The sequence below is a fragment of the Tyto alba genome, unplaced genomic scaffold (assembly GCF_018691265.1).
Source record: "Tyto alba isolate M040663 unplaced genomic scaffold, T.alba_DEE_v4.0 Super-Scaffold_6, whole genome shotgun sequence".
NCBI classification, from domain to species: Eukaryota; Metazoa; Chordata; class Aves; order Strigiformes; family Tytonidae; genus Tyto; species Tyto alba.
Genome location: NW_024881327.1, coordinates 16869239 through 17013417, shown reverse-complemented (window position 1 = coordinate 17013417; position 144179 = coordinate 16869239). Strand labels below are relative to the sequence as shown.

The following is a 144179-nucleotide window of genomic DNA, read 5'->3' as shown; positions in this document are numbered from 1 at the left end:
AATATCTGGAAAAATATCTCACCTGTTGAGGCTGATATTTTCAAGAGTAAATGATTTAAAAACTCATCAGTCTTCAATAATAATGGTATTTGGTCAAGTCACATTTCTGTGTGTATGGAATCTATTTTGCAAATTTGTTTACTGAGCCTGACTTTCAGACATGTTTTATTTTATATGCATATAGGTGTCATGTCAAGTATGAGGTGGACTACCCTTTGTAAATAACATAAGGGGGATATTAAATCAATTTCTTAAATGGGCTGCAATTTCAAATGGGCCTGTGGCTAATTATGTGGGATATTCATTATATAACTAATGTGAAACTCACAGATTTGGCACACTAATAATCACAGTTTCAAAAATACCCATTTCACTTTCAGGTAAGTAATAGTACTGATAAATTTTGTCCAGATCCAGAGTCTTATAAAATATCCATTAGTATTAACAAAATCTCTCAGTTGACTTAACTGATTGTGTATCAGGTTGTTAAGTTAAAGCTTGCATCTACAGTATTAAAAATCAAGTCTGAGATGTAATTTTACCCTACGAAACATTCTATTTGATTTGTTGATCACCATGTACATGTCCTAAAATAAAAGAAGATGCTTGATTTCCTTCCTCACTGGAGAGCAGATAATGAAGGATATACTGAAAAGGAATCACTGAAATACTGTGCATTCTTACTCACTTAACACGATATTTGGGTTTGAGGCAGTAACACAACATTTTAGAATCCCCACAGCGTAGAATGTTTTTTAGCTGTAATGATATGGCTGATATGGCTGATGTTAAACCAGGCCAGATAATGTTTCTGAGAAATAATGATTCTTCCTTAGAATAGGAAGAGTTCATATTTCCAGCTCTAAAATTTAAGGGAATGATATTTAGGAACTTTCTTATCTGGAAGTAATAATTTAGATTCTGCTTTCCTTTCTTTTAAATCTGTGATTTCATCTAGTGAAATTTGGATTGCTTTCATATAATTGAGAGTAGAGTTTGACCTAGATAGCTGGGTTGGTTTTTTTCTACGTTGTTGAAATTTTGGCTAGTTTCTCATAAACAACAAGAAAAATCTAGGGAGTATTCATGTAGATAGGAACATTGAAAGTTTCATAAATCAAGCAACTTCTGTCTGTATTTTAAATTTTTATTAGTCCAGATATCCTTCCTCAGTCAGATAAATTGTTCTTTTCCCACAAAGTCAAATTTTAAAATTGTGGTAAGTATAATATACAATCATTACCTAAAAAGCACAGACTATAATGAGATCTAGAGGTCCAAGAAATTATATATCATCAAATTACTGAAGATATTAAACATCTGTGTTAGTTATGCAAAGTTTATCACAAAGCCGTCTCTAAATACAAAATGGAAACAGGTCAGATTCAGGAGAATGTGCTTACTTCATAGCGATATTATGAGTAGAACATACTTGATCCCTAGACTTGCGAAATAGTTGTGCAGCTGATCCAAATTCACATTAGATGATCTCAAGACATTCTTTAAATCAGTTTGTCATAGATACAGAATCAGGTATTGGTGTGAATACATTCTTTCAAATTATGGTCTAAGAAAAAATTGCCCTATCACAATTTACCATCTGAACAGTTCTGTCGTGCTTTGAGCTCAGAGCTCAACTGAGCCCCACGCAGCTGCTCACTTCCCCTTTCACCCCCAGCACTAGGAAAGAGAAAGTAAGCAAAGACTTGGGATTCAAGATAAGGACAGGGAGAGATAAATCACCTATTACAGTCACGGGCAAAAGACAGACTTGTTAGGGGAAGAAAAAAATGAACATAAATTTAATCCAAACACTAACAACAACAACAATACTTAACAGGCAGAGCAGGACAGTGAGAAGCATTACCGCACCTTGAAAACACCTTCCCCCACCCCCCCCTTCTTCCCAGGCTCAGCTCTACTCCTGCTATCTCTAACTCCTCCTCCCAGAGGCACAAGGGGAAGGGAATGGTTTGTGCAGTTAGTGCTGCTTCTTCTATCTTGAAGAGGGAGGGAACTTCTAGTACTTCTTCCAGAACTTCTTCCCCCTTCTCCAGGATGGTCCCCCTCTCACAGGAGACAGTCCTCCGCAACTTTTCTCCAAATTGAGTCCCTCCCATGGGCTACAGCCTTTCTCGAGATGCTCCAGCATGGGACACCCCCACATGTTGCAATCCTACTAGCACCAAGCTACAGCAGCTGGGGCTGCTTATTCCCACAGAGTCCCAGCTTTCTTTGGGCACAATCACCTTAAATGGTGGGGGGTCCCAACAGACCATATGTCAGCATCTGCTCCACCGTAGACCTCCATGGGTGGTGCAGGGGGCAGCCCTGCTGCCTTACCACAAGACACAACATAGTGTCTGCTCCGGCACACTTCCCCCCTTCTCCTTTCCTCCTCTGTTCCTCCACTGACCTTGGTGTTCACACAGATGCCACAACTCCTCACAACTCCAAATCCTCCTCACCAGGTCCCTTCTTAAATACGTTATCACAGAGGCGCAGCTGATTGGCTCAGCCTGGGTGCAGAGGTGGGGCCGACTTGGATCCAGGGGAGCTTTGAGAAGCTTCTCACAGGGGGCCACCACTGTATCCCCCTCCCCTGCTACCAAAACCTCCACCATTCACTCAAACCCAGGACAAGTTCTTACAGTTTTAACATAGTGTCAAACAAACCATGGTCAGGGTAGATATTTTCCCATGATATCCACTCAAAATAACAAAAATACAGATAAGTAACTAAGCTTATGCAGTGGCCATTTTCAACATGTCAGAAATCTGAGATAAGAAAATAATTTGAAGAACAATTTGAATTCAACAGTATTGAGTTTGAACATGCTTTGATCTTACATTCACAAACTAATTTGGTGGTCATAAGGGTTTAAGTATTATTGCCTTAAAGTTTATGTATTTGGAAAAGATGAACAGTGGTTAGTTTTAACTTTTTTACCTTTTCATTTTACTCATTTGATGTTGTAATCAAATGTTTACCTTTCTGAAACAGTCATTATGACATATTTTCTGAATACTTTTAAGCAAAAAGGTAGTTGTTAAATGCTAAAAAAGTGGAACCTTCCTGTAAATTTACATAACATAAAAATACTTCACATAGGAAGCACTCATCAACAATGGAAAAATGATGTACATAAAGATTTTAAAGCCTATGTCTTCAATAAAAAGCTAAGATATTTAGGCACATTGTCAAAAAGGGAATTATGTGCCTAGATAGGATTTGGGTACCTAAGTAATTCTGAGGATTTAGATATTCTTCTTTGTAAATAAATCATAAGGCTGACATCATAGAAAGTTTTAAGTTAAAAGATTAATAATCCATGGCATTTAAATTAAATTAATAATAATCTTTATACTGCTTTGGGGGTGTCTTGGTAAAATATTATGACATTTTTGATCACTAACAGGATGAGAAATATGTCAGAGTTTAAACAAAATTAGTCCATATCCCTTGGAAGTAAACTTAGACCTTGTTTTTTTCCTTCATTCCTCCATCTCTTTTTACAGTTTATTAGTACACTGCATTCCTGATGTGTATTGAGCTGAAACGAATTTTAGTGCTAGAGCTTACAGATCTTTCTACAACTCCAGAATGTTTCCTTTTCTCATGATGAAGAAATATATACTTACACATCTATCAAAGGCCACTCTGTTTTCCATCACTACACTGGTTTAGCTGACTGTTCCCTTTTTATGCGCGGAGCACACATTGCTCCTAGTGCCTGTTTTTCTTTTATCATAAATCCCAGTCCCCACAGAATAGGAAGATATTTGTTCACATTACTTATGTTTTCAAGTAGGAACATGAAGTTCAGATTCTAAAATATGTTTGAAAACAAAAGTCAGAGCTGTTGTTAGAAGGAATTCAAACTTCTTGTAACACTGTCATGAAACATTGCTCTCATTGTTATGGGAGAAGGTCAGTAGTTCAGATAGAATCTGTATTACAGACAGTTCCAAAAATTAAATTAAAGGAGTACTGATAATATATTTTTAAAGCACCTTTCTCTATGCTTAGATATACGTTATTCATAAAAGCATGGTGGCCTTGCAGCAGAGACAATGAAGGTAGTGATTTATAGAACAGTCTTATCACAGCATGTATTAAAAAGTTCAAGGAAAATGTAGTCCTGGATTTCATAGTCACTTCTATTCATTTTGCCTGTTTTTAAGGAACTGTGTACAACAGAGAGAGGTTGTTAATGGAGGTGTGTTTACTTATAATAGATGGGGCCCTACCAGTAGAGGATAAGCACTTAATCTTACTGAAAAACACTCAAGTATTACAGACAAAATTATGCCAATGGAATCCTAGTAACCAGAAAGTACGCAATATCACTGCAGTGCTTGAATTACAAATTTGATTTGATCATATTCTGAAATAATAAAAAACATTAATGATGTCATGATTGGTCTTTCTTCTTAGGGATACCAAACAACTGTAAAAGTCATAAAATCATCCTAATTCTTGGACCAGTACAGAATATTTGAATTCCTCATTCTAAAATGTTATATGAACTCTTAGATACCTACACTAGGTTAAATGTTTTGTTCTCTGTATGCTAGGGTTTGAACACACAAAATTCTCTCATATTAATTTATATTGCAATGTGCTCAACACATGCAATTGCTCTAATGTTTTGCTGATTTAGGGTGTTCATCATATATGACTATTTCATTGTGCCTGATAAAAACATCGCTGTCATAAACAGTGGTGAGAGAAAGGACTAAGCAGTTGAACCAAACAACTCTTGTTTAGTTATCTAACACGACATTATAATATACATCATAGACTGCTCTGTGGATGTGGAATGCAGTCATATGTTGCATTGTCAGTTTTCTGAGTACCAGCATATCACCTCCTCTTGGGAAAAATGGTTACACTGATTAGGGGTTTTTGACAAACAGTAAAAAGATAATATATTGGATATCATGATACGATATAGTAATTATTTTTATGAGTGCTATAATTTACGTTACAGCCAGAAAGATAATTATTCAGGCATGTAGTTGATATGTATTAGTTGGAAACCATGACTAAGTTAATTTTAGCAGCAACTGAAAAGAAGTCTTATTAATTACTACCAAGGACCATGCTGGTGGATACCATGAGATTAATGTCTCTATGTTCCAAGATTACTTTAAGGGAAAGATTATCCCTCGCATTCTTTAAAATTCCACTACAAAAATTTAACCCTATTAGCTGCTGCACAAACACCAGTCAATTGTAGGATCATTTTTTCTTTTTCTGTATTTTAATAATTGTTGTATTATTTTACTAATAAATACATTCATTGTAATTTATAAAATTTTTAATTTATCAATATTTTTCTTAATTACATATTTTTTTTCAAGTTGATATAACAGAATGAACTGTAACCAGGAAGTATTTAGAATAGGTAACTGTGACTCCAGTCACTATTTTTAATCAGTGACTGTTTTTTGTCTGGAAATTGCTGAAATGGATCTCACTACTCAACACTGATTATTTGCACTTACATGTGGTTTGGAATATTCAATGGTACACACTCAGTGCATCAGCAATACAACTGTGGAGCTAGGACTAGATCCACAAAAGTTTAAGTATTGAATCTCTTGCTGTCAAAATACCCAGCTGTTACGGAATCTGAGTTACACATCCAACCTTCCTTAATGATGCAGGATTAGGTGAAAAACCATAGGGGTTGAATGAAGTTAGGAAGATACTCTATCATATCTTTATCTATTATGACTACCAGTAATAGCAAAGAGAGAGCAGCATAGGCTTTATCTTATGCTAGCAGCCAGCGCACACTCTTCAAGAGCCTTCGTTTGCTTTCCTTGCATGTCCTAAAGCTTGAGTGCTTGTGTTTTGTGTTCTGTTACCCATATGAAACTGGCTCAGATGTCCAAATGTATTTCAGAATCATGACTTCCTGTGCTCATGTAGATAGCCTAACAGGACTCATTACAGCACATGCACTGAATAGGTGACTATGTAAAATAGAATAGGAACACCAAAGACCACTACATTACTGGTTGAGGCCCAGTTTTGACCCTGAGAGGATTCTTTCCCAGATGCAGTCTCATACCTGAAGAAGGATATTCGTTTCATGACATACTTCACCTGAAAATCCAGTCTAATAAAGTCAGGTGCCAAGCTATTCCCAGCACAATACTATTGCTTCTGATATGCAAGTTTGTAACTCTGCAAGGCACCGCACACTGCACTTCTTGGCATGCAAAACTTAGAAGACATCTCCCTCTTATCCTATCAGTAATTTAGGTGCCTGTTTAGATGAAAATCCAGAATCCTGCAGTTGGGAGTGCCTGAGCTTTTCTCATTAAAAATGGAAGCTGTGCCTAATGCTCAAAAACTCAGTGAGATTACACATCAGAGATTTAGCACTGCAGCCAAAACACGCTCACAAACTGCCTTTTCAGTCGTCTATTAGCCAAGTAAGATTTCACCTAGAGCTTAAATACAACTGCAAATTTACTGAGCTCTTTTCCCACCTCTTAAGCAACATCTTGCTCAATTAAATTTTGGACATTTCTAGATGTGCCAAAAATCAAATTTTTCATCTTCACTCACAGCTTACAAATTCAGTGATTTTATGTGCCCTCAGGGTCAGTCCCTGACACTGAAATTTTGGAGTAAAGTTCAACCAAATGAAGTTTAAATACACAGCTAGGTCATTTGTGATCTTTCTCTAAATTTTCCATGAATCTGGCCCATAGATGATAAATTATCCTTCAGTAATTAATAAAACTCCTCATAACAAGACAGAAGCTACTGACCCCATTCCAGTAATTTCTTTTACTGTTTTGCTTATTCTTCTTTCACCAATTAGTCTTAAATTCAAGAAAGAGTCAAAGGATTGAAAATCCATAAGATTTCATGCATTTGTATTGTTTGATTGGCAGTTGTAGATGTCAAAGCAATTTTCTTTGTTATAGGTATTTGAAACATTCCTCTTGCTTTTGTCAGGGCCTGATCGGTATTTACCAATTGAAAAATACTGAGTGACAGTGAAAGAGGCACAATTACCATTATTTTTACAATTGTTTACTAACACTAAAATTTTAACAGTGCACTTCATTTCCCTATGAAGTGACTTGACATGGTTATTCACAACTCCAGAATGTTTAAGAAGATCTTAAAACTACACAGATTTGAAGAAATAAAGGAATGAGCGATCATTTATTGTGCACAAAATACTGACACCAAAAGCATGGGATATATACTTCAGTATAGCAGAAACGGTTCTTTATCTAAGTGAAGGAGATATTTTTATTTACTGACAATTAAAAATATAGTAGTTCTATTTAATCATTTATTCAGAGTGACCATAAATTGCTACAAAACTTATGATGATTTACCAAATTACTGATTTTGAGTGTAGTGTAAAAATATTCTACTACATTTACTTGCTGGAGATATTCTGTTTTACAAAAATCACTTTTTCAGGTTAGATTTTGTTTTCTATTTTACAAAAAATTTTCTCATACTCTAAAAAAAAACAAGTGACAGAAATTTTCAGCTGAGGTTGGAAATTTATTACAAAAATATGCGATACTAATTGACCCTTACTCAAATATATGACCATTTTAACAGGCCCATTTGAGTTGCACATTTGCTTTCTGCTCGCGTAGGACTCTGGCCAGCAGAGGTCATACTGAGTCAGTGGGATTTTGTATTTCCAATTTCAGATGATCTCTTCGGGTATAGCTTCCAATAAAAACTGAAATAATGCTACCAATTAAAATTTCCCATGGCTGCAATAATATTCCTAGCATGAACTGAGCATTTTCTTCTCTAGTCTGCATGTTGCCAGTCATTAGTCTGCACCCTGACAGTAGTGTCTTATAATTACGGCAAAGTTCATTTGTTAAGATTTTCTTTACTACATTATTAATTTCAAGCTCTTCTCTATAACTGTCCACTCACACAGGACAAAATACCTCCCTGGTGGCTGCCAGTTTTACAGGTTGCAGAACAGAAGACCATGGCCATAATGACTTTCCCAGGGCCACACAAGAGCAAGAGATACAACTAGGACTAGAACTTTGCCTTCTAAATCATAAATAAACAAGCAAATCACCAGCTCATACAAATTTTCACCAGACTCTACAGCCTGGCTAGTTTTTTCCTCAAGTACCAGAAGAAAGAAATAATCTAGGACTGCACAGGCATTAGTAGATGATACTCCTTTCACAGCAATAGCAGAGAATGCACTTGGGGAAAGAGGTGGATTGATGGAATGCATGGAACTGTACCAAAACTGAAACATGCATGAAAGATGGTTCACAGTGGAGGAAAGGCAGGGATAGTGGTATTGCAGGTTTCTAGTCACAACTCTAGAGTGGCACTCTCTAGAGCAGCCAAGACCAAGGCAAAGGTGCCCTCTAGATCATTAATACCAGAAGGCAGCTAGTAGGAACTTTGTGAGAAACTGTGAGAGAAGAGAAAAAGGAGAATATGAGCTGGTACAAGAAGAAAAAGAAAAAGAGGCATCTGTGACCAGTCCTGCCTTCTGGGCAGGGAAGAATCACGGGGAGTTTTTTTGGACAGCAACAGTAAGAATCAAATAAAGGCTGGAGTATAGGGAAGAAATACCTCCAATTTGTTCTTAAGATTAAATTTGTAGATACTATAAATATTTTTCTAGTGACATCAAAATCTTGCTACTTATATTAGGTGCTGCATCATCTCTGAAGACTCATAATGTTATTTTGAACATATCATGGAATCATGGAATCATAGACTCATAGAACCATAAAATGGTTTGGGCTGGAAGGGACCTTAAAGACCATCTAGTTCCAACCCCCCTGCCATGGGCAGGGACACCTTCCCCCAGCCCAGGGTGCTCCCAGCCCCGTCCAACCTGGCCTTGAACCCTTCCAGGGAGGGGGCAGCCACAGCTGCTCTGGGCAACCTGTGCCAGTGTCTCACCACCCTCACAGAAGAGAATTTCTTCTTTATATCTAATCTAAATCTACTCTCTTTCAGTTTAAAACTGTTACCCCTCACCCTATTGCTACACTCCCTGACAGATTCCCTCCCCACCTTTCCTGTAGCCCCCTTTAAGCACTGTAAGGCCGCTATAAAGTCTCCCCAGAGCCTTCTCTTCTCCAGGCTGAACACCCCCAACTCTCTCAGCCTGTCCTCACAGGGGAGGTGCTCCAGCCCCCTGATCATCTTCATGGCCTCCTCTGGACCCACTCCAATAGGTCCATGTCCTTCTTATGTTGGGTGCCCCAGAGCTGGACACAGCACTGCCGGTGGGGTCTCACCAGAGCGGAGTAGAGGGGGAGAATCCCCTCCCTGGACCTGCTGGCCACACTTTTCTTGATGCAGCCCAAGATACAGTTGGCTTTCTGGGCTGTGAGTGCACATTTCTGGCTCATAATCAGTTTTCCATCCACTAATAACCCCAAGTCCTTCTCTGCAGGGCTGCTCTCAATTTACTCATCGCTCAGCCTGTATTTGTGCTTGGGGTTGCCCCAACCCATGGGCAGGACCTCACACTTGGCCTTGTTGAACTTCATGAGGTTTTCCCAGGCCCACCTCTCAAGCCTGTCCAGGTCCCTCTGGATGGCATCCCTTCCCTCCAGTGTGTCAACGGCACCACACAGCTTGGTGTCGTTGGCAAACTTGCTGAGGGTGCACTCTATCCCGCTGTCCATGTTGCCAACAAAGATGTTAAATTGTGCCTGTCCCAATACTGATTCCTCCAACAGTATGCTTTATTGTGATTGACTCAGTTCACCAGGCTGACTTGTGACTGCAAGATGTGTTTACTATGTCTTCAAGCTGAGACAATTCACATGCTAGAAGAGCACCCTAGTCACTCAGCAATAGGCAAGGCAGGATGAAGAAGTTTTGGGTGATTATGTTTTTCATTCAGTTTGATAGAACTCATTATGTATCGAGGAAAGGAGAAAAACTGCTATTCTTTTCCAATTTCTGATTATTTTTTTTTATTTTTGTTGAGTGTAAATATACTTGTCTTTGGTTTCACACCTTCCTTTTTGGCTAGCAGATAATATAATTTTTGCTCTCTATGCTTGGTCACCATACATAAGCTATATTGTGTGTTAAATACATCTCCTTGGAATTTGACTGATATAAGAGATATGGATATCAGAAAATGTCAGTTATGGTTGGGATTTATTCTGATATTAACTAGCTTGAGCCCATACCAATATCAAGGAACTCTTTTGATCATGAAATCCCCCTTTTCTTTCATCTTTTGACCCTGGGAATCACTAAGCACCATTCATGCCTTTTTTATCAAAGACCTTGAGAAGAGTTTATTTAAGGAAGCTTCATTTAGGAACTATTTACTTCAACAGGTTTGGATCAGCCTGTATAAAATATATACTATATTCTATATACGATATACTGTAAACTACATACTATATTCTGAATACTGTATATCATATATATTGTAAACCTTATGCAATTTATAATTAATTTTATATTTATATATATGTAATGTCAATGATTTACATAATATGTCAATGAAACAATGTTTTTCTCTATTAACAACATATAAATGCATGTGAATAGTCTTGAATACAAAAAGCTTCAATTGAGTGCTATGGTCAACAGACTCTAACTTTATAGAGTTAGGCTCCTAAAGCAAGCAAATCTTTTCCCATTCTTTATGAAAGAAACTGTTAAGTTTATAACATTACATAATACCAAGGGATGCTATCTCATATTATGGTATTTTCATACTATATGACATATCGTCTTATTACATGAAAAGAAAATATGCAAACTTACATTTAAAGAAAATAAATCTTCAGCTGAATAACACAATTAATTCAAGAAATAATAGTCCAGTACAAATTGTTTCATGTTTGATGTACAGCCAAATATGCTGAAGTATGTACATTATTTTTGGCAAAGCTTGAATTCAACTTGGAGCGTGCTACTGGTTACTTAGTTTTCTGTTACCGCAGTTCAGCATACCTACTGCATGTATTGAATATAACAGATAACATAATGAACTGTAGACTGTATTGTTTGCTTGTACTCCTGTTAGAGAAAAAAAAAAAAAAAACAAAAAAAAACAAACAAACATCTGAGAGCACTTGGAATGTGTGGGGTTTAAATTTGTTAGTCATTTTTGTGTGGTGCTGGCCTTTGTGGTATTCTGGGACATTTTAGGATTCAGTTAGAAGGAGCCTGCTTTGTTTTCATTTTTAGTATAATATAGAAGCACAACACTATCTAAATAAAACTTTATAGTTAAGTATAAAAATAACCTCTTTCATAGTCAAATGTTATGAACATTGGAGAAGGGTAAGCAAAAGGAAAGGGTACTGAATGTAGAGAACAACTTCAGGAAACCCGCCTGTAGAGTATGGAAGTGTTTTGGTTTCTACTGTGTGCATTAGGTCACTACTGAAATGTCTGTTCTTTTACTCAGGGTAGTAAAATTATTCTAAGTACAGAAAGTACACTTTATTTCTACAGATTATGTAGTACATCAGAGCCCTGTTCAGACTGGGACTGCAAAATATTTCTGAAATGAGAATAATAGTTTTTTACTAGTGGTGGTTTCTAACTACATAGAAACTAGTTCTTTTCAAGGAGTCTTTGGGGTTTCCTTCTTGAAAAACAGACATATGTTTGTAGCCTGAAACATCATTTGAGTGGCAAATGCTTGGGTGGATTTCAAGATTCCACTAAACACATTTGCCATGTTTCATTTGTTCTGAGATTGGCCTTTACTAGAAGAAATTATGAGGGATTTGAGGGTAATCTGTAAATTGTTTTTAAAGAGGTACCAGGTACCCTTGTATCAGTTTGACCTACCACAGTTTTTGGTATCATTAGTCAGTAATGATTCTAAAGCAATCAGGTATAAATAAGAGGGCAAAAGGACAGGCCTCTCTGGCACTTCTTGTAGATTACGTAGCTGTAAAGACATTCCGTTAAAGATTACTGATAATATGTAAGAGACACATAAAAATTCCTGCTTTGGTTAGCAAGAGAATTAGAGGTGTTTGCTTACAGGCTAACTCAATTAACTCCAAATATATTTTCAGTATGGACTAAACCCAGCTATGTTTCTACCGTGCTAAAAGTGCCTTGTGGTCAGCTGTCTTTACTTAAAAAGACAGCCCATTTCCCAACAGTTACCACACTGTGGGGTCTAAGATAATGCCTTTTACCCTTTTATTATTTCAGATACCACTGTGTACAGACTTGGTAAATGTAGACTTTCAGTGTTAAACTGATCTGTCCAAATATTTAACTGATCAAAAATTCAGCTCTGTTTTCTTATTTTAATGGGGATTTTTAGTGGTATTTATGTGGTACTAATAGATGAGCACCTAGGAAAATTCCCTACAAGTTTTGTATTTGGAAAACCTGTCATCTTTAAAGTTGGAAGAAACATTACAAACTATAGAGCATTGTCAGCATCAGTAAATGAACAAAAAAAATATATTAATGTTGGGTCACTGATAACACCATGTCTAACTTGTGAGATGCAGCCTTTAGAAATCATTTTATCTAGCCAAAATTTATGCATGCCAAGAATATTCAACATCTATTTTACAAAGATTTTAAAAATACTTATCTAGTGAATGTGTTTTGTGTAATATTGGAAATACTTTTGAAATATCATAATAATGCAGTTTAAATGTCAATGTAAGAAGTGTGAGCAACTGCTTTATTTCTAGATGTACTATATATAATTTATAAGAAATATTTATCTTTTGAAAAAGAACTTTTCTAGCAGTCTCTCTGAAACGAACAATATGAGGGAAAAATCATAAGACAAATACAAAAAATTATTCAAAAGTACAAATCAGCATAAGTATAATGTGACAATTATTAAATTACAAGGTAAAATGTTACTTTGCAGAACCACAACCACAGTGACTCATGTCTGTTGTAGCTCCTCATTAGTAACGTTGTTTCTTGTGGTTATGGCAGCCAACTGTGACTTGGCAGATACGCTCCCAGTCTCTAGTTCTACTAGTTTTTCTGTGTAATATGTAGAATGGAATTTAAGACTAGATTAAAAAACAAACAAACAAGCTTGATGATACAGTGCTGAGCAACCTCGTGCCTAGCTCACTTTATTGCCTCTCAATTCTTATACAGCACATAGGAAATGATCAACACCTGGAGCAGAGAGCCACTTCCTGAAAACAGGAATGTGATTTAATTCATCCCCTTATCCCATATTTAGGTGTTTTTCTGAGTGTTGCAGGGAGGTGCCTCATCCCATTCAAACTTCACAGCCCAAATCCTACTCTTCAGATAGCTGCCTGTATCCTGTCTTTCATAACATGTCTAGAAGAGATGACAGTGATGCTCTCTCACTTTTGCTTTTATATTTAACCTTACTGGTTAAAGCACTCTTTTAAGATATGAAAGAGCAAGATTCAATACACTATTTTGGCTGAGAATACTGAAACTAAGTTATTTCAATCTTTTAATCCCTGTCCTAGTGACCAAAGTACAGGTCATGAAAAGATAAGTACAGTTTCCATACCACATATTTAAACTATTCTGTTATGGAAAAAAAAAAAAAAAAAAAAAAAAAGAAAGTTAACTAGATCAGAATGTCACAGAAGTAAGCAGGCCTTGTAGCCTATTGGTAAAGGTCTTCAGCTAAAGGCAGCAAGATAATAAGAGCCATTCTACTAAAACTTTATCTCTAGTTCTGTTGTCTGTTGAAGAGTTTTCTTTCCCCATTTGCATTAAACTATCCAACTTTGACAAGAAATTCTACTACGGATAATGGGAGTGTAGAGACTACATCAGTACGCACTACCAGATAACAGGGGTTTATCACGAATTTACGTTTTGCAGTCACACATACCCACATAGAATACAGGTAGAAACCACATATAAAAACTGGATTTACATTGCGTCTTGAAAAGAAGTGGGAATTCATGATTCTTAATGTATCCAAACTGTCTCTCTAGGGTCTAGTGATAATACTTTATCAAATTGTTATGGATCTCTTGAGTTCATTCTACAAAACATATGGTGAGCTCATTAATGAGAAGCTTAAGGGTGGAGAGAAATAAAATTGTGCAGACAGCAGTCTTAAGATAAAAAGATAAGAACTTCATCAGTTGTTGACTTAAAACCTTTCTAACTTGGAAACATTTTCTGGTATTAATTATACATTTCTTAAAGGCTCGAAAAATATTTTTTAATCACAGTATTTTAGTTCATGCTGTCTTTAGCATGAAGCAGTATTTATACTGATGTTCTTCTCTTCTCCTTTCACTACTAATAGTGTTCAAAAAATGCTCACTTACCTTGTGCTGATAACTAATAATCTCCAGTAAAGCACAGCTTTGCTGTTGGCAACAGTGAACTAATCTGACAGGCAAACAGTGCTATTAATAATACTTAGCATCATGGGAATAGTCTTAAATATATGTACCAAAAAAATTTGGCAACTGTTTATTGAATCTGAATTATTCTATCAGAGACCCGACTTGAAAAGGTAGTTTTGAGTAATAAAGGACACTCCACAGGACTGAACTATATATCTGGTTCATAAAACAAAACCAAATTATATTATATTTATTGGCACATTTTATTGGCACATCTGGGTGATTTTTCCTGAGGACAATTTTTCTGACATTCTGCATTAAGCTGTCTGCCACACTTCATTCATTTGGGTCTCAATCAAATAATTTAATGTCCTTAGATACCACAGGAGTCAGGGGGAATGGGGATTGTGTTCTTTTCACTTCACAGAAGTGCATCAGCTGCTTTTAAAACTGAGATCATTACTTTCATTATTTATTACATCCAACTTCAAACTGAAATGCAATAAAGAAGAATGTATATAATCAATTTATTTATTTTGGAACTTTCATATGTTCTTACTGTTTCAGAGAAGGTGTGGCTTCAACAGAACTTATTAAACCTCTCCATTTTACTTCTCTATACTTTTTCACATGATAACATAATATATAAACTCCAGCTTTACTAAACCTAACTATACTTACAGTTATAAAATTCCCTCTTTTCTCCAAAGCAAGCATTTTGCTTCTTTCAAGCAGCTAATTTGTAGATTCCTATCTCTACTCAGCATTAGCTCACACATGCATCTAAAAACAAGAAAAACAAAACAAAACAAAACAAAAACAAAACAAACAAAAAACCAGCAAAATAACAAACTACCTTTGTCGTAAGAGTGATGCTCTATGTGACAGTGACAAGCATCTTGTGTGATGTGGTTGTTTAAGACATGATCTGTTAATGAGGATATACAGGTCTATGAATGACAGATACAAAGGATCTGCAACTTTATTAAAATATTGAAGGTATGGGAAAGCATAATAATCTTATCTAGTTACCACATTGCAAGTTTCCTTGCTACCCAGATAATTCAGGCTCTTCCTATCATGTTCAGGATGCTTCGGGCACAGAACTTATAATGGAGGGGAGTAAAGGTCATTTTGATTCCCACTTCCTTCTATCTGGCTATCAAGGTAAGAATGCCACAAAGATATAGATATGTTTTCTGCTACTACAAACACAAACTGCAAGGTTTAGAGATGCAAGAGAGATTTCTCTTGTCCAGCTGAATACTGCTCCCATCTAATCTATGGTTTATGAGTACAGTAAGCCACAAAGAACATATTTCTCCTTAAAAATATACTACTTGGTAAATACATACTTTTAAAATTTTCTATAAACATTAGAAGTATTAGGAAAACCTAAAACCACTATTTTTGCCTAAAATCCTTCATAAATAATACTATTTACTTTGTTGACTCTTCATGGCATTTATCATCTTCACATGCAGTTGCTAAGTATTGCATTTGAAAACTGAACACCAAAAAGTTGTTGTAAAGCTTGAAGGTTAATGGCATTAGTCTGCCCCTTGACTATAGGAAGCTGTCTATCTAATTTAAACTGACAGATGTGCTTTTACAGCTGGAGCAATACAGAGATCTTTAAGTTTTGGCCTTCTGGGAGAAACTAGTGGGTAAAATAGCAAGAAATGTCATTGAGTAATTTTTCTAGAAGAGATTGATCAAAGTTAGGAATGTGTTCTGGCATGAGAAGCCCCAACAATTCACAGGAGTCTCTCTAAAACAACTTTTTTTGTTGACTGAAAACTCAATTATACAAAAAGGAATACATTATTACTGTGGAACCTTATGATTATGGTAGTATATTATTTAATCCAAACAGTAGTTATTAGTTTGATGGCTTTAGTGTATTTGAAAACCCATGAATAATTTCCTTTCTATAGACAGCTTTTTCAAGATTTATTTATTAATTTATTAATTTTAGCATGATAAATATATGGCTAAAACTTTTACAGAAGTTGTATGTTAATGGAATAATAAGTAAAATATAAGTTTTGGTGGGCAGACTTTGAAATCTCAAAAAATGTCAAACTAGACATTTTTCCATATAAATTTATTTCCATAAAATAACAAAGCCAGTGATTTCTGGAAGGCTTTCTAATTTGTATTTAATCTAAGAATACTGAGGTAAATTATATCTGATAATGGCTTATATGAAATAAGACAGGGACTCTTTTAAAACTACTTTTAAGAATAAATTTAATAGAAAATTATACAACATGTTCTATATTACAACAGAAATGTTCTTGGTGACCCAGAAAAATCTCTTTCAGTCCTATAATATCTTCAATATGCACAAAACCTGCTCTGGCTTTAGTATTATTCACATCATAAAGGCTGAAATATTGCACATTTTAGCTTCTCAAAAATAATTTCCAATATAGAATTTTTGCATAACTAGGGCTATTCAAAGAGAAACAATAATTACAGCATACTTCTAACTTAATGGGTTCAAGAGTCGTTTCCTCATTTTTTGTAGAAAGTGAAGAAAGTGGTACAAAAAGTGCTACTGTTGATCTCTAAAGGCTAGCACTGAATTCCCCTGAGATAATACATAGATAGCATCTAAAAGTTTGTTTGGAGTAGGACTGCACTGAGGTCACTGTTCAAGACAACAAACTGTCTGCTGCATTCTCTGACCCTGAAAGGTTAGAGTTTAGGAATTTCCTGGAGAGATTCTGTTTGGTCTAACATTTTTATGAAAGTATCAAGGGGATAGTTAAGAGCAATAGTAAGGTTATTTTCCCCAGAGCTGTAAAACTCTTTTATCTAGCCAAAAATACTTTCAGGGAGATGCCTGTTAAGTCTGTGTGAATGCCGAGGAGAAATCAGAAAAAGGAAACTTGGTTTTTTGTAGGAGTCTAAGAACATACCAAATGTTTTTTAAAAATAGTTTTTTATTTGTTTTAAGTAGCATAGCACTCTTTTATGTTTACATTTTGTACCACATGAAAAAAAATTATTACTTATTCATTTTTTTTGCCTATTTTCATGTACAAAATTCTTTTTTAAAAAAATCAAATAAAATAGACTTATTTTTTCATTGATGTAATAAACTTGCTAATGATGAGTCCTGACAAAACAGCTGGACACAGCTGACTGGACTCTTAAAGACACAACTATATTAATGATAACCAAGGGGAAGTCAGAGGGAAGTTAGCTTTGTCATAATTGCATTTGTTCAGTTTTCTTCCACTTGATTTGTGGAACATTTACATTCTGAACATGTAGTGCACATCATGCCATTATGATATAAAAACATCTTAATGAAGAAAGGAAATGAGAGTAACTTCATAGTACAGTCCATAAGAATGGTAGTTTTACATCAGAAAAACTGATTGTGTCTTTCAACAGCATCAGAAAGATAAACTTTAGCCAAATTCAGCATGTGTTCTTCATCAGTGTCTAATTTAGGGTTTTAGTAATAGCTCATTAGTACATCTCTAGGCACAATGTCAGTGCAAATACTGACAGGCCTAGGCAGGCATGTCCTCTGAAACAGGATGATGTTGGAGTCAAATATCAGCATGGTGGCTAAAAATCGATAGTGTGACTGATAGTAGCGTGGTATCGCCAACATCCTTGAGGTCAGCTCAGACATAGTTTCATACGGATATAACGCAGGTGACCTGGTGGTACGCAGGGATGCAGCGTGGACTTTCAAAGAGCAAGTTAGTTGTAGATCCTTTAATGGGGACAGTTGTCAGGAGCTGCCTGAAATTATGATGTAGGAATAGGTGCTAAAACCATGCTGTATTTTATACATGTACTGACTGTGACTGTTAATCACTAGTCACCTAGACTATCCCATTTCTACCTTCATGATCTCCAGTTCACCGAGGCAGCAACAGCTTGAATTAATATTCACATTTAGCACTCACATCTTGATTAATTTTCAGCATTGGCTTGTTTTCTTCTTTGAGCACTTAGTCCTTATCTCTGAGGGTCTGTTCAAGTTTCAACCATATGTAACTGTTCTTGTTCACAATAGTGCTTCCTTGTTACCCTCATTCCATCAACCAATTTTCCTTTTTCCATCACTTTTTCACACACCACTTCTTGCTTAGGGCCCTACTGAAGGCTGTTCCTATATTTGGAATAGCTTCCTCCTCCTTACTGTTTCATATGAATTCTCAAATTTTCTTTTTCTCCTCTGAGTTCTATAAATACACTTAAGAGTAAGAGAGTTATCCTCCATATAGATTTAACCCTTACTATTTATAGGCTTGCCCTTCATGTAAGTTTTATTTTATTTTATTGCTTTCGACTGGGAGTTTTGTAGGTGGTCACCTTCAGTAAAAAGTTTCTTTGGTAAAGGAGAACTGCTGTATTGATTAGTATTTTTGAGCTGTCCCTAATAAGATCTTCAAGACAGACACTATGCTTTTTGTGTTGTCAAGCAAATAGCTATAACCTCCATTTCACAGCCATACAGAGGATAGACAAGATTTCATACAAAATGTCAAAAAGAACATTCTGTCAGTTGGATCCAATTTTGGTTAGCAGAACTGAAACCAAAATAAATACTCCCTGTCCATCATGATTCCTCTCATTCCCTACCAGTGAAGGTTGATTAGATCAAACACATCTGAATGAAACAACCCAAAGGAGTCAGTTCAGTATGGATCAATACTGAAGGTCTAAGTGATATGTTACACAAAAAGAATCAGTAAGCTTAAGCAATAGGTTCTTTTATGTGTCTATCTATTCCTAATAATACACTCATATCTTATTATCTTATAAAATGTAACAGATTTTGTTACTATTTCTAGGGAGTTTTCTTATGTTAGCAGTATAATAGAGCTTTCAACTGACCAGTGCCCCTGTCATAAGAATGGAGCTAATTGCCACTTGTGTACGAAAGCAAATTTGGTAAGAAGGAAATCATGGCCTGTTACAGAGTTCCGATATGAATTAATGAACCTGTAATTTATGAATGTAAATTTTAAAATCCCATGTTCCTTGTACTCTTATCATATTGCCTTTATGTCTGGAATCAAGATTCCATTGTATTGTTAACTCAGTAGTAACACAGACAATTTTGCTTTTAGGCTGCTGCACATAAGATGTCATGGCTCTTGAAACAGATTTTTAAAGATACCTTTCCTAAAAAGAGGCGTAACAACTAACTTGGAAATTCCAGGTTTTCCTAATGACCTTGTACTTGAATAGCTACTTTTATCCCCAGAGGGCCTCAGTGGCTCTTAAACTTAATAGCAGCAAAGTGGTTTAGAACGGGATGTAAAGAATCCTTCACCAATTGAAGCTGTGTGGCAGAAAGAGCATGTAAGTGGTATTATTTCATAACTACACCAATTTCAACAGTTCAGGGAGGTGTTCTGTAAAGATTATATGGAAAAGAAAATTAGATTTTTTTCCTAAAATATGACCTTAAAAGTATTAATTTTAGCTGTAGTTGTCAAGATGTGTTTTGTTACTGACGTTTTGCCACTGATTCTTTCTTAGCTTAACTTTTTGTTCTAAATAAAATAAAAATAATCTGTTAAAATCAAAATTATCAGCCTCAAGCCATAAATAAAAGTTAAAAAATTTTGTTTGGAAAAAAATGTACTATAAGATGATAATTCTGAAATAGATATGAAAACCTTTCCCACACTGTTTGTCCAATCAGAATGAGCTATAGGTTTTTCATTTTAAAGTATAATATGCACATTCTATCTGAAATAAAAAGAAGTTCCTTTTTAAATTGAAATTTAACCTTAAGCAATGCACACATACGTGAAAGAAATGTCACTCTTCAGATGCTGATTAACAGGCATTTAGTGGGCAATAAAGCGGGGTCCCTAAATGCACTATACTCTGTAGTTTGTCCTTGAACTCTCAAATAATGCATTGGCCTCCAGCTGTTGGCAGTGCACTACACTAATATTAGTAAGAGGTATCATTAGTGCTACTAAATGTGAAAAGTATTTAAGTTACTGTGATCTGGAACTTCAATAAACAGTGTTACTTTATATCCTCTGTTCAACACTCCCTCTCTTACTCTCTGTGACAGTGTTTACCTCTTCCTGCTGGGACATATTATGGCATACACTGCAGTCCAAATTAGATACATGTTCAGGGAGCATCATGGTTCTCATCCAAATCACAAGTCTGCCAAGAATAAAAACCAGGTCATGAGGAAAAAAAAAAAAAAAAAGTTCAATCTTCCTGGGTTTTCCTTCAAACTCTGTGGCTGCAATAACTCAGTCATCCAAGTTCCTAAATTCTATTTTCATTTTTTTTTTACTTAGGTACTTTAGAAATGACAATTCTACAGCATGTCTATGTAAGTTTTTATTGAAGCAAGTAATAAGAATTATTACATTAGAATAACTTTATTTGTACCAAAATAAAATGTAACTGTTTAGATGGCATAAAGTCACAAATGCTTTTATTTTATTCATTATGCTATTAATTATTCTACTTATTATATTATACTTTTTTTTTTAAATTTTACAATATAAGCTTAATGTTAGAAGAAGGGAGAAAGGCTTTATTTTTCTAACACTCCCTGGTTCCAAGAAACACAGTACTGCACTCTGTATCTTTGTCTCCTTTGAGCTGTGGTTGTTAAGTGAAAGTTATGATACGCTGCCTGATTTCACTGTTCCCACCAATATGGCATGACTCAGAAAACTTTGGAATGAAAGAAGACATGAATAAAGTCTTGCATTCCAGAGCAGGGGGTATACTCAAGAAGGGGAGGGAGCAGTTGGGAGAGGAAAACTAGGGCTTTGTCTTCCAAAGCGTAACAGCACGTTTATAATAGAGGAAACACATACCCTTTTAAAACTAACTTGATTGGAAGAAAATTACTTTTAGGCAGCTACTGAAATCCCTAAGCACATGCTGGTTTGTTTAATGGGAACCGATTTTGAAAGCATTTATGGAATGTATAGAAGGATCCTGTCTGAAAACATATACAAGGAAGGCATACCAGCTGCAGTTATTCCCTTCATCCTCACTGACATTAGCAATTTAAGATTTAGCCAAGCACAAAACACCCATGACCTTCTGAGCCATGCAGTCCCTAAAGAAAGCAGAGTTGAGCTCCACAGTTAGTCAAGCCACTATGAAGAAACATCACTGTGCCACAGAAAACCTAAAATAAATCTGCAACAGTATTGAGAACTGTGAGACAGTCAAAGAAGAAAAGTCATAAATCTGTGTTTTCTGTCATATGTTGCAATACTCCATTCTGAGGCTCTTCATCCCAGTAAATCCAGGCAGAGAACAAGACTGAAGAGGACTGTAACTCAGCATGTTTGGGTCTTACTGTTTTCTCTGATATTGATTTTTCTAGCTTTATAAATCATCCAACAGCAAATGTTGAATCATGCTTCTACCTGGTTTCTCCCTGAAAAAACAATCCATGGTTTACATAGACATCTGTGTACTATATGACCCGAAATACTTCCTGATATAAATACCGAACAGGTCCTCTCATGTGTCCTGTCAGAAGCTTGGCAGCGAAAACTGTAGTGCCATTATCCTTTTAGCTCTCTAGGCTGCCCTTTTTTAAGAAGTATCTGTTTATTATAGGAAAATGTATTTGTCTGCTTAAAGTGTTTTTTCTTTTTTTCAAAGTTAGTGTAGAATCACACAAAATATACATACAAGAATTTTTAAAATTTCTCTCATTAATTCATAGTCTTTTGTTGTTGTTGTTGTCAGAACTTTTTCAGTGATCCAAACAGGTGCACCAACATGACTTGAGGGAATGAGTGAACAGAGCAAGGGAGAGAATGAGATGCTGGAGGCAAAATGGGTGTGGGAATTTCCTGTTAAATCACTGATTTACAGTTCTAATACCTTCTCTAAAGACATTAGTGTGGAACATTTTATTTCAACTTCCTTAATTATTTTCTCATATTGGAAGAATGTCAACAGAAGAGACAAATTCCCAAAGCAGTTTTTGGCCTTTTACTTTTGACAGGTAAAGCACTGTCTAGGAAGAGAACATTCCTACAGGCTCTTATGTCCCTGATTAATTCTCTTGTCCCTCAGATATCAGATAGCCCAAGGAACATCATCCCATGCCAAAGTATTTTTTTTTAAGGTGTAAGGTATTCAGCTATTCCAATTACAAATTTAAAAATGGGTTTGGATAGCTAGAATCACATTTCAAAGACAAATGAATTATTATTCATAACAGAGGAAAGAAAAATAACCACATCAACACCTGAATTAAATTTTCTATAAAAAGATTGACTTATTATAATTAAAAAATTGTATTCTTTACAAATATAGACTCATGGTTAAAATTGATTTTATGATACATAAGGCTCTACAGGGCTTCTGTTCAACATCCATCTTCATAATAAGAGAAAATTTCCTCCTGAGAATAGAAAAAGATGGAAACTAGCCCAAATGGTTCTTGTGACTCCTCAGTATGTTTTTTTGCCTCCTTCCATAGGGAAAACAGAAGAAGGAATGATGAATAATGTTGCCAGCATTCTTGACAGAATTATAAAATATATTTAGCCACTGAGTTCATAGTTCTAAATAATATTGTTATAAGCGTGCTTCATTAATGTTGTGCATAATATTATAAAACTTTTGAATGCATTGTGAAAGTTCGAAAAGTGCCCAAGGCATACTAAAGAAAGCACAGGAGATTTGGGGGTAATTTTTCACTCTTAAAAAGAGCAAGTACTCTTAATAAAAAAGGTGTTAATACATAATGAAAAGCTCTTTCTCATCAGCACTGCCAAATGTATTTTTCATTGATCAAAAGCTACAGTTATAAGTAAACTCTTTTAATCTGATTAAAATTACATCTCTCACACAATGTTTTACATTACCTTTGTATTTATTATTTCCTTATTTTTCAAAGACATAACTGAGAAATAAGGACTTCTACCCTCTTGTTATTAACTTGAATATTTAAGTATTTTACAGCTTCATAGCATGAGAAAAATTTTATTTCAGATGGAGAATGGAAAAGAAAAAAATTCGTCATTCATATAAATACCATGTCCCCTTCTATCATCTCTCTGGCAGACAATCATGTTCTATATTGGTAATTTCCAATACAAAGGTTTCTTCGCTCTTTTGGGCTGTGACAGACTATATGCTGTTTGATTTTATTGGTCTTAATTTGAATGTCAGAGAGTTACTCTGTCTCAACTGAGCAACACATCAGCCAAGTCTAGTTTTGTACCCTTATTCCATGAAGAAAATTATACATACTCTCTAACATGTTGCTAATAAGAAAAGCCACTTATTGTGGTTGGCATATTCAAACAACACTAATTATCCTTGGAAAATCTCTTTCACTTAATGAAAAACAATCTTCCTACAGGCACTGCTTGAGAAATGCTTGCAGATGATCCCTCAGTCATGTGGTTAGGTCAATCTAATGAGATTTTTGTCATGTGCAGGCAAACCTTACCTCCAAGGAGGGTCACCAGAAAGTACACTTGTCTAGCTCAGAGAACACAAAATAATACAATGCTAAGAATAGACAATTTTTATACTTTGGGTTTCATAGCTATCATTCACTGAGTAGAAGTTTTCACTGAATCTTCCACAATTATCTTTCTGCCCATCTTTCTTCTTTCCCTGAAAGATTATGTACTTCAGATCACATATAATGTGAACAGTGTATGGTACAGGAGGAAACCCATCTTAAAGAAAAATCTCTGAATGGAAAAATGAAAGAGAAAAAAGATGAAACTTTTAGGTAATATGGAGAATATTCAGAAATTGCCTTTATTCTTTTTTGGTATCTGACTAAACTGAATAAATTAAGATGTTTAGCCAACTTACTGAAAACTGCGATGGGAAGATAGCAAGCATGGAATCAATGGGCCTTAAAAGCTTACCGGGATCAAACCCTGTCCATAAACAGGGTCAGCTAAGCCTACAAAGTTCCTGATAGATGCTTGTCTAGCCTTAAATATCCCCAGACAGATACATCATATTTCTCTATTTCCCAACCTATTTCACTGCTTAATTATAACCTTCCACTGGAGTATTCTAATGACAAATACAAATCTCTTGTTTCTTGCCTGTGTTCTGTAAATATGGAGAATATTCCTCTTTTACATATCTGAATACTGCTTCCATGTCTGACATTTCTTTTCTCCACTTCAGCCTAAACAACCACAGGTTTATGCAGTCTGTCCTTGCAACTCATGTTTCCAAGATATCTGATAGAATCCTGCTGCAGCAAGAGTTATATACGGAAAGCTGTGTTGTGCATTACTTCACATAAAAACAAAATATGTGAGTCATCACATTTTCAAACATCTTATTACAAGAATAAGGTTAAAATAGGGAAGAATTTATGTTTTTCTCTAGAAGTTATTATCAAATATCCTTATAAAATAGTAATTCTATTATGTTGGGGGTGTCAGGGAAAGTGGAAAAAAGTACCCATTTTTACATTAAAACCATGACCATTTCATGGCTTCATTAGCAGCTGCACTTGCTGCTTGGATAGAAGACTGGAAACATTTCTAATGAGGTTCTAAAGAGAGCTGAAGGAGTCTATGTCCCTAGAAAGGCTGCTTTTGACCTATGACAGAGGCTGGATAATTTTTTTATCCTTTGAATTATAAATTGGATAGAAGAATCTAAAGAACAGATACACTTGCTGATCACTTTAAAGAAGCATGAAAACATTTCTCTTGTATGGGTCCAGAAGTATTTATGAAGAGAAAGAGAACTTTTTCCCTTACTTAAGAAGCTGGATTTACTGGTGAGTTATGTTGTCAAATGTTTTTCACCACTTCATATGTCAGCAACAGGATTTGGGCAGGTGCTATGAGAAAAATTGAGTATATGTTTATGCACATTCAGCATCCATCTGGAGGCACTCTTCCTTCACACTGTCATATGGGTTGCCTTCAGCACATAAGATGCTTCACAGTGATAAAAATACCATAGATTTTTGATTTTGAGGAAGACAGTAATGTTTAACAAGGGGGACTCTGAATGACTTTGGAAAGAGCTATGATACCTGGGCTAATGCTGAGAAAAGGGGAGGAGATGAACATCAGTCCCGTACAACTGAGATATCTCTTTTCCTAGGTGTGCTAGTACGAAAGGTAAATCACTGTAAGTCTATGCTATTGCTGGTATGCCTGATCCAATGAACAAGAAATAGGTAAAAAAAATTATTTGAACAGTGAGCTTCCATAGAGAAATTGATTTCTTGGGTGCTCAAAGCAGTAGTTCAAGTTACAGTTCTGAGATTTAATAACAAGATATTTGAGAACTTTTCTATAGGTCTCAAGGAGAATTCACTCTTTATCTAACTGAAATTTAGTTAAAACTCATGTTTCCCAAAAGGAACTGGCAAATATTTACATGAAATTAGGCAATTAGGCTTCTCCTGTTTGCTTGTTTTTTGTTTTTGTTTTGTTGTTGTTGTTATTGTTGCTTTGGGGTTTTTTGTTGCTTTTTTTTTTTAATTTGGTGTTTGTTTTTTGTTTTGTTTTGTTTTTATCTGCAACAGGATCATTTGCAAACTGAACAGTCAAGAAGTACCTGGTGATTTTATACTCATTCCATGCAGTTAAGGAAAATGCAATGATATTCAAACCTAGACACATACAAATTTACTTACTAAAAAGTTTTCCAAATCAAAAGTGATTTTCAGCTCCATTGAAAAAACTGAAACCACACAGAAAGTAAGGAAGGCTATTGGTACAAGTGACTCTCAGCATACTCTCCCTTTTGAAGCCTAAAATTATTTCTGTAGTGCTACCAGGTATATAATAATACAAAGTCACTATTTTAAAAAAGACAGACTTAAAAAAAAGAGGTGCCACTGAGGTCCTCTCTCAAATGAAGGAGGGACAATTTGTATTATGTAATTTATCAAAGGATCTCAAGAATATATTGAAATATATATTAAAAATTATACAATAAGATTACTAGGGACTGAAAAAGTACACAGTGATTTTAAATAAACAGTGACACTGAAGAGACCACTGATGCTTCCCATGCATGCTAAAGACAGAAGTCCAATCAAGCAAAAGGGTCCAATTAATTAAAAAGCAATGATGGATGTCTTTATTGATGCCAACAGAAATGTGCTTATATACCTTTTGTAGACTGATCTTAATTGCCTAGTATGACTTTACTAGAAGGAATAAAAACAAAAGAGGTGATGTGATATTTTTAGCATAGTAATATACGAAAATACAGGATGATACAGCAAGGACAATTTTGAGTGCTTTTTACTTAAATAGAATCTGGACATATCGCCACAGAAAAAATGATTAAATATGTCTTCATTATCACCTCCTGACTCTCTCTAACAGATAAAGGCAAACAAGAAATGTTTCTTATTAGAAACTAATCTGCAATTACTCTGCACAGATAAGGAAACAGATAAGGAGAAATATCAGTGTTTGTATCTTGGATATGTAAAAGGTTAAGAGAAAAATACCAACATGATATATTCATTACTAACAGACATATAACAGTACAAGCTCACTGCCCTAAGAAAGGAACCTCAAAATATGTAGATGTTACTGATGGGTGTAGGTCAGCTTAAGTTCCCAGTTTTCTTGTTGATGGCACAAAATGTTGTGTACAAAATGCTCAGGGACTCATAATTTTTAAGTCCATGTGAAATATCCCAAAGGCATGTGCATGAAACCAAGGCTGAATGTCCTTCCATAGAAGGAGGAAAGTGGTGTGCACTGCATATTTTTTTTTCTTTTAATGAAAAGTAGAAAATAACCATCAGAGAAAACAGTGCTTTAAAAGGACAACAGTTTTGAGAAAAAAAGAACAGGTGGAAAAATCAAAGTAAGAAAAACAGAAATATGTATTCCGTAAGAATTCTGCTGAAGTATCACATAAAAATATATTGCTGATTTGCAAAAGACCACTGTAAAATAAGACGTATCTGGTACTGACCAAGCTATTAATTGTTCTGTGTCTTAAGTCTCATGATAACTTCTAAAGAAGGAAACCTGTGCAGAAACTTTTGATCTACCCAAAACCAAGGAACTAATTAACATGACTGGGGGACATAACAACAGTGACCCTGCTCCCTTCAGGACTTGGTCTCATATCTCTAATTTGCACCATGTAGATTCATGCAGAGTTAGCCTGAGGATTTCCTATATGAAGCTCAAAGCCTTTTCTTTGGTGATGTCTCACAATAACTTCATTGTGAAACTTTAACTTTGCCTTGAAGTCTTAAGGTAGAGTTCCTGGATTGTTTTAAAATATTGCATGACTAGAGCATATTCTTGTCTGTCTGGCTGAAAACTTTACTCTTACTTTCCAAATTAAGACATTTAAGGTCATCTGACAATGTAATCTCCTACCTCCATTGTAAAAACAAACAGATAATAATGATTAAACTTCTGAAAAACAATGGGGCACCTAGAGTTGTTGCTTAATATAAACCTTGATCAGCTTGCTCAGGCTGCACACATCTATAAGTGGATGGCTACAGTTGCTTGGATGTTTTCTGTGTCCATCTCTCTTTTCTTGACTCAACCACACTTTGGGACATACGGATTTATAATTAAATAACATTGCTATCCATGAGCTATATATGAAAAGTGAAGCTAGAGCAGAAGTCATTTATAGGTAACATTCTGATTTATTTTGGATGGTTGGCTGATGCCTGTAATTATATTTTTAAATAAATAAACCCACACTTGCTATAAGCTTGTCAAGAGTGTAGGAGATTCACAGCCTTTTTATATGTGCACTTATCACATCTATGTACCTGCAGGTACAAGTGGCTCTAAAGGAAACTCATTAAAAATAATGTGTCAGTGACCACTGGCAAATAGAATTTTCTCCATTCTTTTTCTCCCTGTGATTAGGAAAAAGCTCTGAAGTACCGTTAAAACTGAACTCAAAAATCCTTTCTGAAAGCTGTACAAGTTTACAGGATTAATTTTAAAAAGTTTTTTGCTGCTAGAAGATTTTTCTGCAAATACTTAGACAGAGATGATTGCAAGGATTGACTTTTTAGTTGGTTTTGTTTCCAACAGGAGACACTTTTTTAAATCTTCTATACCATTAAAAGAAAGAAGACAAACATGGTAAATATTGCACATAAGGCTTATCAAACATATCAAAAACTGGATAGAATTTCCAATTATAACTGTTTTTAAGGGGAGAAAATACTCAGATTTAAAAGGTTTTTTAATAGAGGAAGATATAAAAACAGTGACTGAAAGTTAACCAGATATATCTTGTGCTTTTTATTTTGAATGTATCACAATAACCGTGGTTAATAACAGGAACAAAAACAAACAAACAAAAAAAAAAAACAAACAAAAAAAAAAAACAAAAAAAAAAAAACAAAAAAGGAAAAAAGGTAAATGTGCATTCTTTATGTTCTGATGTTTTCAAATTAAACCTCGATGCCTTCTGAAAGATAGGCTTCCTTTAAATAAAACCTACTGGGCTTTATTGCAAGACTGAGGAAACAGTTCTGTAGCCCTCTCCTAAATGATCTAACTAGACGACCAAGTGATTTCTTCTGTCTTTAAAATGTAGCAATCACTTTCAAATGCTTTATTTGTTTTGCTAAAAATATAAGTCTCTCAACATGAAGGATAACATAGTAAAAAAGCACTGAGAAGTACATAATTTTTATTTAACCTTGAAGAGCTGACAGTCAAACATGTGAAAGCATATAGTTTTAAGCTGAAAATATTAAAGTATCGTCGTTGGACTACCATATTCAGCAACAGCTAGGCTCCACTCCAGCAAAGTGCCTAGGTATGAGAGCAATTCTAAGCTCAAGAACATAACTAGTAAAACTAGAAAAACTGATAAACTTAGGAATATGCTTAAGTGTCCTTCTGAGCAAAACCCAGTGTAATAATGCTTGTGGCTCTCTGTGGTATACAATTGCCATGATCGTGAAATTAAATGCATTTAAGAGAGGTTCTAACACAGCATGAGAAGCACTTTTACCACATTATGCAAATTAGAATAGTTTTTGTTTTGTTTGTTTACAACTAAATGCAATGTTTAGAAACTGCTATCAAAAATAAAATAGGCAAAATTAAGAAATAGTTCAGCTCAGCAAAGAGAAAAGCATGCTTTTCTCAGTTTCAAGGGAGGTGGAGGTTATAAGGAATATAATAAATATTTGCTCTCTGCCTTGCAAAGCCATTTCTACAATTTGAGAAATAAGGGACACAGAGAAACCACATAAATATCCATATGAGGTATTTAATCTCAGTGGAGTCTCAATTCTATGTAGCCTCAGTAGACAAAGAGGGATCATCTCTTTGAGTCCGATACCAGTTCATGAGGTGGCTTTAGTAAAAATGACTAGCCTCATACATATGTAATATTCTACCTAATTTTCTTTCTACAGTTTTCTAGTGGGTCCATATTAGAGTTGTATCACCTTTCATATAGTTGAAAGTAAACTAGTCAACATCACTATTATGACAAAATTATAAAACAAGTCAAAGCAATAGTTAAAGAGTAATACTTTAATCCTCTTTTCACTTACTATTTTTGCACAGGTGTTTCTGTTAGGAATCATAGAATCATAAAACACCAGGTTGGAAGGGACCTCAAGGATCATCTGGTCCAACCTTTTTTGGCAAAAGCATGGTCTAGAAAAGATGGCCCAGCACCTTGCCCAGTCAAATCTTATAAGTTCCCAAAGTTGTGGAACCCACCACTTCCCTGGGGAGATTATTCCAGTGGCTGATTGTTCTCATTGTAAAGAATCCTTCTCTCGTGTCCAATCAGCATCTCTGCAGAAGTAACTTGTACCCATTATCCCACATCTTTTCCACATAACTCCTTGTAAAATTGAAGTCACCACCTTCTTTGTAGCCACCCTTTAAATGCTGGAACATGGCCATAAGGTCTCCCCTATGCCTTCTCTTCTCAAAGCTGTATAAACACAATTCTCTCAGCCTTTCCTCACATGGCAGCCTTCCCAGATCCTTGATCATCTTTGTAGCCCTCCTCTGGACCTTCTCCAGCCTGTCCATGTCTTTTTTTGTATAGTGTGGACCGAAACTGAACACAGTATTCCAGGTGTGGCCTGTGAAGCACTGAGTAGTGGGATAATGACTTCTTGATCTCTGCTGGTGATGCCCTTGTTGATGCAGCCTAGCATCCCCTTGGCTTGCTTTGCCACAGCAGCGCACTGGTCACTCATATTGATCTTGTTGTCCACTGGGATGCCCAGATCTCTTTCCACAGAGCTGCTCTCCAGCCAGGTAGATCCCAGTCTGTGCTGCACTCCTGGATTACATTTTCCCAAGTGCAAGACCTTATATTTGTCCTTGCTGAACTTCATAAGATTCTTGTTAGCCCACTCTTCCATCCTATCCAAGTCTTCCCACAGGGCAGCTCTCCATTCTGGAGTGTCTACTTCCCCACTCAGTTTGGTGTCATCAGCAAACTTCATCAGGGTATGCTTGATCCCGTGATCCAGATCACTTATGAAGAGACACTTATGAAGAGTTGGGCCCAATATCAATCACTGGAGAACCCCATTTGTGACAAGCTGCCAGTCTGGAAAATATCTATTTACTACCACCCTCTGGCTGCGGCCTTCTCAGCCAGTTCCCCACCCACAGCACAGACCCCTTGCCTAGACTGTAACACAATAGTTTCTCTAGGAGGAGTCTGTGGGGAACCATAACAAAAGCCTTGCAAAAATTCAGGTAGACAATGTCCACCCCTCACCCCACATCAACCGAGCTGCTTACTTTGTCATAGAAGGCAATCAGGTTTGTCAAGCACAGTTTGCCCTTGGTTAACCTGTGCTGACTTTTCCCAGTCACGTACTTCATTTGACTTGTGACAGCCCCCAGGAGGATTCATTCCAAAACTTTCCCAGGGATTGAAGTAAGACTGATAAACCTATAATTTCCTAGATCCTTCTTCAAGCCCTTCTTGTAGATGAAGGTGACATTAACCTTCTTGCAGTCTTCTGTGATATCCCTTGATCTCCACAATTTCTCAGAGATTATAGAGAGCAGCCTCACCATGACATCAGCCAGCTCTCTTAACACCCTTTGATGGGTAATTTCCCATCATCATCAAACAATGTAAAAAGTCCTTGTACTCCTTTTAGATTAATAAAACCAAAGTAATAGCTTTGGTAATCAGTATTAGCCAACCTCCTATTTCAATACAGAGTCATTAACTTTACTCCATTCCAGTAGGACTCCAGAAACAGCTGTCCTTAATCTGGTCTCGTGTTCCAGTCAGTCACAGTTTACCCTGAGCAACAGGGAGAAGAAAATTCAGCTGTTGACACTTACTCTTAATTCCTATGTGCTGATGAGGTACTGCTGCCCAGCTGTGGGGTAAACAGAATGTTTCTTGAGTCCTGAGTTTTCCAGTTGGCCTTCATATCCATTGGTTAGCAGCCTGACTAATATGATGATCTCTCCTCCAGAAGCTTGGACAGGTATGTTTTGGATTCCCCACCCCCCCAATCTATATCTATGTAAGGGTTAAATAATATCAATCTAGGGCTAGATTAAAGGATTACTTCTTTGTGTGAAAGCTGTTGTTGTTTTACCTCTAACATGGTAATCACACAGGTGGATTTATATTTCCTGAAAAAACACCTAGTTTAGCAGGGTTTTCTGTTAGTGTGTTTAGTTAAAATTTGCTTCCTTTTTACATTACTGTAAAGTTATAACTACATAATATAGAAGCTGTAGGGAGAAAGTCAGAGTGAGGTAAAGAAATGCTGTGAATTTTAATAGCTGTTTCACTTCAAATGTGCTTCAGTTTTGGGACTCATTCCTTTATAGTAGTTGCGGAGGAATTTGGCTTACAGAATCTTTTAGTTTTTTATTTTAATGGTTTAATATTTCAGTATTCTAGAAAAAGAGGGCAATGAAAGTTAACATGAACAGTCAAAACTCTCTGTATGAAAAATAGTGCCAGAAATGGCTTGTATCTGTATCATTTTCCAATTAAAATGCTGCCATAAAATATGGATTCAACTCTGGAAAAAAAATAAGTTTGAACAATATTTTTTTTTTTCAAAGCAACTTGATCTAGTCAGTTGTACTTAATCTGTTTTAGACTGTTCTAAGACAGCAGAGTTTTAATCATGCAGGTAATATTATTTAACTTGGTAAACTAATGCTGATGATATTTGTTTCTGATGATAAAATTTCTCCTTCTGCTTCAGTGTGTGGGAAAGGTGTTTAGAAAAACTTAAAAGAAATTAGTCCATAGGTTGTTGAGGAAGCACTACCTCACACATGCGTGTGCATTTACAACATGATTTTAGTATACTCATTGGTAAAGTCCTTGTTCCAGTAGGAGTAAGTCTTGGGATGTAGTAAGGAGCATTTGTTTTTTCATTTAAATGCTTTGTTTAATTCTTAGAACCCTTAGGCGGGGGAGAAGGCGAACTGCATGAAATAGAAAAATGGAGGAAAAAGTAATGTTAAGATCATGAAAAAGAAATATAATTTAGCATTTCTGAAGGAATAACTTTTATTTTTTGAAATTAAATCCACGAGAACTAATGTATTGTTAATATACTGACAATTTACAAGCAAAATCAGTATAACTCTGATAATGTTAAGCCAAAGTATAAAATGGTGAATTTGTCTTATGTTTTCTCTTCCTAAACCACAGAAATTAATCAAGTGTATTAACTTGCTTTGTATAATAATGTTTTAGACAGACAGCTGTTACTGAAACCACTTCACCTCAGTGAATGAGTCTTTCTATTTTCTGATGTCCAACACTACATAATTTACTAACGTTGATTGTTACAGAAATATGACAAGTGGAAAACATTTTTAAATAGGTGCCATCTAGAGACTTTCAAAGCAATGTTTCCCTTCTTTCTGATAGCTTTTTAATTGGTGAGTATATTTCTGGAATTAGAAGGTAGATAGAATGAGATCCAGGGTAATTTCTGGAACTGTGAAAAGTCATATTAATCCCTTGGGATTTGGTGATTAGGTCAAAATGCAAGCAATCATAGTACTTTGATACACTTTCTGTTGAAAAGGATTTTGAACAGGTGAAGCAGATGTTTTCTAATGCAATTTGAGTGCCCCAATTACCTTTAGTTAGTGGGTTGGGTTTTTTAAAGTGATAGAAGTTCAGTGGGCAATTGAAAAAGAAACTATACCTCAGTTGACAATCAGTAATTCAGGGAAAACTAATGGAGTAACTGAAGGGAAAAAAATTAAATGAAATGAGATCTTCCTGTGAAAAGTGTCCTTTTTTTCTTCACAGAGTAGAAATACAATCATTAGAAAGGTGTTTTTCTTCTTTGAGATTATAACATTGATAACTATTTTTAGATTGTTATGTCTTCTACTCTTACTAAAAATTTGGGACCTGAATGTCTAAGTAATTACTGTATTGTTCCCTGATCAGTGGATTTGGACAAATTAATACAAAGCATACCATGAAAAGACAACTTTAAATGTGTAAAATGTACTAGTTTGTAATCTGTAATTTCACTTTTTTATCCTTCAGGGAGAAAGTTTACACAAGAAAAGGATACACAGAAAGTAGTATTTTGATTTCCTTCTCTACTCCCATCTGCAGATCTGACTGGTTAGCATCTAATTAACAAACACTGCTATGGTTGTTAAACAGATTTTATTTTTTTTCTCTATTTTGAGGTGTGATTTTTTTTTTTTTTTTTTTTTTAAATATTGGATTTTCTTCTGTGCAACCAGATTTCTAATAAGTAACCATTCCTGATTCCTGGAAAAGTTCAGTAGAAAAGATCACAAAAAAAGCAAAATGCAATCTATTATTTTTTTAGGTTTAGTGATATTATTATTAGATCTTATAAAACCTAACAGTCTGGGATGTTTATGTACATGCAAAATTTTGACCAAATATCTCTAACCCGAAAAAAGATACCAAAACAATTGGTCCAAATACATTGTCATTTGCAGCAAGGAGAGAAGGACTTGGTGTTAAATACAATAAAGAGGAATCTTTAAAAATTTTAAATCCAAATTTTAAAATGTTATTACCTCATTAAATAACTCTGATGTGATAAAAAAAGCCAAATGTTTATTTAATAAGAGTTAATAGTAACTCTTGTACTAAAACTTCTGAAAATTCCTTAAAATGTTTAAGCATTTTACGTGTGGATTAAACTAATTTAGGGATAAATAAAATTACCTTTTTTAGCATTGCTACAAGCTACTTTAGTAACTGAGATAATACTATGTGTCATACTACAGAATAAATAGTCTGCAACAAAAAAAAATGCAGTATTCTCACTAGAACTTGATGAGACTTTTCTAAAAAATATTGTCTGAAACATTGGTCACTGAGTGGGATTTGTCAGTCCATAAAGGAAGCAGCAAGAAACAAAAGTTATGATGACTTTTAAGAAATCTGACATGTAGTCAAAAGTTGTGGAAGTTTAGATAATTTGTGATTTTAATACATTTCTTGATTAACTTTTTTATTTTGTAATCACTTTGAAAGATTCTGCTAAATTGTTTTTTGCAATACTTGTGATGTGTTTTTATGCTGGCATTGAGTTTTTAAAAAGCAATTATTCTAAAGACCTAAGACTTTAAGCCTTCATTCATTATTAGTTAAACCTTATTATTTTTATTTAGGAAAAAAAATCTCCTGATTATAGTTATTTTAGGCAATATAGCTATAAGAAGGTTGAGGTCAATTAATGCAATCCTTAGAATTCAGGATCAACTACACCTGTGACATTCTTAACTGAAATTTATCTAGCAGAGCTGAAGAATTCATAGCTTTTCCAAGAAATCTGTTATGGTGCTGAGTTTTTAGAAAATTTCTAGCCTAAATCTTCCCTTCCACTGTGCAGGACCATTACTTCTTGTCTTATTCCTGAGTGCAAAGAAAGTAGACCGTGCTTTTTATTTTTGCAGCAGTTTTCAAAGGCTACCATGTCTTCATCCTGTTATCTCTCCTGTTTGTTAAACAGTTCCAATTTATTTAATTTTTCCTTATATATTAGTGAAACAAAAAAATGAAAGAGAGCTCAATTTTGGGTGGTGGGAAGTACCTATTCTTCAAGATATTTCTTGCTCATATATATCATCTTTATATTGAAATAGTCTATTTCAGAGATATTTTATTACCACATTTTTTCAAGTGACGTTTCCTTGACATAAAATAGAATCTTATCACTATGAATAACACTTTACAGAACCTATGTTTATCTGAAAGAATACTCTTTGGGACTGGGATACTTCTTATTGCAGCATCTAATTTTGTTACAACTATCTACATTTTCTTTCTAGCATAATGCTGTTGACCTTAATGTAATATGCATACAATGAAAAGACATGATCAGAAGCCGGATATCACATAACACTAAGCAATCTAATAGCATGAGAACTCATTCTTTTGAATATCATGTTAAATTAGTGTTCAAAAAAAATAAGAACTTTATAAAGCTCGAAATATTGTTCAAGCCTTGTATGTTATCTGACTTAGAGTCCTACTATGTAGTGTTCACATGATTTTTTTCAAATTAGTATCTTATACTGGTTCAAAAGTACTCAGCTTTTGAATTAAAAAACTTATTACTAATCAGAAAGCTATTAATTTCCATACCTACAAACAAGGTTATGTTTATATATACTTCTCAAGCCTTAAAGGCAGTCACCATAAAATCTTAAAGATGAAAAGGTTTTATGTGAAGGGGAAGTTTTGTTACCTAAAGCCTGAGGTTAAATGCTGTACTATTTTCAAGCAGTTTTATAAATGTCTCAAACTTGGACAAACCCTTCCTCTTTTAGTTAAGACATATAGAATGACTGTTAAGCCACAAGGTGATCAGCTATGTGGATTTCTGTTAAGGGAAGATAAGTAACAAAATTATAGAACTTTTCAATAGATGAACTGGGTAGTAGAATAGGAACCAAATAGTACCAGGTACTCGAGATACAAATGCTACATTAGAAATAACTGTAAAAATGATTTTCTGTGATAATTTAGATATAGAAAGATTAACGTAAATGAGATTTGCTACTCTGTAGCTAGAATTCAATTACCTCTGCCCATTGGATAAGATCTTCTTTTTTTCCTTTTACAAATGGCCAGAATTTTTAAAATCAACAACTCTCAGCATCTGACATAGAGGAAAAAACACATTTATTCTCAGATTAAGGACAGGAAAAACAGTCTTTAATGCATATGTTTCCTAAGCATCTTGTTATATAATATTATGATATTAAGATAGTTAGGATAGTATTTTCAAAATATCAGGGCTAGACTTTGAGTAAAATTGAGACAAATAGTAAGTGTCTAACTTTTTATTACCTACTCAAGGAGGAAGCATGGTTACTGTTGCCTAAACATTGGGGGAAAAAAAAAAATGTCAGTTTCCCATCTCCCAAATGAGTTCCCCATTCACCGGATTTTTTTTTATTTATTTTTTATTTTTTTAAATTCTGCTCCCTGGTTTTGGTCCAATAAACATTTAGTCACTGTTTCAGGAGCTCTTTTAGCTCTAGAAAGACAGTTAAAAGTATACACTAAACTTAGTGATATATTACTCTCCTGAGGGGAATGACAAATCTTGTGACTTTTGCATTAGGGTAAATAACCATGACTCTACATATATTGGTCTGCTTAATATGGCTGGAGCATACTTAAACGTTTGTTTCTTGTTAGAGTTCTATCAGCCCAAGACATACACTAAGCCTTAAAATAGCAGAAGGAAGATTATTTTTACGCTAGCTCTTTCTTTCTAAGTTGAGTGAAGTGCTACTGAATCATAGGCAGTTGTCCTGTGGCTAATTTTGTTCATCCTTCTGAATATGGAGTACTGGACATTGACATATCTATTAATTTTTGGTGATTTAGGGTGGTTCTTAAAGGCACTGAATTGAAGGAGAAATAAATGAGAGGTAATACAACTTAAAGGGTGAAAGGGAATGGTTCCAACAGAAACCATCCCATTTCTCACTTTATCATCTACTGAAATATGATAGGGTTATATATGCATGTTACTAGCTGGAGAAAAGTAAAATGATTAGAGTGACTGTTCCTTTTTTTCTGGTGAAAGCTTGAGCTTTTAGTTGCTCCTTAAAAAGTAATTTTTCTTATTTTAGGCTATTGAATACGTAAAACTAAAAAGATGCTACTCATTGAGTATATGAATTGAACATACCTAGACAAGATGGTATTCTAATTTGCATTTTTTTTTCTGTTTCCACATCAGATTTTAGGTATTTTTTTATGATCATATAAGGGGAAAGCTGCAAAATACTGGATTCAGCTAAAACAAGAGTAGATCTACCAATTTATAGATGGATAGCTGTTGTATTTTCTTTTTCATCTACTATGTAATATTTCTATTTTACAAAAAAAATAAATCTGAATTGAATGTTTATGCTGACTCATACCAGTTAAGTTCCTAAAACAACAAAGCAGCATCATTATCTACAATTCTAAAACTAAATCATCATGCCATTGTTCAGGCATTATTTAAAAGGCTTAAGTAGACTTCCCAGGGAGGCTCATTTCCATCCAAATCAAATCTATCGAAAGTGTAACCCTACCTTATTTGTAATGCCTAGTGGGACACTTAGGGCTTCTGTTGTTTATGAAGTATTGCAGTGTAAGTAATTTGCTTGCGTAAGCGATCTATAGCTTGAAGGTCAAAGGTCTTGATCGCTTGTGACCCAGAAACAAGATATGTTTAGCCTTTCTGTGTACATAAAGTTTGGCCACTTCAAAACCTTTTGAATGCTCCTGTGCTGTGCCCCTGCAGCTTTATGTGACTCTTCTCTCTAGAGTAATTGTTTTAAAAACTCCTTTAAAAATAGTACCTTGCAGGGACTGCTTGGCCTCCCTGAGTGTGAATAAAAATTATATTCACTGTCACAATCAAGCTCTTGGTAGTGAATTATACACTTGGCTAATAATTTGTTGCTTTATGTTGCTGTGTAAGCAGTAGCCTAAACTGATTTCAAAGATAGTATTTATCTTCATGGTTTTAATGACTTGTGCAACTTTGGATATGATAATTAGTCTTGCTGATTTTTCAGTGTTCCATAAAATCTCAGTTTAGAATAATGCACTACATATAAATAACTTAAACATGTTACCTGAGAAAATAACTTAGATTGGTTAACTTCAGGTATCTCTCAAATGCAAGAAAGGATTTTGTCAAATGATCTGGAATTTATCACTGCAGCTGCTGGATCAGGCAGCAAGGGAAAATAATCCCAAAATATGCTAAAAATTTGAACACAAACAGGGATTTTAGTCTCCTTCCCAGTCGTGAGTGTGATCTGAGCAACATTTTAACTCCTTTTATTTAAAGTATGCTAACCACTGTGTGATGGTCTCGCAAGGTTCCTGGCAATGAGATTTTTTTGGTGAGTTGAAGAGCCCCAAGACAAGGAAGAGCTGTGTTAGTTCTCATAACATTCCTTTTTTGGTAGAGTACTGCTATGCTACTAAGAGCCCTGTTAAAAATATATAGCCTAAATCCATATTAGGCAAAATAGTTCTGAGGATGGTCAATCAAACATCCTTGGGTCTCCAATTTGTAGATTTGTTTCTCTTCACTACTGCTGAATGGAGGCTGGTAGCAAAATAGGGTCTTAAGAGCAGAAAACACATTATGTCATGGAACTAACAAATGATGGGTTAATGGGGAGAGTGAGGCTCTTTATCCATCAGTTGTTCACAATACAAACTTATTTTCAGTTCTGAACAAAAAAGCTTTCCTTGACATTACCCCAGCAAATTGCTGCTCTTATGTTGATTTCTTTCACTGTGCACAGCTGAAACATCATGCCATACGGTAGACAAGTCATGGTGAAGTTTGATTAGTTTTAGTGTTTACACCTGGGACTTTGTAGCAATTCTAGAATAAGTCATCCAGACTTGGTGTTTAAAGGACATTCTGCAGAAATGGAGTGTCCATATTGCTCCAGTTACATGCTTATTTAGCTGATTTAGTGTATAAGCCAATTAAATCATTTGACTTAAATTTTTATGTGGGCCCAATCTCTGAGCTACTTCCTTCTCAAACTTTTTGTACACTTTCTTTTTTTTGCAACCTTTTCTTATGGAGAGAGGGACTAAAGATAAAGTGTGTTTTGAGTATTAAAGCCTCTATTTTCTTCTCAGGGGCTGGGAAGGAGTAGAAAGAAAAAGCATCACTATGGAATGTGACTGTATGTAATTAGCAGTAGTCTATGTAAGGCAAATATGTTTAATTCATAACTATACCTTATAGTAAATTACTTATTAATGCTTGAGTTCTCTACTTATACTTCAGTTATCTCAAGGAAACTTCAGAAAAATATTTCCATGGATTTCATCATGCTAAATATCTTTTCTTATTATGTAACACCATGCGATTGAACAGATGTTCATGTGGTTAAACAATAGTTCCAAACAGGGATTGAATGTATGTTTTTATGGTGTTTTAAAAGGTCTCCATCCCCTTGAAGCTTTTGTTATATCCAAACTGGCTACAGGTAGGATGACAACTGAAAAACCTAAAAGAAAAGAAAAACTAGAATGCAATTCTGTATGCAGTTTGTAAATTATTCACTTCACTATTTTATATGTTTTAGTGATATTATTAAGTTGCCATTGATACATTACATTGCAATTTACAGCAGTTTTCTGTGTTTTTCTAACTACATCTTATTTGCATAGCATGACACAGTTTAGCGGAAAATATTACATTTACCATGTAAGGCTACTGCTGTAGTCTTACATGGAAAATGTAAAACGAAAAGTAAGTTACTTAAGATAACTGGATTAATTGTAATTTTGAGACGGGCATGCCATGCCTGCATTTACTGATTGTTACAACTTAACTTTAATTGTTATAGCTGACAATGTTTTATCTCTTTTATACATGGCTCTTAGTCCTTCACAGATTAGATCCAACTATTAATTTTCCTTGAAGGAATGAGAATTTACAGGTCAATGCTAACTTTAAATTACCGTTTAGTTTTAAAGAAAGTCAAGTAGTCTGTTGACCATGTGGGCTGCTTTTCACTTTGGAAGATACCCATAATTGTAATGCTATTTGTCATTTTAAGTCTAGGAATATGACCCGAGTTCCCAGGCCCACATAGCAAATAAACACTGGTGTCTCTTGGGAGTAGTACTACTAGCCTACTACTAACTTTGGCTCGTTATACCAAGATCATTGAACATTTAGTCCTTTTGATGTACTCTGTGTCTGATATATGAGAATAAGTGAGTGGGTGTTGCTTGGAAATGTCCTCTGTTAATCCATAATATAAACAGGCCATACTTACTGGTCCCTAGGTAACCAGTTTCTGGCTCGGTGTTTAATCTGCAGTGTCCTGGAAGGATTGTATGTTGGACCTGATTCTGTTTGTATTAGAAAATTATCTAGAGTTTGTAGAAATTCTGATGATTTACTATACAGGATTCTAGCATATATAACCTAAATTGGATGCCTTTAACTCCTTTACCCTATATATCATAGATGCTTAAGCAATAAATCATTCTAATCTTTGGGTTAGGCAGTGTGCAGACCCCTACAACATCTTTTCTTTGTCTTTTAGAGTCTACATCCAGTAAAGTGAAGCTTATTAACTCATGAGCTAACAGTGTAATTTTGTTGCTTTTCCTAACTGCCTGCTCCTTAATGCCGTTACCATCGCTTATTTTAATATTTACTAATGATTCATATACATTAAATCATCTCATGGTAGTGATTTGAAAGTGTTTCTTCCCATTTTCAATTTTCTCTCTGTTATCCCAGACTCTTAGAATTACAAAAAAGAAAACCAAAAGGGGGTGAAGGGAAGTCTGTGCTCCATCGGTTATGTTTTTCTCATTATACTCTTATTTGTATTGCGTTTACCACCTCTTGCCCTGACAGTGTGACTTTTCTAGCTGTTCTAATTTGTCTTCAAATGACAAATTATTACTCTTCTCAGTACGATGGAGTTTTTCACTTTACACTTGCTTTTTCATTATAATTTGGAAAATATGATCAGATGCTCAGGAGAAACATTGATATTTGAGGTTTTTCTGCATTTGCAGAAAGAGGATTTTCAAGGTGAATTTTGGGACTTTCTGCTTATGCACACTTTAAGATCTTGAAGTGTCTCTGTCTGTGAAGTCCTGCTAGATGGTGCATGTGGTATGTTCCAACACATAGAATAGAAGTTGATAAAGTTTCCTTACTTTTAGCAGTAGTGAAGATATTCTTTTTCTATGCACCCCACCGCCCAACCTCCTCTTGAGCGCCACATTGCACCAGCAGCCATGTCCCTGTGACGTGCATTCCTCTGGAGCAGCACCACTTATAAAGTGCAGGCAGAATGCGATGCAATGTACAGTAACCTCAGCCAAGGCAATCAGTTGTGAAATTAATTTTTGAAGACCACGTTACTCAAGCATTTTCATTTTGTAGCAACTGTTGGTTACTCTTAAATGGTTATATTAGAATAAATGAGTGGAAAAGTCTTTGTGAATTTCAGCCATGAACACAGATATTGCCATCATAAGACATTTTACATACTGGTCAATTTTGCATAATGTATAGTTTGACATATGTTTAAATGTATTAATATCTTATGCAATAGGATTCCAAAAAGGTAGTAGAAGCTCTTGACTGTTCTTTTTTATTACATTTCACTTCTTGAAAGATGACAGCTTTTGTATTGACTTCAGAAGTATTTTTGTTAGGTGGGGCCTCAGAGGCACTCCAAATATTAACCAAGAAGTAAAGACTTGCAGAAATGAGGCTTATTACCTGCTTGTTGCTTGCTACTCACTTGAGCAAATTAGCTTGCTAGTTCAACAGTGCATATGGACCTGTTTATGTCATTTAAACTGTGTTTGCATGTATGTTCCATGCTGGGCAGCTGAAAAAGGGAAGCCAAAAAGTGACAAGAACAAGAAAACACAACTGGCAGCTTGGTAATTAATATAGCTAGAGATCTTACTGGAAATGCACGGAACTTGTAAGATGAATGCAATTAAAAGTATACTGAAATTTATGAGTCCATATTACTTACAAGTTTGAGTGCGGTGGGTTTAAACAGTTACAAATCGTTTCTGTTTTATAGCATCACTTGCTGAGTATTTTGATGCCAAAAAGTGCTTGTAAATATGACATGTACATACTTATACCTTCTGAAAGAAGGATAAAATGCCTTTTAGATTCTTACCACAGATTTTGTATTTTGTCATCTATGAGAGCAAGCTCATCTGATTAAAAAATGCACGTAGTACTAATGAGTAAATATTTTGTTTCTAGGAAGATTTACTGGGAGGGGGAAAGGAATAAAAAAAAATAAATTATAGTTTCCCAAATTTAAATCTGATCAGACCAGCATAACACAGTATGTAAAAAATCCATTACCTTGAGTTTTGTAACCTGGAACATGACCTCAAAAATAGTATCTAGATCTAACTAGAAGACTTGTAGTTATGTCTTGTTTCAGTGAGTGTTATGCTCACTAATTACAGATAGATGCCTTATTTTCATTAGTACCTGCTTTAGTTTGGTCGTCTTATATTTCTGCTAGATTATGTGTTCTAATTTCTTAACTTCCATTGGTTTTTCATTTGTTTTAAGATTTCTGTAGCCAAATGTTTGAAGTAAAGGCAACATTAGGCTTGCATCAAGGCTCCATCTTACTTGGTTGGTTAAGATTTTTTTTTAACCAACCCTAAATTCAAGTTGAAGAGCACTTAAAATTATATTTTATGATATAATAGAGAACTCAAACTGAAAACCATAAATCTCTTGAGAGCTGGGAGTAGCAAACGACATCTTAACCACAAACCCAACTGAATATTTTATCTTACGTATACACGTCTTTGCCTAGGAATGTAATTTTCCAGAAATGACTGTCAGTTGAATGACACTGACAGATGTCACTGTCAGTTGACTGTCAGGCAAAGTTGCCTCTGATACACTGACTAGTATGTCACCTTCAGCCATCACTGAAGGTGAATTTGCTACAGCAAGTGTATTTTTCTTACCTTGGTTCTTACAGGGGTTTAATGTAAGTTACTGCGCATTACATATCAAAATGTTTTCAGTCCAGTGGGCTAACATGAAAAAAGACAGGAACGGTAGTGTCTGACCTTATTCTAGCAGCAGTTCTAGTACCAATAGCCACCCTCAGGTGCTATAGTGAAGTTTTGAGTGTTTTCTTATTCACAGAGTGGAGGTCTAAAGTATTAGTGCATCTTTATTTCTTAAGAAGCTTGTGCACATAAGTTTCTGGATGGTCTGCATGAGTCAGATAAGACTTTAGGAAGAATGAGTCATTGTAGCATTAGAATGGTATCCTGAAGACACTAAAACTTCCTCTTAGTAAGGGCAGGTTTTGTGATACTAGCAAATTATGTGATGTTTTAAGAAAAGCACCTAATCTTTACTTTTAAATTCTAAAGTCAAGTATAGCATCTGTAACTTTACAGTGAGACATAAGTTTAGCATAAAAGGCTGTATAACTTGCAATATGAAAGCATAATTTTTGTTTGGTTGATTTAGGTTTTATTTGTTTAAATTTCAGAAGCAAATTTTTTAACCGAATAAGGAATATTCCTTGACACAATGATTAGCAATAAAGAAAGAAATCAATGTTAAGAATTATTAGGAATGTAATAGACATTAAATAGAAAACACCACTGTGATTATTTATATCTGCAACAAACATACAAGAACTGTATGCAGCCCTTTTTTCTTCATTTCAGTTATGAAGGAAAAAAAGGTTTAGAGAAGGCTGACAATGATAATCAAATGTGCAAAGCTATCTTCTGCATGAAGAAAAACCATGCTGACTAGGAACCTTCAGGGGAAAAAAATAAAGGAAACTAAGGGAGTATATGGAAAGAGGTTTACTATATCAGAATTGTAGGGGAGAAGGTGTATAGAGATTTGTTTCAGTTCCACCATAAAAATGAGAAGCATAAAATAAAACCAGTGGTATTCAGAGCAAAACGAGGAAGATGGTTCTTCACACGACATATTATTAAGCTGCCGCATGGTATTATGGATAATGAAAACTTACATGATCTCAAAGGGTGACAGTTCAGATTCCTGGAAGAAAAATAACTTATGAACTGTTATATAAAAGATAACATTTCTGCTCAAGAAGCTTTTGAGCTACATCATGCTTAGGTCTAGGAAATATTCTAGAAAATATGTGAGCAAAATAACTCATCTAATTTGATATATGCTGCCTGAGTTATTACTATTATTAGTGTTGTCTCCTCTCTTGCTTACTTAGTTCTCATTCCTTAGTAATTTCAGTTAAAATACTGTAGCAATAAGAGCGATTCAATAGTTGCTTTATTTCATCTTTTTAAATGGGGAAGAGAAAGACCTTTTAATCTCTCAACTGCTGGGTTCTCGGTTTTTCTCTTACCTTGGTCTTAACTGAGATCACTTTTTATTAATTAATTTTTACTAGTTTATTAGTTCTCTTACTTTATTCTGCCTAATGCTTTTTGGTTTCCTTCTTTGTATTTTTCCTATTTTTCACATCCAAAAAGTTTTTGTCCCAAATCCAAATTCATTTCAAATAATTCAATTTCAGAATCAACACAAAACAATTCTCAGTTAGTATTACATTTTCTTGACAACACTAAATTATACACTTCACTTTGCTTTGACCAGACCAAAAAAAAAAAAAAAAGTAATTAATATGATTTAATATGCAATTTTATAACTACATGTGGAATCTTACAAACTCCTGGACCTTAAGTTTGTGGGCTAAAGTGGTACACTGTCCATTACCCCTGAAAAATAGACTCTCATCTTTCCCAATTTGTGCTTATGTGCTTTGTCATGTAGCAGTACTTACCTACTGATAGAAATGAGTGGTATTTTTGCATGATCCTGGAAAATTGTTCTCATTTACATAACAACTGATGTTTCAGATAACAATGACGTTTTACGTTATACCAAGGAAAAGGAACTTGATAATATGTGGTTTTGGTTCATGCTCTGTAGTGACTTGCTGCAGGTTCCTGGTAGTCATGTGTAGCTGTATTGTTCGAGCTTTTACAGAGGCTGGTATGAATTCCTGCTTCTGATGAAGTTTTATGGCATTCCAAAACCTGCTAAATCACCTTTACAAATTTGTGATAGTATTAGGTTCAAAGAGGAATTATTACTTTTTTTAAAAGAAAAAAAAATCTTAGTCTAATAAATACTAGGTATCTGGAAAGAAAAATCTTGGGTTTAGAGCCATTTTCTTCTATTAGAGACAGTATTTGTTATTACTATTCTCTTCTTCAATGTTTCACGATGAAACAAAACATTAAGCTATATATTTTATTTTGGGCCAGAAGAATATTTTGGTGTGTTTGAAGGTTTTTTGTTTTCTTTTCTGAACTAAGTATATTTCCAGAGGCATGTAGTTGTATGTGAGTCTATTTCCCTGCTCCACCAGCTGTGATTGGAGGCGGGGGAGGAGAAAGAAAAAAGTCCTGTTCTAACAGAGGGAAAACAACCAGTTGAGCCTTGTCCTCCCTTTCTGAATGCACACACCTATAAGTTACCACAGTTTAAAAACGAGTATGTTTGTGGGAGCCGTTTCTTAAAATAATATTACCTATCTGGATTCTTGGCTTGCTTTATTCAGAATAGTAATTTTTAAATGGAAGAGAAAGCAATTTTAATTACAGAATCAACTTCCTGTAAACCTAATCTTGTCCTTAAATTACATTTTCATTCCTATAGAATGAAGAAATAGAAAGATATGTTGCTGAATATGCCAAGTTGGAAAAGGAACACTTCCCTTGCTTTCAATACAGGACTGAACTTGATGGAGAATTGGAGATTATTTTTTGCAATACAGAATGCTCGAGCTATGTTGCTATCAATTTTTCCAAGACCAAGGCATTTGTAAACCAAAATGTCTATAGATTTCATCATCATGTACTGTTCTGCATAAAAAGCAAAACACTAGGGATGAAACTCTCTCAGTGAAGATAGTAGAAAATTTTGTTATTGATTTTTAGTAAACTTTGCATTTTATTACTACTGGAATATCAGCTTCCACCACCCCCCACCCCCCCCAGGCAAATAATGAACACAAGGCTCTAAATTATATACAAAGTGGAATTTCTTACAACAGTGTGACTTGAGTGACTTGAGTCAGATTCACAGATAAAAACTTGGTAAACTTTTCTACTAATTAAGTGCAACGTAGATTCTTATTTCATTTTAACATGAAAGCAGATCTTTAGAGTGGAACAAAACAATGCTTTCAGAGTTAAATATCAGATGCCAAAAGAGGAATATACCTATTTAAATCTCATATTTGTAGAATCTTTATAACTACAGTTTTTCCTGTAGGTAACCCTTCCTAAGCAACATTTTGGCTACATGTTTTATTCATTTTATTTTAACTATTCTGGTAGCATGTGTATCACTGAGCAGCAGGATGTCTTTCATGTACAAAACACTCACCAAATATTTGTAAAACTGCACTCCTGTCAATCTTTTATCTAAACAATACCAAAAAGAACTTGGAGGCCCCAGTAGACCTAATAAAGGTTTGTGTGGCTTTCTATGTGGGATGATTACAATTATGGGAGGATAACAAGCTGAAAATTTCTGATATACAAGTTTAAGTAAATATTTTCATAAAGTATAAATGTACTGTAAGAGTATTAGCGACATGGTTTCTACTTTCCATAGATGTCTTGTGGCCTTCTGCCTCATCTTTGGAAACAAAAACTGTGACACTGATGTATTCAGTGCTATTGTGCCTGTTGTATTAGGAAAAAAAAAAAAAAAAAAAAGACATTTCAGAATAAGATATTCTCTTTAAGACACATTTGGACAAACCGGGGGGTAAATCTGCCTGGGAAAATGGGATTTAAGTGTCTAGAAAACAAGATTAGCCTTTTCTATTTGATCTTTAGTGAAATCATGTTGAACTGAGATGTTTCAGAATTGACAGCTCCTACTGAATTTGCTTTTTCTTCACGTTACTGAATTGGAGAGCAGAGGCCACAGGCCCTGCTGCCCTTTTATTGTCTAATAGCTCTGTTGTATCAATTCTCATGCAAGAACTTGTGCTGCATATATTGAGTATCTAAGGCTTCACTAATAGTATTTGACATTATAATAGATTTCCAGCCAAAATTATAGAGAAAGATAGATGGATTCAAATCACTGTGATTAATAGGATATGTTACTTCACGCAGTTTTTTTTCTTCTTTGAAGTAAGAATACATAATGACTGTCATAATGTAATTACACTCTTTGCAACTTCCTAGAATTACTACCTCAAGTAGGTGACAAAAAAGGTAAATAACAACTATCTCTTTCTTGTTTTCATAAAAAAATCAAGCATAAGCCTCTGTAGTTTATGCAAAAAGAAGGTTATGTGCTACTTTTTACTTAATTATGTAATGATGAAGATCACATACATGGTATCATTTTAAAAAAATACTACCACAGCTGTGAAATTTATTGTGTGACAGACCAGCTAAATTCAGTGGAAGGGAGTGGGGGTGTGTGGATAATCAGTGGAATTGTTATCTGTTCATAGTTTTGTAAAAGACAATCAGCATTCTAAATTGAGATTAAAAGTACAGTGCCTCCAAATTATAGATCTCTCTTGGAAGTTTTACCTCAGCTAGTGCTCTCTTTCTACTCTGCTATTCAGTTGAGCAGTTTGAATTTATTGTACAAGTAAGGGTGGATACGTATAGAATCTCCTCATCCACAGGCAGACACTTACTGTTTGCAATGAGAATATGTATAGAGGTATTGGGCAGAATTCTCTAAACTGAGTATCAAATGTTAAATAAATCAAGTGTTGCACTCAGAGAAACTAAACTTAGTAGCCCTGATAGAACCTGATACTTCTGAATATCAGACCATGCACATAATAATTGATATTTAGCTATAAAAGAAAGAATACCTGGAATACGGTTGTGTCGTTTCCATTTATTTAATTATTGAGATACACAAAGGAAAACCAGTGCTGTTCAAATTATAATCATAAATTTGGTTTCAACAGAAGCAAGGGGTCAACTTGTGGAGAGTTTTCACATCTAGTTTGCTGAAAAATCATCCCATAATACATGCAGAGTGTAATGGCTACCATAGCACTATGTGAGTAAGGAAACTGCATGCTCCTCCACTAGTATGTGAAATTCTGTGACTCTTACTTAAAACACCATTCCAAAATAGTCTTCAAAAAGCTAATCTAGATATATAATCAATGATGATCAGAGCTGGTTTTTTGAATCAAAGCAGTTCCTTTGTGATGAAAAAGACACGAGGGAATGCACTTTGACTCAAGTATCTATATTTCCAACTTAGAAGACTTTATAACTGTGGCTAAAATGCTCCCTGTTTCTCACCTCCTCAAGCAGTATTGTGGTGATTTCAATGAGAAAACTATAGGTTAGTAGCTCCCTGTTGGGTGGCTGTGGGGTTTTTTGTTGTTTTTCTCTTATCGGATGATTTTTTTCCATTTCCTCTTTTTTTTTGGGGGGAGGAAGGACGGACGGGACAGGATGGGCACAGCACAACAGCGTTCTAAATCTTGTCTGAAAGAGGAAGAATAAAGTGATGTTAGATTTCAATACTTAATATTATTTATGTTGTTCATCCATGATATCATCAAAGAGGCTTTGCGTGAGGTTTTGTTAAACATACTTTTACCTACAATAAAACCAAACTTGTAACACACCCTTCTGCCCACTTCTTTACCTGACAGGTTTAGGATATGTTTTGTGCATACTTTGTGATACACATATCCATTCCAGGGATTAACATACCCTATAAAACATAGTAGTTCTACAGAAATCTATCCTAAATCACTTAAAAAAAACAAAACAAAAACAAAAACAAACAAACAAAAAAAAACCCTAGATGAAAACCAAGATCCTTATTATCACAGAGTCCAGCAATGCAGTTTACCATGTTAGATGAAAATCTTCATAAAGTTATGATTATCAATAATACATGTTGTAAAGTCTTGTAATTGTGGTGCAAGAAAAAGGAAAGACAAATGGCATGCTTTCTCTTCTGGTGAAAAAAAATGAACCTGTAAATAAGGTTTCTTCTTCCTTGATAAAACTGTAACCTTTATTTATTGAACAGTATCTGTTCATTTTGGTAACTAGAATATATTGAATGCATTATTGCTGAAATACTGAAGGAGTCACGAGAGTCAGGTGGACCTATGTATAACATGTTAATCACATCACCAAAATTGCTAGCAAGTTTCTCTCACAAACCAGTTTTGTACAAGAGGTTCTTTAGCTAGAGAAAGAGCCAAACTGGTTTTTAGTTTTCAGAATTTACAAGATTGGCAGGGGAATAAAAGCGGGGGAGAGGTGTTGTCTGGGTGTTTTGGGGGTAGGAATGTAAAATAAGAACCTTTTGATGTGTAGTCTTTAGAGGGGGAAAAAAAAATAAAGGAACCACCACCAAAAACATACACAAACACCCCAAAAACCCCATGAGGCCCCATCACGAGGTTTTGAAGATTCTTCTAGGTCATAAAAGTCTACAGCATAAACTTCCTTGTAAGGAACTACCAAGCCCTTACAAGGTTATCTCAGAATTTGAAAATGAGATTTTAAAAAATCAAATTATTATCTAGTAGTAATAAAGTGATTAGTTAGTGTTTCTTTAAAAAGGTTTCATACTGATCAAATGAGAGTAGGGTTTCTTTTCTGACCTGTAATCTATTTATCTGTTACTTGTGCCACCTCAACTTTTTAAGCTTTTTCAACTCTGCTTGTGTCTAAAATGCAATTGCCTCCATTTAATCAGTAGCCTACTTTCTCACTTTGTAGAGCACCTAGCACTTTTTATGGCATATTTCATAACAGCAAGACTGTATGCCAGAATTCAGTCAGAATTTCAGATCATCTAGCAATATGTTATTTCTAGTCTGCTTGACTTTGACAGTCCAAATGTCTTTAGGAAACTTGTCCCAGGTAGAAATCAATGTACTTTAATATGAATTACTTCATGGGAAAGATGAGATCATTAAGGATCCAAAATGGACATCTGACCACTGAATTCCTAGACCGCACCTACACAGTGCTGTGTCAAAGCATCTATGGGAAACAATGCTTGCTGCTGTCAGCTTTGTTAGGCAAAATGATGTAAAAGTATTCACTTTAGATATTCACTTGCTATATTAGCACATGCTAGACTTCGGGCTTTTTCCAACCCCCCACACCTCCCAGATGGATATACAGAAAGAACGCATAAAATCCTGGCTCTATAAAATAATCTTAATAACTCTAGGGCTTCACTCTGCCTTCTCCTTCATGGACAATTGTACAGAACTCCTTCAGCAGTCAAGCAAGAAAGAACTCCGCTCATCTAATGGCCAGATGTGAGAAAAAAATATCCTGTCTCTGTTCTGTTTCTTCCCATGTAGCTGAGCTCATGGGCTTTTAGAGGTTGCCTTTGACTATTGACTACATACTAGTCTGTGAAACAGACTAAAGTAAGGTGACAGAAAATAGGAAATTTGGAGAAAAAGATTACTGCAGATACAGGTAGGGAAAAAAAAAAAAGTTTTGAGTATCCCTTCTGTGCATGACTTGGACCCCTGTATGGACATTGTCCCTGACTATAAAAGCTCTATGGATAATTTAGAAAAAGGGCAATAATAATTTAAATTTCTGATTATTGAGCATATTCTGGTTGCTAGTAGAGTGTGAATATTGTACTATTAGGAAAGAGATCATATAGTTAGAGGGACTCTGTAACTGTTCATACCAACTCAAGGAAGCACAGTGTATAACATATGATGGAGATGAAAAAGGACTTTGTACCATATAGTATATTTGATAATCAATGTAATTTTGCTCTCTTGATGTAATTTTTGTCTAGCTAAATTAGTTTTTGGCTGTGTCACGTGGAAAGGAAAACCTCTCTGTAGTGAAAAGTAATAAGTTTTAAATTTAAAAAAAAAAACCCAATTTTTCTTTTAGTGCTGTAAATAATACTTTATTCTCAGTCTCTATAGTGACAGATTATGAAAAGTGCTCAGAATTAGTTTCTGTGTTTCTCAGAATTAGCAAAAATAGCTCTGTTACCACAAGCTATTTCAAATACAGTTTGTAAGTATTATAAATGTGTTTTAAAATTTCCAAAACTTTGAGATACCCACTACAAGTGGGTCTTATGGCAATTCACTAACCACCTTCTAACATGATGTTAGCTTCACTTTCTAATTTTTTAGACTGACTTCAGCCAATTGTAATGTGATTTTTTTTTTCTTTCATTCACTAATTTGATAATTCTCCAGTAAAACCTACTGACGTCTAAAAACTGAGATCTACCATACCTTTCAATTTTTGTTCAATAAAGACCTAAAGGAATGAGCACGACATAAATCTAAAATGAAAGCATGAAGTCAGTCAACAGTCAAACACTCATTTTATCAAGTATGCCACTACTACTTTTTCTCTATTTTGATAGTCAAATTGCCAAGTTGGAGACTAATTTAATGGATTTAATTACTTGCCTCACTTAATTTCCTGGCTCCCTTTCCTCTTATATTTCTTGTACATCCCCTTATGGCACTGGAGCTCCCCAGGGACAGATTTTCCAGTGTAGATTCTAAGCATGACAATTCTCTTCTGTAACTTTAGAGATCTCAAAATTAGCATATAGTCTCTTCCTGTTACCAAATGAGAGAAAACATTTTGGTGCATGTCCTAAACTGCCAAAGAAATGGAGAATGAGTTCCTCTTTGGAAGGGACCTATCACTCTTCATTAACTGTAATGGGCAACCAGACATTTAGACTAGAATCTTCATTCTGAGATGACAAAAAGGAGGTGAGATCTTCTTCCGTGTGTTTTATTCTTTCTCGGCACAGTTAGTTTTGCTGAATATCTGCCCATACATGACTACTGTTGAGAACAATTGTAATTCTCATTTTGGATTTCACATTCTTTGTCCCTGTGTGAGTCAGTGAATGCTGGCATGATGTAAGAGGAATATCAAGGCAACGGTGCCCCTGAGGCATCCTGGCAGTTGCATGAATTTGGGGATTTCTGTGTATTGTGGAGGCTGGAACAAATACTGTTCAACTGATGAACTGAAGAAAAGGTCAAGCGAGCAGAAACTTTTTTTTTTAATCTTTGAATTGTAAAAATTAGTAGAAATAGTCCATAAATTTCTATTTTTAAGATAAACTATCTTTTTAATGACAGAAAGCAGTTAAATGTGCTTTGAAATATCAAACTGTCAGCTCTGTTTTTGTTAAAATCAAATAGTTTGGGGTTCATCTTGGGAGGGATGGAAAAAAAGGAGTTTGCTTATAAGGTCAAGTGTTCAAGCCAACCTGAAAGAATTAGTAGTGTTATAATTACTCCCACTGCTGTGCAAACATGAAGCTGACTGATGAAATAAGCCTTCTTAATTATGAATTTTTATACTGTATATTTAGGGTAAGCTTTGAAAACTCACTGAGTTTATTCCCAGCTCTTTTTGACCTTGTCTGAGAGTAGATTGAACTCAGAAAGTTGTTTTATTCCTACTGGCACTCAGAATTATTATTTAACAAGGCATCTGCTACACAGTTTAACTAAACAATAGGTCACACAATAAATATGCAGAAAAACCCTTGAAACAACTGTATTGTAATGTCTAGGCTTTGAAGTTTTGTTTGGAAAAAAGGGTATATACTTTTTCTCCATAGTTTTAAAACTCATGATTTTTCAAGATCTCCTATGAATATTAGCAGCCATGCTATTATCACTACATGAATACATCTCTTTTCCATTGGAGTGAAATAGAGTCTTATCCTTTTTGGATAGATCATCAACATACTTGGATAGGAGCATGAAAACAAAAATTCACTTACAAAAATCAGATGTGATTTAAAAGAAGCCTATTAAAATGTATAATGCTGCAATTACAATTAATAATTGTTCCTAATTCCCTCTGGCTGTTTTGAAGATTTCAGTGCAAAACTGTGGACTTTAAAGATTAGCCTATCAGGTGAATATAACACCCATTTCAGAACTCTGTGGAAACAAACATCCCTTCAGACTCTTTTAATTTTTGTATACTTTTACCAGCTAGAATAGTAGAACTCCAAAAATCTACCAGTAAACATCTGTTTTCGTTATAAGAGATTAGAGACTAGGAGTAACCCAAGAGCAAAAAGCGTGTGGTGAAGCCATCTGCTATCTGCAATCCCTCATAAGCATAAAAAGGTTTTTTAAAGTATAGTATAGTTTTTGTGTCATCTCTCCTCTGGCTGTCTTTGTAGCAGCAGTAGTACCATGTAGTTTGGGTTCACTAAACTTCACCAGGTTCTCCAGCAGCCAGACCTCCTCTGTACCTGTGCAGCTCAGCTCCCAGCACCAGCGCCCTCCCTCATCCCTCAGCCCTTCCCCAGTACAGGGGCTGCTCCTGACTGGTCCCATCTCAAGGGAACAAAAAAATAAGGTGGAAGTATGGCCAGGAGTTTTCTCTATCCTGCTTAGATGTGATAGCTATGAGTGGCCCTACAGTTATACCAAGGGACTAGAACACAATTCTGACTAACCTACTGGGGTTACTAGGGACAAAAACCAAAATCTGGCTCCCAAAAGAGAAGTGAAGACAAAGTTTGATTTTTGACCACTCAAAATTTTATAGCAGAAAAGGTAAGCAAAAGTGACTTCTGTGCATCTTTGAAAATTATTTTAATAAAATAATCTTTATTTTGAGCCTTTTTTTTTTTCTTTAAATAAAATATCTGCACCTTTTTTTTTTTTTTCCTTTAATTCTTGTATCTCTACCTCCTCCTCCTCTGTCCAGATCTGCTGCTTACCCTGGGAAGATGCCATCACTGCAGGGAGCCTTACTAAGAAGCTGGGGTTGTTTTTAGTTTTGAATACACACAGGCTTATATTCATTATCAATAGAGAAGATTAGGTTGAGTTCCACAGCTGGAACCTGCTACTGAAAATGGTCTGTTGCTCTACACTTTGCACTTAGAGTTTTATGCTGAGACAGATTAGCTGAAGTGTCCCTGTGGAGTATAGCTGTAGGTTTGTGATGGGATAGGAATTTTAAAAATAGATTAGGCCCAGCATGCTACCCGCCTTTTAGATCAGTAGTAGCTGCTTAAATTCAAGTTCCAAAGAGATAAGTCACCATAAGGACGACGGATGTGCTGTACTGAGGGCTGTTTTGCCCTGTGATGGCCTGGTTCCATGTTGCATGCATCAGCTGCCTAGTCTAGCCTGACGTGTTGAAAGTCAAGAGACTGGCCAAAGGAGAGAGATTAACACATTGTGCTGAAAGGGAAACACGGTCAAGAACTGGTCTAAGAATGTCTCTTAATTAATTAATGATAAGAGGGGAAATTAGCACAGCTTTCAGTATATCACAGGGAACTAGGATTTGTGTCACCCAGTGTTGTGTGCTTAGGAAAACAAAATTTCCTCACCAGAAGGTGGAGGAAGGAATTGCTTGTGGCTTCTGATGCAACCTGCATATCAATGCACCCTTGTTCTTTAATTCTTTGTTTTTCTGTTTGCTTGTTTGTGATTTTCGTTTCCCAAAATCTGCTAAAGAAAGATACAGATTGAATTTTGAATTCTTACAGATGATAGCTCCTTATCTTTCTGGGTTTGTGCCTAGAATGTTTCCTTAGGTCTGGTAGCAACAATAACACTCTTGATTCAGCATAAAACATAAAACTTTTTGAGAGGAACATGTTATGGTTTTTATTAAGTAGTTGTTTAACAGAGAATAAAGCCTTCCTAATAACCAAGTTAAGCATGGTGCAAATTCAAACTATTAGTGATGGTAACTTCCTGACCAAAATTGGTATGTAGGTTTCTTGTTTTGCTATGTCTTATCATTTGTTGCTTGTTTGTTGGTTTGGGGTTTTTTTGGTTGGTTGGTTGGTTTTGTTGTTGTTTGTTTTTTTTTTTTATAAAAAGGAATCTGCAGCTTTACCGTTTTTCCTGTGATAAATATCTAAAAGGCAGATACATGGGTTTTGGTTTAGGTTTTTTTCATTTTATGATGGAATGAATAAATCTAGTTTCACTGGTGATGGCAGTAGCACTCTATTAATTTAATGGTAGATTATAAAGAATATTTCATAGATTGGATTTCCTGTGTACTCTCTTCCAACACTATCTGTTGGATGGACTTCTGGTGAGATAATAATGGGTAAAAGTATTTTTGATATGACTAAGTATACGTGGCCTGAACCTGAGACTAAAATTCAAGAACAAATTTACTTTGTCATTTGGGCCTGATTCAAGAAGAAATTGATTCAGTTTCCCTCAAAATATAAGAAATGTCATATTGACTCAGACAAACTGTCTGTCTAGTTTCTGTCTCCAACAGTTGCAAATGAACATGCTCTTTAGGGAGCGCTCACAAGACTGATGCTGCAGTCCATTTCCTTCACACTTTTCTAGCATCTGAAATGTTTTACTCCTCTCCCCCTACATTTTTGTTCCTTTTTTTTTTTTCTTCCCCCTTTTTTGGGGGGTATCAATTTATGGTCCTAATCTCCATTAATTTGTCATACTAATTTTTAAAACCTCACAGTTGTCTACCTCCAGCTTCTCATAACAACAAATTCCAGAAGTTCACCACCTGGTGTATCAAGGAAAAACAAATCAAAACAAACAAACAAAACCACCAGAGAAACCCAAATCAAAAGAACATACCATAAACCTCTCTCATAATTTTTAAACTAATCTCCATCTCCATCTATTTTCAACTATTTGAAAAATGAAGATGAGCCTAAGATGGAATCTCAGATCTGAATATCCCCACATTTTGGCATTTTTGGTTTCTGAGTCAGTAAGGCTGAATCAAACCTTGCAGTCTGAACCAGCTCCTCAGAAGGGAAGTTTTGACCACCAGCCAAACCTTGCGATAAGTCACTAACAGTGCTTTTGCTGACATCAAGGAATCAAGGGAATACAACTTTACTTTGTTACATTTACAGACAAGACCTTGCTAGCAAGGACAACACAGACAGGTAGGATTAAAATTGGAAATAATTTTGACAAGGTAAATAAATGACTGGAAAAAAATAGCAGATAGTGGATCCCAGTCTGTTGGGAAACATGAGCGCTCCACTTGGAAGAGTCAGACCTACAAGTACAGGAAAGGGAATATCGTGCTGGATAGAAAATCCTCAAAAAAAAAAATCCAGGAATTACAGCTAATTGCAAACTGAACATGAATCTAATAGGCAAATACCATATAGGAACATACATGCAGAAGAATGGGTTGTTGTTTTGGTTTGTTTGTTTTTGTTTTGTTTTTTTTTTTTTTTTTTTCCTGCTCCCCTTTGTTCTGCTCAACACGGGTCAGTTTTGAAGTACTCTTTTTCAGTGTTGGGTATCATCTTTCAAAGAACCCCTGGATCAACTAAAGATTATGCAAATGATAGTTGTAAGGATAAGCAGAACTTTAGAAAATAAAAACCTACAGAGAAATGTGGGGAAAACTGATTTTATTTATCTTGTTTTAACAAGATGACTAAGTAAGGAAGGGTAAGTGTTCAAATATGTAAAAGCTATTATAAAAAGAATAGAAGAAATGACTTTGGTAAGAAAGACCTATTAATTATTAGGAAAAATTAGGATCATCATCAGTAATAATACATTACGCTATTCTGGGCTTGGAAATGAATTTGTCTCATTACTGTTTAACAATTTTTTTTTTTGAAGTTGGAATACTTCAGCAATTTGCATTTGAATGGTTTAGCATACTCTTAATTTCCAGAACAGACAAAATATTGAACAGAAGGTTTGAAGCACTGAAGAAAAAAGGGGGAATGCAGCAAAAATATATGAGTGGAAACTACATCTCTTTATAGAAATAATTACTGTTGCCATTGTTTTGGCAACTATACAGAAATGTCTCTTGAATGGATTTAGGACTGTTTTGTTCTGTTGCATTCCAAAATTTTATAACTATAATTGGGGAAAAAAGATTTTGCATGCATTCTTTATCTCATAGACTGTCACTTGGAAGACTACTGCAGGAAGGTACGTAGCATGATAAGATTTTGTATGTGTAATGATAGTGTGCTGTTAAGTCCTAATACGTTAATGATAGTGTGCTGTTAAGTCCTAATACGTTTTGTTGAATCTAAATTTATTTACATAGTGACGTGGCTTCAGTTTTACACAGTTTAGATTGTGCACAACTTTCAGTTAAGAGGCAGCATAAATTTACAATAAGTCATTTTATTGTTTGTAGTCAGAGGTTGTAACAATTAATATAATCACTGCATGGAAAGATTAATTAGATTACAGGATGTTAAATCAGTATTCTCTGCATACCTGTTCTTGTGTGAGACCTTGCATTACATGAGGGAAGAAAAACTATAGTAGAGAGAAAGATCCTAATGTAAGACAGCTGAATAAAATGTGGGCTAGGGCTTTCTCTGTTCTAAATTTAGGACATCTTTAGAAATACGTAATTTTCTTTGGGGAATTCAAACACCTTTCTTGAGATGCTGCCTTGTGCTGTCCAATTTTGCATCATACTAACCCCTTATTATAGCAAGGGTTGCAAGGGTTTTATGCTATTGCAGCCATCCAGTCTGTAGCATAGAGAAATTCTGTTAGATGCCAATAGTCTTGATTTTAACAGTTCAGAAGGAGAATCCCTGAGAACAAAGAAATCCCAATAATCCTGTAATCCCTGAAAATCAACCAGTGTCAAAGGGTTAAAGACTAAGGATTCTTGTCTTGTTAATTAATTTTCAAGAAGGACAAACTTTTATACCAAATGAAAGAGAAATTTCTAGATAACAAGGTGCAGGTTGCTAGGTCAAGCATTGAATAAAATGATTTTGCAGCAGTGATGTCCTCCTCATTGATTTCAAGTTATTGATCCTGGCAATATTTTTAGAGAAAATGAATGGATAAAGCTACATCTCAGGACTCCTGGCTGGAGGTGTGGTGTAGAACAGTTTCCCATGTGTTAAGTTTTACAGTGAGGATATCTGATCAAAGTCAAGGGAAATTTTTCAGTTGCTTTTGATGATGTTCAAGCCACCATGCTTAGATCCTTTTCTAGGATCATATAAGGAAATATTATGTGAGGTCCCATACAAAAAAAAAAAAAAAAAAAAAAAAAAGATACGTTTTTAAATTTGCTTGTGAGGAGTGAGGAAGGCCATTATGCACACAATCAGTAAAACTGCAGTACTCCTAAATGTTATCCACTAAATCACATAGGTGATATATATAAATAAAAGGGTTTGAGAGAGAAGTGGACTGCAGCCTGAAATGCACTGCACCATCCTTTTTCTGTAGCTAAGTATTCAGTCGAACTGGTTACTTCAAGTGGATAAGCAATATGATAAGAAATGAGTAATAAAACTTGGGATTGAAAGGTCCAGTTGGCAGAAAATGCATTAGTGAGCAGCTCTTCGAGTAGTTTGGCACTGAATCTGAAATGACTTTTCTTTTTTTTTCGTTCTTCCCTATACATACCACGCTCAATTACATATTTACATGGGGCTTTGATATTTAACACACTGATCAATATTGTTTTTTTCCCCATGCTTTTAAGCATTAGAGAAAATATGGGGGAGTCCTATCTGTAGAAGAACTATGGCTCACTACAGTGCCTTCATCTTTTGGAATGACTCCAGAATGGCACTTCCACAGTCTTTTGAGTTGCTGCACTCAGGGAACAATGTTTTCTACCTTTAAGTTAAGCATAAATTCCACTGAAACTCACCAGGAAGACTATGTGTATTGAAACAAAACCAAACCATGCTATCCATGATTGTAACTCTTGGGCATGCCTCTATATGTCTATTTAAGAGGAGAATGCAAAGGAGATTGGTTTGAATGAAACACAAAAATGTAAATATAGCGAGAATGGAAATTGCATTCTGTGGAAAGAAAACACTTGAAATTAGCATTTAATTCTACAATAAGCAAATAGACCAAATTGCGATAGCATGCTACTGATTTTCCTTGCTGCTATTGTCACTCTTCTGTTCCCCAGTCTCAGCTCACGTTTCTTATAGCAGTTCCTCTCTGACTTCATACTGTTAATGAATGGAGATAAGAAATGGGTATTGAAACACATCCATGTTTCTTAAAAAATTCCTTTGTTTGTTGGTAGTAACTATTGTTGCCACTGAAACATAACAGGGCAAGACCTAGGTCTATATCTCTACACTATTAGGGATATCTCTAGTTATTTGTGTTTATAAGGTCGGTTCACTGTCAGTGTACTGAGTGCCACTTGGACTACAGGACAATTTAAAGTTCTAATTTCTGCTTAATTTGAAGACAAGAGGAGGAATATTAATCATTAGGTGGTGGGGAAAGGAGAAAAGATTTTTAAATCATCAAGCCTTTAAATTAGACATCTTTTATGGGATGGAAAGAAATACCGCCTGAATTGAGGAAAATCTTAAAGGTGTGCCAGAGCCAATGGACTATTTATTTCTTTGTAAACATAAGATATGAAGCATTATAGATTTCAACCGCTTTATTTTAAAAACCTTATGATTAGACTGTGGCTTGAGGCACTATGACTATGATTACTGGCTTTCAGTTATGACACTTTAAACTTGCTATACAGAGCGGTTGGTGAGAATGCCCTCTTGCATAAAAGCATTTGATCCTGTGATGGATGTTCTATGATGATGTCCCCTCCCCTATGGTGGGAGGGAAAGGGACAGAATGGAAGTGCAGGGGAACTGGGGAAATAAATAATGATGCCAGCTGATATTAAGATGGCACTGCAGGAGAGATATGTTCCATCCTGTTTTGTGATTTGGTTACAGGGAGTAACTTGCGTGGCACTCAGTTATTGAAATAATATGAAATCTCTGCATGATTTGTCAGGTGGGTTTTATTAACATGCTGCAAAAGAACTTGCTTTCTACATCAGCCTGTGATGTTTCTGAGAGATTTTAACATGTTTAAACTCAGCTCAGTAATGCAGAATGTCTATTTAGATGGGTCTTACATCCTGGACTATGCTCTCTTCAGGCTTTAATCCTCTGCTTTGATGTGCAGTGCTGTAAGGGTCTACTGAAGAACAATAGGCTTCTTAAATTATGTACACTATTTCATATCTTCATAGCTGTTCTGTTTAACTTCTACCATTGTCTTGACTCCATTGCTTCACTGTGTTGTGAAGATGTAAAAAACTGTTAGTGCTTCAATAAGTTTTTATAGTTACTAGAAAGTTTAAAAATGCACGTTATTTAAACTTTAGCTTTCATTCTGATTGCAAATGAAGTGATTACTTCCTTTATTTGTGTAGCAGCAAGCCGAAATACAATCTTGAAAGTGATAAGAAATAAATCAAAAAGGAGGTACCTAAAGGCCTCCTAGAGACACCTTTACACTTGACCCCCAGAATGTCATTCCCCGACTCGTGTGACATAAGGGGATTCCTGAAGAGTACGAGTGGTGTAGCATGAGTGGAGTGCCAGCGTCCAGCCAAGGCAGCCGGGGATCGGCCCCTACAGTTTGTTCCCATACAGTCTCATTACCAAAAGAGGTATGCAAGTGATGCAGAACAATTTGAAATGCATTCTAAACACCGACACAAGGTTCAATAATGCTGTTCACATTGAGGGAAAATAATAGTACAGGGAATATAACTTTTTCCTTTTGCATAGCTAAGATTTGTGCAGGCTCTAGTGTGCTAATTTGTTAGCACTGTGCAATCTTTTTTTGGTTTTACTGTTTGTCTTCTTTTGTTTGTTTGTTTTTGTTAACTTTTAATCACCGTTACGGTGTAACTAGCAAGTGAATGGGCTGTAACCTCTGTTCAAAGATGGCTCCAAGATGTCATCGATAAGAAGGCTACAAATAACTATGGTACTCTCTGGGGCACCCTGTTTCTAAAATGGCAAAACCCTTTCTGCTTGGCCAAAATAAAGCTACAGCCCTGCTCTCCTCTCTCGAGCGGAGCTGCCAACACGGCTCGACAAGTAGCTGATGAGGCTCAGCAGCACTTTCCCCGCACGCTTTCAGGCGGGCTCCGCGGGCGTTTCACCCAACCGGACCCGCCGGTTTCGGGGCGGAACGCCAGCCGCCGGGCCCTCGGCGTTCCCCTCGGGGCCGGGACCCGCAGCAGGCTCCCCCCTCTCGGAGCCCAGCCCCGGGCCCGCCCGCTCCCCCCGGGCCCTCCGCTCCCCCGGGCGCCGGCGGCAGGCGGCGCCGCGGCGGCGAGGAGGGAGGAGGAGGAGGAGGAGGAGGCGGAGGAGGAGGAAGGCGGCCGCCGCCGGCCCCTCTCGCCGCGCAGAGGCGCAGGCAGAGGGCGCTTTCGCCATGCGCGGCCCCCGCCGCCGCGCACCCCCCGGCCGCGCTGCCGCTGACAGGCGTCCGGAGCCACCTCCGCGGCGGGCGGAGCGGCGCGGAGCGGAGCCCCCCGGCCCGGCCCCCGCGGGAGGGCGAAGGGAGCTCCCCGGCTGCGACCGGCCGCTCGGTCCTGCTCTGCCGCTCGCTCTCCCCCCGTCCCGTCCCTTCCCTTCCCTTCCCTCCTCCTCCTCGCTGCGCTTTCCACCTCCCCTGCTCCTGAGTGAGCGCAGCCTCGGATGTCCGGTTTCCTGGTGGGTTTTTTACCTGGCAAACTCCGGATAACTTTGGTGAGAATTTGCCGAGCGGCTGGGAAAGTTGGGAACTCCCCTGCAGGCGTCTAGGAGCTGCTGCTACCGCTACCGCATCTTCTGCATCCCACGGATTTTACCGCCTTGGATATTGCGAGGGGAGGGAGGGGGGAGAGGACGGCGAAAGAAGGGGGAGAGAGGAAGAGAAGGAGCCTCGCAACTTCGCCTGCGTTCCTCCAGCTGCCCCGCGGCCCCGCTCCGCGCCCGCCCTGCCATCTTTGCACGATGCACTTGCTGGGGGTGCTCTCCCTGGGCTGCTGCCTGGCTGCCGGCGCCGTGCTCCTCGGGCCCCGGCAGCCGCCCGCCGCCGCCGCCTACGAGTCCGGCCAGGGGTACTACGAGGAGGAGCCCGACGCGGGGGAGGCGAAGGTAAAACCCCAACCCCGGCCCCCGAGGCAGATGCCGGCTCGCTCCTCTGGGCGTGTGGCTCCGAGTCCGGTTGAACGGACCGCTTGGAAATCCCACCGAGGCAAATATTTGGGAGAAGGCTTTTTAAGTTGGGGAGGTTCTTTAAAAGTAGGGGGAGGATTTAAGGACGGGGGGGGGTGGGAGGGAAACGACAAAAAAAAAAAAAAAAAAAAAAAAAAAACAAAAAGTCTGGGTTTTGAGGGTTGCTGGAGGGAAGGTCGCACGGGGAGCAGCTATTTAGAAAGAAAGGCAAAACACCTGATCAGCAGAGGCAGCCCAAGGGCTCAGCTCCTGCCGTGGTGCTGGGGCGTCCCGGTCCCGGTCCCGCCGTTGGCCGCCGAGCTGGGCCAGGGCAGCGCCCCGCGGGCTTCAGCCGGTCCCGGCCGGGGCGCGGGGGTACCGGGGGCTGCCCCCCCCGGGGGAGCTGCGGGGTCCTGCGGCCGGCTGGGACGGGTGGAACGGTGCGGGGGGGCTGAGAAGCAGCCCGGGGAACAGCTGCGTACGGGAACGAAGCGGCGAAGGAGGCGGGGGGGGGGGGGGGGGGGACGGTGACAACAAAACCCGAGACGTGCCGGTTGTTGAAAAGTCGCTTGGGGTTACTGACACCTTGGATGAGGTGCTGCTGCGTGATAGAGTTGACGGGAGATGTAAGGTGACGCTCGAGTCTGAGAATTTTCATTCTGCCCAGCCACACGGTGAAGGTTGGGCTTAAATTCTCAGATTCCAGTCACAAATACTTCCAATTCTGTGTTCATTGGTGTTTGCATAGGAAGTTTCGTAACGTAGAATTCAGCTACCTTTGGTACTTGTGGTTTTGCAGTTCCTGGTATGCTGATGCATAAAAATGATGCATAGTATGTGGTTGTATAAGTATATGGCATTATTAGGAAGATCTTTGATGTCTGAGTTTATAACAACTCTTGCCCTCATCTCATTGTTTTAAAGATTTCTGACATACTTACTGAAAGCAATCATGAACCAGCTCATTCATTATTCATTTCATTATGGGGCAGGGAGGAATGTGTGGATTAAAAGTTAAGATGATATTCTGATATTTTTTTTCCCCCTATGCTGTTTGTTTTACTGAATAGAAGTTTGGTAGATTTTACTGTAACTGCATAGAAAGTCAAGTTTTGACAGTGTGCCCTAGACATACTTATTTCATGTATTCAAACTGTTGTAGACCATACGTCGCTCACCAAATTCATGCTTTTCAAATAATATTTTGCATGGAAAAGGTTACTAAGTATACTGTATATTCTCAAAATATTTCAGTTACAGACAAATGCTTACATTGCAATGTTCTGAATGCTAATATGCTGTCAGTGACCATATTGCTTAAATGTTTATCAAGTATTTTTCAAACTTAAGTATTTAAAACTTGGAACACAAAATCAATTCAGCTGGTCACTCTTATCACTTAGACTATTTATAAAAGCCCTATAGAATTTAGTGAAGGGCAAAAATACCTCAACTCTTTCTAGCCCATGACTGTAAGCCAGTTATTTACTGGGTAAATCTGATGTTTGAGTTGTAAAGCCTCAGAACAGCTTATGCTGAAAAGGTAGAAAGATTCCAAACTGGAGCATGTTGCATGTTTTGTACATTGAGAAGACCTGCTGATAGTGAAGATATGCATTTAAACGATTCTGTGTGTTCCCATGTACGTGCTGTGGACAGTCACTCAGTAGTGCATTGTGTAGAAGTGCAAGTGCTCCCTGGAAAAAAAGGGAACTGTCAGCAAACCTGAGGAAGAAAGGTCAATAGACTGGGAAGTGAGTGGGATAGAATGTGTTAAGCAATTACTTAACAGAAAAATGTTTTTGTGCCTGACTACTGGTGAGTAGTAGAGAGAGAGAGAGAATGACTCTGGATCCAAGCAGATTTAGTCATGTTGGAAGTCTTCAGTTACAAGTTTGTTGCTTTTGCTGGAACTGTTCAAGTGAGAGAGTACTATGCATATTTGTTCCTGTGATGAGAGAATGTTGAGATGAATGCCTGAAGTAATTATGAAAGGAATAAGTAAACTGTAAGTAATTGAAGGAAAATATTATTATATTGTCAGTAAAAAGTCATCTGCATGAACTTTCTTAACTATTGTGAAAAATCACTTGAGTTTGTGTTCATAGATGTTATGCTTCCTCTGTTTTTACTTTCCATCCATATGCCATACTGCTGCATCTTAAACTGATGTCTACGTGCAGGTCATACAGCCTTTTGGGTCAACTCTACACAGTATATTAATTTCTCCTTACTATTTTAAGAACTTCAACTTTAGAAACATTTTTAAAAGCATGGATGAAGTTGGGGGTTCTCCAACACAGGAGGAAAAGCTGGGCAGAAGATAAGGGTATTGTGTTTTTATTCACGTAAGTGTTATGCATTACTATTGTCCTAGAGATTTGCAGCAACTTGGAAGTGTTACAGATATAAATAGCAGTAGTTTTTCATACACAGCTCTTGCAAGGGCAATTTCTGCAGCAAGTGAGCACTGATAAGTTTGTGCAGCACTGCCTCCACCGCCCTCCTCACCCCCCCCCCCCCCGTTTTTTTTTTTTCTTCCAGCCTAAGGGTAAAGTTCATTATTTAACAAGCTTACAGGGCCCAGATTAATACTTTTCAGCTGAACCGTCTGCTCAGTGGGATGGGAGTGAATCCTGCCCATAGACCACCTCCTTCGGATTTCCTGCAGCACAGGGGTGGTTGCCCCGAGGAGGGGACCCCCTTGCAGCCGCACCCCACAGGAGGCAGGGCATCCCTCGGTGCCCTCTCTCCATCTGAGTGGCATGATGCTGAAGAAAACAACCTGGTATTTCAGTTCTCTGTCTGCTTAAGGTGGGACGGGGGGAATGGGCCCTCCTGCCCCTGGAGCGCCTGCGGTTTGGCAGGGATGCTCAGAGTACCTGCAGCAAGGAGAAGGGTGAGCAGTTGCATGACAGCAGTGACTTGAAACTTTAGCTTCTTGTACCGTCTGTGCATATTTTAATAACTCCTACAATGCATTTAGGCTCTGGCTCTTGTTCCTTAGGTAGTTTTGAAATAGGACGGTGTGGTGAGTATACGCTGTCAACCTGAGAAGGTGAAGTATTTAAAGAATTATTTTATTTATTTATTTTACTGTTTGCTGAAAGTTTCAAACTGAACTGGAGGGACTACACAGGCATCTGGGGCATTAATTAAACTTAAGGTTATTGAAATGGTGGTGTGACAGTAGCATGTACCTAGACTGCATTAATGGTGATAGGGTAACAATAGCAGGAGTATGCTATTATGGTAACAATAATTGTAACAGTGGTATGGTAACAATAACTGGAAAGAAGCCACATAGCTGGGAGGGGTTGCCATAGCTGCACCTTCATTTAATTTCATAGTCAAACCTTTAGGATTATGTGAATATGCAAAAGTAGTATTGGTCAATTGTCCCAGATGGTTTTAAGAAGTTTATATTTATGTAAGGATTTTTAGTTTTGTATTTGAATGGGAATAACAAATGAAAATGTATTTGCCTGTTCTAAAGGGCATCCCTGAAAGTGGCATTGGGGCCTCTTTACACAGACAGACAGCAATAAAGTACAGAACGGTCTTCTTTGTGCTGTGATTCTGTGATTTGCTTTTTACAATGAAAATAGGTGTGCTTCTTTGAGCTCCATTTATCTTGGATGCTACCTCAGCTGAGAGATATCTTTTTATTATTATTATTTTAAAACTATTTTAAATCTGACCTAATGATAAAATGCTGTTAGTTGATGGCCAATGGAATTTAAACAGTTAGTGTGGGAGTGTGAGGAAAGGCAGTGTGTCAATTCCTGGGGTTTCCTCCTGTCACTGTATCCTGACGGCGTAACCTCAAACCCATCAGTTTTATGGCCACCTTTAAGTTTATGAAGTGTGCCTTAATCTTAGTTGTGATGTTACATGCACTGGTGGGAGATGAGGCTGGGTTTTCCACTCTGAAAACAAGCATAAACCTTACTTCTGGTACTCAAGCAGTGCTAGATTGAGTGGGTAGGGAGAATGTTATTTTTTCTGCTGTTGCTGTTTTGTCTGCTGCAACTTTCCTTTTCATGTATGTGTAGCCACTCTTTTTTTCAGACACATGCACACACAGAAAGATGCTGCCTTTTTTAAAAAGAATGATTTGTATCGGATAAAAGAGGATGAATATAAGTAATATAATAGGACCTATTAAGGAGACTAAGCAACTCTTCTGCAAACATAATTACTGAACACTGGCATAGCCTTTTGTGTGAGTAGAGTATAATACTAAGCTCCAAGAGCTCATGGCACTTTCTAGTTCTTGGTGTAGGTATGTGCATTCCTGGGTATCTTGCATAAGCACGCTTGTGTGCCTGTGAAGGACTTCACGGCATTGCTGCTGACAAATAACTGCACTTCTGAAGGTTCTAAAAAAGCTTTGGGGATCACTCTAACTGTAGTGTTTGCAGGCATATGGAAACATCTCATCAAAAATATTATTTTTACGCTCACTTAGGTTCAGTGTATGTTTAAAGTCTTGCATGTTCTTCAACGGTGTGTATCCACTTATTTTAGTGAAAACAAACCAGGACTTGTTCTTCAGGCTGTTGTAGTTGAGGGTAATGGTAATAATCCTTTCCCATTGATACCCTGCGTCCAGGATAGGAAGTCTGTCTAGAACCTCATGTTCAGCTGCTGCTTTTTTGAATGTGGTCAGTGATTCATTAAAACAAAAAAAAGGGAACAAAGGGAATCCAGCTGAAGTCAGACCGGTATCCTAACAAGTTTAATATCCTTGTTTAATGTAAAAAATGTGCCACAGCTGTTTGTAGAATGAACTATACAAAATTCCAAGTAAGGTTGTTATTTGAAAGATGTAGGCTCTGTCGAAGTCTAAGTTGCTTCTTAAGAGTTTAGTTTGGTAAGATACTGGATTTTGTTTGGTGAGTTGGATAGGTAGGATTGTTTTCATTATCTGTTATAAACATTCAATACACTTCCCCCCCCCCCCCCATTTCACTTTACTTCTGAGTGATACGTAATATGAAGTTCCCATCCATCTATCTGTGTATCTGTTTCAGAGGCACTAATAGCAGCATAAATTGCAACAGAATTTTAATTTAAAACATTGATAGCTTAGGGGGACCATGGGGGATTGTTTGTTGAATTCCTATTGTATATGAATTTGTCAACTTGTTTTTCTTGTTTTGTGTTTATCTGTCACCAGAAGTTTTTCTGATGACTTAATATTTATGTGTTGCTGTATTTTTACCCCCTGTTGCATTTCAGACTTTAGTTTGGAAATAGCTAAACTGTAAGTCATTTATTCTTCTACTCTCCCATTATAATCATTGTAAACCAATCCCTCTAGCTCTGTAGTAGTTTGGTTTTTCTTTTGACATTTCCTGACTTGCCTAAGATGGCTATAACTGCTTACAAACATTCAGAGACTGCAATTGCCAGTGAATGAGGGTTTTGTTAAGATGCTCCTATTTAGAAAAGAGGAACGGTGTTCTTTGGGGGAGGAGGAGAAAACACAGGAAAATCACCTTCTGATAGCCAAAGGAAAGAAAACAGTAGTAGTTGGTGTATTTTGGCTGTATTTGCTGAGTATGGGTGAATTCTGGTTTAGGGTGAATATGTTATCTTCCTAGATGTAGTTACTAGGGCAAAACATCTTCTGCAGGAAATTTTTGCAGTCCTGATTATGCTTAACTTCAATGAAAAATGATTTCTCAGGGAAGTTAATGACATTAATTATCTGATACTGCTGTCACCTTGAACCCTGTAGTACTCCATACTGTTCACATAATGGCTTCACCTACTTGGTGGCAACTTTCAAATAGCCTGACCTTAAGGATGCAGCTGAAAAACTGTTGCAGGTGTTTTGCATCCTGTTCTTCATTGAATAGAGCATGACTTTTTACCGTGGACAAGGGAGAATACTGGTAAAGAATTGGACAATTCTTGGAAGACACCAGAAGGCTGCTGAGGAGCAGGAGACATAGGTATTTCTCTCTAGCGTCACAGGTGTGGCGTCCCCTGTGTTACTCATACCTGATCATGGCTGTGTTGTGAAATAAGTAGTTTCAGGAATCAGATATCATCTAGAGCAAAATCCTTTACACCATTAAATGGTTTAATTCTTTGACTTTGCTTATCCAAGAATTATGCTCTGCTGAGAGAGAATAGAGGAAATCAGAGGAAGGGATTTCTTTTGAGAACAGAGGCAACATTTGGCTATTTCCTAATTTTTTCCTCAGAGCAGATATGTAGTAACACCCCCAGTCCCCTCTACATGAATGTGTGAAAATTTCCGGGACTTGTAAAGATTGTCAGAAACAACAGATATCCTGCTATCCCTCTGTACCCAGCCTTGGTGCAGACTCACGTCAAGTACTGTGTGTGGTGCTGGGCCCCACAGCTCAAGAAGGGCGTGAAGGTCCTTGAATGGGTCCAGAGGAGGGCAACAGAGCCGGGGAGAGGGCTGGCGGGCACGTCCTGTGAGGGGCAGCTGAGGGCTTTGGGCTTGTCTAGCTCGGAGCAAAGGAGGCCGAGGGGCGACCTCACTGCTCTCCGAGGCTTCCTGAGGAGGGGACGTGGGCAGGGAGGTGCTGAGCTCTTCTCTCGGGGATACAGTGGTAGGATGCGTGGGAATGGTTCAAAGCTGTGCCAGGAGAGGTTTAGACTGGACACTAAGAAACTTTTCTTTACCGAGAGGGTGATCAAACAGTGGAACAAGCCTGTCCATGTTTAAGAAGCATTTGAGTAATGCCCTTAGCAACATGTTTTAAGGTAAGGTCAGCCCTGAAGTGGTCAGGCAGTTGGACTAGATGATCGTTGTACATCCCTTTCAACTGAAATATTCTCTTCTATTCAAGATAGTTAAGAAGCAGCAAAACTACTCTAGCTGTGCTTCAACTTTCTTTGACTGTAGAATTCAGCAGACTAGATCTATTTGTGGTGGATTGCTCCAGCCATCCAGAATATACTTGCTGTATCGGTCACAATATTTAGAGCCGAGAGAAAAACTGTCCAAGTGAGGCTTCACACGTTAGCTGCTGTCTCCTTACTTGCGTTTGTGTAACAATGAGACATTTGTGGTTGGTTGTTTCAGGGCTGGTTTTGTTTCAAATTGGCTGAGGGAGATACAGCTGGTAGGTAACCTCTGCAGCCTGCTCAAGGAACAGTCTCATTTAGAAGCACAAAGAGCAGCAATTTTAGAGGTTGAGGTATTTATTACTTCCAGGTCAAATGTTAATTTTAGCAGGGCTGTATTATAATTACACTTAAAGTAAGAGCCATTCACCCCTTTCCAAATAGGTGGCTAATGCTCATTACCCTGCAAGTATGGGATCCAGATATGCAATCACGTGAAGAAAAGCTGGTAGGTGCTGTTTGAGGTGTGCTGTCTGCAGATGGTGGGATCTGCATTCCTGCTCTGCTGGCCGGATTCCCAATCTTACGGGATTTTTGCAGAGGCAGCAGTGCGAGGGCGGCATGCACGAGCTCGGTTCTCTGAGCCCCCTGTGACCCAGAGCGAGCCCCAAGGGACACTGCTGTGACCCTGTTCTGTTCATGTTGCTTGTAAGTATCAAGACTGGGTGGGATCTGTGGACTTGGATCCTCACTTACCTGCGCTTGAAAGTGTTCAAACAAAGTTGAGCTCCAGGAACTGTCCATGTAGGTGGTCTCAGTTTATGCTATATGCATATTAAAGAAACTTAACGTGGAGAAAGAAGAAAAGTTCCAAAGAGTCTAAAACGTGAGAAAAGCCCGAGAAGTGAACTGTAAGGGAAAACTTGCTTGACCAGCTTTGGTTTTGTTTGTTCCTTAAGAAAAAAAGGGAGAGTGTTTCTTGCCATAAGTGTTGAAAGTAATTTTGAGACTTTTTTATTACTATTATTTTTATTGTTATCTATTTTCTGTGAAAATGTTGCCTTTGGAGCTCTGAGAATTCAGCACAGTCTTGACCCATCATTCTTTTTGACTAACAACTGTGAAGTATTGGAAACTATGTGACAGCTTTGTGTCTACTGTGCACTGGAGACCAGGAGGATACCATGAAACTAGGTTTCACTGGAAGTCAGTGTTTGTATTTTGTACCCCTAATAGGGTTGTCCATTATTGGGTGTACTGCTGAGGGTAAAATCTATGCTTATTTGCATGCTCACTATTACCTGGAGAACACTACTCCTACTATTTTTTCTTAGAAATAATGCAGAAAGGGAAAATTATGTAACTTAAATCATTCCAGTTATATATATTTGCAACTGGCTGCAGATATACTCGACAGAAATACACTTTGCCTGTGAATGTAATAGTACCAAGACACTCGATGGAGACTGTATGTATCATTTTTATAGAATTGCAACTTATGCTTAGATCAACAGTGTAATTAACTGTCTAAGGAAACTAAGAAGTAAATTTGCAAGAAAGCTCCTTATTGACGTTTGTCCCTTGCCTAGGGACAGATGTTTCCAAATTAAAAGGGAGCCTCGACTTCCTCTTCACCCCACCCGCTCCCCAGCAAATCTTGCATAACAGGCAGAGTGCTGCTGTAATACAAACATGACCATTTACTTTGTTTCATTTTATTCATGTATGTCAAGGTATTCCATGTTAAGGTTTCAATATGTCTTTGCTGTAAGAGTTTTTTTTAAAATTTTACTTCCTGTATATCATTAATATTGAAATATTCTGTGATATGGAGGAAACAATACAATTTTGTTAATAATCAGCAGTCTTGCACTGTTGAATCACATTAGATTCAGTAAACATGGAGAAGTGGGTTTTTTTCCAGGAAGTAAGATAGCGATGGACAATTATTTTGTCTTTCCAGTTCGGTGTGTTTCTGGCTGGCTAGAGAAGAGCAAAGTGTTGGTTCATTTAAAAATACCAAGAACTCTGCTGTGCAGGCCACAGGACACAGCTTTCAGGAGAATATTAACAGCTGCGAAATACCCCACTGACATGACTGAATATGGTGGGTATTGGCCTGTTTCCTTTGTAAATTTTCATGGTTTTTCATGGAGGTTTCATCTAAACTGCCAGGCAGCAGGAGCCAAGAGGTTAAGCTCAAAATCAAATTCTCCAAGGGTCTCCTTTCTCACTTGCTGGAGTGTTAGTGATGCTGAGTTTGTGCCTTCTGCCTTGTGTTCCCAGGAGTGCCCTGAGACATGAGAATGTATTGTTTGAACACGCAGTTTGGAGAGGTCTGGGCTCCTCTTGTGTCTCAGCAGAACCCAGCTGGTTGGCAGCTCCTGGCTGCCTCAGTGCAATTTCTTTGGCCTCCCAGGAATTCCATGTACTGGGCACATGAGATTGTCCGGACCCCTCTCAGGAGGAGATTTACTGTGTCTATGCTGAGGGAGGTGGATTTGATGAACAGTCTGGATTCAGACTGAAATTAGTCCTTCTTAAAGTGGTGAACTGGTTGATAAAGGGTTGTCTCTGCAGTTACAATTCCCTGCAGGACCGTGGTGCTCAACTCAGAGTAAAAGCAGCCTGTACAATTAAAAGGTGTGGAAAGTGATGCATGAAGAAATGCTTTTATTTTTCTTACCCAAGGAGAGCTGTCTATTTCTCTCTGATCATCAACTGTGAAAATGACGACGATCTTTAAGATTAATGAGAACCCTGCTTCTTTTTTTCTCCTTGGTGTCTGGGCCAGCAGGTGATCAAATCACTAAAAACAAATGAAAAGAGTAAAGAGCTATAGATGAGTTCTGAATCCTTTCTGAAATATGTGGACAGGCTGATAAGGCAGTAAAGGCACACTGAACCATGATCTTGGAACAGGAAGTAGGGGAAGGAGCAGTGAAAGATTTTCAGAGGGCAAGAGTCTTCCTTCAAAGGAAGGAAGAATTAGGCTATTCTATTGCATCAGATAGAACTATAGAATTAGGCAAACTCTAAATTGTACAGTCATTACTAATCTGGATTAATAGCATAAAAAGGTTCTTTGTAGTAATGAAACTCTTTGAATATCTTAGCTAACGGTTTCAGAAAATTAATGAACTTTTCAAATCCTCATCTCTTATGGCAGACAGATGATCTGTGTTTTTCCCTTGAGCCTGTAAGTTGCTGCTTTACTTCATGATTAGTTGTCTTACGGTATTTATTTTGAGTGTTGAAGTCACGTAAGAGTAGAAGAATGGCTGTACCTGGTCAGACAAAATGCCCGGTTAGCCCAATATGCCACTTTCAACAGTAGCCAACACGGGCAAGCTTGTCGGACAGGCCCTGCTGCACAGCCACTGAACATGCACAGTGTGCCCCACTGATGTGGCAGAGAATGACTTGGAGAGTGATGTTGGAAACCTCAAGCACAGCATATGATGAGGAGCAATCTGTCACACCTTCCCCCTCATACCCTTTTCTCCCCAGCTCCTTCCAGGTGAAGGCTGCCCTTTGGCCGTGGCCGTGTCTTTTCCTGCAAGGAAACAGTGCCTGCTGAGTCCTGGCCCCAAAAAGTTTCTTTTTTTTTTACCCTCTGTCCTGTGAGCTGCCCTGCTTAATTCCCATGGGGTGGGACTTGTTGTACAACATCCAGCTGAATTGTTCCCAGATCATCTCATGGAAACAGCTTGTGTGGGTTGTATTCTGCTTGCTTTGTTTCTTCGCTTTTGTGTCCCACAGACCGTGTTCAGGAGAAGCCCTGAAAGCTGACCATGTACCTGCCACTCATTCCTTGGCCAGCTGGGGACTTCAGCTGGAAAACAGAACAGCAGGCATTGGATGCTCACAGGGTCACCAGACTCGTCATGTTTTTTGTAGAGAACAGGCGATCATGGCAACATGCACCTGGCTACAGCCACTCTTGTGGCTCTTCCAGGTTTTTTGGCTGGACTACTTCTTCTCTTTCTATTTATGCCCCTACCATCCAAGGCCCCACCAAACTACAGGACCTACTTGACAACCTCCTCCTGAGCAAAGAAATGGGAAGTGTCACTACATGCTTAAAGACTGTGGCAGCAGGGCAGCTTATGGACTTCCCTGCCTTAAATGATGAGGTATGTGTGTGGGGGGTGTTATTCCATTTTCTCTTATTTAATAGCTTCCAGTTGACTTTTCTCCTGTGTGTTATCCAGGTGCTTATTGAGCCCACAGAAGCTTTTGACAACAATACCTTTCTATATCAAGAAGTTTGGCTTCGGGTGAATGTTCTGTTTGACATATATGATAGTAAATTTAGAAAAACAAACAAACAAGCCTCAAAACTGAAAGAACAATTCATTTTGCCTGTCTTGAGCCTGACACCTGTTACTTATGTATGTAACTTCCCCAGTTCTTGTCCTGGACAAGGCAGGGAACAATTCTGTCCATGCTGCTTGCGGTTTATCGAGTCCCCCTCTTCATTGTCTTTCTTCAGGCTAAAGATCCTTCACTTATGTAGCCTGCCTTTTGTAATGAAGTTGTTCCTTACCTTTGATCATCCAACTTCATACCTTTCTTAATTCTCTTTAAGACTGCAGAACAAGGAAAGGGGAGAACCCGGAGTACACACAGGACTCTGGATGTGGGACACTATGGATATATGTAGGGACACAATGATCTTTTGTTCTCTTTCCTAATAATTGCACTTACATATTTATTTTAAAAGTGTGTCATGATTGGAGAGTATTTTGTAACATGTCAGAGATGAGTATGATTAAAATGCCTCTTTTAAAGAGCTACCCATATTTATACTGAAGAACTGGATGGGGGAAGGCATTTCATAGTTATTATTACTTCCTCAAAATTCCCATAAAAGCTGTTCTTAGGGGTCTGTTTCAAGATGATGTATGATTATTTAACCTGTATGTTCATTATGCTTTGAATGTAGTTTTCTGCCTGCCACATGTGCACAGTGAGAGATTTAATGGGACTAGCTATCTTCTGAGGTATAAACCATGAGCTGTATATTTAATGTCCTTAATGATTTTTTAGGAAATGAGATGTGCTCTCAAAGTAATCTGTGAAATGTGTGAGCAGTCTTGCAAAGGTTGTTGATACCTGTTAACAATAAGATGTTACTGTCAGGCAAGATTTGTGAGAGCTTGATTATGTGCACTAACTAGGTGCATATGACTAAGCAAATTTATCAGGATCCAACCCACGCTTGCAAATTTTTAAGATACACATCAAGCCTAGCCTAAAGCACAAGAATATAAGGAATAGCTCACTGGGGCACACTAATGGTTTTCCTAGGCAAGTGTTTAGCCTCAGCAGCCCATGCTGTTCTGCTTGAGGAGAATGTTTGGGCTTAGTTGCTTTCTGCGGTTCACTCCCTTCGACATCCACAGTTGTTGGACTGAGGATATTAGATGACATGCCCTTGCCGCTTCCCTTCTGTATCTGTTTATGGACATCTTGTCCATGGATTGGTCTAGTTTTCATACCAAAGATGTCACGAGTGATTAGTAGATCTTGAACTACTTCATACCAGGATGGTGCCAGTTTGGGTGCAGTGGAGCTTCTTTGATTTTGTCGATCCACAATGTCTAAAGACTTATTCTACAGTTAATCTACTTCTCTCTTCTTTGAATCCCGTGTGTTACACAGGCACAAAAGCTGTTTTCAGCACTTCCAAAATAAACAGTAAATTTTATTTTCTGATCTGGGATATATGTCCTGAAATTTTCAAAGACCAAACTAAAGAAGAAACGTGTCATTTAATTCTTTCATACTATATTTCAATCAGATACAAATGTGGTTTTTTATATTTTGGCCAGTCACAGGGACTGGGTCCAATGTCAGATTTCCCCCACTGCCTTTGTGAAGAGGCTGATTTTATTTTCATCTTTAGACCTTTATTACATGTGTAGTGTCTCTTCAGTTGCTGTCTGCCTGTGGTTTTGCCAGCTTTGGGAAGCATTTTCCCTATAGGTCAGAATAAAAATCTGTAGCTTTTTTGAGATGCTTATGATTCCTGGAACCCTTATTATGGATTTGTTCATAGGAAATTCCATCTTCCAAATACCACTTGGTGAGCACAAGTGCAGTGTCGAGTATAGGAGTAAACCAGACAATCCTGTTTTGCTCTTGATGCCCTACTCCACAGAAAAATATGGGAAGAGATTCAGGGATATTTACAGGAAAGTTATGGTGTTGGATCATGAATTTCCCTCAACTCCCTTTCCTCCTCTTCCAGGAGGAAGGAGAAGATAAGGGAATTAAGGGAAGCTCTTCAGATAAGAATTATATAATGTGAGCTTTAGCAGACATCTGACATTACCCTCTTAAAACCTTCTGTCTTCTGAAGAAAATTAAGTCATCTAGGGTTTGGATAGTCTGTTGGTTTTTTTCCACCTTGCATTCATTGTTACTTCTTCATGGTGTTGGGACATCTTTCCTCTGCCTCACTAGAGAAGTGTCATGTGCTGCTCTGAGGAATTTGTGCATCTTGCTAAGGATCCCACTGGGGCATGTATAAATCCTTATTATCATCTCAGAGATATTATCTAACAAGCGATATAGCAAATAAAATTTAAGTTTTTCTGGATAATCATAAAGTTTTTTCTTCTAAATATGTTTAATTTTTTGTGCTAACCTATTGAATTTTGCTGTTATTCCATGTTCTTTATTACAATCATGAAAACTATAGTTAGCTTTGATTTTATTCCCTTTCCTTCTATAAATAACATGCACAATGAATTCCTCAAAATCCCTGTTACATGCATTGTCATACAGCCCCTGACTTACAGACTGTTTAACACACACTCTTGTAAATTACATTTTTATAAAAGCTGTATATTTTTTAACTTTTCAACTGCCTAACGAGGAAACTATTAAAAAGAAAGCTTATTCTGAGCCAGAGCAGGGTGTGTTCGTTAGCTAACTGGTTGCATTAGAATGGGAATTTCCCTTTCACTTTATGAGTTAGTGCAGTGTTGAGGAATTTAAGGTAAATGCAAAGTCTTACTAAGATGTGGAATTAATTGCATATATTATAAAACTTGCACTGATAGCTGGGTAGAAATCTTGAAAGAAAAAATGAATTAATAAACATTCATTTTGGTAATCATTAAAGTGGCTGAATTTCAGGCAAAACTATTAATATACACTGCTTATCAAGTATTTTCCCATGTCCTTTCATAAAATCAGAATTATTTTGCAATCAGCATCCTGATACTCTGAAATGGAAATGCTTTCACCGGACTGCAATATTGGCTTCAACGTCTTCTAGGAAATTGAAAGAAAACCCCACAACCTCTCTGGCGCTACTCAGTGATGATCACAACAGTGTGAGAAATTTCTGTCACGTTCTTTGAGGGCACTTTCTTTATTTCATTATGAACTCTGGCAGAGCTGTACCTGGAATGGACAAATTTTACATTTTTTTACATTTTTTTTCTTTGTTACTGAAATTGTAGTGTTTTTACTTATCTGCAATGAATTAATTTTCTAGTATAAGTATACTGCTGTAAGCAACACTGGTAGAAAGGTATAGTTGGTCATACCTTTCTGGTTCTAGCCATTGTAGTTGAAGATGGTAGCATGTATAAGTAACAAGTTACTGCATTGCATCTGGGCTGTGGTAAATAAGGCTGTTCTTGCACCATAAATTTGACAGAATGGGTGGTCCAGCTAGAAGCTTGCCCCTGTGCCCCTATTTCTTACTCCTCCCTCTACTGGTCTTGGAAAAGCTGGTATGGGGGGAGTAAGACAAAGGTACTCCTTTTGGTAGCAGCACAGATTTATGCTGAATTATAGTGACTGTGCAACAGTTTACTTATGAGTACTTTTAAATGTTAAGTAAAACACTTTAGGTAAATCACTTATAGTGACTGATCTTGCTTTACTGTGTAGCAAAGTAAATTAGGAGTAGTCACATACCTGGTTGCAGTGATTCTTTCATGGGTGTGTTACCTCCTCACAAACACATTCTCATGAACTGTGACTGCCAACACAAACAGTTTATTCCAAAAAACTTTTTCATTTAATCTTTGCAAGTAATGAGGGTGTTTATGTAGGTCTTTTTAAGCAAACTAATTTTGCTTTTTTGTACTTTTTTTTTTTCCTCCTTACATACGTATAAAATCCAGTAATATTAAAGTGAAGGGCTGGTAATACTGGACCACAGTGCTAATTTAACTAGTCAGCTATGATTCCTGCAGAAGGTGGCCCAGGATCAACTATTAAGCTCCATCTCAGCTTTCTTTGTAATTAGATAGTACTGTGGGTGTGTTCTGTGTAGCAAGAGGATGATCTGGTTAATGACATATTTGTAAACAGGCTAATGATGGCAAAAAAAATCCATGCAGTTCATGAGCAGCTAAATTTATGCTGACAGTTTGTAAACCCATCCTTTGGCGGGTTATTATTTGTGTTAATGTTGAACAGAGGTAGTTGTCCAAAATATTCTACAGAGGTAATGCAATTGAAGTGATTGTTGTCCCTATTAAACTATTAGACGGACATATAACCAAATATTGCTTACATTCTACTTTGTACTTGGACTTTCAGTGACATGAGTTTGGTGTCTGGAAACCTTTTCCTTACTATGATATGAAGATTTATGATCAATGTTTTCCTGTTATTCCACATAAATAATATGCTAGCCTACAGCCAAGATACATCTAGTAGTATTGACAGGCATTACAACTGTAAATGTATGTAGTATACGATTATATACACTACACTTCGCTACTTTGATAAAAATCAAGTGTTCGGAGGTTATGCAATGTTAAAAATGGCCCTTTTTTTTTTTTTTTTTTTTTGGTGACATTCTTCTAATACTCTTTGGAGTTGCCTAACATTCAGGGACATTGAAAAGATCAACAAAATTCCCACAGTTGTATCGTCCAAGTCCAGAGCACAGTCTTCAGTGGGCATGTTCCTGTGTGACCAGTTTCCCAAAGTGTTGGGAGTGCTGCCTTCTCCCTTATCCACTCCTCCCTGCCACCCCACATCCCAGCCAGCTCCATCCTCCTTATTTGACCTGTTCCTCTGCCTGAGCGAATGGGGCTTAGTGTGGGGCGGTGGTTGGTACCACCAGCCGAAGTGCTTCTGCATGAAGAGATGGAAGCGCATATCTTAAGACCTTTGGGTGGTTTTTGCCCATTCAAGGCATCATTGTGTAAATACTAAAATAGCCGAGGGCAGCAGGCTGTACTTTTAGGCTTGTCTCTCACCTGTGTTCTTGAGCAGCTCCTGTGTGCTTTACATCCATCTCTAGTTCCTTGCTGCTTTCTATAGCACTTGCTTCTCCACTTCATCAAACTGTGAAATTGATACCTCACTTCCCTTCTCTGTACCCATCATCCTGACCTTTAATTGCCCTTTTTCAGGCAAATAAATGGCAACGAAGATGCACCGGGCTGTTTCAGCTCTTTGATTCCATTGGCTCTTTGTCTCTGCATAGAAAATTCAGTGCCAACCCAGGTCCCTCTTCAGTGTTTCTCTCTCTCCCCCATCTCTCTCACTAGCTTCACATCACAGCTTTCTTTTCCTGTTTTTCCCCACTCTTTTCTCTGAGATCAATGTTTAAGCTGCAGACTCTAGCTCTGTTCCTTCTCTGTGTCCATCCTTTTTAATCATTTTGTTCTCAGGACAGACTGAGTCTTTTTCTGCATTATGTTCCTTTGCACTCAAGTTTCTTCTTTTTAGCTGTCTGCTCTGGAATCACTGAGAGTACATGAAAGAAAAATGTCACTGCTGTTGCTTCATGGCCTGCCGCAGACCAGAGCTATACCTGCACAGCAAGTCTTTTTCAAGAGCTTCAGGAACAGGTACTGATCATTCCTTAAACCTTTGTATGTTTTAGGAGAGCAATCTTCCAAAGTCTTTACTGGAAATTCAAGCTGTAATGCGTACTTATTGGGCAAATTTTGCTGAAGATGATAAATTATGCCCCTGAGGCACCCTCTGTTGTTTTTTTTTTTTTTTTCCTCTATCACTCCAGATCACACTTCCCTGTCAGTTTAAGATGCTACAAATCTTCACTGAGGAGGCTGTGCTATTTTAATGTGGACAAGAAACAGTCATTAGGACAGTTCCCCAGTGGCAAAATCAAGCTTTAGGTCGAAGTCTGTCAAAATCTTTGAATGAACAGCTAGAAACAAGATCTTAATAAGTGGAAAAATTGGAGTGGTTCCAGCTGAAGTTAGCTGCTTAAATCTGTGTAGTTTGGTGCTGCTAGCCCAGACAGCATTCCCATTGCCCACTTGTTTATTTGTCCCTTCCCACGAGGCAGTAGGAATATGTGGGGGGTCTGCATGGGGAACTGAGTCGGGAACGTGATCTCAGTGTCAGCTTGCGTGGGGGCAAGGTGTGAGGGTTAGGGAGTAGTACTCAGACCACTTTTGCTGTCTGGTTTACCTCTCAGCTTCAGATATGCTTGTGTCTGTACAGGAGATGAGAACTGCACAGGGTGTGGGAGGGGAGAAATAAGTAGTTGGGAGACAAAAGGGTAGAGGTGTGGATCATTTTCTTGGTGGTAGTCTAGGACATTTGCTGATCAATAACTTCAGATCACAGTGGTATTGTTAACTGAGCTTCAAGGGCCTATTTTCTTTTCACTTTGCAATGTCCTGTGGAAAAACAGCCTTAGAGCAGAAAACGCCTTGAAGAAGGCAGTATTTCTCTGGAAAAACGTCTGTGGTTATTGCTTGGCTTTATCTCATTTTATCTGCTTAAAAGTTAAGCAATTGAGTCACATTGTCTGGACTTCTGTTGTAACTAAAAGACAGAGGTGGGCACCTATGAGGAATACATGACATCAGTCACTGTTTCAAGGTTTCTTCGGAAATTTAAAGTTTCAGAAGTTACCAATTTTAAGTGGGCATACTGACTGGGGGGACATTAAATGAAATAAGTGGGTGCATGCACATGTGTAACAGCAGCAACTCTTCACTCGCATACAGTGTTTCTCCATGTACTCTTTGCTGAAATTGCTGAGGGACTTTTCTTAAGTGTATGAAGCTTTTGTTCTCAGACCAAGCTTGAAAGGTTGCTGAAATACTGAAGCTTTGCTTAATGTTTAAATCTTGTTGGTTGGTGCTGAGTTATAAACGGCAAGTGACTGAAGGAGAAGGTGAAAGGATTAAAGAAAAGCAGTAGCAGCAGGGAAGAGATAGGAATTGCTGTCAAATTATTCCTATAGCTCCAGCAACATGTAGCCAGCAACTAAGATTAATAGAACACTATATATCATATTCTATGCTGACAGATTCTAAAGTATATATATATTTTTTTTTAAAATAAACTGTGTATTAGATCAATGCATCTGATACCTAGTACCAGCTGTTGTCTTGATTCCCGTTCAGTGCTGTTACAATGGAATTAAAGGAGAGATAATTTTAGTATGGAATGTGCTGAGGTCATATAGTTGTATTTTAATGTATTGTTACGTATCCGGATGCTGTTGCTTAATTTAACTATAGCATGTAATGGTGCCGTTTTCACTCTTACATGTATAGACACAGAAACACATACATGCACGCACACAAAATGTGTCTATATCTATACGTACACATAAATCCTTTTAAATATGTATTATTTTTTTCAAGATAATGTGTACTTAAAACTGTCAGTAAACAATTCTGCTATAGCTGAAGTAAAATTACTCAAATATTTTCCTTCAAATAATCTCTTCTAATTTTATGGTTTGGTTTCCAATATGTTCGGGTAAAATTTAAAAAATACAGAATCACGGGGAAAACAAATTTAAAATTGAAATAGAATCTTAAAAATAGGTATTTATTTCCAGGTTGGTTTTTTTTGTTGTTGTTGTTGTTAACTGCCTATTTTTACACAATGCCTAAAACTTTCTTACTAATTCTTATAAATCTGGAGGAGGGACTCCAATTGCAGACTGATAAACTGTTTTTCAGGTGCTGGTGGTTATATTTGTTAGAGTCTTGATGAGACTTATCATGCCTAGGTGTATTTTAAGACTCTAGGATATTCTCTTCCTATGTTTATTAATATTTTACAGATGTAAGGGATTTAAGTCTGTAGTCTGTATACTCATATGTAAATATACTATTGAAATCTAGCATAGTAGAGTGCAGCAGATGTGCATTATCAGGAGGAGAACCGCTTTTATTTAGAAGCAGCATTTTTTCAAGCCAAAATCGTATCTTCATTTAGAGAAGCTTTTATAATTGTTAGCTCCTCGACTGACCGTATGGTCTAATCATAGTGTCCACTCTATCTGATGTGGGTGAATAGTAGGCTGACTTGAGCTTAATTTTGGCTCTTACTTAAAATACTGTATTGCATCATATATCACTTCATAGTATAAAAGTTGATAAAGATATGCATGAGACAGAAGTAATCAATTTAATAACCTTCCTTTTATTAATCTGATACCTTTAAGTAGTCTTTATTCCCTGATCTGCACAGACTGGAGTATATGCATGAATGTAACTTGTTCCATAATTAAATGTGACTGTTCACAAATGCACCTTTAGATACACTAAGAAACCTTTGTGGCGGTGCCAATGAATCAGTTCACCTGCGAACTCAGGTGCCACAGTTGGGGTCTCTTTCACTCTTCCTGCCTGCTTGCTTCATCATCATCTCTCTTTAATAAATATTTTATTCTGAGTGGAGGAGTGAAACCTGAGTCACCTCTCTCACTCATTTCACCAGAGTCAGAGGCGTTTCACAGTTACCTTATTCTTTTCTTATATTTACCCCAAACTGTGAAGTGCCACATAATGCATCTCTCTCCTTTAAATAGAAAAAAGGATGCTTTTGGTAGACCATGATTAAAAAACAAAACAAAACAAAAAAACCCAAACAAACAAACAAGTGATTTGTACTTGAAGTGCAGCTCTCTGCCCCAATGCTCCAAGTGATAATTTCATTGAAAATACAACACAAGGAACAGTGAATGCAACTCCCTGTATTCCCTGTTCATCTTTTTATGGCAAAAGGCTGTTTAACTTCATTAGAAAGGGAAGTGGAAATGAATCAATTAAAATCTTACTTCAAATCCAGTAGAGTGCCTTGTTTTTTCAGCATGATAATCCTGACCCTGTCAGGCCTCATATTTATGATTGGCAATGAGCATTGGCAGAAACAAAGCATTAGAGAAAAGGCTTTCTTGAAAGCTTGGGAAGTTTAACTTAAAGAGTAGTTCAACTGTCACGCCATGCTAGTTTGAATGGCCTTGGTAATAAATTGCAAGTGTTTCATATGGTCTATAAAATGACAACCTATAAAGATAGGGAGAAAAATAAACAGCAGTGTATTACTGTTGCAGAAGTACTTCCTATGCTACTGTTATCTGCTACATCACATACAAAAACTTTTTTCACCTTCCTGTAGTAAAATGCTGGCAGTACCAAATGTGAAAAATCATTAGTCTGGAAAAGCAAAATAAGGAGACTTTAAACTCATGGCACATGAAGCAAAACTGCGATTTACTTTCTAGTATTTAAGACTGAATATTCTTGTCACATAGTTAGAAGACTAAATAATGGGAAGCAGTACTGGAAGAAGGATTTAAGAGCCACAGTAAATACATTTCTGTCTGATCCTTAATTCAATTTTAGTCACTGAGAAAGAATCATAAGAACCTCACACATGTAGAAGGGAACAGTGGGTTGCAACAGAGATGTACCCTCCTCCCCTCTTCTGTGTGTGGCACTAGTAAGACAGCTACTGAGCTACTGTCTCCAATTTTGATGTCTACAGATGGACCTGAACTGGAAAATTGTGTTGGGGAGAGAAGGAGCATAACAATAGAAAGAGAGAGAAAAATAACTTCTGGTGAAACTGTTAAGAAGTTGGAGGTTAAAAGATGACTGGCAAAAACATGTAGAAATCTTTAGAAAGGAGAAAATGTAACGTGGCCAAAGGCATAGCAGAAATTAAAAGCAAGTCAGAGACATTGGTTTGCTGTTTTTTTCTTGTGAACTGTGAGAGTGACTGATCTTTGGAATAAACTGTCAAGAGAAATGGTGACTCTAGCACCTATTCTGATTGTCAAGTCTAGATGCTCTCGGGTAGGCACCTTTATGTTTCCAAGATGTCTGATTCAGTGCTGAGATGCATAGATGAAAACAGCCATTGCATGCAGGCCGTTGGAGTAGATGATCTTCCTTTGGTGTACCTGAAGCTCCAAGCAGCCTACCTTTGTACAGGCACATATAGCATGGTATGCCAAAATCCTCTTCCAGAGTCCATCTGGGTGAGTATTTCACCTGATTTTGTTCTGAATACTGAAACTGAAGTGGAGAGATGCTTTTTTTTCCACTTTTACCCTTTGGCTTCTGTCAGGCAGCAGACTAGGGCTGAGCCAGGGTGACTCGAGCCCACCGAGTTTATTATCCACTTATATACTCACCCACCCCAAGTTGTGGCTTTGTTATGGCTGTTTATAGCTCTTGCCTCCACAGCCTTCCACAGCAATGAGTTTGAGTTGCACTGTGTAATTGACTTTTGGCGGGGAGGTGGAACTCTTCTCCTCTCCCCCCCACCCCTCCTTTTTCTTTATTTTAATCTTGTTATTTGATAGTTTCTGTAGATTTCAGCCACTTATTATTTTGTAAAAAATAACATATAATCATTTGGCTATTGCCATTCATAATTTTACATTTAATTTACAGTTCTCACACAGAAGCAGTTTGACATTGTGGGTTGTTCTTGTCTTTGACTGTCTGCTTGAGAGCTTGTCTTTTAATTTTGAGGTGGGGTGATCCAATTAGTGTATGATGTGAGAGAACATGGGGAATTAATGAGGTATAATCATACAAGACCAAAATATAGTTATTTCCTCTCAAATCAGCTGATAATAGCAGTCTATTTTATTCAAGTGATGTATCCAAACGTGACTTAATCCCAAGACATGCTCATCAGTCAGTAACATGCAGTTGTCTCTCTTCACTGTAATGGCTATATCGTGATTGTAGGTTGTGTGCTGCCTCTTACATGTCCTTAATTGTCCTCTTATAAGCACACACATTGTTATTATGTGAGCAAATATTCATCCATCATACATCAGTAAACTAGAGCAGGTATCATCATCATGGCATGCCCATTTCTAGTTAAGTGAAGAGCGAAGAGCTGTGATCTTTCCTTAAACAATATGACAGGGAGCAAGCTGCGTGAATAAATCATGCAGCCCCAGCTTGCCCTTATTTATATCTACAAGTATCTGAAAAAGAGGACAGGAGGGAGAAAGCTGTAGCTACGTGCAGAAGGAATTATTCTAGTGAGCCAAATCCAGCCAGTAATTTTGGGCATCTCAGTCCAAATGACTTTTCTGGTTTTGGAAGAAGTATTACATTTTTTAGAGTTTTTTGTCATTGCTGTGTTTTATATAGAAGCATATGTGAAAGTTTGACTTGTGATTGCCTCCAGGAGTTTTAAGTAAAACAGTAAAAGCTCTGTTTGAAGATTAAAGTAAGATTTGCCAATATTGTTAACAGAAAAAAAATTAAGCTTTCAAGCAGTGTATTTAGGCAACAAAGATAATTTATTTTGTAATTAAATATAAACGCACCACTTTTCCTAAACTAAGCATGCTAAACAACCTGGAATACACTTTGCACATCAAAAATACGTGACTGTTCTGATTTGCTTAAGAGTTTAAAAATCATAAACTAAAGAAGTTAAATCTATAAACGTAAGCGTTATTTTGGCTTATGTTCTTTTATTTACTCAGTTGTATATCCCAAATAAACGTATTAAGTCAGTAGTTACTCTGGGCTTGCACTAATGTGAAACCAGAATGCAATCCATATTTTTGTCCCAATCTGCAGGCTTACATGCAGTTCCACACGTAGAATTAAACAAAACATGTAGCCAACATCCCCAGTACAAATCTCAAGCCTTTACTCCTGTTTATACTTTCGGGTAGAAGATCAAGGGTCTGATCTTTCAGTGGCAACAAAGCGGGGAAAAAGAGCAACAAGCTGCTGAGGGCCAGATCCTGTGAGCCAGCGTGACCACGCTCGAGATCTCCATACCTGACCTCTGGGCACGGAGACCCTTGGTAGCAGCCTAGTGCGAAGCCAGACAGCGTGCTGAATTGGGCACGTGGTAGGACTCGCTAGGTGGTTTTGGCCTTCTGGTAGAAACTGTGCTGGAATAATGGATCCCCATTTCCTAGGCAAGCGTTCAGGACACTAAACCAGAGGTAGAAACTGTTCACCGACCCCTTCTACTAAGTGCATTTTTTTAGCTGGAAGCGCCAGTTGCACCTTGCACAGAACTCAAGCCTGGCAGGCTGTGTGAAATGCCTTCCCAGTGTGCCAGCGTGATCAGCTTTCTGGGGAGATTCTCCTCAGTGACCCTCCTCCGTGAGTCCCAAATAGCTGTACGTGTGCCGTGAGTGCTGGGACATGCTACTTATTTTCTAACTGGCAAGCAAACATGGTTAAGTATGGTGAAATGTCATAGCTGAGGGTACTGAGCACTGTTAGACAGAACACAGAACACCCAACTCCCGCTTATTTTGTCATCCAAATAAATGTAGCCAGATCGAGTGCTGCTTTGTGTGGCATGTGATAAAAGTATGTTAGGAACGTCTTCGGTGTACATCAGATGTTTCCTATCATAGGTCAGAAAAAAACCTATTAGAATGGATTTTTATTTTTTGTCTTCTGAGAAACACGAAGAAAAGTGTAGGTGGGTGCAGGGTGACGATCAGCCTTAAGCCCCTGTAATGTGAGTGCTGTGAAGCAGCCTGCCAAGTAAATTAGAGCTGCTTTGAAATTTCAGGCCACTATAGCTGTGGCATGGAAGTTCTGCTTTGGGTATTTGTCCTCCTTCTTTCATTCCCTCACTAAGAGGCTCTACTTGGAAAACCTGTAGCACTTCATATAAAACACTTATGCTCAAGAAAATGCTCCTTTCAGCCACTGAGTCTCCTTCCCAGCCTCTCAATGCAGCTGAAGTGTCATGTACGGAGGGCAGACCAGGTCAGACTAATTCCCTGTTTGGGAAGCAGTGGACACCAGCCAGGGACTTGAAATACATAAGAAGCTAGTCTTGGAGAAGAAGTCGTGGGCATGGTAGCAAGGGTTGCTGTAACTCTCCTCTTGTTTAGGGAAAAAAAAAAACATAAACACCAAAACTGATTATGCATTGTTCAATGTGTGAATTTTATCTGTGTGTCAATGTAAAGCCATATTAATTACTACAGAAAGTGAAGACCCACAGAAACTATTTTTATTTTGCTTCTAATTTTCAACAACCGTTTAGTTAAGGATCACAGTGGGAAGGGAGGATTAGAAAGCAGTTACAGTCTTGAATTTGTCAGAAGACATCTGTGCTTGAACCCCTGTTTAAATAACTAATGAGGTATTTCTAGGCATGTAGCTGGGGCAGGATGTATCGCTGCAAAAGCCTGCATGAAGTTTCTTGGAAGGACTTTATCTGTGCTTAGTTCTGTGTAGCAACAGCCACTTCAGTGTTAGTGTACTAGATAGCTAATGTGCTGTTAACTCATGCATCATCACAAACTACTTTTCCATTTTTTGTTTAAGCTGGAAATAAATGCCACAATTAAATGTATCATGCTGTGTAGGTACAGTGAAGACAATACAAGGCTTTCTTAATTCAGGTGCCTCACTACTGATTTAAAGGCCTACTTTGAATGTTCAGGCTTTGAATAACAGCTGTGGTATACTCTTGGAATTCTAGTTCCCCGAAAAAGGCATGAACGTGCAGCAAGTGAAATTATACTTCTGATCTCTGTGTATGTAGTGTTGGAAACGTAAACTGCAAACTGGTAATTTCAACCCTTTTCTACTAGCAATTGTAATTTCGACATATGTATTCCCACTGTGAGTTTACTAGCCACACTTCCGTAGCGAATTGTCTTGATGACCCTATACATGAAGATCATGAGCTCTCTGAGGTTGGTAGTTATGAGATCTAAGATCTGATTCGATGTTCCTGAAATTAGTGAAAGACCTAACAATGGCTTTAGTAGGCTTTGAATTAGTCCTAGATTGTGTATAAATAGCTATTTTAGTGGGACTAAAGTGTATACTTTAAGATCATATAAAAATTTAAAAATACTGCCAAGAAATTCTTTTACCATGACTTTTAGAACTCAGTGGAAGTATATTAATATTATTAGGCAATTATATAGGGATATGTGAAAATATAATAAGCTGTTTGATTTCTTTTTAATATCTGTTAATTTTAAAAGGCAGCATAGAATAACTTCAAGTATGTGATGTCAACCTTTTTTCTACAGTCTAAATAAGTAAAGGAATCTTTGGAAAATGAGGGCTTTGCAAAATTCTGTGCAAAGGAATAGTTATTACCATCTGAGGATTTCAGTGTGCTTGTTAACTGAGTTGCATTTTGAACACAATCCAGCATCTATAGGCATTTAGCTGAGTGCTGTATTAGAAATCTAGTCACTCAAAGCTGTCTTGAGAGGTATTAGGGAGTGGGAACAGCTTCAGAGGATAATTGAACACATGCAAATTCTAAATTAGCCCCTGAAGTTCTCTTCTCTGTGCACTGACTAAGGAATTGGGAAACCTGAGATTACTCAGTGCCTGAAGTTAAGTGGCATGCATATGTATGGCTTGGGTTTGTTTTGTTTTGTTTTTAAATTTGTTAAGAAATCTTCCCTTTTGTGTTAATAGAGGTCAAGTTTATTTCCTATATTGTTTCTGTTGAAGGCTGTTTTAAAAATATTGGCCTTTTTGGTTTACGACTTGGATCTGTTTTTTGTTTGTTTGGGTTTGCAGGGGTTTGGAGTTTTTTTGTTTGTTTGTTTAGGAATCCACTACTTGTGGGTCTGCTGTACTTGGATCTCACTATGATGAATCTACATAGGCTTCCTGTAATCAAGATAGGCTGGAACACTATACCTTGCCTTGGTGTACCTCTCATCTCTTAGAGAAGGACTTTCAGACACCCTAAGCATCCAGTAGCTTAAACATCTCCTTTCACAAACTCCAACTGTGCAGTTTCTTCACTTCAGCTATCAGAGATAGTTGAGTCAATGAGCAGCTTGGGGTTTTATGAAGGTTTCTAATACATTTGAGTTTCAAAAAAAAAAAAGGTAAGGAGTTGAATGACACTGTTACAGAGCTTTGTCGTGCTCTTGTCTGCTTCAGTTCTTCACCACTACCATTTAGAGAGCTTTGGAGGACAACCATTTCTCTGCTTCCAGATGGCTGCTAAGATGGAAGTTCTTTCTTCCTCAGCTGGAGTTGTAGTAGTCCAAAATACTATTTTGCTATGAAACCATGTTTCTTTATTTTTCTCTATTGTTCCAGATTTAATTCCCTCCTGAAACCTCTTAGCAAGTGCCTTTGTTTTCCTCACCACTTTATGAATGCAGGCAGTCAAGCTATTTTCCACCTCTTGTTGAAAATGCGTTATTTTGATTTGCAATCTTTGTGGTTTGTTCAATTGCATCTTCAAACAGTAATCCAAACATAAAAATCTAGATGACATCCTGAGAACTGGGTAGACTGGGATGCAACGGATGGATGTATCATGTTATATCTAATGCAACCTTTCATTTAGCCCTAGTGTTTTATGACTAACATTTAGTTAATATATTTATCAGATTTTTGTCCATATATTTGTTTTTGTGATTTTGATCACTATTCTTTTTTGATATAGATTTTTTTTTTGTAGGTAGGTAGCTAACTGATCCAACTGCAATTTATGTTCTTAAAAAATGTTGATATCTCTCCATTACTTTAAAAAAATTGTCATGAAAAGCTTAAGTCTTCTGAGCACTGATTGCCACTACAATCTCAGTAATACCATATCATGAGTTATGTAACAAATTTCCCAGCTATTCCAAAATCAAAACAATAATATCAAGAAGGAGTTTAAAAATTAGTATGTATGCCAACCAAATGTTCAAAAACAGGTGATATGGAATGCACATTGTAGTTGAGTCAAATTTATTTTATTAGTAACAAAGCTTTCTTTTCCATTTAGCCAAAACTTACTGAGTTAGGTTTTTATGAATGCAGTGAATAGAAAGGAAAATACCTGTTGCTCAGCCTTGAAAGGAAAATAGTGTGAATGTGTAAACGCCATGTCCTGGCGAATCTTAAGGCTTTTTACTGTTGAAGGTTTCTGTTTGTGTATTTTTCTTCTCACCACATGGTGCCTGGCATGGTTGAAAAACTATTCTAGTGACTTTTTTAAAAATGCGATATGTGTGTAATTTTGTTGTATACATTAGTGCTCACTTTTTGTATGTGTTAGTGTTGCATTATTGCAGCTGTGTTTACACTGCTAGGTGTTATTTAGTCCTTTCAATGTGATTCATCTTTTGTTGCTCTGCATCTTGTAGTAGCAAGAGCAGAACCCTACCTCAAAGGGCTTTAAGTCCGAAGAGAAAAGAGAGACAGAAAAATGACGTTGCTCTTATGTCCATTCAGCAGTTCTGTGTGGATCCCTGTCCACTTCACAGTAACCTTGTTTACCCATACAATTTGTGGCCTACCATCAAGAACAAAGTATGGCCATTGATATATAGGTTTAAAATTTATTCACTTATTTTTTAGACTAGACTAAAGCCATAAGGGGATACTGCTTGCAGTGAAATTTCTAACATGAAGAAAATGAGGTTAGTCTTTGGAGTGTATCTTTTAATTTATTCAGAAATTAGCTAGAGTTAAGATTCAATATGAAGTTGTTTCAGAAAGTATTTAAAATTATGTCTTTAGGAGTTTTATTTTGATTTTTTTTTTACTTTTTAGCAAATGCTTTAAATTGAACTTGAATTATATTAAAAGTGGGACCAATAATATTCTTTGTTATTCTCCCTAAAATTAAGTAGTTTAAGACAGCAAAACATTTGAGCTCAGTTATATAAATGTAACCTCAGCCAGAGATGCAGTGCTAGTTTCTTTATTATAGTGGAGAATTCTTTCTGAAAAGACAAATATTGCAGTTTTTTATGACATAATTATTATGAAAGATGCTTTCTTTAAGTTGTCATGTAACTCACATAGATGGATGATTTGATTTCAGTAGTTCTCCTTCATATTAAAGCCATAAAGTGAGTGAGTATGTTTTGATGGGATTAATTCATACCCATATCATTTTATAACTTTGGAACACTTTTGTTGATTAAAAAATCATAGTTTTAAAAAAACATCTTATTTAAATGCAACATATAGTTTTCTGTCTGATTTACTTTTCAACTCTTGAAATATGACTTTCTGATATTACGGTTTAAACCACTACTGTAGTTAAATATTAAATTCCCCATAAGCATTATTTTCAAAGTAGAAGAAAGCTTTAGAGTTCCCACGGATGTCTTCCTGACTATTAGCAATCTACATTTAGCAGTCTGCCTGTTTTCAAATTACTAATAGTTCATTTTTAAGAATTCTCATCAATCTTACTCATGGTGGTTAATTTGGTTTTGCTTACATTTTTTCCTTACTGTGATGATACATAGGAAAGATAAACTGTAGCCATGCACATATGCTAAATGTAATTACCAATTATCAGTACATTATGGGCTTATTTAAGCAAAGAAGGTCTATAGCAAAGGCTCCTTTAAGTGCTCCTGTAAACTCTCCTGAGATGACTAACAGTGGACTCAGCTGTATGAATTATTGCAAACAGCAGCAAAGCTGAATGAGTTTGGTTAATACCCCTCATGTTATTTCCTCTTCTTACGTCTTCCACTTCAGATCACTTTCTGTATAATCAACAGGCTGTCTACCATGTCTCAAATCTAGTTGTATAGATTCAGGCACCCCTTGTATATGTTTGGTTTATCATCCACTAAAACTGGTGTATATTTCATTATTGACTTCAGTGGAGGTTGGACCAAGACTCTACATTTGCACAGCAATGTCTTTTTCCTTGAAATATGGCCTCTTTTTTAATTAGAATCTGTACTTGTCCAAGTATGATTTGTGGACTACTGCGTTGTTTAGAGAGACATACCGTTTGTTTTTAAAAGGAGGTACAATTTCTGGTTTTCTGTGTCCTAAACTACCTTACTTTTTGTGAAAGCAAGTTATTATTTTATATTACTTCATATTACAATTTGCTTAGTATTTCACCAAACTAATGAAATCCATGTTTTTCATTACTTCAGTATAAGGGTACCTCATTATCATAAAATATTTTATTAAACAAAATTGCAAAAGAACTTTTAAAATCATTCCATAATTTCTTTTTAGCTGCTTAGTAAGCTGTCATCATTCTAAATGCAAAGCTTTAACTTAAGAGTGATCTCCAGTGTTACGTGTATGTTATGTTAGGTAGAAGTGTTGGTGTTGAGGTGCATATATCATGAATATATTGTTTCAAGACTACATTTTCTTCTCCTAGAGAACTTAAGATTTTTGTAGTGGGTCAGTAAATCAAGGAACTATACAAGCATTTCTTACTCAAAGAACTGGCTTCTGCTGAATTCTCTGCATAATGCAATCTAGAACGGAGCATCATTGTGTGGCTAAACCTTAGACCAATTTTTATGTAGACCTAGTGCAGGGATGGGTGGCTTATATCTGAATAAATGAATGGGAAAAGTAGCCAGGAAGCAATGTAAGTGTGTTCTGCTAGCTGAAAAGTTACATTTCACTGTTGTGGCTTCCCTTGCATTTTATCTTCTTAAAGCCTAAGTACATTTCTGTCTGCTTTCATGTTCACTTTTATACATGCTTACATATGTGGCATTACACGGTTGGAATGAATTTTGCCATCTGCTAGTCATCATAAATTTTGTACAATTACAACAACAACAACAACAACAACAAAAAAGAGTTCCTTTCAATTTATATTGTATTTATATTCCTTTGATACTGCACTTTAAACAAGCATTTGGAAACGATTCCTTGGTCACAAGAAGATCTGTTTCCCTCTTATTTCCTTTCCTCTCCCTCATCCTCTTAAACTACTAGGTGGCAATATGGCAGAGTCCTGATTTTGGCATAGGTGTCCAAACAACATTTGTTAAGCCATTTTATAACTGCAGCACAAAATAATAGTTTAGAAGTACTTCATTTATTTTCAGAAATAGATTTGGTTGGCCGTTTATATCCAACACATTTAATGAAAAAACTGTCTATTGAATTATTTATTGTGCATTTTTAAAGCAACTGTACTTTCCTTCTAATACATTAATCCATCAATCACACCAAGGACACTTTTTCATGGAATCAAACTCACATACAGAGCTGTCCACATGAATTTTGAAGAAGTATTTGGTCCACTGAATGTAGCTGAAGCCTCAGAATAAAAGAGATTTTGAATCAACATGTCCTTACTTTGTTACATATACTTGGGAGTATTTATAACAATTTTTAATAAGCTATGCTCATCTATTTCCATTAATTTGTCTTGATTGCTTTTTGTGACTTCATCTGTGGTGATACAGTTTTACCACAAGACTGGCAGAAAAACAAGACTGGCTAGATTAAAAGCAAACAAAAAAGCCATGATAGGTCTTTGTATGGGACAGTAAAGGGAAGACTGTTATGAGACAAATCGGGAACTTTGCTTATGTATTTATCTGTGTAAATCTCTAGAAAAGGAGATTATTCAACACAACTCTTTTTCCTAGCATCTGATAGAAATACTGTGTGCTGTAAATGTAAGTCCATTACTATTTGTCCTGGATAAGATGGATATGGAAGATGGCTTATTTCCTCCTCCTTTGTATTTAGTCCTTTTCACCCCTCAAGCTCCTTTTCTTTAGACTAAACAGTGGTCCCTTCACTTTGTTTTTTGTAGTTGTTAACTTGTGTTCAGCTTGTGACTCATAGATGGCTTTTCTGGAGAGCTGCTACAAAGTTGGAACTTTTTCAGTTTGTGTTTGTCCAGTTGAGTATTCCTGCTTGAAGGACTGAACTTAAAAAATCCTGAAGAGTGGAAGTGTCCTAACAAAATCTCATAATCTTTCTTTTTCTTTGATTATTTATCTTTTTGGCCAAGTTCCTTCTGAATTCTGATCCTGTCCTCTAAAGGTTTTACAGCCTATCACAAAGTAGTCAGCTGTATATTTTGTAAGCATTGCCCTCTTCCGCCAACCAAATCCAGAATTAATATGTTAAGCAGCACAGCACCAAGAGCACAGCTGTGTTCACTTTGACAGTGAACCATGGATAAACAATGTAGGGTACAGTTTTCCAACAGTTTTGCTTCCCCCTTTGTAGTAACTTCCTCTAGACCATATTTCCTGCATCTTAGAATATCAAGGAAAAAGTCTTACTAAAGTCAAAATAAATTACAGAGTGGACAAGATGAGGCTTGTAATTCACACTGAGGTCACAAACTTTCCAAGAAAACAAGGGTCAGGCATCTGAGCTGGCAGAAAAAAGGACACAGATTTTTTTCTCAAGAATAATTGTAAGAGGAAGTGCAGTTCCATGACAACTGTTTCTATTTCTTGTAGTCTTTAACCAGTGCAACACACTGGATAAAGGGCCAAGTTTGCTTATCAGTATATTTTAGTGGGTCCCTTTGGCCACAGGACCTCACAAAATCAGGCATGAAGTAGGACCATGGGGGCCCGGGGGGAAGCTCTTGTATAAATACTTGATGTGCAGCTGGAGAAGGTTTTGGCTGCAAACTTTTATTGTGCTTCAGAAATAGTGAGTTTAAGAGTATGCATGATCTGTGTAGCAGCAGAGGCTATCTGGGTCTGATTGGTGTCTGAATTTGCACGCAGGGTCGGTACAAGGTTGGGAGAAGGGTGCTGGGAGCAGTGAGGCTGGGCTGCAGGCTTGTAGGGAGAAAGTGTGGCTCTTTCCCATGTGAAAATGTTAGAATGCTGCTTATTACCATGCAGAGGGTTTATCCAACTCATCTGATCCCTGTTGCTGTGTCATTATGAGAATGAACCATTTACCTGTCATAACAGGAAAAGATACTGATACTTATTTGGCACGATTTGTGTGTTATACACAGCTGTAACAAATGTTTACAATCTCTTGGGGGGTAGGGGGTAAGGGTGATTCTTCTTTTCCCACTCCCCAAGAACTTGCAAACAGCTTGTTTGTTTACTGTTTGCTCTAGTGTTTCTTCAACTGGAGTTGAGTCTGGGATAGGAACTCCGATTTTCTTTTCCAGTCTCCTGAAACCACCAATCCTCGAGGTTGGTTATCCTTCCCAAAGATAGAATCAAATAGCTCTGTTGTTTCTTCTGTCAAAATTGAAAGTATCTTTGGGAAAACTAGACAAAGTAATTTGATTTTGTTAAAGTGTATAGATTAACATACAGGAGAATGCTTTCCCCATTTTAGTTGAAACTCTTTGTCACTGTGTTAATAATGTCAGCGTCCTAATTGCAATTGACCTTTCTTAAAAAAGAAAAGGAAGACTAAAAAATATAAATCTGTCAGTGCAATCTGTCAATAAGCTGCCCATCTCCACTAGATAGAGAATCAACTTTCTTTTAAAGGTTAATGGACTATTCCATTGAAAACTTTTTCCTTTGTCACATTCTGGACTAAGTTCTCCCATGTAATTTGAGTTGAATTTAGAAATATTTGCTCTCTAGTAGTTTTCTCTATCTTCTGTACCAAAAATTGTGATAAGCACATAACAGAAGCTTGCTGGACAATCTGTTCTGCTTCATTCTTTCCTCAGCAGATTGGAAAGTTAAAGCACATTTGTTTTCCAGTACTAATGTCTAGTACATTGGGTGGTCAGATTGTGAGAGGCCATGTTCTATTTGTCTCTCTGTGGTTAACATTGTTACCACCACCTTTATTCTTTTCATTCTTGTCACTAGTCAGTTGCAGCAGTAGATTGTCTGTCTATAAGCAGCAAGTGCACCAAAACCAGCAGTAGTTGCTGATACTCTATTGTACTGGTGCTGTTTATCCTGTAAGTGTGTTCTGTGTGGCACTCAAACTGTTTGGCTTAAAAAAAAAAAAAAATCTGTAAAAGTTAAACTAAATAAATTTGTGCCTGGTAAATCATTTGAACTGATTAGAAGATAGAGGGCTGGATTTAGACCTGCACCACTTTACATAAGCTAACAATCTGGTCTAGGAGAGGAAAAACAGCTTTGTATTTATAGGGACATAAGGTAGATTTATCAGAGTTTATGTGTTGCTGGTGATTAATGTAGTACATAGACATAATATGTGCCAGCTGTTCCTCCCCCATAAATCAGAAACAATAATATTTCCTTTTATTTCAGCAGGAACTATCTGACTTGCTTGAATTCCTTTTTAATTCAAATGACTTTTTATTTACAGTTATAAATTAGAAATATATCTATACAAACAGATGAGAAACATTGTGATATAAGACTATAATGCAACCTGAAAGCAGCATCACAAATACCTGTGTATTATCAGGGTTTGCTATTCTTCGTGAACTATGTCAGAAGCATTTTTCCATTTCTGCCCATATTTCAGAATTCTGTCTTTCTCCATTAAAGTTGATGAGTTTGTGGCTGCCCACATAACTTGGTATACTAGCCATATATGGAAGCATGTTTTTGTATTGTTAACTGGAATCAAACAGCTTTTACTATTTTGTTCCTTTTGATCTCCACTTTCAAAGTTCCTCTTTGTCAGCAACTGTTAAACAAGGGATTTATATATTTAATATGAAAAAAACCAGAGGCTTGATGTACTAACATATAAATCTAGTGAATTACATGCTACAAGTAGTTGTCTTAAAATCATGATTTATCTGTCCTCTTTAGGCCTTAAGGAGATTACATTTCCTTACTATTTCTTTCCAGTTTTCTGTAACTAATAGGTGTGTTGATAAATGTCATGTGTGATGTAACAGGATGTGTAAAAAAAAATATTGTTACGTGTTTGCATAGTGTAAATGATTGTGGTCTATGTAAAATGGAAGAAAGTAAAGTTGAAATAAAACACTTGTTCAATATGCATAGTCATGAAATGCAACAAGCACATTCCTGCAGCTTGTTAATAAATTCAATAAGTGAGAGTTATCAACGGCTGGTATCTGCCCTTATAGTTATCCAAATGAACAACTGGTGCGTGTTGACCTTGATTATTTATTTTAATTATATTTCAGTGGCTCTTTAGGGTTCTCAGACAGGTTTAGTTAATAAAGAAAATTCTCCTTGCTGGCATTTTCATAGATAATGCATGTCTTATGCTGTTTCTTGACCTTCAAGTTACATAATTTTTGTCTTTTTAAAATGAAACCAAACTGCTGCTTGTAAAAGAAGACACAGTTACTTTGGTCATATGTATGACAAGTGGCATAAGTTCCTTTAAAACAGCTTGTTGCATTCCAGTGGTGTTTAATTTCTAGGACCCCATTTCTGGGCATGTGCTTTATATGATGCAAGTTTTACTGAATTTTAAACTCTAAACTAGGTTACAGATAGTACAAAATAGACAGTACTTACTTTTTCTTTGCATCTAAATTGTTTTTTCTATTTTAGAATATATGAGAAAGATCTTAGTTTTGTGGTTTTGTTTTTTGTGGCTTTCTCATGTTCTGGAGTTTAAACAGAAATGAACTAAAGCATTTTTATTTGTGGAAACACACAAAACTACCACTTGCCTTTTAATATTCCATTATTTTAGATGTATTTTATTTTATCATGCTAATTCATTTACTTTTTTTAAAGATTATTAGAAGTCATAAGACAGAGGTGCTACTACTTCAAAATGTAAACTGAAGCTTTATTATTTTGGGACTTGTGCTTTTCAGAAATATGTTTCCCTAATTTGACCCTCAGTAACCCTTGAGAGACCTAAGCACAAGTTACAAACTAATTACATGAATTACTTTACTGGAACTTGTTAGGCATTTTCTGTTTATCCATTAATGTAATATAAATATAACTTAGGCAACAAAAGCCCTTGGGGCAAATTTATGTCCTGAGTAACCCTGTTCCTGTTGACCTCAACAGAATTACTCAAAGTCAAGACAGAATTTAAATTGGAAGACCGGATCTTCAGCTGCTGTAAATAGTCTGAACTTCACTCAAATCAGTGTAGCTGTTGTCACAATAGCTGTAAAGACAGGATTGCTCCTCCAAGTATATTTTTGTCAGGGTTTTTTGATTTGTGGGCACTTCTAGCAAAGGTGTTGGGCTGCCTTTTCTTTCCAGAGTTTAAAACCGAGCAGAACTTATCTACAGAAATAATTCTGATTTTAGTCTAGAGCTCTTATAATGTTATACAACCTGCTTCAGTCTGAATTTTAAAAAAAGACTTCATGGAGTGATGTGAAACATAACATCTTCTGTTCCTACATCTTTGATTTTTTGATGCCTTTTTCTGTGCTACGATCTAGCTTCTAAAAAACGCTTCTCTAACCAAGCAATATATAGGAAATTATACTCAACAGTTACACGGTCTTGCTTAAGAGTCTGTAAATATAGGAATAGTCACCAGTCAGTGTTTATTTGTGTTTCATAACAGCTTTGTTTCAAAAATAAATTTAAAGTAATAGTTAATCTGAACCCCAGCCGTACAGATGCATATATCACTTCACTTTCAGTTTGGGGATTATCTCCTTGGTTTAATGGGAAAAAAATGTGCTCAGTAGCAAGTCCTGATGAAAGTGGCTTCACAATTGGAAATTTGGATTGAGAGTATTTTGTTGATGAAAAGCCATGAGTGGTCTGCAGTTCTTTCAATATTATAACAATAACCCATCAACTGGAGTTGTTTGATATGTTTTTCAGTTCAGTAGTCAACATTAACACTGTTTTTTTTCAGCACATGGAGATGCATCTCTGTTCCTCCTCTCAGAGATTCTCTGAGGGGTCAATTACATCTTGTTTCTTTAGTGACCTCCACTCACTAAGCAAATATTAAGTTACCATCAGTCAGTTGATTTGCTGGAAAAGAAACAGCATACATTTCTTATAAATGGCAGCTTGCAATGAGACTCTCTTCTCACCATTCTCTAAAGCTCTTCTACAAGCTTGGCCAAGGAAGTGGAATTGTAGGTCAAGACGTAAGGCTGGTGATCCACTGTTGCTCAGTGTTTCCATGTCTTGCTGGGCAATATCCCCAGCAGAACTGAGGCTCAATTGATTTTTGTGGCTTAGGACACATTTTGAGCTCTGTTGCTTTGTATTCTATATATCTAATCCCTGAACTATGGTAGCATAAGTGTTGCAAGCCACTCTGTGCCTTTTAAGAGTTAAAGCCCTTTCTGCTTTCTGTGACAGTGCAGCACAGTCACCTTTTCTGAGAAACCTCTTAATTATAACGTGGTTTTAGACTTGCTTTTCAGAATGCAGTTCAGCTCAAAGGGACTTCCAGATACTAGAATAGAGTATTTCATTTGGAAGGGACCTACAGCGATCATCTAGTCCAACTGTCTGACCAGTTCAGAGCTGATCAGAAGTTAAAGCAATTAAGGCCATTGTCCAAATGCTTCTTAAACACAGGGCATCAACCACCTCCCTAGAAAGCCTGTTCCACTGTTTGATCACCTTCTCAGTAAAGAAATGTTTCTTAGTGTCCAGTCTAAACCTCTCCTGGCACAGCTTTGAACCACTCCCACGCATCCTACCATTGTATCCCCGAGAGAAGAGCTCAGCACCTCCCTGCCCACGTCCCCTCCTCAGGAAGCCTCGGAGAGCAGTGAGGTCGCCCCTCGGCCTCCTTTGCTCCGAGCTAGACAAGCCCAAAGCCCTCAGCTGCCCCTCACAGGACGTGCCCGCCAGCCCTCTCCCCGGCTCTGTTGCCCTCCTCTGGACCCATTCAAGGACCTTCACGCCCTTCTTGAGCCGTGGGGCCCAGCACCACACACAGCACTCGGGTGAGGCCGCCCCGAGGCCGAGCACAGCGGGAGAATCGCCTCTCCTGCCCGGCTGGCCGGGCTGTGTTTGATGCAGCCCGGGGTGCGGGTCGCCCTCGGGGCTGCCGGGGCCCAGCGCTGGCTGGTGCTGAGCCTGCTGGCGCCCAGCACGCCCACACCCCTGTCTGCAGGGCAGCTCTCCAGCCGCTCCTCTCTGTGCTCCCATTTGTACTCGGGTCCAGCATTACTCCTTCACAAGTGCAGAGTATGGCGTTTGGACTTGTTATATTTCATCCCATTAATTGCTGCCCAACGCTCCGACCCATCTAGATCCTTCTGCAAGGCAGCGTGTCTGTTGAGAGAGACAACAGCACCTCCCAGCTGGGGAGCCCGTGTCCTGCTCCAGTATAGCCCATGCAAAACAATGAAGTTGGGTAATCTCAGTACTGCAATCTGTAGATGTCCCTAGGGTAATTTTTAAATGCGGTAGTTGGAGTACCAGTGCAGGATAGCTGCACCTATATGGCTGTTCACTCAATCCAAGATACTATTTTCAGTTTGCAGTTTGAGTCTTTAAAATCTCATGTGTTAGAAGAGATTTTGGCCTTGTCTGGCTAATAGCCTTTCCTTCCATTGCCTGTATATGTGATGCTGATTGAACATGCTAATGCATACACTTCTACAGCTTTTTCATCATTTTAATTTACTACAGTACAGCTGTTCCAAAAGTAGCAATGCTAATTTGAAAGTGTGATAGCTGACAAGCAAACTGTTACTTTGTCAGATTGTCTGTACGCACTTTTTAATTAATGTTTTCTTACTGGAGTGGAGAGGGGTAGAAACAGATTTTTGAGAGAAGGGAAAAATTTGTTGGGAGAAAAAAAAAATCCAAAATTTGGATGGCAGACAGAAAAGTGCTATCAGCAGATGGTCAAATCTGAAGAAGAACTCCGAAGCAAAACATAAATCTTCTGGTTTATAGACTGTCAGGGAAGAATTGACTGCACAGAGACGCACACAACCTAGAAATCAATTGGGAGGAGGGAGAGCTCTGCATGTAGAAACATCACTAAGGCATTGTTGGAACGACTGTGATGGATGGATATAGGAAGACAGGCAGGGAACAAAGGGATGGGGGTTTTCCTTTACATAAAACAGTTTGAGTGGATGAGTTGCTTGTGGGTTAGGATCAGAGGAGGGGACTGGTATGGGTGATATTATGGTGAATGTATGTGACAGATCATCTGGTTGGTATGAGGAAGAGAACAAAGTCATATTTAATCAACTTGGAGACCCTTGTTCTTAGAGGAGATTTGAGCCTCCCTGACACCTGCTGAAAGGGGAACATATACAAGCAACCCAGGAGGTTTCTGGAGACTGTCAAAGGACTCTAATGTAGATACATTATACCTGGGTGACACTGCCCGCACAAATAAAGAACTGGCCGAGGAGGAAATAATCAATGGCAGACTTGGCTTGTAGCAACCATGAGTTACTGGAGCTCAGCATCCTGAGGGGAGTGAGAAAGGCAAGTAGCAGAGTGTATATCCTGGTCTTTGATACAGCAAACTTTGGTTTACTCAGGGAACTGGTAAATAGGATCCTTTTGGAGGCAATATGGTTGTGACGAGGGTAAATCATGCTTGACTACTCTCATCGCCATTTCTGATGAAATTACTTGATCTGTGGATGAGGGCAGAGAAGTAGATTTCAACTGCCTTGACTTCATCAAGGCTTTTGATGCTGTCTCTCACAGAATTCTTGTATTCAGGTTAGGATCTTATGGTCTGGTTGGTCACAAGCTTGAGTTCCAGATCATAGTTAATGGTTCATAATCTGTTCAGAGCCCAGTTACTAGTACCTTTTCTCAGAGGCCTCTCCTGGGATCTGTCCTGCTTTCTATCTTTGTCAGTAACAGGAGGAGGGGAGAGTATTTTGTGGTGAGGCAGAATGCACCTTCATAAGGTTTTTGAATGAAACCAAGCTTGAGGTGCGGAGACAGCATAGCTGATAGACTTCAGAGCAGGCTTGCCATCCAGAAGGGCCAAGGTGCACTGCAAAAATGGACTGACGGGAATGTGATGAAATTCAGTAAAGACAAATGTGGAATCTTGAACCTGGGATGGAAGAGCTCCTTGCAGTAATAGAGGCTAGGGCTGACTGGTCAGGGAGCAGCTCTGCAGAAAAGGACTTGGGGGTCCTTGTAGACAGTGAGCTGAACATGGGCTAGTGTTGTGCCCAACTAGCAATGCAGACTGACAGCATCCTGGGCTCTATTGAGAGAGGCACGGCTAGTAAATTGAGCAAAGTGATTATCATCTTCTATTTGATCCTTGTTAAACCACATGTGGAATATACTGTGTTTGGTTTTGGGGGAAAAAAGGAAAAAAATATAAGATGCTAGTAAACTTGTTTGAGTTCAGCAGTGGGCCACTGAGGTGGGCTGGAACATGTGGCCTATGAGAAGAGTGTGAGAGGACTGGACCTAATTAATAGTGGTCTTCCAAAACTTGAGGTTACTCAGAAGATGGAGCCAGGATTTTCACAGAGGTGCCCAGGTTTAGATCAAGAAACAATGATCATATGTTGAAACAGGAGCGGCTTCCAAACAATATAAGGAAAAAAAAAAAAGTTTTCTACAGGGTAAATTAAGTATCAGAACAAGTTTCCCAGAGAGGCTGTAGATTTTTTGTCTTTGGAGGTTTGATCAATAGGTTGGACTAGATGGCCGCTGGAGGACCTTTCCAACCTGAATAATTCTGCCATTCTAGGAGGAATAGAAAGTTACCGCTGCCAGTTAGCATTAAGCAAACAAACAAAACAAGAAAAATCCAATCCCCCAAACCTGCCTCATTCAGACCTTTTTGCCAAATTCAAATAATAGTCTAGTGGAACATGCAGTATGTTTATAGTATACAAATACACTGTGCTTTTACAACTTAAATATTTTGTTAAAGTTATCAGTTTATGCAAACTATATTTGGTAATGGAGGCGGGGAGGCAGATGCATTCCCATTTTTAGAAACCATCAAGTTAATTCCCCACATGCCAGTGGGGAATGTGCAGATGTTAAAAATGTCAAAAAGATATAAAAACCTTGAATGTTGATGTAAAATTGAGTTATTGTTCTTCAGTTTCCAGTTTTTGTATTTAGACTTGATAAGGAGACTACTATTCTACTGCCATTAATCCTTTCAGTATTGTTATAAGTTCTGTTTTCCCTGATGATATTCAAGAGGATAAGATCAGAAGGTGAAACATTACTCTTAAGACAATATGGAAGAAGATGAAATCCCAGATAAATAGATGTTAAAATAGACAATCCAGGGGAAGGATGGAGAGGAGTAGGAGAGGGGGATTTATTGGAAAGAGTCCCATAACACACACTCAAAAACAATGTGAGAGACAGAATGTCAGCCTTCTCCAGTTTTTGTCATTTCTTTAGAAAGGAAATATAAATCAGTGTTCTCTTTTTTTATTTCTCAAGAAATTATAATTTGTCTGTGTAAATTGTGTCTGGTAAAGTTCACCTGTCTTCCAACATAAAGTAACTCCTTTGTGGGATGAAAGTTTCCAGATACTAGCTTTCTCAATCTGTTCTTAACACTTGTCCTTCAATATCAGACAACTTAATATAATTAATAACTTGCATTATTTTCTATATGTTCATTTTTTATAAGCGTATGCATATCAGGAGAAAGAATGTATTACTGTAATAAACTTTACCAACTCTTGTTCTTTAAAAGAGTAAATGATAATAAAAAACCTTCCCCTCACAGAGATTGCTGTTTTCAATGTTCAGTTCAACTACATATGTGCTAAGGGGTGTCTGTTCTCTAGACTTTCATCTGGAGTATTGAATTTTGGATGCTTAGAGCATTACTACTGTATTGAAATAACTAGAAATTGGGAGTCATGTAAAATAGAAGATGTAAAAATTTAATTGATTTTCTATTTTTCTGTTTGGTTTTGTTCCTTTAAGGTTTAGGTTTTAAAACTGTTGCCCACTATCAGAAGATGTTAAATATAATTTAATAATTTAAATTATAATTTAATCAGGAGATGTTAAATATAAATTAAAGACATTATTTTTTTGTAACTTCATGAGTCCCAGAATCTGGACTTATACTAAAAGTCTACTAAATACTTATTATACTTATTAGTCTACTTATACTAAAAGGTACAAACATTGTCAATGTCGTACTAGTTTGGTATCTAAGTGTGTCTTTGTGCCACTTTTTTTTCAGAGGAGCTAAAAACTTTCTTGTATTTGCAAAACGTCCTTTTGTAAGGCAGTCAGGTACTTGAATAAAAATAAGCAATAGTGACTCAAATTTCAGGATTTAGGCTACGTTTACCTGGTTTAGCCACATTTGGGAGACATTTTTAATGAAAATTATATTTCCCAGTTCTTTAACTCTTCTCACACATTGTGTGTCCTTTACACATCAAAAGTGTTTCCATGTGACCAACTAATATATCTGAAATCATGAAAATGTGACTCACTAATATATCTGTGATAAACCTGAAATTATGAAAGAGCACATACATAATTACATATTCATTTGTGCCATTTATACTAATGCTGGATTTTACTATACTGTGTTGTCTGTTTAATACTCCTTTGGAAAAAAATTGTAAGAAAACTATTTCTTCAGAATAATGTGCCATATTTTCTGTCTGGGTATACACAGACCTTCTGACATCTATTTCTATTTAGGGTGGCTCATGATTTCTGAAGATCAGATTAAGTCTAAATCCTGAGGCAATCACTTTAAATAGAACAGCAATTCAACATCTTTGCAATATGCTATACCTCCTGATTCAGGATTTGGTAACAAGTTCTACCTTACTTTTATTAGCAGAAGTAAAGCCTTTTAACAGGAATATTGATATAGCTGGTTACAGGGTGCTTTTTGTTTGTTTTCCCCAGAAACTCTGTTGCTTCAGGTTTGGACGTATTAATAAATAGGTATAATTCTGCCTGCCAGTAATGTTTGCGAGTAATCTTTGCCTGACATGGCTATCCCAGAGAATTGAGATGGGACTTTAGTGTGTGTGATCTTCTGTACTGCCACTGGGCAGAGCTGTAGGAACTGAAGACTTACAGCATTGCTCCCTTTCCCATGTATTCCCTGCAGTTACTGTTTGAATGTTAATCTTGTAAAAGGAGACTATCATAAAATGTTGCTGTTCATGTAAGGAACGTCCATGTGCTCTCCAAAATTACCTCCGAGTATGTTTGCCCCTAAGAAAGGTGGTGTTGAATTTGGCAGTGGTGGAATCTGTCTGTGGGCAGAATTGGTAGGCAAAAATAGCATTGTTGTGCATTAAAATCTCTCAATTACTATCTATATGTGTCTATATGTGTCATTTGGTTTTAAAGACTGTTGAGAGGAGTTTTAGTCATCTCATGTAAGGAATGCTCTGAGGGAGTGTTAGAATTAAGCTCAGGAAGCCAACCACATATGATTGCAGAGAACAAGGATCCATCCTTAAATTACAAGTATTTTTTAAAGGTCCAAAAAAGGCTGAGAATGGAAAAGACATACCTGGACATTTTAGAGGGAAAGTATTTTGTTCTGTCAGGAGGCTACAAACTGCCATGGCTTAGTGTAGGCTTTACTGAAAGAAGGTCAAAATAAGCCACTGAAGAATTTCAATTCACAGAAAATAAAAGATTTAGGTTCAGTTTAGAAATGTGCCCTTACTTGGCAGGGCTAGTTACCTTCCAAAAAATGAATTGTCCAGTTCTGATTCTTACTTTCTGTGTGTACACTTCATGCTGCTTACAGACAGAATAGCAAGGTATCTTTCATTTAAATTACAGCAGTCTAGCCTTTGAACTGAATCTATCTGCCAGTTCTTGTTATCCAACCTCCCTTAAGTAATGTGACGGAATACCATGATACTGAAGACTGAAGGAGACTTAGGTGTTCTCATGCAAAGCCAGCAAGCATCCACTGATCTGTGCATCATCTGGCAATTAGCTGTGTGCTCTGCTGCTGCTATGTATGCTGAGGGCAACAAGAGTATGGTCAGGCTGGTGCTTGAGCCCCCAAAAGTTAACTACTGTTTCTGCACGTGGTCCAGGCCTGGCAGTGCCTGTTGACACGAGGCCTGTAGCCTTGTAGCAGTATCCCAAACTCAGCACTGAGTTTGTGTCCCTTATTTATCAGTAAGTGTTAAGTGCTCTTTTGTGTTTAAAGTAAATAGCTGATAAAATCTCCCGACTAGCATGTGTTTTTCAGGCATGAAAAATACCAGCAGGTATGTCTGTTGGCAGTTAGTTTCACACAGGATTGGAACATAATGTAACCTTGAAAGTGGACCCCATTAAATAATATTTTGATCACTCATGTAGTGATAACAGAGAAACTGCAACACTTGAGCAGAGATTATACATCTTCTGTTGCTTGGAAATAACTGGTGACTTTTTAACAAAATGAATATACTTTACCCAGTGTGTCACTTCAGTTAATCCTTATGATTCCCATGTTACCAATTCTTCAAATTTCATCTACTGCTCAAAAAATCTTGTTCAGATTACGATTATGACAATAAAATTATGCTGGAATGCATGTACACCAGAAGATGGAAAATAACTATAGTTATATGTTTAATCATAAATAATAGATAAGGGAATATATTGGGGGGTTTTATGTTGTTGGGTTTTGTTTTTTTTTTTTTTTTTTGCTACACTCTTAAAATGCTGTAATTCACAGTTGTACAGAGAAGAAGCTTTGCTAATAAAAATGTGTTAGAGTATTGGCTTATCATAAGACAAAGATCAGTCTATTAACTCACAGCTTCTCAGTCTGTGGCACAGTTAATGCGTTGCTCTCAAATCAGAAATTAATAGTTAAAACTGAGGCGAACACAAAGATTTGATGTTGCCCAAAAGCCAGCATAAACTGACCTGGTTAGAAACAAAGTCTATAGAAGTTATCTGCAATAATTTTTTAAAAGCATTTAAGAATTACAAAAATTTTGTTTTAAAATATAGATGTTTAATATAATAGTCAATATTCAGTGCTCACCAGTGCATCTTCCTAACTGATGGAACAAGTAGTTAAGTTTCTTCTTGACAGTGTATGATGGAGCCCATGTATTCCTCTAACATGAATTTTATTTTTAATTTTCTACATTTATATCAAAGTATTCTGCTACAGCAGTGGAGAAGATATCACTGAGAATATTACTTTAGTATAGACAGTATGGACCTGAGATAGGATGAGAAGCATGAGGGAGTTCAGAGGGTGTGAGACAGTCAAGTAACATTTTCCTGTGGTAAGACCAGTAAGCGCTTGGCTTTCTACCTGGATGAGCCTAGTTGGATTATTAATGGCATTTTGCTTTAAATGTTTGGTGTGGCAGAGTCCGAGTCTGTGATGTGTAAAGTCTCTCAGCATTAACACTTTTTTGTTTAATCCAGCAGAAAGTTTAGTATATTAGCTGGTCAGGGAGCTTGAGGTAACTACATTTTCACAAAGCCCTTGTGTGGGAGGGAGTACTGAGCAAAAGTCCATTTCCTAAAAATTTATCTGGTAAATACCTTGAGAAACACAACAGAAAATTAATAGAGATCAATAGAGTTATTAGACTAAATTGTAGCACCCTGAAGCTGCTTGGCTTCCCTGTGATACAACCTGTATGGGGAGTTACTATGTTGTAAATTACATGTATTGTCTTCTAATTTCATTGATCTGTTTTCACTTTCCAGGGAGTCCATGTGCCAGGCATTACTTTGGGAGGCATGAGGTGTGAGTCAAGATTTTGATAATGATTTTTGAAAAAAAATTTGAATATGTATGTCATGTACATGATATCTCATTCAGAAGCAAAGACTATAACTAGGTGGTCTTTGTGGGCAGTAGTAGAGAGCAAACTCTAGCCACCAGGATGCTTGGGAATGGATCTGACCCTTGTCAATGCTGCCCCGAGCAGGCTGACCACACACACATGGCACAGCAGTTTATATGGGTCCCCTCGGCTCCCATATAATGTTTCTGAGGCATAATTACTTTTTTTGTTGTTTTGGAGAGTCCTTCAGTTCAGAGGGATTTTTTTTGTTGGTTTTTGAGTATATTTTGGTTTTTAAAACATCAAAGGGTGTGTTTGAGCCCCCTGGAAAGGCGTTTGTGGAGCCTAATGCTGCAGGTGCCCATTGCATGCTCTGGGAGGTGGCAGAAGGGCTTTGTTGGTGCCAGACCAGCTGGGATATGCTGGAGACAAACTCGTGGTGTTTTGTGTTTGTGCTGTTAGAAGCAGGCCCTCGAGTGAACTGTCTAGTCAGCCGTGTCTGGGTTTCCTCATGCATTCAGTTTGGATGAGGAAGGGACCAACAAGCCTGAACTGACAACATAGAAACACCCGTGCCTTTGAGTCGTACAGCTGGTCTGATAAAAAATGATAGCATGCACTTTGTCTAGATTGTAGTGTTTGCATAATGATGAAAAAATGTTTTATGAACATATGTTGTGGGGTAAACTAAGGGAGGACTGCAGGCGACCTGACGTAAACATCTAAAAAAAATTGGAATTGAGAATTAATTATACAAATGTGCTGTGACAGACAAAAATGTTTAGAGAAGTCAACAAAAGCTACTATGGGCATTGGTAAGATCATCTAAAAATCACCAGACTGCTTTAATAAGGAGCTGAAACGTAACCATGAATTTAAGAGAAAGACTATGGGGTAGGAAAAATACTGTCTTTGTATTTTAGCAGAATGACTAATATGGTAGTTAGGTCAATACATTTTGAAAGCAAATTAGCATGTTCAAAATGAAAAATATAGCAGCAGTGGGACAAACATTGGCTGCCAGGTAACTGATTTTCAAAATCCAATAGTGTTGACCATGGAAGAGCAAAAGAAAGTCAAATACAACAAAGGAAACTGAGTTTTAAGGTTTGGGGAGGGTGAAAGACTTAAAAAGCTCAACATGATATTTAAGGCTTGTAAAACTACAGATACTGTGACCGTAGGGACTGAAACATAGTACACACAGGGATGTATAGATGCAGTGCTTAAGCGAGGAGGCAAAATCCTGTAATCCTCACTAAACAAAAATCCCATTGAAGTCAGGAGAAGATTTGGGTGAACAAGGAATGTATAACTGGGCAATTAGAGACAAACTCGCAGCCTGACCTTGACTGGGCCTTTGTGCTTGTGATTAGCTGTACCCGTAGCATTTGGGCACATTTGTTTAAAGGCACAGTCAATTTTAATGACATCTCAAAAAAAAAAAAAAAAAAAGGCAGTGATGCCATAGTTTAAGTTCTAATTGATCCAAATGACAAATATGAATAATTGGAAAGAGATATACTGAGGCCATACTTTTAAAATCTGAGTCTTTTGGAACAGCAAAATTCTTGATTCTTTGCTCCTTTCCTTCTTAGGGAAAACAGGAATTTAATAGATACTATTCTAGTTTTGTCCCTAATAATATAGGATGAAAGTTATGTCACTTTTCAGAAGTGTAGGATAGTAAGGGAGATTGTGTGGGGTGTGAGAACTAACCTCCAGGTAAATTAATACAATTGAATAACGTCATCTGCCATAGCTGTTTATAAAATTACATTAATAATTGCTCTCCAAATTGTTTTAAAACTATTTCAGTATGAAACACACTCTTCTTAAAGATGATTAACTTACATTTTTCCTCTCTTTTGCGATCCTAGTTCAAATAAAATTGAAAATAATCAAGACACTTTCATTGGAAAAATTTGATTCAGCATACCGGAAGTGTCATTCTCACTGCCAGTTACTCTAATGGGACGTGTGTTCCTTGCGTCTGAATCTACTTTGTTTGGAAAGAACTGCTGTCTCAAAGCACTGAGGAAATTGCAGCTCTCAGTAAAAGAAATGCTAGAAACGTGCGCAAGAACAGACAGAAATTGTTTCATGGTCTGGTCCTGTAAATGGTAACCTCAGTGACTACAATGGGCTCTTGATATTAACAAGTGTGTGTCCAAAATTTCAATTTCCAGGACTGCAATCCTGCGAAGACATGCATGTGCTTCCTGGTACACACAATAAGCTACTGGGGAAAAAAGTTGAAGGAATCCTTCTGCTACATTAATTTTGTGTGCATATAACTTCATTGTGGTTTTATATGCAAATCATTATAAATAATCTCTTTAGATTGACTTTGGGAAGTGGTTTCATATGCTTGAAAAACGATTTCCTTAAGGGTTGCTGTAATGATAGAGAATTTGAAATTTCTGTTCTGCATAAATTCTCCTGCTTTGACACTTTCTTCTGCCAAAATCTCAAAAAAACTCTGGAACCTTTTATTTTGAGTAAACTGACTAATATGATAGGATCTATTTTATTCAGAAATTCTACAACCCTTAAATTTAATTGTTTCTTCCTTTTGTAGTAGAATTTGTCATCTCAGGATGTGTACTTTTGTTCCTAAAGAATAAAATCTAAGGGTGCTTTGAGTCTGAGACTGGGTGTTAGGTTGCACTATCCTGGTACTAACCAACTTTTCTACTCCCTTAACTTTCTTCTCTCACTCCTGTTTTCACCTCACAAACCTGATACCTGAGTTTGTTTACTTGAAGCTCTTCTGTTCAAGACTCTGTGTCCACATGAATACAAACTGCAGTGATACAAAACCGTTTTTTACATAAAATACTTGTTTACTTCTAAGAGCAGATAAAAAGCTTAACGTGAGAAAATAATATAACAGTAAGGTTTATGCATATGCTTAGGGTAATTTTAAACATCTTCCTTACATCATTCCACAGACTTTCAATAACTAGAGCCTCTTTTCCCCTTTCTTTTGCTCTCTGTATGCCTCCTTTTAATATATATAATCCCTATAAATCCGTTTTCTTTTTCATTAGTTTCTGGGCCTGGATAAGAATGCAGGCAACTCAGCAAGGTGGTGTAGGACAAGTTTCAACTAACGGCAACTATCATGGATTTCAAGATGCAATATTATACCTTCCACCAGAGATTTTACGTACTCTTGCAATCCAGTGGAAGTCGATAGCTCAGTGCATACTTTGTAAATCTATTCTTGCAAAAACTTCATTCTGCAGTCAAGCCTGCTTCAAAAAATCTTCTGATAATATACTGTGTTCAGCACTGAATTACTCTGTGTCCTGTCAGTATAAATTAGGATCTAATTTAATACTGCTGATGTTCCCTGACCCTTTTTAAGTATCATTACAGTACAATACACTATTCAGAATAATTTAAGCCAAAAATAATGGGCAATATATATTTCTCCTGATTTGGTTGCATGAAAGGGAATTGTGAACAAATCTCAATCTAGTTCTTGGATTTACCGTTCTCAAGGATTCTTTTGCCTTTCCCCATCTCTTATGCCTTGCTGACAAATCTCTTAATACCTGTCAGGTTTTAGATGGTAAAATAAGTTTTCTCCTTCAGCGATACACAAGCATTACTTCTCTTTTTGTGATCAAAAACCCTTGTTGTTTCTTATTTTTTTCCTCACCGTAGTTCAGAAGGAATGTGGCAGCTCCACCGAAATACTGATCATTTTATATTGTAGTTTGCAATGAAGTTAGACCATCTGGGAAAGCAAAAAGGAAAAAAAAAAAGTATTATAGGCAACAAGTGGTTTTGTTTCTGTATAATTTCTCTGTAACAGATGTCAAATGGTGATCCAAAGGATATTTCACACAGAATTTAGGACGGAACAAATTTCAAACCCAGATTATCAAGGTGGACACAAGTGGGTGGTGGGTAGCAGGTCCTTTCCATTGTGTATCTACCTCAGGCTATTGAAATTCAGAGTATCCCTTTCTTTTGCCTACAGTAGCAAAGAACCTTTACATAAAATATTTGGGTAATACTTTGGCAACAAAAATAGAAGCTTCCTCTAGTATTTTGTTTATTAATGAAATCTCACAGTTTAGTAGCTTAGTTACCAAAAGCTTAGCTGTGTGATGTGTTAGCCTTGCATGTTACTCTGAAATACCAAATAGACTTTTTTTAATAACTTCTGTAAAATGAAGAAATGTGATGCTAAATAAAATAATCAGATATTAATGTCATTTTAATGGCATATACTTAGAAACTCTAAAATTTAATAAAATGCATGGGTTTCTAAGAGCCTTTATGTGTTTACTTATTCATATATTAAAAACTTGTTTGTAAGAATTTAAAACAAAGATATTGCAAATTGAATTGCTGTGTTATAACTCGCTCATTCTTTATCTTTTTGTTGGGTTTTAAGTAGTGTATTGTGTTTAAAGAGGGAATATTTTTTGAAATAGGCAATGTGCAAGGTAGGTGGTCTTCTAATTAATATTTCTGTACAGATCTGTAAACTGTGCAGGGCTTGTTTAATAATACAGAAATCATGTCCTATTAGATTAAGACATTTGTTTAGGAATAAAGTTCAACTTTTTATTTGAACTTCAATTGATCTTGTTTCATGGCCTGTGAAATTATTTATTTAAAGAACCGTCTTAAAAGTATAATTAATTCAAGTAATTTCTGTGACCTGTTGCTAAATATTTAGACTACAGATGAATTACATTTGCTCAGGGCTTCAAATAGTGATTTTAAAAACTCAGTGAAAAGGAAAGTTAGTTAGTAGTGAGAGAAATTATAGAACAGTGATAAGAGGTGAGGTGTTCGTGTAATCCTTCTGTCCTTTAAATGGCCACATTGTTAAAAATTCAAGAATAAGTACGACCATTGAATTGAAAACTAAATACTCTCATCACAGTGAGAATGCACCATATCCTGTAGCCTATATGATCAGCATAGCTCAAAAACCTTCTTAAGAACATGCAATTTCTTATTCCAGATCTTAGTGAAACCTTTTTGTATGTACTATTGACCCTTAGAATAGAAAACTACATTAAAACTGTACCTACTGCCTTTTTGAAGCTCATCACTTGATACATGGCCAGAACTCTTCGCACTACCTAGGGTCTAGCATGTCTTCACATAGCACATGTGCTGTGCTCAAGCAGTATCTCAGAATGGGCTGGCATTCAAAGTAAAATGAAAGGGTTGTCCCTTACCTTTACAATTAGTGAATCTCCACTTGATACTGAGAAGGTTTTTAATTCTCACTGCCTGTGTTACATCTGCTGAAGTGATGACAGCTAATTGCAGTGTTACCATGTTAATAGTTTTCTTCAAAAATTGTCGTCATATTTGTTTGCTTTTACTGACAAAGATAATGACAGTTGCTAATAAAAGTAATAATAATACTAATGAAAGCTCAGTAAAGACTGAAAATAGTCTTATTATAAAGGCCTGGTAGTTTATCCTTGTGTACTGATTTTAATTAGATATATTTGACTTGGAAAGAAAACACAAGGTTGCAGGTATTTAAAAATAATCAGCAACATTCAGACCATTAAAGCATTGCTTAACTGGTGGTTTACCTTTTTCTGAGAGAATAAGATCTTATAACCAGAATTTTTAGTTGGAGTTCAATTTCTAAGTACTTAAGGGTTTTGTTTTTCAGAATTGTGTGGTTCGTTGTCCTCAGTGTTAGTTAAAAGTTGCTTAAAAGTATTCAGAATTAACGTACTGTTTTTATAATGTGTCAGATTCTACAGAGCTGTATCTGGCATCAACCCAGATGCCTCATAGTCAGGGCACACGCAATTGGCACCAGAACCTGCTGGCTGCAGTGGCTGTCTTGCAGAGGCACTAGTGTTCTCATGCTGCTAGCTGTCTCCTTTCCAGCAGATTGATGTGTCTGTTAGCCACCTTGATGACCCAGCAATCATCATAATGTTGTCCTTCATTTTCACTTTACAAATGTTTTTTACTTACAAATGGTTTTTACTTACAAATTCCTCTTTCTTCTAGTCACGCATCTGGTCATGCACAGTGACCCTTGCGTTTTTTCACCAGTGATCACTGTAGCTGCAGATGACCAAGAAAATAATACATAAATTTCATCTGGTACAGATTGTGTTGCCTGATGTCTCTTAAGATTTAATCAGTTGCAAGCCTTTCAACAGCAATAATCCAAATCCTTATTGATTCCCAATCTGTTTGTAATGCTAACTTGAAGCTTCAGTGTGAGTCTTTGAATCAATTAAACAGTCCAGATGCAGCTGAATTTAGCAAATGGTTATCCCACAAATTTCCATGACTGCTGTGCAGCCTTTGACCTTTAATTTGTGGGCTCATCTAGTGCAAGCTCCTGAATACTGAATTGAGTCTATTGATAATGGGATTGATTTTTGTATCTTACTTTGCAATTATGACTTAGAAATAGTCTGCAGGAATTTATGAACAAATGTTGAAGACTAGTCTTGTGAAACAATGCGAATTTCAAAGATTGGGCTGAAGTGCATAAGAACAAAACCTTTTCTGTTACTATAACATAGTTGCAAAATTGCTTCAGCAGAGGTCATAGATATTCAGGGTCTGGCTAAGGGGCTACCAACCCTCTTTCTCAAAACTGTTTTCCATCATAGTCAGGAATGGTATTTGACACCTTTTCCCATTTCTATGCACACATGAATGTATATCTAGATCCCGTGGATTTCTCTCATGGTACTGTGGCATTACCATTTCTAATTGTATCAGATACCATGTTACCTTCAGCAGTGTCTTAATTGCCCAAGCTCATAGAAACCTGGGAGAACTGGCCATCTAAGATGAGTTTGTGAAGAAACCAGGCAGCAGAGCAGGGAGTTGTTCTAGAAAGCAGCTAGAATTATTTTTTCTTTCTCTCTGCTTCCCAGGGAAATCAGACTCAGATAAAAAAAGGGTATTTTCATAAGTAATTCCCATTGAATGCATGAAAGTGATGGCATTTTATTAGGGAAGGTTGAGAATCATTCAGGAATGCAGGTACTTGAGGAATAAGCACCAGCCAAGAAGGGTGTTTCAGAACCTCAGCAGCTGCTAAATGTTTGACTGAAGGTGCCAACATAAGTACCTTTGTGCAAATCTATAATCTTAGATATGTTTTTCAGCATTTTCTAAGAATATCTAAATAAAATATTACCTGGAAAATGCTGACTTGCATAAAAATGGAAATTTCCCTTAAAATGGAAATTTTACTTTATGTACTTCAGCTTACATACTTGTAAACAGGAGAGCAATATTAAATAATATAAGCCTAGACTGATTTTCTAGCAGTTTATGCATCTTCCTTACCAAAAATTTTCCGGACAAAACTAAAAATATCATGTGTAATATAAAAATGAAACTTCTGTAGTCTTAAGCTTATCCTCATAGCCAATGTCTTTTTCCTCCTCTTTAACAAATTCTCTTTCAAATCTCTCCTCAAACTCATTTATTTTCCCTTGCCTATCTGCTTTGTTCATTCTCCCCACCTTGCCCCCCCATTTATTTGTTTTCTTTGCCTGGTGTTATTTTTGGTTGTTAAAATGACAGAATGAGTAAAGGTCACTTAAAATGGTATGAAATATATTATGCTTTACTTATTTTATACTTTCATTCTTACTTTTTATATTTGTCTCATGTGCTTTGTAAGCTCTTTGAAACAGACTGATTTTAATCTCTGCTGTTCTTGTGATGTTTTGATTTAGTTCAAATTAACTGCACTGATCTTACTACTTATTTAAAGTAATGTGAAATAAAAAATTATTCTCACTATTTCACTTCTGTAAAGCATTGATTTGCTACTATATTGAATTGTAGCTTAGGGCAGCTGCAGACAGTCATTCAATTTTACTAGTGAATTTGTGCAAATGACATCAAAATCAGGGCTATTCCAGCATGATTGTAGAGGAGGACAAAAAAGTGGAATGTAATTCTTAACTATAGCTAAGATATTTAATGAGGATATTTTCTTTTTTTTACTAGCATTAACTTCCAAAAAACTTGCAACAAAATACGTGAAAATTACAATAAAATATTATGCAAGTGAAGTGTTTATGCATACTTTTCTTTTTCAGTATTTCCATTTGCTTTCAGTGTTTCAACGTGCAGATTTAAGTACTTGATTTTTAATACATTTCAGTCAGTCAATAAATACAGAATATAAGCTTATTAAAATGGAGGGGTTTATAGACAGCATTTTCCTATTAAGAATTGTCAACAAGATCCTTGAAAATGAAATGAGCTGACAACTATAATCAGAGCAGATGCATAAAGTACCGTTATAGCACATTGCACCATCAATTATGTGTCAAGCATGCTGCCAAATATTAAGTGTTCTGACCTTTGTTATTAATAATAGCAGCAGACACTGGGGATGTGAAAGACGAATAATGTAATGTGTGGAAAATCTATTAAAGATTTGACTTTGTTAATAGGTATAAAGCCTGTTTGATATCCTGCTGCTCTCCTTGCAAGCTGTAATTTTATGAAAAACTGGACACACCATGTAATGGAAGGCCACATTGTAAAAAAACATACTTTGATAGAATAAAATGTTCCTAAATTAAATAATAGCAAGAGGGCGCTTGTCATTAGCCTTTACTACGCTATTTCTATGTGTATTTGCCATTTCCCTTGTTCCTCGGGAAATAATGTGGAAGAAGTGAAATGAAGCAAGCTTGTCCTTGTTGTATCCTCTATTCATTCTTGCATTTTTAAGTTCTTATTTTGCTCAATATCATCTATCATCTTGTAGAGATTGGCTAGTCAGAGGTGTAGGCAACATCTTTCTCCAGAGTATAGCTTCTATCATTTTTAGGTGATCATGCAGGACAACACTGATAATACATAAAAATGACAAAAACACTAGAATGGCCAACCAAAGGACAGAGATAAACACTTGTGAAGGGAAGTGGTGGTGTTTAAAAAAAAAAAAAAAAAAAGGCACAAAAACCCCATCAACAACCCCTTAAATGACTTAAAAGAGCAAAGAAAATAGAAGTGGGACAGAGAAAACTCCTTCTTCTGCAGGCACTGATGCCACTATTTCCTGCTTACTTCTCGATGTAGAATATAGATCCCTGAATGTCTCGCCAGTAAAATGTTAAGTAGTTGATCCAAGATTTCATGTGGAGTGCGTTGCAACTGATTATATGAAAATCAGTTGACTGTTTACATTTATCAAAAACTTATTTTGGGCCTAAAATAGTTATAGAATTTCTTTTATCATAACATTTGTTAACATTATATTACTTTCAGGCAATAGAACAATTTTTTAATTGCATCTGCAAACAGTACTTCTTTCTAAATTTCACTAATCTAAGCTTGCATATGATGAATGAAAAATTAAAGCTCCTCTGACTTGTAGTACATTTTTGCTGGTGTTACTTTCTTTGTGTCATGTCATATATTCTAAACAGGTGTTGAAGTCTGAATTTCCACTGCAAAACCATTTTGAGGTTTTAATTTTTTTTTCCAGTGTCCTACACTAAAAGGCAATGCACAATTAAGAAAGAACAAAAAATTTGGAATAAAAGGTAGGGACCAAGACAGTATATTTTTCTGAAGTTAACCAAAATTTGGACAAAATAAAAAATGTTACCAGACAACTGTTGTATTTACAGAAGCAGCTGCATTTCTCTCTTAGAGATTTAGAAACTCTTTTTAACAGTCCTTAATGATTTGATGCTTTTACTGTATGCAGGACACACTTTTGTAATAACCAGAGTTTAAGATTTTGTTTGATCTTCATGCCAACAATAACATTTGACTATTGTTCAAAATGAAATCACTCCACAAGCGCCTTACACATACATTACTTTTAACAGTTTGTCACAGAGGAGAGTAATTTGCTGCAGTTAAAAAATACATAAACTTACAGTGAATATACCAGGAAGAGATCATTGATCTGTGTGTCAAGGTAATATTGGAAACATATTGAAAAATCAACATTTTTTTTCTTTCCTCCCTTTTCCCCCCAACTGGGCACTGCATGTACTGTATTTAGTATACATGAATGGATCTCCTTCTCCTTTTCTTGCTAAAACAGAAGAGGAGAGAGAACATAAAGCCCTCTAGTGATCGAGTTGGTTTTTCACAGTATATTTGTAAGTCTGAATTGAAGCCATCTGTATAAGCAAATGGCTTTATTAAGCTAAGCACAAAATAATTCAGATAGAATAATGATGATTAATTAAAAAAAAAAGTAGCTTTATATTATCTGCTCCAGAAATTGTTTTGCTTTTGTTCATATTAAGTAAGCACTTCATGTTGTAGGCACATGGCACTCTGAACCATGGAATATCCAGGAAGAAATGCAATACTTTATTAAATTTGATACGATACTTTATTAAAGTCACTAATTTCTTCATGTTTTGACTTTTATTCATACATATTTTATATGTGTATACCAAATTTTCTGTTCATCTGGAAAGACATGACTTGATTTCCTGACCAAACAGGATTTGGTCAACACACATTATTTTTAACAAAGATAACCTCTTTCCTGTGCCATACCTAGGCTTCTTACCAGCTAAGTAACTTTGAGTTTCAGTACTAATGTTTTCTGATGATCTAGGCCTCTACTTTGTGTATCTGAAACAGCAATAGCCAACATTTTGTCTACAGTGGGCTGCACAGGCTTTTAAGGTATTCACCAAAGGTTGGTGAACCTTTGGTTGGATTCCCTTTCTGTGTCACCCCCACAATCTTTTAGGACCTCCTGGGATCAACTACTAGATTACTAAACACACTTTCCATTCCTGTACCTTTTATGTAACGGACTGGCACGCAGCCTTGTGACAGGATATGCCGTGACCTCCCGTGCCACTCGTGTTCCCATCACGTGGCAGACACACATCTGTGACGCCGGCATCTACTGCGCTGGCGCAGCGACCCGCTTCCCCCTGCTCGAGGGGCACGTGCTGCAGCACCCCCAGGAAACAGTCTGGCAGGAACAAGACTACTCAAACCCTGCTCTTTTCACATCTCAGGAGAGATGAAAGCAAGCAGGCGGTGGCCGAGTTAGTTGTTTGTTCAGCTTGGATTTTGGTCTGTGACCCACCGACTGAGAATCCTGCGGGGAGGGCAGGGGTGGGGGGGGGTGGGGGGTGAGATGCTCTGTGTTGCCAATAGATTTGAAGGCAAGGCCCCAAGATACTGCTTGCTGGGTGGCTAGAGTCAGAGATGACCCTTCCTGTGGAGGCAAGGAAAGAGATGAAGTCCAGAATAAGCACATTTTTGAGACTGATAGCTTGATTGCTGAAGTCTCCCAGGATGAAGTAGTCTGTCATGACACAGTGGTTAACAAGGTTTTAGTGAAAACTCTTTTTTTAACTTCACAACAACACTTCAACATATAAAATGACTTTGAAATCTGTATTAGCTTTGTCTTCTGTATTTAACTGTATTTGTGGAAATGAGTTCTGTGAATATGCCTTAACCTGAGGCGTTTCTCCGGTATTTGACACCTGATAAGGAAGTAATGTGCCAGCACATGCCGTTTTGTACCTTTGTAGTTGTTTGTGAGACGAGGAGCATTTTTGATTCAGGTGAGCTAGTTCAGAAGTGGTTGTTTTACTTCCATAATGTTCAAAATCACTGAATTGAAAGAATTTATTTTTTGTTAGTAGTCGAGTTGGATAAGGAATCTTAACTTTCAGTTTCTATAGTTTCCTGTTTCTGGTTTTAGACATATGTTTTACACTGTTACAGCCTGGTGTTTCTTGGACAAGAGCAACAGTTTTGTAGTAAACTGTAGAGAGTCTGCAGTCAGTTGCTAGACACTTTTTACAAAGTGCACCTCTATATTCTGTGTCTCATACTGCCATCTAAGGGCCACGTAGGCTGAGAAGGTGGCTAGAGATTCTTCAATACTTTCTCCACTGCCCTTCCCTTTGGAAGTCAGCAATTCATGGAGGCGGGTGGCTGGGGAATAACAGCAGTCCTTTGATGCAATATGTTGTTTTGTCTAAGAGGATAGAGGAATATTCCAGATATGTGAGAAATTAGAATGTAAGTCTAAGTCATAGTCCAATTACAATTAGTTTGCATAGAAGACAGCAAGTAAGAAAGCGAGATTACAGTATTTGAGGCTACTCTTGAAACAGCAAGTTAAGGAGTTTAGTGTTTAGAGTCTTGAAGAGTTTCAGCTGAAACTCTCAGCAGTGCGGGAGTACGCAGTTCAGATTCTTAAAGGTACCAAAGTCCTTGACTCTTACTGATTATTTTCTTCCTTTTTCTAACTTAACTGGTTTTGCATTTCTGGGTGTTTCTATTTTCCTGGACTCGGGGAAAATGGGCAAAAATTTGGTATGACTATAAGAGTATGTGATGTTAAGTAACATGAACATCATTTAAATATTTTGAGGTTTAAGCATTCAGAATTTTGTTGTGAAAACTTTTATTTCCAGGATAAAAGAACCATTTTTATCTTTTTTTAATATTCAAACTGTACTTTGTATAGGCGTAATTCTATAGCTGCTTTCTCACACAGGTGTTTTGAACTACATGTATGGTAAAGAATTAGTGGCAAAGCAAAACATTTCAGTATTTGTCAATATAGTACTGTTGGCATTGACTGACAAAAGCAGTTTTTATGATGAGGACCCTTTTGAGCACAATTTTATTTTATAATGTCTGAGTTGTTTTTCAGGCTAGTTTCCAGAAAACCTTGTGTAATAGAGAAAGTAATTAATCTTGCATGTTACTTTGACAGGCTCATGCAAGCAAAGACCTGGAAGAGCAGTTGCGGTCTGTGTCCAGTGTGGATGAACTCATGACAGTACTTTACCCAGAATACTGGAAAATGTTCAAATGTCAGTTGAGGAAAGGAAGTTGGCAACACAACAGGGAACACTCCAGCTTTGACACAAGATCAGATGATTCCCTGAAATTTGCCGCAGCACACTATAATGCAGAGATCCTGAAAAGTAAGTACAGGACACAAAACACGTTCTAACATACAATGCATTAAAATCCGAAGGCTTCTCAGTTGTGTCAAAAATATTTTAAAAGCTAAATATTGTCAGTAAACCAACCTCAGCAGCTTGATTTGATGTCGTGTTCACAATTTAAAATCTTGGACAGTCAACCTTCCATAATGAAATTAATTTCTCCGCAGACGTATTTTTGGTACATCCATTGCAAGAAAGGTATAGACTGCTTTCTTAGCTCAGTAGATACAGGAAGTTAAGCGCTTGTCTTCAGGTATGAGGAATCCTGCTTTGTAGAGGCTGTAACAATTTTGCAGAAAGTGAAGAGGGCACTAATAGTTGGATTAATTGAACTGTTTCTGCCCATTTTCTGCAATTACATCACGGCTAGGAATGCTTTCTTCTCTGATGCGTTATTGCTTTAGCATGCCAAATAATCCACTTACAGTTTTTTGCTGTTACAAGAGGGACAGTTGTCATGATGTTATTTTCAAGCCAGAAGAAACAACTTTCAAACAAATATGTCAATACCCCCTTAGTGTTTCAGATGGCCTGGATGAAAATATATTAGTTTACAGTTTAAAGAAGTGCTTGCAGGCAGAGATACACAGGATTTATAGCAGCAGCTGTATTTTTTGACATGGTACTGGAAATCATGTACCTTAACGCAGACTTTATGGTACATTTTAGGTGAAATTTCCATTTTTGCTGAATAGCCTACCAAAAACTGGCACCAAGAGAGAATAAGCAGCCTGTACAGCTGCAAGTCTTGTGGCTGTTAGTGTAAGATTGTTTTGGGGAAAAAGCTGCGTGACACAATGTATGTAAAATGTTTGCCCAAATTTGCATGGTTAATCTGGGCACAAATATCACCTTTCAGATTAAATCATATGGTGTATATAATTGCTAAATAATAATGTTTTTCTTTAAATCATACTCTTTTAGTTAACAAAGTAAATGCATTCAAATTAATTTTACCTTAAGTGTGTAGGCTTGAAATGTAATGTTTCTAATATATAGTATCCAAGTGAAGTACTGTCTGGGACTGGGTAAAATTACTTTGCAGAGATGTGCAGTACTTCTTCAGACTTCATGCAAGGTGAGACTCACTGCAAGCATAGGAGAAGGGACATGTAAAGCTTTAGCTGCTGGCCAGCAGGTTGAGAGAGGTGATTCTCCACCCTGGTGAGACCCCACCTGCAGTGCTGGGTCCAGCTCTGGGGCCCCTGTCGTGGTTTGGCCCTGGTCAGCAGTCAACCGCAGGACAGGAAAGACATGGACCTGTTGGAGCAGCTCTAGAGGAGGCCACAAAAATGATCAGAGGGATGGACCACCTCTCCTGTGAGGCCAGGCTGAGAGAGTTGGGGCTGTTCAGCCTGGAGAAGAGAAGGCTCCGGGGAGACTTTGTAGTGGCCTTCCCATACTTAAAGGGAACTTATAAGAGAGATGGTGACAAGCTTTTTAGTAGGGCCTGTTGTGATAGGATGAGAGGTAACAGTTTTAAACTAAAAGAAGGTAGATTCAGACTAGATAGGAGGAAGACATTTTACGATGAGGGTGGTGAAACAGTGGAACTGGCTGCCCAGAGAGGTGGTAGATGCCCCATTCCTGGAAACATTCAGGGTCAGGTTCAAGGGGGCTCTGGGCAACCTGATCTAGTTGAAGGTGTCCCTATTCATTGCAGGAAGATTGGACTAGATGACCTTTAAAGGTTCCTTCCAACCCAGACCTTTCCATAATTCTATGATTCTGTGTCGTAAGATCTGTCCAGCCTTGTTAGGTTCCCTCTTAGCTCCGCTGTGACTTTTCTTCTGCTTCATGACAGTATGTCTTATCCCTAAGAAGAAAAATTAACCAGAAATTACAACAGAGAGATGCATATTTCACTGAAGAAAGGGTGTGGCTCTAGCAATGCATAATCTGGTTCTAAACTTTTTAAAAAAATCCTACTAATTTACTGCAGGAGAGTATTGTTTTTAAACAGTTACTTTATAACACATGAAATTCCCTATAACTTGGCAGGTATTGATACTGAATGGAGAAAAACTCAGTGCATGCCACGTGAAGTGTGTGTGGATGTGGGAAAAGAGTTTGGAGCAACTACAAACACCTTCTTTAAACCCCCATGTGTATCCATCTACAGATGTGGAGGTTGCTGCAATAGTGAAGGACTCCAGTGCATGAATATCAGCACAAATTACATCAGCAAGACAGTAAGTTCTCACTCTTATTACAGTCCAAGTTCTCCTTGCAAATCCATTTATGATCGTGCATATTTATTGCTACTATGAGGAAGGAAAAAAAAATCAGTTCCAGAATACATAGGATAACAGCTGAAGAGTATACTGCCTGGAAGAAAGTGTTTAACACTCTTTCCCCCAAAATATATATATATATGTGTGTGTATATATATATATATATTTGTAGGGAAAAAAAAAGAAATAAAAAAAAGTCATGTTTTCAGATTTGAGATTATCCATGAAACTTAATTCTATCCTTTTTTTGATTTCCCCCACCCCCCATCTACAATTTGCCTGCTGTATGAGGCAAGCACTCTCTGGAAAACTAGCCTGTAATTTCATTAGTGAAGACTGTTTTAAGAGACCTGCAGACAGGATATATATTGCAAATAAAGCCTTTTAGGAACTGAATTTTACTGTATTAAGAGATATTAGTATAATGTGCCTTTTTGTTTCATTTTAATGCATGTTCCTCAGGTTTATTTGCCGTTTTTATTCTTCAAATTCAGGGCTAGTGCATCAGGTAGGAGCGTGCAGAGATTAGGCATTGAGCCTGTGAGCTGCCTTTAAAGGAGAAGCATACATGCGTTATTCTATTTTAAGTAGCTATAACAATTATCACAGTTATCTTACAACAACATTTACCTCAAAAATGTAAATGTAAAAGTAGTCATAAAAATGTAAAAATAGTCATATTTCAGAATGCTTGCTAGGGTATTTTGATTTTGTTACAGTATTTGGTAGGTTTTTTGTTGATTGTGGGCTTTTTTGCTTTTACCTCATCTTTCTGATACTTTGAAGAAAACTAAGTGTAAATCTTGCTTTCTTTTTCAACTAGATTCTCTAGCTGTAGATGCAGTACATATTTATAAGAAAGATACACAGCTGCATAGCCAACTATAAAATCATACCCCATGGAAATGTCATTCCTTTATCATGAACCTTCGTTCTCTTGAGAGGGGATTAGGAAAAGGGAGTGTAAAGAAAACAGGAAAAAACCTCCTAATTGTTGTTAATACATTTTCTGTCCTCATATGTCACCAAATCTGTCTGCCTGAAATGGTATATTCTACCAAGAATTTTCAGTTCTACGTTTAAGCTAGTGGTAGATAGCCACACAGCACTGGAATAATGTAGCTCAAGTAGATAAATAGATTAAACTAGGAAAACTACAGCAGTGATTTTGTTCAAGCCCATAGTTATTCCCAGAAACACCTGTCCTAATTCAAATTGCTTGAAAAGTGCAAATATAATTTTCATATTATAAACCAATAAACGTGACTTTTGGGGGGGGGAGGGGGCATGTATTTATAAAGTTTAGTTTACTGGAATAAAGGAGGATCTAGTTACAGAGAGAGTTGTTCCACTTAGCACAGATTTCTTGGTCTTTGAGCACCATGACAGTTTGGGGTAAACAATTCATTTCTATTCATCTTTCTTTTCATATCTATTGAGTGAAGTCTTTTTTTTTTTTGCCTAGTAGAAAATGTTTAGTACTGAGTTTCTCTTTTAAATTATTGATATCACTGGTGATTATGATATAGGCGTAGTTAAATATTTGAGAGACTCTGAAAAGGAAAATGTTATAGGCTTTATCAGAAAGAAGAAAGAGGCAATAGCATTGTTTTGTTTTCTTACCTATTCTGTAAAAGCAAGTAATTTAATCTCTGAGTTTTCTATCTTGCTTCTGCTTTCCAGTTTTATCTGGTCCTTGACAGAATGCACTTTTTTTAAAAAAAAAAAAAAAAAAAAAAACACTTAATAAAGGAAGAGAGCTATATCTCTTCATCTGTCATCATCTCAAATATTTTTAAAGTTATGTGACCACAGCTTACCCTATATCAGATGAGAATTAGGAAGAAAAAAGTATTGGATTCAAGACCCTTCTGTGGAATTCAGGTACCCTGCACACCTATTTTCACTACTGCTTTCCTTTTATTTCCTGAATTAAATGAGAACAAATGATTAGTAACCAGGCATCTCCTGTTTTTTTTTTTGTAAGTCACCATTTTCATAGCTTTTTTAGCGCATAAACCCTGTAAGATAACTTCATACTGTTTACCCTGCAGAAAAACTGCTTAATGGAAAATTAACTTTTCAGCTGGAGGTCTTACTGTGAGGGCAAGCTCTAGCATTGGTTCCAGACATTAAAATCTAAAGAAAGTTGATATCAGCTTTCATCAAAATTAATTAAAAAGAAAAGAGCTAAGCATAGAAATTATTTTTATGGGGAGCAGATCATTGATTGCCAGGAGAATGGACTAGGTCAGATGGTCCCAGATTGGCTTGCGAAACACTGTGGTGGTCCAGAGAGAGGTCAATAGTTCTGTAGTATGGGCTGTGTTCCTCCTTTCTATCTACTTAACTTTATTAAGAGAAAAACAGAAAAGTATTCTGCTTTTCTTTTAATACCATTTTTTTCCATGAAAATTGTTTTTGTAGTTGCTGAGGGGTGTTTATACAATCACGATTGGAATATGAGACAATTTCTTAATTAAGATGTGGTACAAGGTCTAGGAAAACATCTGAGGATCCCCTAGTTTAATTCGTAAAATGCAGTAGATCTTTTTCTTGTCCTTTATCCATGATGCTGCAGTCGCTCAGCTTTGTAAGTGGTGGCTTGTCTAATAAAGGTCTGTGGGGTAGGTGGTTGGTTTGTTTTCGGTTTTGTGGTGTGGTTGTGTTGTTTTTTTCACTTACTCGTTATTAATCAAACAGCTATTTTCTGCTTCTATACATGAGTAATTCAATAGGAGTTACAAAGATTGGAACTACATGTGAAGCAACAGCCTGTTCCTCAGCCATACATTTTTATGCCCCACCTACAGGTACCTGCTTATAGTTTGAAGGGAAGCAGTGAGCAGATGTCAGAGCCATCTCATTCCATTCTTCCTCTTGGCTGGCAGGATGGACAGTTTTTTGGCTTCTTTCAGATCATTTGATGTAAAGGTCCTAAATCTTCTTGTTTCATGGTTACAGTAATAATCCCTCAAGGGAAAACATCTTTCCAAGCAGTTTGATATTAGTTTTAGAGGAGATTTTCTCACAGGAAACAAGTTAACAGCTTGAAATTGTTTGCCATATTTGAGATGTACATGGTGTTCCTTTACACAATTTGGAGATGCATATGTCAAAAGGATTTTAAGTAATTTTGAACTTTACCATTTATGCCTTTTCCCATACATTTTTCTATGTTAGAATGGTGATTGTAATGATATAGTAGGCACTATTAATAGTGGGAGATATATCAGTATAATTTCCAAATGTTTTTTGTTAAATTTTCTTTTAAAAAGTCATTCAAATATAAATCATTTTTCAAATAGCTTATTTTCATTCTTTCCAGTGTAGAGATGTTTAGAGTTTTGAAATCAAACAGTTTTATATCCTTAGCTTAAAAATCTCTCTAGACACATTGTGCTCTGTTACACTCTTATTTGGCCAGCCTTACTGACACTTTAGGAAGTGCAAAGATCAAAAGTGATGGAAACTGAGAGTCAACTGCCAAAATAAACCACAGTCAATCAGAAGAACATAGTGTAGTTAATGTAAATCTGGGGAAAAAAAAAAAAAAAAAAAAAAAAAAAAACATAAATCCTATATTTGAAAAGTACTTAGAATGATAAGCTTCCCTCATCCTGATATGAAAATAACAGTTTTGATTATTTTATAACCCAGAATTCAATGACCATAATAATGATTTTGTGTGATGGCACAATGGATATGGATAGTGCTGCATAAATTAATTTAGCCACTGAAGCAAAGAAATACTTTGTATAGAAATCAACAATTTTTCTGAAAAGAATGGCATGAAGTCCTTCTAGTCTAAAGAAGGAGCTATCAATGAGGCAAATCAAAAATATATGCCTTTCTAAGGATCAGTGAAGAGGAATATATGGGAAAATTTTTTTACAGAAATTCTGATACCGCTTTTGGTCAAGCATTCAGACTAATGTCTGCTGTTAGATTTTTTTTTTTTTAAAGTAAGATTAAAATCATGCTGAGCTCTAGGGTGTGGACCACACTCTGGTCCCACCCTTGTTTCTGTTCTCCACTCCAGCTCTATAAATGGCTAAAGGAAGAGCACTGCCAGCGTGAGAACTGAAAAGAGCCTCTTGCAGGGTGGTCTGCAGGACCATGCAGCTCTGGCCTGGAAGCTCTTGCAAGGACGGTTGAAGAAATAACAAGGTTGGGAAGAAGGGACAGGTGCACTTGGCATCACAGTAATTACAGGTTGAGGAATGCCAAAGGCTAAGTCAGGTTGGATAGAGAAATTCAGAGACACCTTTGCCCGGTGTCCTCCTGCTGTGCTACTCACATGGGAAGTACAGCACAGGGCACTGATGAAGGATTTAAAAAGATAATGTGTAAAAGAACAAAAATCCAGGGGAAAAAAATGTTTGTAGTTGCACATGATTGTAGAGGCGATCTAATTATTCATTTACCTTTGTATTAGTCTGAAAAGTTCTTTAATTATATATCTGTTTGTACTGGGAGGCAGAAAATACAAGCATAAGAAGCTGATGTTTGGGTCTGTAGGATATGCTGCCATTTAATTTTGGTTGGTGCAGTGGAACGAAGGTTAAGTATTAAGTCTAAAATACACCTTATTACAGATTCTATTATCCAAATGTGTGAAATAAAATGACCTTCAGTTTTGAAGATTAATGTTTCAGGTTTGAATAGGTTGAAAGACAGATATAAAGTCAGTGGGAAATACAGAAAATACCTATCCTTAATAATAATGAAAAAATGTTTTGCAACCAAAACTTTTTATAAAAAAATCTATATAGTACCAAAGGCAGTTATGGTTTTAACACACAATTTCTAGCTAAGTCATTTACTGTACAGGGCTCTTGAAATTTTCATGACAGAGAAAAATGGGGAAAACACATTTATAGTCACACATAATCTTGTTCAATGGTAAATAACTCTAGTTTAAGTAACCTAATATTAAGATTATCCAACATATTCCATTTTAAACTCTGTTGTCATTCTCAGCCTAACTGCTGTTTTTAACAATAAGGGTTGAAAATTTCTCTCCCAGATGCTTGACTCAGTTTGATATATTGTTTTTACTTTCTAGTTTTTTTGCTTTATAACTTCAGCAGAAGTGGTGGTTCTGCTTTTTCTTAGACCAGAGTGAGAAAGAAATGTATATGGCTTTATTGTTAAAAACAAAAATTGAGATTTTTTTTTTTAATCTGTAAAAATTTTCCTTATTTTAGGTAAAGGATATGATACTTGTTTGTTTGTATTAGGCATGTGTTTTGTTATCTTTGAGACAGTCTGCATACTTAGGTTAAAAAAAAAGACCTGGTCGATAAATGGAATTGTTGGGGGATGTGGATTTATTTGTAACTAGAACAATTTATAACTTGGATCTGAGCAAATGTCTGATGCAGTTTCAGATCTAGGTACCTAAATCCCATCTTCTAGGGAGAGCCTGTCATTGATACACCCACCTTTATCTTGTTTGGAAGGAAGGAACCTGCTTGATCCAAAAGTATCTGGGACAAGATGTGTGTGTGCCAGAATTCTAAAACTTATGCTAAGGAGCCCAAAAAGAAGGAAGGGAAATCAAGCTTTGTGGACTGGCTGAAAGAGAAACTTTAGTTGGACTGAAATGAGGGGAGGTTGGCTTAGAGAATTGTCATATTGGGTAAAGACCTAAGGAGGCAAGGACTGAACACAGTGCTTGAAAGAGAAATAATAGAAATGGTGAGAAAGACAGGAAGACCTGCCATCTGGCTTTTCTGTGTCAAAGCAGCCTCAGACGGTTTGAATGGCGTGTGTTATTGTGAAATGCAATAGCTATGTATGGTGTTCAGCTGTTCTGCAGTTATGTAGAGCTTCCATTAGTATGTGTTATACACTGAAATTAACAGTAAATAACTGACTTATGTTTACACTATGAGCTTCTGCAGAAGAGGTTAGGACAGAACTCTGTTATTTTGTGGGGGATTGTTGGTTTGTTTGTTTTTTTTTTGTTTTGTTAATACTCTTTAGTTACGCTATCACATGCTGCTTCGGTGGTTGCTTTCCACTTGTTTCCTGACAATGCCAGTGTTGGTAGCACAAATGTACAGGACAGCACAGGCAAGTTGAATCTATTTTTTTTCTTTTAACTTCTGAGTATTGGCCTTTAACTCTAGCAATACTCATTTAATGTACTTTAATTTGCTATTTATTGTACTGTAATTACTGACATTTTTTCTGAAAACAGTGAGCAATAAAAGCTCTCCACTTTGAACAAACTGCCATAATCCCTAATACTGTCAGATCTTGTGTTCTTCTGCAGACTGAAGCTCATGCTTTTGCAGTCTTTAGTCCTGAATGTCTGTCTTTAGGCATTGGTCTCTGAAGAACAGACCTGAAGGAAATATCTTTTCCCTATTGCCTCTAGTGTGAATTAGTCCCTATTTTTACTATGATTTGAAGTTGGGAAGGAAGAGAAGGTGTGGGCCTCAAAGAATACAGTAAAACCAGACCTTTACTGAATGAGGGATCAGACAGAAATATAAGCCATCTGATGTCTAAGAAGAGGCACCCACTTGGGTTACGTGGATACCAGCGATAGTACTCACAACCAGCAGTGTTGCCAGAAAAAAAAAAGGGAGTCAAGAACCAGGTTCGTACACAGATGTTATGGTGCATTTCCCATAGAAATATCCTTTCTAGATATTGACATTTGGCTGTTACATGTTGGCAAACATGCCCTGTATGACAACAGATGTTGAGCTTGCTCTTTTATTGGATGAGGAAGATGAACAAGAAGTAAATTAGGATGTTAGCAAAACCAGAAAGCATTACACAAGGTCAGAATTTACCTAATTTGAAATTATTTATTAAGATAATAAGTACGTTGAGAGTTGATTCAGTTACATGTAAATAGTTTCATTGGATTCAGAGATGCTGCTATCACAGCTGAGAATGGAGTATAGATTTTCTTTAGAATGGATCTTATTTTAAAATGCTAGAGATTATTTAAACTGAATTATTCTGAGTATTAAATACCTTTAATGTAACAGACTACTTTTCAAGAATTTATTTCTTGTGAAATCTCTTCTTGATATATTTTCACTATCAGAAGAGAATAAATATCTTATTTTTCCATATGCATCAGAATATAGTGTCCTAATAGCATGTGCAGACCAAAGTGTAGAAAGAACAGATCAATAATTCCAACCCCAGTATTTCACTTCTGTAGTTTCCATTAATGAAATTATGATTTATATTCTTTTTTCAAAATGCTAGTTCATGGATCATCTTAAGCACTTTCCAAAAGTGAAGGCTAGAAATGTAATACTGAATATAATCTCTAACATAAATAGTTGGCTTAGTGGTTTTTTGACTTAATGGATAAATAGTAGCTACAATTGAGTGATATAAAGTACATCGCTACTGAGACAATTTAGTTGAACAAACTGAAGGTAACTCAATGACATCAAAGACGCTAGTATACCTTTATAATCTTTAACTAGACGTTTTTTGCATTGAACCACTGAAGTGTTGGTGGGAATAGTTGTTAGCAAGATTCATCTCTAAACTGATACTTTTCACAATTTAAGTGGAAGGATAAATGTAGATTAAGATAATTCATGTTCACCATCATTTCTGCTCGCAATTGGTGTGTCTCAGGTGTTATAGTGAATTTTCTCTCAATGCACTCATAAAGGGGAAGAGGAGGACAGTTGGGCTGACAGGGACCTCTTTTAGGTGGTTTGGAATTGTAACAGGAGTCCTACACTGCCGTCTCTAGCGGTCTGGAGTCTGCTATGCATGGCAAACCAATCTACTCCAAGAACAGAGGAAGAACAGAACATACCCTCTTTTCTAGTCAGCTGCAGTTTGATCCGTGCAAAGAATTGTGTTGATCTTCAGTTTCTAAGTTTTATCAGTTCTCCCTGGGGTGGGTTTTTACTTCAGCTTTGGAAAAGCAAGTTCATACTGTCGTAGGAGAGCAGAGAAAACAAGACTGTCTTTACATGTGTAGTACTGTAATTAAGTCCATACTCTTTGTTCTGCCCCTCAATTCATATATGTCTTTTAAGAATCAGTTTTCTAATGAGATATTTAACACAGTAAAGGCTTTTGTGTCTGTGGATTCTTAGCCATCCAGATTTTCAGAGTGTTAGCAATTGTGCTGTCCTTCTGAAAGCACAACTTGTTCAAAGGAAGATGCAAGTCTTGCATATGTAGGTGAGTTTTGTCATCTGATTGAAGATCGGTATTTAAAAAACAGATACACAAAGAACATAGCAGGTACTTCCTCAAATTCATACTGTATGCAGAAATTAAAGCTATTTTTCATAAACATGGTCTTTTCTGTATATCTACAACACCACCTTCCTCCTCTCCGATTTCCTAGTTAGTTTGTGCATTATAGCAAAACCTATGATGGCCTTCAAATAGGTGGATATCTTTAAAACAAAAAGTACATAAAGCTATTTTCATGTAATATATTAGTGTGAAAATGATAGCTCTGTGTTATGATTATTGCTCCTTTTGGATGAGACATCTAGGTAAGAACGCCTTTTGTGATTAATTTAAAGGAACTTTTACAATAGGTAAGGGTAAAGGAGCCAATATTGGTTTGGAAGCCAAAAGGGATTATAAGTATAATAAAAAGTTGATTAGAAAGTTTCTTTCCAGAAGTCTGTGTTGAACTTACTGAAAATCCTGGAGGCATGTCTGGTGATAATTAGGCATTAATTTAATTGGTACCAAACTTTAAACTAGACATGGACTTATGTCCCTATCTTACTAATGCTTCAAGACTAAAAATTTAAGAAGTATTACTATTTTTTCAGCCGGAGCAAGAATCCAAGTGTTAATATGCTTTGGCTAGAAGTCTCTCTAACAAATGCAACTCTTTTCATGGTAACTCCCTAGATGGAGAGGTTTTTTCATTAGTATTTGAAAGATGCAGGAAACTATTTTCTGGTTTGGTTTTCCTTCTACAGAGGTAAATATGTACCCATTTACATTTTTAGAGTCTATTGTGGAAAAAAGAAATGCATTTAAAACTAATATAAGGATGTGGTACTTTTTGCAGCAGAAATAATAGCACTATAATATTCTGTAACAGAATAAAATACAAATATAATACTATTGCCATTTCAGTTCTTGTATGATGACACTCCTAATGTTAAACTTTTTTAAAGATCCGGTCACTAAATGATGTCGAAGTTTGTTTTGTAAAATAGATAGTATCTATCAGAGTTGATGATGTTTTATACAATTTATGTTTAAATTGCATAGTTTAGGTATATCAATAGTATGAACTTTATTGTTGGCTGTACAAGTGCTGTTTTACCTTGTGGGTACTTGGTGAATACATCCCACACTGCTGCACCTGCATGCTTAATACACAGGCTCACTTGTGTGCTTCAGTGCAAAGTACTGTTTTGAGCACATCCTATAGATGTACTTTGTATTTTGAATCATTTAAAATTACCAGTATTTTGATTATATTTGCATGCTGCCTATATGCCATACTATAAAGTTATTGATTATAAAAAAACATTGTGAATAGATCTCAGCTAAAAATGAAAGTGTTGTTATGCAGTGTCATCAACTGAAACTGGAATAATAACCAATGACCATGTTTTTAAAGGTAATAAAATCCCCAGAAAATGCAGAAATATTCCTAAATATATTTAGGGAAGTGACTAAACATCTACAAGGCAGCAGTGCACTATTATCCTATTCAAAATACTACGAAAAATAGTTTTTAAGTCTTTGACCTGAAGTATTTGTCCTAACTAACTTTTCAGGAGACTAAGGGGATTTGAGTCTTGTAGTGAAACCTTCTTAACTTGATAAAGTAGATGTCCTGAATTGAATACTGAAATGAGTGTCACTGTTTGTCTGTTATCACATGTTCATTTTTTCCACAAGGTATTGCTGAAATTAGCCTCTTCCACCAGTTGAACTACATTTCCCACTAAAATTAGGATTTTATTTATTCATGTACATGGTTATTTTATTAACAGTAGATATTTTGTAATATCTTGGAAAAAAAAAAAAAAAAAAAAAAAGAGTTCAAGATGCATTCCATTAGGGTAACCATATAATTTGCATTGATACAAATACTGGAAAGTCAAAAATACAATATGCTGCAGTTTAAAACTTGTTTATCCAAAAATGTTTTGATCCAAGTCCAATATATTGCTGTTTTACACAAGCTTTTGTAATTGTTCAACTGATGCATTAGGTTGTAGCTTATCCTCTTTTTAAGTTAACCTTGTTTTCCAACTTTTTGAAACACTTTCCAAATGTTACATTTTAGATTGTTTTAAAAGGCTGCCGATTTGAAGTAATTTCCTCTAGAAAAATGAGTTCCTTGTACATTTTCCTCTGTTAACTCTAGATTAAATGTTACAGTAAACAAAGAGGCATGTAACACAGTTTAACATTAAAAATGTTGTCACACCATAGCTATTGTATTCATTTTGCACATAATGATTATTTAATGGTATAATTGACTATGCTACTGAATGATGATAAAGCACAAAAAACTAAACTTAAATTCCTCATAGCTTTTTTAATATGTTCTTATATTATTTTTATTGGTACAGTTACTGATACATAAAGAAGGCTCTTTGCTTTACTTTCCCTTTGATAGTTGTTTGAGATCACAGTGCCTCTTTCTCACGGCCCCAAACCCGTAACCGTCAGTTTTGCCAATCACACGTCCTGCCGATGCATGTCGAAGTTGGATGTTTACAGACAAGTTCATTCTATCATAAGACGTTCCTTGCCAGCAACACAAACTCAGTAAGTATGAGTCTTGTCTTTCTTTTCACATTATGAGCAACCCTATATAATTAGATTTAAAATATTGCTTGAAGGTATCACAGTTAAGATAGATGAATTTAGGTGAATTACGCATTAGTAGTAGCAGAATGCATGTTGCAAAGTAGCTAATATTGTTTTACAAGAGGATAATGTTACTAAAGTAACATTACCATTTAACTCCGTGGATAATTTTATTGGGGTTTGTTTCATGGAAAGAGCTACAAGACAATTGTGTCTTAAAGGAAACATCAATAAAGTCAACTTCTTTAAAAAAAATGTAATCAGGAAAAGCTAAAAATGCTTTTGCAAATAAGGAGTAGGTAACATTTCTCTCTCAAACTGTATTTTCCTATTTAAAACACTGTTTAAACGAGGCAAATTTTTAGGGAATCTTTAACTACAAATCTTTTTGTACATCTTCATTGGCCAGAGGTGAAAATAAAACAGAATGGGAAGGGAAAATAAAGGGTTTGGTAACAGTCCACAGAATTAACGTATTGATTTATTTGGTGATTTTGGATTTAAAAAGTCATAGAAGAAATCTGACACCGAAATAAGTGTTATTGAAACACTTGAAGAACTCCTTTCCTTCATTTTAGAACACTGAGTGTTGATTTCATGATGTATAAATAGTTAGGAGGCCAAAAATACATAATAGACTAACAGTTGCTTTATGGAAGAACCAATGACAAGAAGCTGAAGTGGAATTAATTATAGACATTTTTAATAAGACGAGTGAATAGTGCAAAATTCCCAGGTTGTTTTGTCTGTGTTTTCGTTCAGTGAAATTCTGCACGTTTTCTGACATGTTCCAGCTAAACATGGATTACATTCTATTTGAATTAAAATTAATGAATTTATTCATCAAGACACATGGATCATAAACAGTGGATTAGAAGAATATTAGGAAATAAATCTATCAGTAGTTTAATTAATTGCATAATTATCAGATTATAAAAAATCAACCCAAGAGTCAATAATAAAGTAAAATTATGCTGACTGTTGGCAGCTTCTGAGTGCTTCCAGATTAAGAGCAGTTGTAATTACCAGTGCAAGAGTTTATTCTAGCCAGGAAACAGCTACCTGTAGTTAGAGGGAAGTATGTGTACAGATCCAAGACTTTGACCAGCACTCGCAGGTAGCTGGCTGTCCTGTGAGTAAGGAATCATGCTTCAGCAAAGGTAAGACAGAGTAGTAGTAGATCAGAATATATACAGGTCTCCTCTAATGTTAAGTACTGTCTTAGTTTAAAACTTATGGCTTTTTACAGTAAAATAGAAAAACAAACAAAAAAAACAAACTGAGTGCTTCTAGATTCTAGAAGGGAAATTAAAGATATTTACATGTTCCTGATAAGTACCCGGATGCTTTTCAGAATCCCACATGGGTCTTTTCATTTGTACTAAAGTTTTCAACTTCTTATTTTTCCGTAACATTTTTATTTATAGGTTTAAATGCTAGTGAAACTATTGTTAAAGCCAAAACTTGGAAATGTACTTTCTTTTCACAGTGGCAGATCTGCATGTGTGCATGTATGTGTACATGCTCATTTTAACAGAAATATAGTAATGACTTTCTTATGTATTACTGAACAGAAAAGCCAAAGAGTGTAATCTCTAGTTTTAGGGTAGTAACAGTTGAGATCTAATAAGAATTTAAGCCTGAACTATGCCATGATTCAAAGGCACACGTTAGAAGAGATAAATGGCATTTAAGATAGAATAGAATACAAATAGTTGATCTTTTTTTTATATAAAATAGATTTTCTGCAGAACTTTATCCTGAGAATTAAGGTCTAGGTCTTTGCCTGTTCCCCCACTTTTTTTCCTTTTATAAAGTAGCAGATACTTTTCCAGCCTTCCTGAACTTTCATAAAATATTACAGTAAGTCATTTTAAAATTCCAGCCATATCCCCCAGTAATTTTCTGTACTACCAATGAGAGTAGAAATTGTAAAAAAGTGGTTCCAGTTCCTTTGCTGTGTGTCTCCAACCCTGATGCTGAAAAACATATCATTCTCTTAAAGTTCTGGTGACTTGGGTTTTGTATCAACATTGTTTTCTCATGGGTTCATGGGTGCTTGGTTTCCTCTTCATACTGTCACCCTGGCTTCCTTCTGTAGTTAGTTTTAAACACTCCTGACTAGAGCCAGGCTGCTCCAGGTGTGAGTTGTTCTTTTTTTTTTAAAAAAAAAAAATGGATACAATAATACAATAATATGTCTGTAAATTTTCCGTACTATTTCTCAAGGAGAATCAGGAGGCAGGCGAAAGGACATACATGCCAAGTGAGGGAGCAAAAGTGAGATCATTAGCAGCATGAAATCAGGGAACACCAACTTGATAAAACATGAGGCAATGCAGGGTGATGTTAAACTACAGCAGTCTTTACAAGCAGAGAGTCGTTTAATGTGGTGAAGGGGAGTGGTATACATGAATGATGATCAGGGAAGAATGTCCCAGCACCTGCATTTTTGAATGCATGAGTAATGGTGCTCAGGGGAATGAAAAGTGCTTGAAATTTCTAATGTATGTTCTGCCTTAACGGATTAGGATTTCAGAAATACTACAGAAACAATGAAAAAATTACACAGGCTGGATGGATGACGTTATGCCTGACTTGTTTAAAGTTATGTCACCTGTGGTGATAAATTACAAGCATGGAGGCTGAGATAATACACATAAATACTCTATCTGTGGTACACCTACTAGCTAAACTTGGTCATTCTTTAAAAAGGCACCAGCTGCTGTTAGGATTTTTTGATTTCTTTGGTGCCATTGCTTTGGCAGCAACACTCTAGCAGGTAAGGAGCAATTAACTGTGAAATTGTTTATTGTCTTTCATTTCTCAAGTGAAGAGGCATCACTGCTGAAGTCCAAATCTGTAGATCAAGAAAGCTGTCCAGGATTTGAGTGGCTGTTGAGAAACAGTCAGTTAATGGCACATAGCTCACATAAAGGGGAAAGGAATGTGATAAGCTGATTTTATTTTAGAAATCAGAGATTTATCTACAGCATTCGTTTGGAAACTATTATCATCTGGCTTTTGACATCTATATGTGTGAAAATATTTTTGTACTTCAAAAAACAACATATAAAATTATGCCTGTTACCACCTATTCAGTATTTGGCATGAAAGTATTTTTTATACTGGTCTATTTCCTATATGACACTTATATTCAAGGGTTAGATCTGTTTATAAACTACATTAGGAAAGTACAGATATCAGCTTCTAAAAGTTAGAGCTAAAACTTGAAATGTGAGAAGGTATCTTCAACAAATGGTTGAGGACTCCTGTAGTGGGGAGAACCCTAATTAGTAACAGACTTAATAGGAGTTAAAAAATAATAGTATGAATGAACTGAGGCTCTTGAAAAGATTTTTGTAATGAAGGGAAACAAAAGCAGTCAGCACCTACATTCAATTTTTTTTTTTCCCTTGAGTTCTTATGGTAGCAAATCAACAGTATATTTCATTCCACAGGTGTCATGTGGCAAACAAGACCTGCCCTAAAAATCATATTTGGAATAATCAAATTTGCAGATGTTTGGCACAGCATGATTTTGGTTTCTCTTCTCACCTTGAAGATTCTGGTAAGCAGTTTTGCTTAAAGGATTAAATGTAGCTTCATGTTTTGATTTACCTAAAGAAGAAATTAAAAACATGAAAAGTAAATTGTTGGATCTTTATCAATACTGTTTCTGGTCTTTTGACATATACTTATTCTTAAAACACTTTAAAAGGTGTGAATTTGCTATCATTTATTCATTTAAAAATTGGTGAATGGGTAGACATAAAATTCTAATAATTGTGCAACTTCTCTGCTGTATTTCTAGACACATCTGAAGGATTCCATATTTGTGGACCAAACAAAGAGCTAGATGAAGAAACCTGTCAATGTGTCTGCAAAGGAGGCATGCGGCCCTCAAGCTGTGGACCTCACAAAGAATTAGACAGATCATCATGTCAGTGCATGTGCAAAAACAAACTTCTCCCCACCTCCTGCGGGCCCAACAAAGAGTTTGATGAAGATAAGTGCCAGTGTGTATGTAAAAAGACCTGTCCTAAACATCAGCCACTAAATCCTGCAAAATGCATCTGTGAATGTACAGAATCTCCCAATAAATGCTTCCTAAAAGGAAAAAGGTTCCATCACCAGACATGCAGGTAAAAACTCAGCCTTTAGCCCTTTTGTGTTTAAGGTATAAAGTTAGGCTGTCTAGTAGAATCTCTCAGTAAGCCTCTCTTCAATTCAGTTTTCTCTTCTATGACTTTTATCATCTCTACAAGGAACCTACTAGGCAGAATAAGTATTATAAAGCATATTTGGGTTTTGTACTCTTACTACTACTTCATGTGATTTTTTTTTCTTTTGATGAAAAAGAACTGTAAGTTCAAGCTCCCTGGTTTTTTATGCTACTTAAAATCCCACTCTTATTTTTCCCAAGAACTGAATATTGCAATTCAAATAACTCAAATATTCCTAATTAGATTTCAGGAGTTATAGACATACCATCATTCGTTTTCACTTCCTAAATTTTTGCATATCCTTAATTTTACTCAATTGATATTGAATGTTTATAAGTGCATAAAAAGCCTTATAGCTCTGAGTGATTTCTGTGGAAAGTAGACATATATATAAGTATAAAACATACCGCCTACATTCATCATTTTAAATGGGATTTGGTCAGAAAGAAAACTACAATTTCTTTATATATCACAGGAGCTTTTCCTTCCACAACTGCTACACCCATAGTGGTAGCAGTCTATATATAAAAATGTGAATGACTTTAGGTTCTGAGAAGCAAACAATATTATTTCTGCTTTCTATATTTTGTGAAGAAAGTTTTCCTGTAAAGTTAATTAGTTAAAAAAAAACACCACCATCCGGAGCAGAAAGATCACTTATTTATTAATATATAGGAAAGATTTCTATTATATCAATGGCAAATAACAATTTGAGAAATGTTCTGGCACTGGAAATGGAAACGTCTGTGGCAATTTGTTGCTTATCAAAAGTAAAACTTATGTATTTTTTTAATATAACATGTAATTAGTTGGTGTAAATATATTGCCAGATATATATACACACATTAGTTTGTCCTGAATAAAGAAAAAATGTCTAATATTAGGAATGACACCTGTGGTGAAGTCTCTAAAATAGGGGAAAAGATTAATAATAACTGGCATTACCTGTTTTCCTATGTTTAGCCTTTTGAGTGAAACAGAAAAGTTGTTAGAAACATAAGAAATAATTTCTTCTCTGTCATTCCATTTTTATTTAAATTTTATGTTGCAGAGGAAAAGAAACCAACCTGATTACATGAGCTTTAGCATGTTACAAAGCCTTAGCACTATCCTAGTGTGCACTTCCAGCAGTGCTACACATAGAAACCCTGTGTATTTTAAAGGAACATTCACAACTGGAAAAGTAAGGCATTAAAAAAATGCCCTAAGTATCTGATGTCACCTCTGTTGATTTAAAGATTTAGTATTTGAAGGAGTGAATTGGGCCCAGCTTCCTTCTGTGGTGTTGTGGTTGAATACAGTAGGGTTTGAATCACTTTCTTACTTCCAAGGACAGAGTGATACAGGATGCTTTCAGCTGTTTATCTTTTATAAGCAGTTTGTCTTTGTGTGGAGAAAGAAAGATTTGTATACGGTCTTACTCTATAGCTCTACAAACCCGTAGATGTTAGCACTGTCAGTAAAAATAGAGGATGCAGTCTCTCGTCCTCCTCAAGAAAGGACTTAGCATAGGTTTCTCACATTTTGTCTCTGTCTCCCACAAGCTTTAGATAAAAGGAGTAAAAACCCTGCAACATCCCGTTTGTCTTTGAAAGAAAGATCCCTTGCTGTTATGAGACCATGTAAAATGGAGGTACCACTCTGTAACTTTGTGAAAGATGCCTGAGACCTAGACATGAGCAGGATCCTGTGGCCATGTGCTAGAGAGCTCCCCGTGAGGAGGTAGTCCTTGTAGGTTCTGGTTCTGAAGCACCAACATTTTTATGCACTGTACCTAAAAAGCCTTGGCTTCTAACATCATACCCTGCTTCAGAGGAAAGGAATACAATGTCATTTACAAAGCACAGGATAGGAAGAAAAAGAAATGGAAAAAATTTGAAAAAAAAAAAAAAAAAAAACACACCATAAAGCATACTGGCTTTTAAGGTGATTGTGCTGTTACCACTGCTAAAAATAACATTTCTACTTCAGTTTCATCTGTGGAGTTCTTAGACTGCCCAAAATTACAAACCGGAGCATTTTGTAACAAAAAATCACAATTACTGACCGTAAAGAGAGAGTTGCCACTGACTCACCCGGCACTATGCATACTGACTGAACATCTATCTTAGCTCCGGCATGCTCAGATTGCCCTCATCAAAACAGACATCTGTCACATGAAAGCACTCAGTAAACAACATTCGGCCCAAATCGTTTGAAAGACCTGGTCTATTGTTCAACAAAGTTTCCTAAGGAAATCACATTTCTGTAGTTACAATGACTCTGCTGCTATTCACCCTGTGCTATCACCTCAAAAATTTATTTTGGTCAGTTTTGTCAGGGCCAGATAACTAGACACCTCAGCTGCAAAGCATTTTAGAAGAGAAGAGGGACTTTGTTGCTCTGTTGAAATGTCCCAAATAGGGATAAGACTGCAGTAACCTGACCTTGACTGCTGCTAGACACAAATTCACATGGGAGAGATGCTTTATAGCATTCTCAACTATAAGTTAAGTTGAAGTTCACAGTTCATTAGGAAGCATGAATCCTAAACAAAGCGAACTCATATTTAATAACTACGTGACTGCTTTTCATTTTGTACAACATGTCATAGGTGGGTGGAAGAGTTTGGCTTTTTTTTTTTTTTTTTTAAGCTTATTTCGTTTTGCGGTCATTCAGTACATGAAATAGTCTAACTTTCATGGCAGAGACAGGCCAAAAGGCAAGTCAGTTCAGTGTTTCATCCGTTGCATCTCTATGGAGTACCTTTTTCACAGAAGAGACCTACTGCTGGTTGCCCATTTGCTCAGAGTATTAGAGCCTTTGGCAAACGCTTTTGTTGCCTTTTACCACTGTTTCCAGACCTTATTGGGCTTTGAGAGATTCCCATGAGCTGTTAACACTGATCTCAAATATCTATATTAAGTGGCACAAAATAATGCTACTCCCTTAATTAGAGAGACCACACTGGTGAACTAATCTATGATTAATGACATTGAAAACACTGAACAAGATGTGACTGGTTACTAAATGTCATGTTTTCAGTCTTCCTCATTCCTTATTGTTTTCATCATAACCAGGTTCATTGGTTGAACTAGCTGGCGTGAATTAATGTAACTGTAATCCAGACCTCATACCATAAACAAATTATTTCAAAGTAGAAATTTGGTATCCAAAACAAGCACACAACATATTAACTTACCTGCAACAATAATAAGAGTAGCCACAAGCCTGAAACAAGAATTATCCTAGGGAAGGGGATAGTGGCAGTACCTTAATATAGCATACTGTAGTGTCTTTGAACTGAAGTAAGTATGAATTATAGTAATAGATCATAATATCAGTGTTTCACAAACAGGCACACATTATTTAAGTACAAGTTTTAAGTATAACTGTGTTGAAATTCAAAACATATACTTTTGTCTTTTGACTCATTGCCAGCATCTGAAAAAAACCCCAGACTTGTACTTTGTCTCCCATTATACACCAGAAAGTATTTAGCATTGTTATTGTAAGGTTATTTTAGGTCAAGCTCTTGTTTTAATAGAAAAATAAAATAGGAAAAGGAAGAGTTCAGGGACAACCACAGATACTATCTTTGTATAAGTTCTATTTTTCAGTCAAGGAATCTGTGAAGAAAAATTCTGCAGCTTCATAAACATGCAGGCTCTAATCTTACTTCAGAATGCACATGGATGTGGTATGAAGTATAGATGTATTCCCACTGGCCTCAGAGAGTGGCTATAGGAGTTTGCAACTTGAAAAGACGCTCTCAATTTCAAGATCAGAGTCACAATGTAACATACGTATACAAATCTCTCTCAGGCTTACTGCATTAGTGAATAAGGTGAGAAACAGTCCTGGATAAGAAGATGCTAGATTTTATTATCTCCTGGTTCTGGATTGCCACCTCAAACTGACAGCATACAGCAGGTTGTCATAATAAGCCAATTTGAGTATAGAAAAATATCACTGTATTTTCAAAATTAAATCTAAAAAAATACTACTCAAGATTAGAATGTGACTACACCAGGCAATACGTTAAAAATGTACATATCTGTTGCAATAGAATCATTTCTCTTCAACATCATTCATTGTTTTTTCATTGTCTTTCATGAAGAATAGTCCAATTAAAAGTAGTTACAACATCATAAACAGAAGCTAAAGGATATGTAATTGTAGAAATTAAATATCCCATCAAGAAATGGCAACCTAAATGCACAGTTTTCTACTCCAGGTTATTATCTATGATCATGTTATATTAATGCCCACTTTTTTTCATTTCTTTAGTTGTTACAGACCGCCCTGTACAGTCCGAACGAAACGCTGTGATGCTGGATTTTATTTTAGTGAAGAAGTGTGCCGCTGTGTACCCACATATTGGAAAAGACCACTTATGAATTAGTGAAGAGAGCACTACTTGCTATTTTGGTGTACATTTTTTCCATTAGAACAAAAGAGCAACAGAAACTTTGCTAATATTTTGGAATTAAATGTTCACCAGAGACCCTGTGGGGCTTTCAGAGACAGACTCATTGTGCTTTTCTCAAGATGTGGAAAGCAAACGTAGAAAATAACTGGGGTTCATGTTTTGTAAAGAACTCAATAAGGACTTATTTTCCACCAATGACCAAACAGCCTAGGTTTTCCTTCTTGTGATTTTTTTTTTTTTAAAAAGAGATAATGACTATATAATTTATTTCCACTAAAACCATTGTGCAGCATTTCTGTTTATAGCAGTAACAATTGTTAAAGCTCACTGTGATCAATATTTTTATATCATGCAAAGTATGTTTAAAATAAAATGGAAATTGTATTATATGATGGTGAGAATGGTTAATCATCTGCCTCAAAAAGGAACTACAGCTTTATTATCAGGGTTCAAAAACATGGGAAAGGCAATTAAGAAAAAGCACATTTATGAGAGGAAGACTACAGCCATTTTCTCACACCTGTTGTATATGTCATTTGAAAGAGCTGTATTTAATGTTTCATGACCCGGTCATATTTCTGTCTCTAGGATGAAACTAGCAAAGCAAATACAATTAATAACTAAAGAAAACATTAGAGATTCTGTACATTACCCAAGAATAAGGACTATGTTTAAAGGACAGCAGCAACTATTCACATTCCAATATATTCACCTTCTATTTTATTTCTTGTTAGCATTCCTATAGAGTAATATAAAGTAATGTCTACTGAAGGTTATTAGTATGAAAGTGAAATGCTAACTATGCTTTTTATTTGGTATTACAGGCTATATTGTAAAATTTACAACTAAATAATTCAGAATGCTTTGGTGCACTTTACTCTTTCATAAGGTCAATCTGATATCTTGATCAACAATGTACGTGTGTGCAAAAATACTTTGAAGGAAAAAAATACAATTTATATTCTAATGGGGATATGAAAGGACTTCTACCATTCTGGTATGGATTGACAGAAAAAATTGTCAGGGCTTCTCTTTATTAAAGATAATATGAAATCAAACATCTACAACTCTAAAAAGAGGTAAGATTTTTAACTTGCATGGGAAGAGCAATGTGCATAGAACAATCAATTCAAAAATAAATTATTTCAGAAGTTGGAAGGAAGTTGTTAAATTATGGAAACTTTATTACATGCAGAAGTAGAAGAAGCAAAGCTACAGAACAAGATTTTTGTGACAGGAGTGTGCAGATCCGTAAAAATAATTTTAGATATCAGTGGTGGTTCTAAGGAGCTGTTCTTAAAGGAGTTATTAATGAAATACTGAAATTTCAGATTATTTCCTGGGCAGCGGTGGGAGTGGGGTTGCTTTTCTAGCTTCTTGCATATTTAGATATCAGAGTTCCTAAAACTGAGTGAAAACTACTTTTAATTATTCAGTCCCCATCGTGGGTTGAGACAGTCTAACAAGAAGGCAGGATGAAAGGCAGTTTGGAAGTCCAAACTTTCCACTGTATGTCTAGTGTCCTCAGTGTTCCTCCTAACAGACCAGCTATTTATTATCCAAATAGGATAAGAAGATGAAGGTTAGTCATACAAATACTGAGGAATGTCTTTATTACTACATTGCCTCAGCAATCAAATGAAGGTAGAACTCTGGATGACAATTTAACACTGATATACAACTTTAGCTAGTATAACAGCACAAATTCCCATCGTTTGGATTAGTGGTCATTCAAATCATCAGGGTCTAAACTGGCAATGTCAATCTGATAGCAAGAGGTTAATGGTCAAAACTTAATTCAGTGTTACTAAAGATCCAGACATCCACTTCTATATGTCAGCTGCTTGAAGGAAGCAGAAAATACCTTAACAAATCAGTTAAAGAGCAAACTTTAATGAAGACTTGAGAAAACAAACTGTAGGTGAAGCTCCCAAAACAAGCTTTTTAATTTCTGTCCAAGCCCAATATAGAAGAGAGGCAGTGGGGAAAGAACAAACCAAATCTGAAATCATGAATAGAGATTAAGTAAACCAGTAGCTAACAGATAAAATATGTACTTGTGGTTGAAAGGAGGAGGGCGCAAGTGAAAAGAGAGCAAAACTGCATTCCAAAAAGTAATTCTACATAGATTATAAAAAGTGCATTTTACAATACTGTGAAAATAAAAACAAAACAAAACAAAACTGAGCAATGCTTACTTTTCATGTCTAAACTATTTGAAAGGAATTCATTAAAATAGAGCTAATAAAATCATTCTGGTTAAGCAGATATTTGGATTTCTGCTGAGCATGCTACACTCCAAAATGTTAAAACCCATCAGGGTAGGGAAGGGAAGGCAGGGACCTTGAAAATGAGAGCACTGAACAGGAAGCTCCAACTTTATTACAAACATCAGCATTCAGTAAGAATTACTTTCTTGAATGCATTGTTTTTCAGTTTCTTAACTTTGCAAATATTGAGACCTTTGGAAATAAAGTATGTAAATCACTAAGTAAAACTCAGATTTAAAGAAAGCAAACATCTGACTTCTAGAAGTTACCACAAATTGGGTTTATGCTTGAGAAAAGTGACTGGTCATCTGTTCTCAAATGTGTGCAGATGAGTAGAATAATATATGCAAACAGTTGATAGCATTTTCTGGTAATCGGGCTCTCCAATTACATGAAAATACTGGGATTTTAAAACTGCATTATACACAAGAACACAATAAATACCATCATTATCATTAGTGTAGGCTACAGATTTCATATTCTATGTGATAAAATGCAATTCTGTTTATCTCAGTACTGTCACAAAATCATCTATATTTAAGCTAGTGTTTAACTGTGGAAAAATACAGAGTGGTGGCATAAT

The 144179-nt window shown here is 36.7% G+C and overlaps 1 protein-coding gene across 1 annotated transcript; it reads left to right on the top strand.

The window, feature by feature from the left end:
• The first annotated feature begins 61524 nt into the window (after positions 1 to 61524).
• Positions 61525 to 141727, top strand: VEGFC (vascular endothelial growth factor C). The gene is made up of 7 exons (XM_042808435.1): positions 61525 to 62266; positions 119412 to 119625; positions 121651 to 121841; positions 132496 to 132647; positions 136151 to 136260; positions 136504 to 136834; positions 141185 to 141727. The coding sequence occupies exons 1-7, from the start codon at positions 62123 to 62125 to the stop codon at positions 141297 to 141299; spliced, it is 1257 nt and encodes a 418-aa protein (XP_042664369.1). The 5' UTR covers positions 61525 to 62122; the 3' UTR covers positions 141300 to 141727.
• Positions 141728 to 144179: the final 2452 nt, after the last annotated feature.

What these genes read in the sequence shown, in the direction of transcription:
- VEGFC (XM_042808435.1), top strand. Translation starts at nt 62,123, where the DNA reads ATGCACTTGCTGGGGGTGCTCTCCCTGGGCTGCTGCCTGGCTGCCGGC. An exon ending in CAAATTACATCAGCAAGACA is followed by an intron (nt 121,842 to 132,495) that starts GTAAGTTCTCAC and finishes TCCCTTTGATAG; the next exon opens with TTGTTTGAGATCACAGTGCC. An exon ending in TTCTCACCTTGAAGATTCTG is followed by an intron (nt 136,261 to 136,503) that starts GTAAGCAGTTTT and finishes CTGTATTTCTAG; the next exon opens with ACACATCTGAAGGATTCCAT.